This window comes from Nyctereutes procyonoides, unplaced genomic scaffold, assembly GCF_905146905.1.
Source record: "Nyctereutes procyonoides isolate TBG_1078 unplaced genomic scaffold, NYPRO_anot_genome, whole genome shotgun sequence".
Taxonomy (NCBI): Eukaryota; Metazoa; Chordata; class Mammalia; order Carnivora; family Canidae; genus Nyctereutes; species Nyctereutes procyonoides.
In genome coordinates this window covers 2,016,284-2,160,462 of record NW_026575029.1, presented here as the reverse complement: position 1 = coordinate 2,160,462, position 144,179 = coordinate 2,016,284, and the positions used below count along the sequence as shown (strand labels likewise).

Genomic DNA, 144,179 nt, shown 5'->3' with positions numbered 1-144,179 from the left:
TGCCAAGCTATTTGGGAGTTCAGTGAGGAAGTTTCCCTTGCTTTCCCCCAAATGTCTCATTATATGAGAAATAAACCTTTTGATCCTTTTGGTATGGGTCATTAGTCTTGACACCCAAACCAAATTTTGTGTAGGAGAGTTCATCTGATTCCTTTAGAGTAGCCACAACAATGACAGTTCATTTAAACACTTACATTTAAATCAACATTTTTGGAAAGTATTTTCAATTTATTTCATATTAAAATTGTAGAAGAAACTTGCCTCTGAAATGGACCCCATAGTTGGTAGATATTTAGTTAATGTAAAAGCAGCAAGATTCACTGCACATGTAGATGTTGACACTGTGCATTTTGTCCACTAACTGGGCAAATTCCAACTTCCATTGTCAAAGATGCCAAGATTTCTGGTTAGTAAGAGCAGTTTGGAATGCACTTCATGTGAGAAGAACACATTTACAAAAACACAGTTAATGTGTATTTTCTCCTAGAGGGAATATATACTTCTTTAGGGAGTTTAGCAATGGTTATGAAAACAATATAAAATCTGTCAGTATTCCATTATAGCCCTATTTTATACTTTCATTTCCAATAAATATTTTGTACTCATTACTGACTTTTGACTTTGGGTGTGATATAAAGAAAACATAAAAGCATGAAACAGTGGTTATAATTTTCAGTTAAAAATTACTTTAATGTTTCTTTGGAATAACATCTCTTCTAATAAAAAGATCATATTAAAAAAAGTTAAAAGTAAATGCTGTCAGGAAAACGAAATTCTTTCAAATTCTGTGAAAACAAAGACAAATAAACTTTTATACTTTCTTTGCTTTGGCATTCCCATAATTGCCTATTTGGCGTTTTAAAGGAAAATGATCAGATGGAAAGAGAAAGTTAGTAGAAAGTAAAATTTTATGCAGAAATCTAGCAGCACATTTCAGTATTAACAGAAGTCCTGTAATAAAACTCCCATGCCACGTTCACATATTAGTCCCAATAAAAAGAAATACCAGTTTTCAGAAGCAGTATAACTGCCATCTGCTATAATTTTGCCCCTTGTGGTGAGCTCAAGAGCACGTTCTTCACACACATGAAGCAAGAAATACGGAAACTTCTGTATGAAAGCCTCTGATGAAAATATCTAGCTCACCATGAGTATTTAGATTATTATCCTCCAGTTATGTTTAAAGGACTCAGGCACAGTATCTATATCAAATAAGCTGAACAGATTCAGTATCTCCCCTCTAAGGATTTATGCTGTAAATCAACCGATATTCAAATGCATATGCTTTGAATGGGGTAAATCAGCTTGAAAACAGCCATAAAATATACGTAAATACTGTTTACGAGGGTGGGAAGTTTTAATGCTCTGCTTCATTGATAGCTGGACAACACTGTCATCCAACAGCCACTACTCTTTACATGCAGCTGCGACGTGTATCAAATATAAAGGAGGCAGGAATAATATAAAGTCAATGGGCAGCCATGAATAATTTCCACTTATTCAAAATTTTATTAAGTAATTATTATTCATTTCTTAGATGTTTGAGAGCAAATGGTGTATAAGGTGCCCGAGTTAAAGGAACTAACACGCTAGAAGAGGAGGTGGAAACCTGCATGCACACGGGCAATGCGGGGTGACCAGTTCAGCAACAGAACTGTGTACCAGGTGTGGTAGAAATAGGTAACTTGGCTCTGGGGGCTGAAGGAAGGCAGGGAGGACATTTAAGCCTGGGGTGCAAGGAAGGAAGTCAGGGAGGAGGTGAGGAGAAGGGTGTGGGGCATGATTAAGAGTAATGGGCATGTCCAGGGCAAAGAAACATGCAAGAGTGTGATGGAATCTGGCTGGTGTCATGATCGCACTGGTGAGGTGCTGAAACCTGAGCTTGTCCTACAGGGGATACTGGTCTGGAGGTCTCTGCAAATCATATTTTCTATATAACTTTGGGGGAAATGTATCAGTCCCAGTCTGATGCAGGAACCACAAACAACTCCAGATATTTTAAGCAGAAAGGCAGTTAATACGGTAAGTTAGATGTTTGCAAGATCTGTAAAAGCATAGGTCTGGGTTTAATCTCTTGGAACTACAAGACAAAACACCACACGCAGAACAGAAAATAGAACTGCTGTCTCTGAGGTTACCACGCTGAAGCTTTGCTGGAAATAAGCTAAAACAGGTTATAGCTTGCCGCATATAACTGCCTCTGCCTGTGCCACAACGGCCTCTTAACGTCTAGGGGTCCACACACTGGACACCAGCTGATGCTGGAGGAACTTCATGTTTTCATGAACTCACTTGCTGGAAGTACCATCCAGAACTTTCAGGGAGATGGATTCTGCCCATCCCTGCCTTTCAGATTTCTCATGATTGCATCAAATCCAGAATCCACGCATTAAAGGAGTATGGAAAGTGTAACTTTTAGCTTTCCAGCATTCTTCTTTCCCAGAGAAAAAACATAAGGGAGTTTGAGTGAACCAACACAGAGGGTCCAGACAAAAATGTTAGGAATTGCTAGAAAAATGAAGAGAGAAATTGCTATCTTCTGTTTAATTGGGAAAGTTCAGGAATGGAGATTGTTGGAGCTCTCTGAAGAATGGAAAGAAAGCTTCTGAGTAAACAAAGAAGAAAAATTTATTTCAGTCCCAAAGAAGTATATGAAGGAAGAAGAAAAGTTGAAACTGGGGGCGTCTGGGTAGTTTAGTTGGTGAAGCATGTGCCTTTGGCTCATGATCCCTGGTCCTGAGATCAAGCCCCGCATTGGGCTCACTGCTCTGCAGGAGGTCTGCTTCTCCCCCTGCCTGCCACTCCCCCTGCTTGTACTCTCTCTCAAGTAAATAAAAATCTTTTATAATAATAAGAAAAGAAGTTGAAGCTCATAATAAAAATTGAACAGAGTTATAAAAATAGACTTGTCTGCCACTGAGTGGGACACTGCCACCTATGAAGGCGAAACAGGGGGAGGTAACTGGGCACCCCCTGGCAGTGGATTCTGGAATATGAAGCAGCCAATGTCCTTGCCCATTAAGATAAGGTTATTTAAAGCAATTTATGAGGCTCTCTCCCCAGCCCACGGAAACTGGGACACAAAAACCAAGTCAATATCATTTGTTGCAAGAACATGCCAGCTAGACGAGAATGGTCTAGAAGTGCAGGAGTGTGTGTGTCAGTGTGATTGTGGTTGTGGAAGATGAAGCGCACCCAGGGAACTCACTAGAGGAGTGTTCTCTCAGTGCAACAAGAATGTTGTAGTTGACTTTTACAAGACCTTAATGACCTTTGTACACATCACTTATCTTCCCTTGATCTGATATGAAAGCCATCAAGGAATCTTTTTTAAAATATTTTATTTATTTATTCATGAGAGACAGAGAGAGAGAGAGGCAGAGACACAGGCAGAGGGTGAAGCAGGCTCCATGCAAGGACCCCGATGTGGGACTCGATCCTGGGACCCCAGGATCACGCCCTGGGCTGAAGGCAGGCCCTAAACCACTGAGCCACCCAGGGATCCCCATCGAGGAGTCTTTGATGAAGATTTTGACCTTTGGCTACCTCAATATCAAAAAATACATGCTCTGGGTAGGAAGGAGAAGGAGACATCCCCCATTTAAATATATACATTTATATTCTGCTCTGTAGACCTTTACACAATGCCCATGCCAAAGGAGATATTGTTTGTGCTCAGGCAATGTTCAAGTGTCCGGGAAAAGGAGGCTGAGAGTCAGATATTAGAGAGTGATGAACAAACCCCAAGAGGCTGAAGTCCTAAACAGCAGCCCAATCTGCATCTCCCACAACTATGGAGTCCAAGGAAGGCTTTGAGACACTGCGGTACCCTTAAGTCAGAGTTCAGTTATTCCATCGTATGCTCTAGCCAAGTAGGATTTACCCATGCCTTTGATAGGAAAGAACATCTGGGAACTGGTTTTTAAAATAGAAAGTGAGGGGCACCTGCATGGCTCAGTTGGTTAAGTGTCAGACTCTTAGTTTTGGCTCAGGTCATGATCTCAGGGTCCTGCAGTAGAGCCCCGAGTTGGGCTCCATGCTTAGCACGGAGTCTGCTTGAGGATCCTCTCCCTCTGCCCCTCCCTCAACTCATGCTCTCATGGTCTCTAAAATGAATAAACCTTGAAAAAATAAATAAAACGAAATAGAAAGTGAAATTAGGTAGAGGAATCTTTACAGTGTTAGCCTCCTTGTGTAACTTCCAAAGCATGTACATGTGTGAAGACAGGTATTTCATCCTAAATATCCCATGGTGATTTTGCTTTGGTTTCATTGAACACATCCCTATATACCTCTATTGGACTGGAGTGTGATAGTTGGACTCCACAAGTTCTGTGAGAGGAGTTCCATATGCGTTTGGTAATGCTGCATGGAAATAATCATGTTCTCTCGGTAATGGCACTTGCTTTAGGGAGAAGATGCCAAACTGTTCGATTGTTTCATGAAGGTTTCCTTCTATCAATATCTCCCTCAAAATTTCCTGACATTTCCTTGTACATGACACCTCAATACACCCATTAATTCTTCATTTATTAAAAAAAAAGGTAGTTTGCTAAATTTCCTCAGACAAGACACTGTGGGGTACAGAAGACTTAAATTTGGTATGAAAAATTATGCATTTATGTCTAAGGGTGAGAAATAAAGAAGGAAAAATAGCTCTGAGGAGAATAATGAATGACAAATGTCACAATGAAAATACAGAAGAACTGGGCAGCCAGGGTGGCTCAGTGGTTCAGCACTGCCTTCGGCCCAGGACCTGATCCTGGAGACCTGGGATCGAGTCCTGTGTCGGGTTCCCTGCATGGAACCTGCTTCTCCCTCTGCCAGTGTCTCTGCCTCTCTCTCTGTGTGTGTGTCTTTCGTGAATAAATAAATAAAATCTTAAAAAAAGAAAAGAAAAAACAGAAGAACTGTCATTTCTACTTAGGACAACTGAGAAATCTTGAATATTTTTTGAACCATCAAAGATGGGCAACATCCTTTAGACAGGCACAGTATGAGTCTTAGCAGAGTCAAGAAGAGCACAAGTCTTTTTGGAAAATAATGAGATGATTTTTTGGCTAGTGGTTAGGATGCAGAAAAAGTAATCATGAAGCCTTTTGAAATGTTTGCAGGTGGGTGTGCTTTTGTTGCTATTAAGTGCCCAGAGTATGTGACTGTGCAGCATCATTTAGTGAAACATTTCAAAGTAGGCCAGCACAAAACCATTCAATGTAAGCCAGATAGTCATACCTGGAGTGAGAGGCATTTCTGAGCCAAATTCCTTTGCCAGTTTGTTGCATTGCCATACCATGCTGGAGTGAGGATCTGGGCCAATATAAGCTTAGATTTTTTCAAACCACAAGCACCTTTGAATAGTAGCATCCTGCGCTGAAACTTAGCCTTGGAAAGTCTTAAGCTAGTGAACAAAAGCAAGGTTTCTAGAGTCAGATCACCTCTATTTCAGTTCTGGCTCAACCCCTTATGGGTTCTGTATTCCTGAATAAGTCACCTACTTTCCCTAAATCTTATCGTTAAGATGAGGACAATAATAGTACTACATCATGGGGTTGTGATGAGAAATAAATTAATGAATATAAAGCAACTGGTATAGAGAAGAACTCAATGAATATTAGCTGTGCTGATGGTGCTGATGGATCAGCAGGTGTTTCAGATACAGGCCAGTCCTAGGGGTTGTTGAGACAGCTGGGCCTACCTGGGAATTCCCAATAGTGACTCAAATCTTCTAAATCGATTTTATTTCCAGAAACTGCACTTAGAATACATGCTGTCTCCTGAGGCTGTAAACATTACTTCCCTATTTACTGTTTTGCCCCAGATAGTTTATAAGACAAGGTTGCAACAAATACTCATCTAGTGTCCCGGAGATGGGCATACCAATGAGGAACTGAAATCCTGGTCCAAAGTTCAGTGGTCACAATGGGGTGTTGCTTGTCTTACTTTAGAAATTATAAAACATTTACCTTGCTCACACAGAAAATGTCATGGGCATTCTTTAAATTCAAATTCAAAATTGCCTTGACCACACACACACACACAGACACACACACACACACACACGACAGGGTCCAACCTTCCTTAATCAGCTGCATAGAATTTCATTGTATGGCTATACCATAATTTAATTTTCTCTGTTGATTGATATCTGAGTTATATCCAGTCTCCTGCAAGCAATATTATAGTGAATAAATTGTGTATACGTAAAAAAAAAGAATAAGTTGGTTATTAGTTTTTGTAGACAAGTATCATGATGTTTAACTCCTATGAGTAGAACTTGAGACAAGCAAGCAAGGCCTATGTAGCTAATACTCCATTACCCTCCAATATCTTCTGAAAAGGCTTGTAACTTTCTGGTTATAGAAGAAAGATACTGTTATTTGCTATTTCTTTTCATCTTTAAGTGAAGTTCTGATGAACTGCATGTGCAATATATAAATCATTTGAATGTGAAGAAGCTTCAGAAACAAGGTTTGAACAGGTTCTGATATTCCTTTTGAGTGTTAAATACTCTTAACTTTTTTTTTTTAGTTGTAGCTTTTGCACAAGGAAGAGGGGGGGTCCCAAGCAAAGCTTCTATCCCTTCTCCTCTTGGAAGGCAATGCTCAGCCATTTGGGCATGAGAAAATTTAAGAACAGGAACAATGATTCTTAATGTGCTCTTTTGTCCCTGAATTAGAAGAAGATTTAATAAAATCCCTTTCACCATTTATCTACCTGTCACATTAAACCACTGTAATATTTTCTCTCAGTGATTACAGAACTGAGAATTATGGAACATAGTATCAGGCTTGGTAATTTTTAAACTGAAAAATTTATTACACAGATGAAGCAATGAAATGTTGCTTCAAATAAGTTGCCAAGAAACCACAGTATAGAGCCCAAGGACATCAGATTTTTTTTACTGTCATATTCAGTAACTTAAGAACTCAAACAATTTTGTAAGGTAGGGCCATATAATATGTTGACAGGCTTCCCATCCCTTTTAAAGTGTTTTAAGTACAAACCTATCAGCTCTATGTTTTCTTTAGCTAAGTTCTCCACGATGGAAATAATTTTGCTTTTTTTCTCATCAATACCCTGTGTGTTCTGACTCTTATCCTTGGGGATCTAAGAATATTAGAGCTAATGGTACTATACCATCCTCCCATTTAGGCAAGTCTCTCCTTTTAAGATGAGAAAGTGAGCTCAAGCAGATTTAGAAACAGTAAAACTCTACATTTTAATTTCTATTCTATAGGAGTGTTTAACTCTTTGGATTGCAAGCTCCTTGAGACTAGAATTTGTTTTACTTTAGTAAATAAATCCCCAGTGATACATTGTCTTTGCTTTCCATATAAAAAAAAATTCTAGAGGGAGGGGGCAAGATGGCGGAAGTGCAGAGTCCCAAATCAACTGTCCCCACCAAATACCTAGATAACCTTCAAAACCATCTGAAAATCTACGATTCGCCTGAGATGTAAGAGGGACCAGCTGGAACGTACAGTGAGAAGAGTTTCGTGATTCTATAAAGGTAGGAAAGACGGGGAAAAAGAAATAATTGAACAAAAGCCTCGAGGGGGAGTGAGGGCCCGGCGAGGAGCGGGCTGAGGCCGGGCGAGTGTACCAGGAAGAGAGACGTCCCGGAGGAGATGGAGCTGCAAACCTTTCCGGGCGGGCGGAAAGGGCCCGCGGGTGTTGGAGCAGGACACGGGGGCGGGGATGCCCTCGGGCTCCCGGGGATACTAACAGACACCTGCGCCCCGGGAGAGTGCCGAGCTCCCTAAGGGCTGCAGCGGCACGGCGGGGCCGGAGCAGCTCGGAGGGGCTCGGGCGGCGGCTCAGCGGAGGGGGCTGCGGGGCGGGAGCGCGAATCCCCTGCGACAGGCCCGGGAACAGGGCGCCGGGACACAAGCCCAGGATCGGGGCTCACCAGGGACAGGCAGAGGCCGGGTGGGACAAGGACAGCGAGGACGCTCTGCCCCGGGGGGAGGCTGAGCAGATCAGCGGCACCGCCAAGGAGCCTCCAGCCCTGAGACGAGAGCCGAGTGCCCGAGCACCGAGTTCCTGCGGAGGCTGAATCCTGTGCTTCCAGAGCTGCATAGCAACTGCTGCTGTTCCCTCTGGGCCCCACGGGGTAATCAACCCCCGCTGAGCCCGGCAGCAGGCAGGGCAGAGCAGGCTCCCCCATGTGCTAACACATGAAAATCAGCACAGCAGGCCCCTCCCCCTGAAGAACAGCTGGACGGACCAGTGATACTCCCCCGTGTTCCAATACAAACTTGTTTTTGGCCATCTGCAATGAGCAAATGATAGAGGAAAAACGCTCACCTCAAAGTAAGAATAGAACAGCCTCTCTCCACAGCGTTAAAATTGGATAACTTCATGTCAGAAAGCAATTCAGAAGCCTATTCTACAGCTACTGGTGCTCTAGAAAAAAGCATTAAGGCCTCATGAGAATCATGACTGCAGAATTAGATCAATCAGGCAGAAATTAAAAATCACTGAATGAGATCAATACTAACTAGAAGTCCTAACGACGAGGGTTAACGAAGTGGAAGACGATGTGAGTGACATAGAAGGACAATTTAATGGAAAGAGGAAAACGGAGGAAAAAAGAGAAAAACATTAAAGAACACGAAGACAGATTAATGCAAATAAATGACCTCTATAGGAAGAAAACCTACGTTTAAATTGGGGTCCCGAGGGGCCGAAAGGGACAGAGGGCCTAGAATATTGTTTTAGAACCAAAATCCTAGCTGAAAAACTTTCCCAATCTGGGAAGGGAACAGGCATTTCAGATCAGGATATAGAGAGATCCCCCCCTAAAAATCAATAAAAACCGTTCAAACACCTCGACATCTAATAGTGAGCTTGCAAATCCCAAAGATAAAGAGAAGATCCTTAAAGCAGCAAGAGACAGGAAGTCCCTGACTTTCATGGGGAGGAATATTAGGGTAACAGCAGACTCTCCACAGAGACCTGGCAGGCCAGAAAGGGCTGGCAGGATATATTCAGGGTCCTAAATGAGAAGAAATGCAACAAGAATACTTTATCAGCAAGGCTCTCATTCTAAATGGAAGGTGAGATAAAGAGCTTCCAAGACAGGCAGGAAACTGAATGAATTTGACCTCCAAACCAGCTCTGCAAGTAATTTAAGGGGGACTCTTAAAACTCCCTGTAAGAAGAAGTTCCAGTAAACTCTGAACGTGTATGGGCTTAATGACACCATCAAAAGGCGCAGAGTTTTCAGACTGGATAAAAAAAAGGACACATCTATGTGCTGTCTACAAGAGACTCATTTTATGACAGAAGGGGACACCTGACAACTGAAATTAAAGGTAGGAGAACCATTTTACCATTCATATGGTTCTCAAAATATACCCTAAAAACTACAGAACACTTCTGAAAGAATTTGAGGAAGCCACAAAGGAGATGAATAAATATTCCATGTCAGGATTGGACAGAATTATATTGTGAAAATGTCAATCTTACAAGAGGCAATTTACACGTATAATGCAATCCCTATCAAAATTACATGGACTTTTCTTCAGAGAATTAGACAAATTATTTTAAGATTTGTGTGGATCAGAAAAGACCCCAAACAGCCAGGGGAATTTTAAAAAAAAGAAAACCATATATGGGGGATCACAATGCCAAGAATTTCAGGTTGTACCACAAAGCTGTGTTCATCAAGACAGTGTGGTATGGCACAAAAAACAGACACATAGATCAAGGAACAGGATCAGGTAGAACAGAAGTGGACCTGAACTTTTTGCTCAACTATTTACGATAAAGGAGAAGGACGATCATGGAAGAAAGACAGTCTCTTCAATAAATGGGCGCTGGGAAATTTGACTTCACATGCTGAGAATGAAACTGGACACTCTCTTATGGATAGAGAACCATACACAATGATAAACTCAAATAGATGAAAGATCTAAATGTGAGACAAGATTCATCAACATCCAGAGGAGAACTCAGCAACACCCTTTTTGAACTTTGGCCACAGTAACCGGGATGGACAAACAGTGTATGTTTCTCATTCTTGGGGAATATGAAATAATTTAGCGAAAGGGAAATATAAGGGAAGGGAGAAGAAATGTGTGAGAATTATCAGATAAGGGAGACAGACATAAAGACCTTCTACTCTGGGAAATGACTAGGGGTGGTGGAGGGGAGGAGGGGGGGGTGTGGGTGAACTGGGTGGGACGGGCACTGAGGGGTACACTTGACGGGATGAGCACTGGGCTGTTATTCTGTATGTTGGTAAATTGAACACCAATAAAAATTATTAATAAAACAAAAATTCTAAATATTTCTGAAAATACAAGCCAAACTATTCTATTTTAAAATTTGGCTTCAAATATCTAGGTAGATGTCACCATGATAGTCAACACAGAATTTCTCAACTCTAATAAATAACTAACAAAAATGTAAAACGCAAGCAAAAAACTTAGTAGGAATTAAAGGAAATGGAACAACTCAAGGCCACAAATTTCAGAGGAAGAGAGAGAATGAAAAGAAAAAAAAATTAAAAAGTCCCGGGATCGAGTCCCACATCAAGAATCCTGCATGGAGCTTGCTTCTCCCTCTGCCTATGTCTTTGCCTCTCTGTATTTCATGAAAAATTAAATAAAATCTTTAAAAAAATGTAAGAACACAGAATAGCCAAACCATTTTCAAAAAGAAAAGTTGGAATCTTTATACTTCCTTATTTCAGTATTTACTACAAAACCACAGTAATCAAGATAATGTGATACTGATATAAGGGTAGTCATTTAGATCAATGGAATAGAAATGAGTCCAGAAGTAGACTCTCATATTTATGATCAATTGATTTTCATCAAAATACCAAGACAACTGGCAGAGGAATTATCTTTTCAACAAATAGTATTGAGACACCTGGATATCCACATGAAAAATAATGAAGTTGGATTTCTCCTTCAATCCATACACAAAAATTAATTCAAAGTGAATCATAGACATAAATATAAGAGCTAAAAACCCAAGACTCCCAGAAGAAAGCACAGAAATGTCATGACTTCTCAAAGCACAAATGACACAAGAAAGAAAGAATGAATTGACTTCATAAAATTAAATAATTTTCCAATTCAATGTATATCATGAAAGTGAAAAAAAAAAACCCATAGAATGGGAAACATATTTTCATCTTATATATCTAAGAGACTCATGTCTAGAATGTATAAAGAACACTTATAACTCCTCAATAACAGAAAGGCAACTAAAGCAATAAAATATGGGTAAGAATTTGAATAGAAATTCTCCCCAAAGATGCACAAATGGCCAATAAGCAAATGAAAAATGTTAAACAACATTATTTAGCAGGAAAATAAAAGTCAAAATCACCATAAAATGCCATTTAGATGCACTAGGATGGCTATTCTAAAAAAGAGGTAATAGTAAATGTTGACAAGAATGTGGGGAAATTTCACTCTGATACATTGTGAGATGTAAAATGGTGCACCTACTTAGTAAAAGAGTTTAGCAGTTCTTCAAAAGGCTAAATATAGAGTTACCATATGGCCCAGAAACCCTATTCTTAGGTCTGTATGGAAGATAAATGAAAACATACCTATTCAAAAAAGTGTACATAATGTTCATAGTAGCACATCTATCATAGCAAAAAGTAGGAACAAATCAAATGTCCTGATCAATGGATAAGTAAAATGTAGTAAATCCACACAATGGAATATTATTTGGCAATTAAAAGGTTGAGTTCTAATTCATGTTACAACATGGATGAACCTTGAAAAACACGTTTAGTGAAAAGCCAAGCAGAAAAGATCACATTATCTATGATTCCATTTATAAAAAATGTCCAAAATCCACAAATCTACAGACTGAAAGTAGATGATTGGTTGCCTAAGGGGATGCAATGACTGGGAGGCCGTGTGATAGCTAGAGTCTATGAGGTTTCTTTGAGGGATGATAAAAATGCTCTAAAAGTGATTATGGGGATGGATGTCTAACATTACAAACATTAAAAGCCATTCATATACACTTGAAATGGATGTATTTTATGCAATGTGAACTATATCTCAGTAAAGCTCCTTTAAACATAGAGGACTTCTGGGGAAGATGGCATAGGAGGTTTCTAAGTTCATCCTATCCCATGGATATAACTAGAAAACACCCACATCAGTGTAAACAACCCAGAAAATGACCTGAAGACTGACTGATGGATTCTCCACAGCTAAATGTATAAAAGAGGTCACATCAAAAAGGGTAGGAAGGGTAGAGGTGAGATTGGGGCTAAATGGACACTTCGGACTATCCATGGGAGGGAGGGACAGTGCAGATGCAGAGAGAGGATAGAGATAGCCCCACAACAGGCATTCCAGGTACAGGGAACTCCAACAGGGTAGATGAATCCCCATAACATTTGGTTTTGAAAACCAGAGGCGCTTACTTTTGAGAGCTTTTACAATCAGTGGGGCTTTCCACCTGGAAACTTGAAAATCAGTAGGCTCAGCTCTAGAAGAGCCAGGAAGGCAAGAGAAAACTGAGTCCCTGCCCTTAAAGAAACAGCACAGAAAACAACTTCAAGGAGATGCAGCACAGAACCAGCAGTTTGAAAAACACCTGGGTATATGGGAAGATTTATTTACTAATCTCAGAGGACATGCAAGAGAGGCAGGGATCCTTAGGGGATTCCTCCAAGAACAAAGGAGCTGGCAGGTGCCATTCTGTCCCCTACAACCACCCCAGACACACAGACACCTGCAGGAACCTGTGCATCACCAACACTTGTAACCTAAGTTGCTAACACAGTGTCATACCCTCACATTCTCCTGAAGACATGCCCCTTCCAGCCAGACCCCAGCTCCAGGTCTCCTCTCAGAGGAGACCCATGCAAATCTTGCTAACACCATATACCCACTCCCAAGCTCTCCTGCAGACTCACCAATTCCAACCCTGTAGCAGGAGTTTTCAAACCCTGCTCTAGGTCCCTGCCCATCAAGAGACCTGAGCAAATCTTGCTAATATTGTGCGTTTCACCCCTGCATTCTCCAATGGACCTACCCCCTCCAGTATGCCCTTGGCCGGAGACCATCCAAAGTGATGCCACAAACCAGTAGAAGAAAGGATAAAAGTGCAAGCAAAAATAAGTAAAACGGAAAACTAAAAACACAATAAAACAGATCAGTGAAGGGCCACCTGGGTGTTAGAGTTGGTTTAGCATCTGTTTTTGGCTCAGGTCATGATCCTTGGGTCCTGGGATTGAGCTCTACATTGGGTTCCCTGCTCAGTGGGGATTCTGCTTCTCCCTCTCCCTCTCCTCCTGATAATGCTCTTGTGCTCTCTCTCTCTCTCAAATAAATAGAAAAAAAAAACCCAAAAAACAAAAAAAAAATCCACAAAACCAAAAACCAAAAATTGATCAGTGAAACCAGGAGCAAGTTCTTTGAAAAGATCAACAAAATTATTAATTCTCTAGCAAGATTCAACCAAAGAGCAGGAGGGAGGGAAAAAGTCTCAATTAAAATCACAAATGACAGAAGAGATATAACCAAGAGCAAAGAGATACAATTTAAGAGAATATTATGAAAAATTATATGCCAATAAATTGGACAACCTAGAAGAAATAGATACAACCTCCCAAAAGTGAAGCAGGAAGAAAAAAAAAATTGAACTGATTACTAACAAAGAAATTGAATCGCCAGTCAACTCCCAGTGAACAAAAGTCCAGGACCAGATGGTTTCATAGGTGAATACTACCAAATTTTATTTATTTATTTATTTATTTATTTATTTATTTATTTATTTATTTATGAGAGAATGCATAAGCAGGGGGAGTAGCAGAGGGAGAGGTAGAAGCAGGCATCCTACTGAGCAGGGAGCTCTACATGGGACTTGACCCCAGGACCTGGGAATCATGACCTGAGCCAAAGGCAAGCATTCCAATGACTGAGACACCAGGGTGCCCCCTACCAAACATTTAAATTTAATATCTATTCTTCTTAAGCTATCCCAAAAACAGAACAGGAAAGAAATCCCCAGTTTCATTCTACAAAACTTGCATTACCTGGATACCAAAACCAGATGAAGACACTACTAAAAAAGAGAACTACAGGCCAATATCTCTAATGAACACAGATGTAAAAATCCTCAACGAAAATAAGTAAATGAATCCAACAAGACATTTTTTAAAAGTCATTTAATGAAGTTAATTGGAATTTATTCCTGGAATGCAAGGGTGGTTCGATATTTGCAAATCAAGCAATGTGATATGTCACCTCAACAAGAGAAAGGATAAAAACAATATAAACATTGTAATAGATGAAAAAAAAAGTATTTGACAAAATACAATATCCATTCATGATAAAAAACCCTCAACAGAGTAAGGTTAGAGGGAAAATACCTCAATATAATAAAGGCCATCTCTGAAAAACCCACAGCTAACATCACATTCAATGGTGATAAACTGAAAGCTTTCCTTCATTAAGATCAGGAATAAAACAATGATTTCTACTCATACGACTTTCATTCAACCTAGTACTGGAAGTCCCAGCCACAGTAATCAGGCAAGAAAAAGGAACAAAAGGCATTCAAACTAGTAAGGAAGAAAACTTTCACTATTTGCAGATGGCATGATACTATATACAGAAAACCCTGGGACTCCACCAAAAGCTACTAGAACTGATAAATGAATTCAGTAAGGTCATATGATACAAAAATCAATGTATGGAAATCCATTGTACTTCTGTACAGTAATAATGAAATAGCAGTAAGGAAAATGAAGAATACAACCCGATTTACAATTACTCCAAAACTAACAACACACCTAGGAACAAACTTAACCATGGTGAAAGACCTGTACTCTGAAAACTATAAAACATTGATGAAAGAAATTGAAAACACAAATAAAAAGGTATTCCATGCTCATGGACTGAGATAACAATATTGTTAAAATGTTTATACTACCCAAAGCGATCTACAGATTTAATGCAATCTCTATCAAAATATTAACAAGAATTTTTCACAAAACTAGACTAGATAATCCTAAAATTTGTATGGAACCACAAAAGACCCAGAATAGCCAAAGCAATCTTGAAAAATAAGAACAAAAGTATCACAATCTCAGATTTCAAGACAAACTATAAAACTGTAGTAATCAAAATAGCACTTTAATGGCACAAAAATAGGCACACAGGTCAATTGAAGAGAATAGAGAGCCCAGAAATAAACCCCCAATTATACGGTAAATTAATCTTCAACAGAGGATGCAAGAGGAAAAAAGATAAAAGGAAACAGTCTCTTCAATAATGCAAAAATTGGATAGTTATATGCAAAAGAATGAACAAGGTCACTTTCTTATGCCATGCACAAAAATAAACTCAAATTGGATTAAGGGCCTAAATGTTAGACCTTAAACCATAAAAATCCTAGAAGATATCATAAGAAGTAATTAATCTGACAATGGCCTTAGCAACATTTTTCTAGATAAGTCTCCTGAGACAAGGGACACAAAAGCAAAAATAAACCTTTGGTACTACAACAAAGTAAAAAGTTTCTGTACAGTGAAGGAGATAATCAACAAAACTAAAAGGCAACCTACAGAATGGAAGAAGACATTAGTAAATGACATTTCTAATAAGGGGTTAGTAGCCAAAATATATAAAGAATTTATACAACTCAACACACACAAAAAAGGAAATAACCCAATTTAAAAATAGGCAGAAGACCTGAACAGACATTTCTCCAAAGAAGACACGCATATGGCCAACAGATATATGAAAAGATGCTCAACATCCCTCAACATTAGGCAAAGGCAAATCAAAACCACAATGAAATATCAACTCACACCTGTCAGAATGACTAAAATCAAAAACATAAGAAAAAAGTATTGGTGAGGATTGGAGAAGGAAAACTTTTACACTGTTGATGGGAATGCAAACTGGTACAGCTACTGTGGAAGACAGTATATAAGTTCTTTAACAACTTAAAAATAGAATTATCATATATTCCATTAATTGTACTATTGGGTATTTACCCGACAACTATGAAAACAATAATTTAATGAGATATATCCAACCATATGTTTACTGCAGCATATCTGTAGTAACCAAATTATGGAAACATCTCAAGTGTTTATTGATAGATGAATATCTAAGATGTAGTGTATATGCATATATACAATGAGATATTACTCAGTCACAAGAAAAGAATGAAAACTTGCCAGTTGCAACAACATGTATGGATCTAGCAAGTAACGTGCAAAGTGAAATAAGTCAGAAAGATAAATGCCATAGGATTTTACACATATGTGGAATTTTTTTAAAAGATTGTTTATTTATTTATTCATGGGAGACATAGAGAGAAAGCCAGAGACATAGGCAGAGGGAGAAGCAGGCTCTCTGTGGGGAGCTCAATGTGGGACTTGATCCCCCAGATCACGCCCTGAGTGGAAGGCAGATGCTCAACCACTGAGCCACCCAGGCGTCCCACTCATATGTGGAATGTAAGACATAAAACAAATGAAGAGAAAAAGGGACAAGCCAAAAAATCAGACTCATATTGAGAACAAACTGCTGTCTACAGACGAGAGGGGGCTGGGAGGATGAGTGAAACAGCTGAAGGGGATTAAGAGTACACTTATGAGCACTGAATAATGTACAGAACGTTGAATCTCTTTAATGTACCACTGAAAACTTGAAAACTAATAAGATTAAAAAATAGAACAGAGGAATTCTTGGAGATGAAAACAATTCTCTCAACAGAAATCTCAAAAATTCAGAAATTCATGGATCATCAGATTTTTTTAACAATTAGGGAATATTAATTCTCAAAAATCACATAAATTTCAAAAAATTCTGAGGTCTATTTTGCTAGATTTGAATTGTATAAATAGTCCCTCATGTATAATCTTATATTTCTCCTTTTTATTATTAATCAACTTATTAATTCCCTTTCGCATTTAATTTTCATTTCTTTCACTTATTGCTGAGAATTACTAAACTTTAAAGACTAGTTTTAGATAGTTTTTTTTTTTTTTAGTGTTACCAAATACACTGGGGAAAAGATAATGTTTTCTTTCTCTGAAATGCAATTCTTCTTCGTGGACTTCAGAGTAAATATGTACAAGGAATGACTCACATTTAAATAACTACAAATAAAATCCAGGAACTCCATTTGAGGAGAACCAGATTATCATCCTGTAGGTCTTCTAAGCTCTGAAATTGCAGCCAGTGGTTATATATCCTGTTATTCTCGACATCTTAAAACGTAAGAATTATCCCTTTATATTTTTCGTCACAATTCATCAACCACAAAGCATATTTGTTTGGAGACCTCTTCAGTGACATTTCACAATAGTGAGAGTAAGTTATAGATTTCTATCTTTTAAATGTTTCATTCCTAGGGGTGGTCTCAGAGTATTTGAATATAACTAGATTTCTTCATTACTGTCTTTATAACCTTATATTCATGCAGATAACATGAATTTTTCTCTCCTTTTGGAAAAGTGTTTTTGTGTTTATGTGTATATTTGAGTCCCCTTGGAAGGGCCAGGACCAGTGGTTGGTCTCATATCCCCTGATGAAGAACATGTCTCTTACATCTGCAATTTATTATGTCATGTGATAAAAGTTAAGGCAAAGTCTTGGATGAAGAGCAGCCAAAGGTGTCTTAAAAGCTGAGAACAAGTTATGCTCAGAATGCATGAGTTTCTAGAATGGATATTAGAAACAGCTGCTAGGGAACTGCCGTTCCATTCATTGCGGGAACTTGCATTTTTGAAGAGGAGTACTCCTAAGTTAAAAATGGTATTTCAATCCAGCCTCCTACATAAATTAGCACACTTATCTCTCCCAGTATGGTGGTGGATACCACATGGACTTTGAGATCATGGACCTCTGAGTCTAGCTTCGTTCTGGCATCTTTTATTAGTGCCACTTGAAGCCAATGACTCCAATTTTCCTGACCCTAGTGTTTTCACCTGTAAAATGCATATCATTTTATTTAGTTGGTAGAGTTGTTGCGGTAATTCATTGAAGCAGCATATGTAAATTACTCATCACAGTGCTGAGAAACAAACTGGAATTTTAATAGTGGAATTAGGGTGCAGATACTACTACTACTATTCGCTAGATACTCAAAAACATTAGTTTTTTATTCTGCTTCTCTGACATTCTAACACTATGGGTTATGTAGGTTATATGTATAAATCCAAGTATATATAGGACCAAATTGAGTAATATTATGTAATCATTAGAGTATGGCAATTAGAGATGTGATTAAGAGGGGAGTGTGGTCCATTTTTCAATGGAATTTTTAAGACAGAAATCCCAAAGTAAAATCAGTGAATCTCCAGGCCAAATAAAATATCAAACTATGATAATAGTATGCTTTTTCTCAAAATAATTGAAGAGATGAGCATTCTTAATATTAGCTTCATAGATTAACATGATTAAAATTATGATATTAATTTATACTCATAATAACTCTCATGATAAAAACATGATACCTCCTAAGCAGCTCTTGATTCTTAAGATATAATAACTGCCTTAGCACCTACTATGTGCCAGACAATTAAGTGCTTATAATACATTGTTGAACAAAACTAAGATATCACCTTTGAAGAGTTTACATTTCAGAAGGGGGAGACAGACAATAAATTATATACATAAAAATAAGCAAACTGTGTAGTACATTTGAAGGTGGTGAATTCTTAGGAAACAGAAAGAAAAATATAACAGGGCAAGGGGAAATAAGAGTTTAAGATGGTATGCTTTTTAAGAGGTGGTCAGAGTAGGCCTTATTGAGAAGGATTTTAAGTGAAATTACTTAAAGGGTGTGAGGAACTTAGCCATGAGAGTTAATTACGTAGAGTTATATCCAGAAGGGATGATAAATGCAATGGCCCTGGGGCAGGAATGTGCATGGTATATTTGAAAAACAGCAAGGGGTAGTATGTCTGGAAGAATGGGTGAAATGGAAGTTATAAGGGATGTGCTCTAAGAGGTAACAGAGAAAGCTCATCATGTAGGACCTTGTAGGCTATTGCAAGGTTTAAGCTTTTACTCCAAGTGAAATTTGGAGTGTTTTGAATAGAACGACATTTTCTGACCTATATTCAAAAGGAACACTGGCTCATGTGTTGAGAACAGATGCCATGCTAATAGAAGAAACATAGACATAGGGAGGCCTGTTAGGAGGCCACTAAAGTCAAGGAAATAAAATGATAAGTTAAAGGAGGATGAAAGGAGGTGGTAAAGGTCTAAATTCAGGGTATATTCTGAAGCCAATCTGATATAATAGATGTAGGATATGAAAGCAGTAGAGAAATCAGCAATTCCAACGTTCTGGACTTGAACAAGTGATAGATGGAGTTTTCATCAACCTTGATAAGGAAGGACATAGTTTGATTAGATTGAGAGACGTGGAGATTGGGAAGTGTTGAGTTTGGCAGGCCTATTAGTAATCCAAATGGTTCTTATTATGACTGTAAGATACCCTCAGGAAAACTTTGATGTAATCAGGAAATTTTGGGGAGGGGTGGTTATTATTTACAAGAACTAGAAATTACACAGAAACACCTGGAGCCACACATGAGGTCACAGGTAGAGAGAGCATGCAAGAGAGTGCATGCACCTGGGTTTTAGTGCAGCAGAGCGTAAGGGCTTAAGCATTTGCAAGCTCTTCCTTTTTGGTGAATTTAAAAGATAAGAATGGAAACTTAAGGGCAAGAAAAGACAAGAGGTCAAAATGATCAGTTATGGAAATCAACCAAGATTTCTAAGTCAAAGGAGCCTCAGTGCAAGGAGGTGACCTGGCTCTTTATCTAGTTACATGGCTCACAAAACATTTATTTGAGATCGATGTCTTTGAAGTAGATGTTGCTTTGAAATGAATGCCTCCACAATCAAAACTTTAGCCAGGTACTTGCATCACAAAAAAGGAAGAAAGAAAAAAAAAAACCGTCAAGACTTACACTACAATGTTATAATAAGTTTCTGTAGAAAGTTTCTTCTAGTTTGAAATTTCTAAATGAAGTAAGAAGATGGTCAGCTGAGAGTGCAGATTGGGGTGGCGGTATGAAAGACTGAGGAGTCAGAAGGCATGCAAGTCATCTAGATGTTTGGACTAGCAAGTTTAATAGAATTGTTGGAACATTGAGGACTCCCTTGATAATTGTGGACAGAATCGGAATGTGTGTGAATTTAAAGTGTCACCAGTCAATGTGGTTGCAATTTTTACCCAATCACATTCTATCATGGATGTAGATGTGGAATAAACAAACATTGAATTTAACCATGATTGTAGTTTCAACCAATTACCACCAATATGGTGATGTAGAAAAACAGGAATCTCTCCTCTCACAGTATTAAGTCCAGATCAGTATCACTGAGCTGAAATCAGTGTCAATAGAGCCACATTTTTCCTAGAGGCAAATCCATTTCTTGCTTCTTCCAGCTTCTGGAGGCTGCCAGCATTCCTTGGCTTCTTGTGGCTGCATCACTCCAATCTCTGCCATGTGGTCACATTGCCTTTTCCTCTTGAGTGTGTCAAATCTCTCTCTGCTTCCTCTTATAAAGATACCCGTGATTGCATTTAGAATCCACATGGAAATGCCAGAATAATCTCTTCATCTGAAGATGCTTAATTTAATCAGTATCCAAAGTCTGTCTGTCTGTCTATTTACTTATGTCATTTGGAGTACCATTCACAGGTTCAGGGATCAGGAGATGGATTTTTTTTTTTTTGGAGCCATCATTCAGCCTTACAACATTGAGAAGAAGGAAAGGGTGGGACCTGTAATCCAGGGAGAGATTATAATGACTGGTCATGGAATTTTGCTTCATTAGAATTGCTGTTATAGATTGAGTGAGCTGGTAAAATAAGAGATGATGGTCATGGAACATTAGTTCATGAAATAGAAATAATGAAGTTTGTACATAATGGTAATTGCAAGGTCTAGCACATGACTGATGGAGAATGGCGGACGTGATTATTGAGGAACAAATTAAGAAATTGAGAAACCAAATAGTTGGAAAGATCACACTTAGATATGCTGAAATGGTCAAAACTTGAGATAGAAGTAGATAGAATTAATACATAGAAGTTGTGAAGCAAAGAATAAATGAAAATAGCATAGATGTTTACAATATTCAGTCTTTATGTGAGGGATGCATAGTTGTCTGTAAATTCTGATGTAAATTTATTAATTCCCAGATAATGAAACAATTCTACTTAAAGAGAAAAGTCCAACAAGACATTATGTTTTTTTCTAACATATATTGTGTGCCTGTGTTCTTAGGCACCATCCAATGTAACCTGGGATTATAAATATGAACATGGGTGCACCCTTTGGGTTAGAGGGCAATGATACCCACTGATCCCAGTGTCTGTCAAGGTGTCTAGAAATGTTTGCTTTTCCTTTTGCTCTAGACAGCTGTGTTTTTTAAGGCTTGTGTTTTCTATTTATGTGTACTGTCACCTTTCTTGGTGTTCGGCTGTCATCTGTCACTAAATTTTGTTGTTGGTGTGCTTTTAAGCTCTTGCATTCCAATTTGTAGTTTATAAAATATCTTAGGGCAAACACAGAGACAAGCTAATTATAATTGTATTCTAAAAATGAGAGATGTGACTCTGAATGAGATACTCTGCTTCTGAAGAAAGTTTATAGATGGCAAAGCCTATGAACAGGTAGTCCATCTTGTACGGCTATTTCTCATTTTTCTTGTGCCACAAATACTCAGGTATTCTATTTTATTCTAGTATTGATTATTTTTCTATTGATTGTCTATTCAGATGCCATATGTATGAACACCAGTAAATCTCCATAGAAATTAAGGGACTTCATCTCAATGGACGATAGGCAAAAGTAGTGGATAAAGGAGTCTTAGTTCTGTCTGGAAACAGCTCACTCAGATTAGGCATTTTGGGAAGAGTTTAATAGAGGAGAATTTACAGAGCTGCAGGCAGGATTTAGGAAAAGCAATGAAGGATCTTGTAATAGCTGAGGCTAGTAACAGGGAGTGGTTTCTGGTCTAAGCCTGAAAGGGCAAATAAGAGAGGTTGTTTCCTAAAATCTGGAGACATCCTTATATTGAGAGGGCTGCCTGAGAGTAGCTGTCATCCTTCCTGGACAGATCAAGTCAGCCTATACACACCTGACAGGGACAAAACCAAAGGAATTAAGAGCCACATCTGAGTTTCCTTCCACTCTGATTTCCTTCAGATGGCTCCCATCAGACAAGGCCAACCAGAAGTCAGAAAGCAAACGCACTGATTTAATTTGTACACTGGCACTCTTGGAGGCAGAAAGCTGGTAGAACTGGATGGAAAGTGGGTATGGAGGGACAACCAGTAGATATCCAGCGTATTTATAAGAAAATCTGAACAATTCCAGCAAAGAACAGCATATTAAAATATTATATGTAGTAACTGGAATAATACTGTTTTTACACTACTGTTATAAAAATGTCTAATGTAATTATTGTGACATATCATCTCTTTTGAATTTCCTGAAAGTAAATTATCTCTACGACTCAGAAACAGTCTCAGGAAAAAGCACAGAACTAAATGTGTTGCTGATGTTAATATTTCATGTAAGATGAAGAGTTAGGATTACTCTTTTATTATCTACAAAGTGTAAGAAAACACTAGATTCAACAGATTGACTTTTCTCAATATCAAAGAATTATTATTTTGATAGCTCATTATTAATAGAGAATTTTTGAAGAAGGTTTAGGTATCATCCAAAGTGATACAGTGGTCCTATGGTAGGAAAATGTTGTCTTTGTTATTTTTTTTTTGGCAAATGACTTTACCTATATCCTTCTAAAAAGAAATATATAGCTCACTTCTCCACAAAGTTATTACATGTAGTATTATACTTTCTTTTACAGCGTATTCATATTCAGTCCAATTTTAAAATAGAAAAAGTCTACATTCTGCTCTTGACAATATGTTTCTACTATTCATAGTTTACAGACCAGATGTTATTTTCTGAAGTTCAAGTAATTAATGCAAGAATTTTATAAACTTCATGAGGGTATTTCAGAGTGGGTAATATAATACTTAGGCAGAAAAAAAGAGAAAATCTTGTTAAAATGATCAAAGAAAATCACATTTAAAATGTCCAAAATCCAGAAGAGTTCAGTCTACCAAGAACAATTTGTATTTATTTTCTCAATGTTCTTTCTAAATATACGAGAGCATAGACACCCGTCTATGATCACTGTTTTTTTAAGAAAAAAAATTTTTCCTATAATCCAAGGGAAAGTTCTACATTCTCTTCAACTCAACAAGCAAGAATGCTTCAGAATTCATGGCAGAATGACCTAGAAAGAATACTTTAACTGCAGGCTATAAAAAAGACATAAACACAATCTTATTATCTCTGGGTAATGTGCTATTACTGTTGTATTTCCAAACCCACAGAGTCTGTTCCATATCCATTTTCTATAACTGAACAATTTTGGTAAGGTCTTTAAAAAGAAAAAATATATTTAATATTAAGTAAAAACAGAGTTATCAATGCTAAGTGAAACTAAATAGATGCTAATGTCCCTTATAGGGTTTATACCTTTCAGTTCAGAAAGATACCTGATATCCTATCTTCGGTTGCATATTTGTTAGGCATATCAGAGCATAAAAACAAACGTGACACAATTAGTAATCCGTCCATAAAACAACTTTTTAGTGTACCTACTGTCAGGTACTGATTGTGTTTGGTTATTGAACATACTGAAAGGAGCGGCACAGTGTGTCCTAAAGCGTGTCTTCAATTAGACAGGACAGAAACAGACAAATGAGTAACTCCACGTGGTAGGTGCTAAGACTGGCCTATGAACACAATGTTTTTTTGAGTGTAAAAGAGAAGCCCCTAATTTTGTCTGTGAGGGGAGTATATCAGAGTATGTTATTTAGAGAAGGAAAGTGGGAGTTAAGTGTTAAAGGGTGAATTAACCAGTGGGAGGTGGCCATCCTAGGCAAAGGATAACAGCATGTTCAGAGAACCACACAGATTTTATAGAAGAAGGACCCATGACGTTGGACATTAATTAATTCATCAGACTTCTTAAGCAAAATCAGAAGTTGTCAAATAACTAAATACAGCCTTCAGTAGTTTTTGATTTAGAAAAGAAAACCATGGTATAATTTCTTTTGGACATGGCAACACTACTTAATAGGGAAAATGCTTGCTGGTAGGAGAAAAGAAAAACTTTCCCAAATAATTTTATACTGATAGAATTTCCAAGCTAAATCCTTAGATGGAAGTGCTTAAAAAAATTCTAATACTTAGCACAGTTGAGTAAATATATTCTCTAAATATGAACTCGCAAAGAGGGAGTTGTGGGGCTCAAGGACTATATCTATATATATTGTCATAATATTTAAAGTAAAGTGTCCTTAGGGATGCCTCAGTGGCTCAGTATTTGGGCATCTGCCTTTGGCTCAGGGCATGATCCTGAGAGCTGGGATCGAGTCCCACATTGGGCTCTCTGCATGGAGCCTGCTTTTCCCTCTGCCTATGTCTCTGCCTTTCTCTCTCTCTCATAAATAAAATCTTCTAAAAACTTAAAAAATAAAAGTGTCCTTAAATAATAATCAAATTTAATCAATTAAATTTTGTTTAATTAAAAGAAAATGACTTATTCTGTAAGTCACCATTGCATAATAAAGTACAATGCAATACAATTGTACAAAAGGAATGAAGATGCTCTCTATTAGCTGGTACAGTAACATCACCAGAAAAATCATGTAAAAACAGAATGAAACAAGATGCAGAACAGTACTCATAGCATGCATGCTTTGTTGTAGGAAAGATGAAAGAGTCTACAATATCTATCTATTCTATATAAGTCTATGTGTATGTATGTGGGTGTATATATATATATATATATATATATATATATATATCCACTTGTGTTTTTAAAAAAATGATTACTTAAAGGAGACAGATGGAATAGGGTATTCAGGACATGCATGGAAGCTCTACTTCTCCAAACGCACCTTATTTTATACTTTACTTTAAATCCACATAAATATTTACATAATTAATAAAAGCAAATTACATCCAGAAGGAATGAATCCCTAAAAGAAAATAAACCAAGTTGTGCTTTTTGCTATTACATGCCAATGATTCTAAACAATGTAAGTGATAAACTGTTTCTCCCTGATGAGGACCCCTAATTCTCTGCCTGCACTGTACCCCCCACACACACACACACTCTGGTATGTTACTAGTTAGAACCCCAGCATAAATCTCCACCCGAAGACACTTCCCTGGCGGGGTGTGTTGGTTACAGAAACAAATTAAGTCACTTTTCTATCTGTTATTTTCAGTTAAATTTCTATCACTTCCCACTAAACTAACTTTAGATGATAAAGTGAACAATAGTGGAGTGTAAATGGGATTAAATATGAATGCTGAAAATAATGCAAAAAATATAGACTCACTTAGGAGAGAGAGAATATGGGTAGAAAGAGAATAAATACAGTCATAGGAGAATGGGGACAGATGCACAACCAGAAAAATTAGTTTTAATCAGAAAAAACATTGAAGAGGAGTTGGATCAGAACTGTTGAAAAACTACCTGATTGTCAAACTTTTAGAAGCAACGTACTACAGGGGCGCCTGGGTGGCTCAGTCAGTTAAGCGTTGGACTCTTGGGTTTAGCTCAGGTTATGATCTCAGGGTCATGGATCGAACCTTACCATAGGCTCTACGTTCAGCATGGAGTCAGCTTGAGATTCTCTCTCTCCCCTTCTCTCTGCCTCTCTCCCCTGTTCATGCTCTCTCTCTTACACACACACACACTTTCTCTCAAACACATTTTTTTAAAAGAAGCAATATAATGCAAAAAGATGTTGCAATGTACAAAGCAATATTTAACTCTGTTTTGGCTTGTTAATGTTAATAATGGTGAGTCTTAAGCTAGTTCATAATGCTGAAATTTAGGTGATAGAGATAAATTATGTTAAATGTGTAAGTTGCAGATCATAATCAGCCAAAGCTTAAAATGTCGCGTCTTGCCAATAAAAATAACAGAAGACCCTTATAGAGAGGATGGCAAAGATTGAGCCAAAGTGTCAACTAACAAAAAGTAGAGAAAATGTTGCAGAAAATAGAGGAGAGTTCTCGTGTCTCACCTCTGACTGAGTTAACTTTCTCTGGCTTGTTCTACCTCTGTCTTTCCATATGTAGATGTATATACACACATGTGTGCATGTGTGCACATGCACACACACACTTGCACATGCAGTGATTCTAGAATTAATAGAAATGGCAGTTTAAAATAGAGCAGATCATTTCCAAGTAAGGCTGGCAATTACAGGACTGTGCACTCAAACAAAGCACAACATAAAAAAAAAATCACAGAATTTCCATAAAAATCAAAGTCATGATACATTCTTTCCCTACTTCACTGCATCCCCAATCCTGGCTTGCATACAGTTGGCTTAAAAATTGCAGTGAATCTCTTTTCTTTAAAATTTATTCATGCAATGTAATCCTGGCATACACTCAATCTCTTGGTACTATCCAATATTAACACGTTTTTAGAAATAAATAGAAGAAACAGTAATGAAAGAGGTACTCAATAGAAAAGTCCCTTGGGATCTAATTTGTATGGTATTGGAGAAAATGCCCAGAAGGTCTGCAAACAAACAATGGGCAATATACACAACGTTCAGAATAATATAGTAGATTTTAAAAAGGAAGAGAGTCTATAAAAAGGCTTTTGTGTTTAGAATGCCAAAATCCTAACATAAAGACTTCAAAAAGTAATTGAAAAGGAAACTCTACATTGATGCTCTACCAAATTTTGTTTGATGAGAGAAGACTTAGTACATGAAGATGTGACTTTAGAAAAGTAAAAATATTGTACGAGGGATTTTTAAAATCTTCCTCTATTCATGTGACCATCTTCAAATGGCAGGAATATGTATTCAACTGAAAAAAATCATTTCAGTGTTCCTGGTTTACTTTAATATGCATCTTTTCAGTCAAAGACAAACAAGCGCATTACTTTACAACCTTATAGGTAAGAAAGACAAACTAGAAAAATTATTATTGCATCCTTTATTGATATATAGAAATAATATCTTTTGTATTTTACATATAAATATCTTAGTGATTAGTTTTAGAAGCTATATTAGAAGACATTCTATATTGACTTATTATCTTCTAATGCTCATTTCTGCCACACATGCAAAGCTCCAGAAGATTAAAAGTTGGTAGCCACTATAGTTTGGTACCAGCTCTGAGGTTCAAAGAGCAAATAACATTTTATATTAATTGAAATAGTGTGAAATGGAGAATTTGTTGCATCTGTTACCCTTCAGTATGTACTTACAGCTAGTTTTCATATTTAAAAAACCCTAGAAAAGAAAGCAACATAAAATATTTTTCTAATATATTCATGAAATTATTTATCTTGGTCTTGCCATTCTGATGGTTTTGTTAACACATGGAGGTCTGTTCAGGGCAATTACACATAGAGAAGTATGTATGATCTATAATGTGAGGTATAAGACAGAATGAAGCTTTTTCTCTACCCGTGAAATGCAAACACAAATAGGTCAGGAGAGCAGAAAGAGTATCAGGATTCCAGTGGACCGCAGGGAAAAGGAATATGCAGGTGTTCAAAGCTGATTTCGTCAAAAGGAACAGTTGTAATAATTTTTACACATTAAAAAAAAAGGTTTTTCCTAAGCATTTCTTTGGATAAAGTGACTGATTTAAAAGCAGAACAGTCTGACAGCCATGCAGAATTAGGACCTAGAAAGTACCACAATAAATAATTTGAATGTCAAAACATCTTGTGTGAATTCACCAGAACTCACCTTCTCAGAGTCCTTCCTTTTTTTCTTTTTGGATATAAATTTTGTTATTTTTTAATTGGAGTTCAATTTGCCAACATATAGTGTAACACCCAGTGCTCATCCCATCAAGTGCCCCCCTCAGTGCCCGTCGACTCCTCCTGAATACCTGTTAGCAGTGGCGTCATGAAGGGCATTAAGTCAAGGCCAACAAGTTAGAACGCTAGACCTAAGAGCCTGTCAGCATTTCCATTATAAACCTGTATTATCTGGAGTTTATAGGTTGACTATAAAAGTCAGGCAGGATCTAGGCATTGAAACCTTTTTGGAAAAGTGTTATATTTTTAGTTCTTGTAGACTACAAGGGTGGTAAGAACACAGAGTTTTCAGGCCCAAATATAGCTGTACATTACACACATTTAAACACATCAAAATAAACTAGAAATGTCCTATTTCTAAATTCACAGGACACAAAAAGAACACATAATTTTAGGCTACTGTCCAAACGTTCTAGTCTGATGTTGTTCAAAATCTGCCTTCCATCAGGATTACGCAGAGAGCGTTGAAAGCGTTAGAAAGTTTTTAGAAACAAACCTAAAAAAGTTGAGGTTTTATAAACTGCTCATCTTTGAAGTGTGGCTTATGTTCCAAGGCAGTCATGAGAAATAGCTGAGAGGTCTTTGTTTTACCCTTAACTATTTTTTCTTCTCATATACTCGGATTTAATAAAAGTGCTACTTTTATAAATACGTTTTCGTTGTATAAACTAATTTAATATGCAGTATTTCATTAAACTCTACAACAAAACTAACTAACTGGTAATATTACCTTCATTTTAGAGAGGAATTAGTTCAGACTCAGCAGGTAACTGTTTTACTCGAGGTATTGCAAAGGAAATCAAAATTCAAACTCAGGTCTTTTGAATACCATGTTCTATTTAATGCTGTTGACAATGTTTTGTCTTAGAAAAACGGAATCAATAGAATAGATAGGATAGATTGGGTACATGGATGGATGGATGGATAATAGGTAAGTAGGTAGGTAGGTAGGTAGGTAGGTAGATAGGAATTGGCTCACAGTTACGACCTGCCATCTACTGGCTGGAAGAGCAGAAAAGCCAGTGACTTAATTTAGTGCCAATCCAAAGGCTTGAGAAACAGGAGCCAATTATCCAAGGGCAGAAGATGGATGCACCAGGACACCTGGGTGGTTCAGTGGTTGAGTGTCTGCGTTTGGCTCAGGTCATGATCTTGAAGTCCTGAGATTGGGACCCACATCAGGCTCAGTGGGGAGCCTGCTTCTCCCTCTGCCTATGTCTCTCTCTCTCTCTCATGAATAAATAAATAAAATCTTAAAAATTAAAAAGAAGAAGTTGGGTATATCATCTTAAGCAGAGAGAACAAATTCTCCTTTCTCTAACCTTTTGTTCTGTTTAGGTCCTCAACAGTCTGGATGAGTCTTACTCACGTTGGTAAGAACTATTATTTTTAATTGATTTACTGATTCAAATGCTAATATCTTCTAGAAATGCCCTCCCAAACATACCTAGGTAACAATATTTTACCAGTTATCTCAGCATCTCTAAGCCAATCAGGTTGACATGTAAAATTAATCACACACCCCTATCATTTCAACTCTCCTGCCCCCTCACTCATATACAATCTTCTGCTCACCGTCTTTATGGCCTCTTCTGCCTGGATTCCTCTCTATCCCCACATAATTCCAGTTAGCTTCTTCTTTCCTCTACACTGAGTCTCTGTAAGCCATATCCATGATATTTCTTTGGCTTATTGCTTCTCTTTTGGGGTGATTATGTCCGCTAGGCAACATTTGGCAATATCTGGAGACATTTTTGGTTGTCACCACATAATGGAAGGGAATGCTATTGGCACCTAGTGGTAGAGACCAGAGATGCTGGTAAACATCCTACAATGCACAGGCCAGTCCCTCACACAAAAAATCATCCGACCCCAAATGTCAGTGCCAAAGTTGAGAAAATCTGCTCCAACTAAAACTCAACATTAACAACTCAAGATCTTTCCAGCATCTGCTGTAATCAGCTGTTGAGCCCTCGGTGATACCATCTCCATCTTTCGTCAGTGGTTAAAACGGTGCCACTAAATGTCATTCAGTATCTATTTAAATGTTATTTGATGCCTTTTGATGATTCTACAAAACAGATCTCATCTCACATAAAACCTAGAAGGAGAGGTCTCTGAAAGAGTTTCTGCTCCATTTTATTTTTTGGGGTCTATTGTTTTGTGCTTCCCTCATAGTAGGTGTTCATTAAATATTTGCTGAAGCAAAGGAAAATGGAAATATTATTTCTCTGGGCCAAGCAAATATTTGTTGTATGTGGCTGATCCAAGTCCTTTCCAGTCCTGACGTCTCTATCCTTCTCCTGCAGCCCTTCCCCTCCTACATTCTCTGGACCTTTGCAAAAATTATCTCTAAATTATTACACTCTGTTAGCTTCATCATCACTATCTTCAGATAGGCTCCAAAATCTTGCTTTTACAATAAATCCTGCTATCAATCTTTTAAAAATGCATTTCTTTCATTGCTAAGCTTCTGGAATAATTACTGGCTCCAATTCCTCAACACATATAGTGTGTAACCTTTTGCAATCTCAGTGGATTTCCCAAAATCTCTACAAACACTGCTCATCTAAAATTCAATAATGGCTTTCTAATTGCAAACTGAGAGAAAGCCATTGTCTTTTCTGCACCCTTGACCTTGCTGAAGAATTTGATGTAGTTTCTGATATATTTCATGATATTCTTTCCCCAAGCTTCTGGAAGGTTGCATATTCTGTCTTCTAACTTATATCCCCAAAAACCTGTTCTTATCTTAGTGGGAACTCTTCCTCTCTGTGTTCCTCACTTGGATGTTTCCTGAAGTCTTGTTTCTCTCTGAGGCTGTTAGTTTTCTTTCTAAGCTTTCTCACTCGGTCTTCTCATTCACTTCTCTGTGAATACCTAACAAACTTTCACTCCCACGCTTATAATCTACTTTCTTATTTCTGGCTTATCCTGTCTAGGGTTATTCTAAATTCAACATACATAAATAGAAATGACTATTTTCTTCCCGTTCTCTTCCATGACTTGGCTCCTCCCACTCTGTTGCCCCCCAAACCCAGAAGTTCTATCTAGGAGCAGGGCTGACATAAGAAGCCTCCTTTCCCTGAGCCTGCTCTATACTTAAATGGATTCCTACCATTTTGTCATGTTGTTCACCTAAGATCCCAGATTTTATCTCTCCCACAGAAAATGCAGTTCTGCAGAACCAGCTATTTCATGGACTGTTCTTGTAAGACCACACTTCAAACTAATATCTTCTGCTAAAGAAAACAATTGTTCCTTTATGGTAATAGCCAACACTCAAGTGTATGTGCTTAGACATAGTATTGTTATTTAACACAAAAAGTTTATGGGTTAATTATTATGCACATCTTACAGATAAGGAAAACAAGACGGAGGGAATTAAGCAACACATCTAATATTATATTGCTAGTAAAATAGTAGAGCTGGGAACTGAACAGGATTTGAAGGCAGTTTGATTCAAGAGTCTTTGCTTTTAGCCAGTATGTCTTGCTCCCTTAAACAGACCCATATAACAAGATGGCCAATGACTGGGTATATTATAGAACAAAAAGCCATACAATTTTAAAGATGAGTGTAGTACCTTTAAAAAATAATGTCTAAATCCTAATGCCCAGAACCCATGAAGATGACATTATTTGGCAAAAGGGCCTTTGAGATGCAATGAAGTTGTTGATCTTGAGATCATTCTAGATTTAGGGTGAGCCCAAAATCCAACGATAAGTGTCTATATAAGAAGAGAAGACACAAACATAGGGTAATATGAGCAGAGAGCCAGAGATCAGAGTAATGCATCTATAAATCAAGTTTGTGGTAACTTGTTAGGGCACCCTAGAAAACTAATAAAATGGGAAAGAATTCTATAAGGTGGAGCAGGACATAGAATAATGGAACTCTGAGGAGCACTGAGAGGTCTTAATAAAATAAATGGATCACACCATCAAAATGCTGCCTGAAGACAAGATTTTCTTATCTTTGCATAGTATATCCTATTAACAAATTTTAGTGATCAATATGTGATGATTGGAAAAAATTAAAGATTAACACTTTTTTATTATATTGCAAATGTGGAGTTGTGTCTTTTAAAATTTTATGTGTGTTAAAATGCTGGGTAAAACATTTTCCTCTGCTTTAAATATCTAAGTTCTTAGGTGTCCCGCTAGTTGCATTTATTTCATCAAAAATCCTGGAATATTTTCATACCTATACAAAATACAGGATCATCCATATATCAAGTCATGATTTAAAAATAATTTTAGGTTTTTATAGACAAAGAAGTACAAAGAACTTGTTTCAAAATCTTAATCACTTAGAATTAAAGTAATTTCTGGCACCTTGGAATTCAAAATTTTATCTTGGAACTTAGATTTATGTGTGTTAAAGAGGGTATGATTATTTTCCCAAATCAAGTTACATAATTAAGAGGTAAAATTGAGTTGAATGTAGTTTTCATAAATACACTTTGGTTCCTATGTGATTATTTTTGTTGGAGTAGCATACTAATATTCCAAAAAAAACCCATGTTTCTTAAAAAAGAAATCTTCAAAAGAATTACATTAATGAGAAAGATGAGTAAATGCAATGATTAAATTATTGATCAGTAGAGATCCTGAATTTTAAGACAGTGAAAATATTAAACATAGTTTTCTCAGATAAAACTTTTGGGAACAACTATTTCTATTTATACCCTCCTCCATTATTTCAGGGCCTCTTTGAGGTAGAATAAAAAGGATCTTGAAAATATGAATTGATTGAGAACTTAACTGGTGAAATTCAAATATCCCTTACATCAATCTATTAATCATATCTGAATATATATAGCCTTGATATGTATATGTGCATATACAATGACCTGAAATATATATAGTTCTGTTTTACATTTATATATGAAATATTTGTATAGTCCTAATATGTTTTTTCAGATGTAGATATATATATTTTACATATTTTATAATTTATTTTTTTAATTTAAATTCAATTAACGTATAGTGTATTATTAGTTCCAGAGGTAGAATTATTTAGTGATTCATCAGCCTTACATAAAACGCAGTGTTCATTACATCATCCTGTTACCTCATCCCCAAACCCCTTCCCCTCCAGCAACCCTCAGTTTGTTACCTATAATTGAGTTTCTTATAGTGTGTCTCCCTCTCTCATTTCACCTTATTTTTCCATTCCTTTCCCTACGATCCTCTGTTTTGTTTTTTAAATTCCACATGAGTGAGATCATATAATTGTCTTTCTCTGATTGAGTTATTTTGCTTAGCATAATACTCACTAGTTCCATCCATGTTGTTGCAAATGGCAATATTTCATTTCTTATGGTTGAGTAATATTCTTTATATATATATATGTATAAAGTTTATGTATACATAATTTTATAAAATTTATAAAAGTGAGGGGCACCTGGATGGCTCAGTGGTTGAGCTTCTGCTTTTGGCTCAGGTTGTGATGGCTCAGAAACAGGGAGCCTGCTTCTCCCTCTGCCTATGTCTCTGCCTCTCTCTCTGTGTCTCTCATGAATAAATAAATAAAACTTTAAAAACATTAATAAAAGTCAATATAAACAATTAAATAAAACAAATACATACACAGCAGTCACATAAGGTAATGTACATCTTACTACAGGAAACCACACATATGACAGTCAATGCAGGGTAGTCAATTCAGTAAGGAAGTAATATAACTATTCTTTTGCTCAGAAATGTAAAACAACAACAACAACAACAACAACAAAAACAAAATATAAACTTTAAAACCGGCTTTTCTTTTTTATGGGATGTTTTCTGTTACCCTGATTTCCTTTTGCCTCCTCTACGTTTCTTAGTGCAGCAGTTAAAGAGCCCTAAAGAGGAAATGGAAATGCCATTTTTATCAAGAGGCAAACCATTTCCCACCCGCAAGAAACACTGCTCCTAAATTGATGGGCTTGACATCCTGGGTATTGTGCAGATAATCAACTTTAAGACTTTAAAAAAAATGTTATTTTGTGGAATATTTGTATAGAAATTCTCCTGTTCCTTCCTTAAGAGATTGTGATCAGTGGTTAGTTATGTGACTTTGGTTCTCGTCCCTGTGGCTAAATTCTCGGGAACATTGCCAATATTAGCAGACCATACTGTATTTATCCTACCTTGTTTATTTTCCCTTTTCATATCTCTATCATTATCATCTGTTGCCTTTGATCAAAACCTAATTCTTTTCTTCAGCTCTGTCACTACAGAATTATGGGGAATTTTTTTCTCGACCTTTATCTAGCTGTACTTTTTCTTTTTTTAGGTATAAAAATATTTCCTTCCACCACTTGAGTATAGTACTCCACTTTTAGGCCTCCTCAATTTAAACTATGTATACATATATACATTGATATATATATACATATGTGTGTATGAGATATACATGAGATATACATGTGATATATATATTTTTAATGATAGGATTTCACAGAAAATCAACTGTAAAACCTGAACTAGATCATACACTGGTTGATATCTAGCTTGTTTCATATAAGTAAAATAATTTTAACAGCCTATGAAGTGCTAACCGAGTGACCTAAAGACATAACACACTTCCTTTGACATAACACCATAGAAGCCCAATATTTCTAGGCTCAAGTTAAATAGTACATTTTAGAGCAGTATTTAATTAATAAGGACAAAGAAAGACTAAATCATGCACATAGAAGAAATAAAGAATAGCATGTTTGAGAGCCTAAACTGAAATCAGACAGCCAGGGCTGGGATCCCACCTCTATCACTTATCATCTGTTTGAGCTTGGGCAGGTAATTTAAACAGCTTCAGAGCTCAAGGTTTCTCATTGAATAGGAGAAAATAAAAATATACTCCTTGATGTAGTCATGAAAATTAAATAAGATAATATCCATAAATATTTGACATACTGTAATTACTCAAAAGCTGGGAATTTAATATTTGCTGGGACATGGTTTTAACAGGACTAGACCTAGGTCTGCAGCCAGCTAAACAACAGGGAAGAGGACCCCTCATGCAGCCTTGGCGGACAGGTTGGGGAGGCACCACCTGACAGTGTGATCTTTTTAGTGGATCCACTAACAGGTAACACTTAATGCATATATTCTTTCTGCCTGGAATCATATTAAGACCCTAAATGCATTATCTCCTTAAATGATCATATTAACAGTATGATACAAGCATGGAAACACATTTTTTTAAGATTTTATTTATTCATGAGGGACACAGAGAGAGAGAGAGAGAGAGAGAGAGAGAGAGAGAGAGAGGCAGAAACACAGGCAGAGGGAGAAGCAGGCTCCATGCTGGAAGCCTGATGTGGGACTCGTCCCAGGACTCCAGGATCATGCCCTGGGCCAAAGGCAACTCTAATCCACTGAGTCACCCAGGCTACCATTTTTTTTCATGGTAACACATTTAATAGGGTGGGGGGCATCTCCAAGTTAATAAGGAGAAGCAACTTCTATTATGCACTGCCAATTGGAGGTATAAACAGAATATACAAACCCAGGTTTCTGACCCCAGAAACTGTGTGTTAATATTTCAGACCAAACTATCAGCTTTCTCACAAAGCAACCCCTTCTCCAGACACCTCTGGCCTTTCCAATCATGTGAAATTCTTAGTGATTTCTTTTTTTAGGGTAAATATAATAAAATATGCATATACCCTGACATAAGCAAATGAGAGTGGCACGTTGTATCTGTAACCTATTGCAGCATAACAAACAACCCCAAAACATATAGCTTAAGCAGCTGCTTTATTAGCTGTTGGTTCTGTGGGGCTGGAGCTCAGTAAGTGCTCCTCCTGCCTCACCCAGAGCTTCTCAGACCCCCAGATAGATGAATGGGGCTCCATGTCTAGCTCCCTCATGCTCCTCTCAGCAGCTTCATGTTTTCTGTCTCCCCAGGAGAGTTTATTTTTTATTTTTTAATTTTTAGATTTTATTTATTTATTCATGAGAGACACAGAGAGACAGAGGCAGAGACACAGGAGGAGGGAGAAGCAGGCTTCCTACAGGGAGTCTGATGGGGGACTCGATCCCAGGACCCTGGGATCACGACCTGAGTAGAAGACAGATGCTCAACCACTGAGCCACCAAGGTGCCCCTCACCAAGAGAGTTTATTTTTTTAGAATAGCTTTACATATACAGAAAACTTGAAGAGATAATATAGAAAGTTTCCACACTTAGTCTTCCGTATTACTAATATCTTACATTAGTATGATACATTCGTTAGAACTAATGAATCAATAATGATGCATAATTATTAAGTGAAGTTCATATTTTTTTCTGATTTCCTTAGTTTCTAGATAATGTTTTTCTCTGTTCCAGTATCTCATCGAGGATATCACATTACGTGTAGTTGTCATGTCTTCTTAGCCTCCTCCTGGCTGAGTGTATTGTGGTCTTGCTTTTTGTTTTGTTTTCGTTTTTGTTTTTTTGCTGGTGTCTTGTCTTCCAGGTCCTCTCCAAACCCAAACCTTACAAGCAAGAGAACTTGGGTTTCATACATAGTGGCTCAAGACTCTAAGACCAAGGAAGTGAAAGTTATCACACTCTAAGGTCTGAATTCAAAAGTCCCCAGAGCATTACTTTCTCTGTATCCCCTTGCTCAAAGCATCACAGAATTCAAGTAGAGGAAAAAGTCCCACCTCTTCATGGGTAGAGCAGCATGTGTGTGATCAGAGAGCATGGTCAGGATTGTCACATAACATCTTTAGAGGCAAGCTACCACATGTATGCCAGGCGAATGTCCTCAGTTGTTCATTATGACAAAGTGAGAACAGAACGGCATATTGATGTTGAATTCAAATTCTTCTCTAAGGTATATATCTCAAGTTGTTGCCCTAGGAATAGCACATCTTAACACGAATATATATTTTTCATTGAATTAAATCATTCATAAAAACGTTTCATGTGCCATGTGTGAATTTGGTACTTTTATTCTTTAGTAAATATAAAAATCATATGTACACCGTTAATAAAATCAGTCTTTACTTTTAGCATAGATTTAGGAAACTGTGCCTCTTTGTAGAAGTGTAGGTTGTCTCCTAAGGCCTAAGAATGGAAATACTGATACTATGACAACACAGCCTAAATTTTCTGCTTTGCAGATGCCAGATTTATTTTTAAATGGTGTGAATCAAATCTGTGCTGAGAGGCCAACTTCAAAATATAAAAGAAAAATTGGCAATGGAAGGATTTTGCTGGTTTGGCTGAAGTGAAGTGCTCTACAGCATTTCATTCTAGTGGAGCGTCTGACTGTGAAAATCTTTCCAATTGTAATTCTTTTTGGCTTGCCAAAAGGGGATTATGAACTAAAGTCAATGTTGCAGGAAATGTCACCTGTCCTTTGAAGGAAAATAATAAATCAAAATGCTTTGTTCATCATATTTAAAAGAAAAAAAAGTATTGATCTACTTTAGGATCTTCTCTCATTCCTTGATAAAGTAGGCAAATAAACAAAACAGAATTTCACTGTAACTTTTCATTTTAATTCTTGCTCCTCTCCAAACAGAGAAGAGGAAATCTTTCAATAAATATTCATAAAAAGAGGAAAAAGAAGAACAGAGACAGAGAGGGGACAAGTGAGATGAAGAGGGTAACATGACCCAGTAAGTAGAAATCCTCAAGTCAGATATTAAATTAAGAAAGATACATTTTTTAAAGAATTACTTATTTATTTAATAGACAGAGAGAGAGAGAGAGAGAGAGAGCACTGGAAGAGGGGCAGAGGGTGAAAATCTCTCAGCAGACTCCCTGCTGAGTGTGGACTCTGAATGGGGTTCTCAATCCCAGGACTTGAGATCATGACCTGAACTAAAATCAAGAATCAGACATTTAACTGACTAAGCTACCCAGGTGCCCCAAGAAAGGTACATTTAAATCATGTTTTGTTCCTTTCACAGATACCATGGTACAAATTCAAGAATAAGAAGTGAATAAAAACAGAATCTGGAGACCAATTCTTAGAAAATTTGAAGTGTTTGTTTTAAGCAAATCAAGGCAAACCTAGAAAACAAATACAATAGAACTGGAAACTATGAATATTTTTTTGTGCTTCACTATTTTTTCCAAGGGTTTTTAGCAATTACATGACCTATGATGAGTACTTACTACTTTCGAGAAAGAAAGTGACATCTCTGGCTTAGGTCAACATCCTACCTGTGAGGATACAACTCCTTCTTTAGAAAGGTAATTGGTAATGCTACTGTTTATATTTTAATCTGAAAATGTACAAGAGCAATTTTAGAATTGATATTACTACACAGACCCCATTTGCTGTGTTGTTTTTAACCATCTACTACTGATCACATTTGGAATGTTAATGTGGTGAAAAACTTAGAAATGACCATAGACTGGAAAGATGGAAGATAATGGATTATGACATTTGCTGTCTAATATTGCAATGATGTGATTTATTTAGTCAAAGAAGCCAATAAACCATTTACAAAGGGTATATAGAATATTTGTCGAGTGTTACTACTTTGTGCATTTTCTGGTATGGTTTGTTATAGCATGAATAGCTTTTTAATTGTGATTTTTAAATCAAGACATATTGCATTGCTTAATTTTTATTTGTTGGTTTTTTTACTGAATCAAATACAACTGTGGAAATTTGCATTTGAAAAATGCACAAAAAAGAAAATAAACATTCTCTATTTTTTTATCAAGCCAATATGATGACTCAGACAAATAGCAACATTTGAGTGTGGTGATGACACAGGCTTATAGTCTTGCTCTGTCCCTTCTCTGGCACTGATGATCAATACTGTCTTTATGATTATATTGTTATCATACTGAGATAGATCACAAAACAGCTATCAGGTTAAGAGGAAGTCAACATTTTTTTAAAGATTTATTTATTTATTTATTTATTTATTTATTTATTTATTTATTTATGAGAGAGAGAGAGAAAGAGAGAGGCAGAGACACAGGCAGAGGGAGAAGCAGGCTCCATGCCGGGAGCCCAATGTGGGACTCGATCCCGGGACTCCAGGATTGCGCCCTGGGCCAAAGGCAGGCGCTAAACCGCTGAGCCACCCAGGGATCCCCGGAAGTCAACATTTTACATAAGTTCTGATTTTGAAAGTAAAAGGTAGATAGAAAAACAGACAAAATCCTCAGCAAAAATTTGCATGTCTTTCACATAGTTGCTGTTTTTATTTCTTCCTTGACTCAGATTTCTAGATACAGAGAGCAAATTTTCCTTTAACTTTTTACTCTTCAACCTTATTATCATTGAGTGTTGGATTATCTGTTGAAATTTTGTTAATAGCTATTGATTCTGGATCAGCTTCTCACCCCTCTGCTATCTCATCTAAATACTCTGTACCGACATCAGAAGGACTTTCTTTTATAGGAGCATTAGTGAACCAGGGAATCCTTCCTAGATCAGATGAGTACATTGCCCAGTTTTCAACACTTCTGCATATAATCTACTCCACTGTGCACAGCACCCAGTGAGAAGCCAATAAATGTTGTTGACTGCTTCCTATCTAGTTAGAAATGGGGATAAAAATTAAACAAATTTTGGTATACTTCCCAGCTTCAATATTTTAATTTCTCAGAGGAGCTAAATGTGGTTAGAAATGCTGTAAGTCACTTCAATTTTGTTACCAGAAGTGTCTGAGAAAAATAAATTTATTTAGAGATAGACCAGAAAGTATAAAAAAAGAAAAGAAAAAGAGAAACAGTGCAGCATTAAAGTCAAATTACCCGGTGTTTCTCTATCAACATTTTGACCAAGTTGAAGGCATTAAATCTAATTTTAAAATGTGATTACATATGGAAAGCACCAAGTATAATCATGTGTAACAATAGCAGTGGTTGGGCTGAAAGACATACCATTCTTTACTCAAAATGAAAGTTAATTTTAAAATGTATGTGAAATATGGCATGAGAAAGTTTTGAAATAGGATATTGTGAAGTCAATACATTTCTACTCTGTTCAACAAAATGTAATCATTTAAAAACCTCCTTATTATTCAAGTAACAAAAAATATGCTTTCTGAACAGTTGTAAAACACTAGTCCTTGCCTATGCTTCTTGAAAATGATGGTATTGATAAATAAAAAAGGACAAAAGAATAGCTCATGAGTATTGATCGTAGATATAAGTATTTTATTCCAATTTTACCCTATATGTTAACATGTTCTTCCTTTATTCAAATTTAAAATTGCAAATACTCAGGAAATATGTTTATATTAAACTTTTAAAGTTCTATTTCCCCTTTCTTCAGAACTTAAAAGGTTCTCTGTAGTGTCTAATGATTTTCATTCTTCTACTTAAAATCTACTTTAACATGACTGCAATGTACATGTTGTATTTATACAAATGGCTTAAAGATTTGTAATAATTCGAATCTAAATGGTCAAATAATGTTTAGATGCAAGTTGCATATTTAGCTATAGCACTGATGGAAACATAACAAAATATGCAGGAATTATATCTCCATGTTGATATGATTTCTATCACCTTCCTTGTTTGAAAGCATCTAAACTTAAAACTATGTGGCTTTACCAAAATGAGATGGAAGACGACTTTAAAAATGAAAGATTGCAATGAGTTAGTGATCTGGCATTAGCCTTGAGGACAATGGTTATAAAAGCAAATGAATTATTTTGAATTCCATGAAACTGGTTTGTGTATGCTGATGCAGGGAATATATGTTTGCTAACAAGTTACTAATCTTGACCCATGAAGAGCTGCTAACATTTCTGTTGATTGGTCAGTGGATTACAGATGTTTTGGGGTCACTTTCTCCCAATTCTCTCTGCTCCCTTGAACTTTATCCTTTTGGTTCCCTTCAGTTCACTTCTACTCTGTGCTCTGGAGTCAAGTGAAATCATAACTCTCGACCAAAATAGCTTTCTAAGAACTGGGTGCCCACCTACAGTTCATTTTCTGACACTAGTTGCCAAAAACATTTTCTTCAGCAACTGAAGTTTAACATTCCAACAGTAACAGACATTACTAAATATTTCACCAACTTTCACAGAACTGTGTTTGCAATCCTTTGAAGCCACGCAAGAACATTCGCCTCTCTAAAGAAATGAAACTGTTCACCCCCACTGTCCATCGCCAGGTGCAGATGGAGGAACCAGGAAGCACTGATGGAATCCACGGTCCTCAACAATAAAGCAATTGCTGTTCCCAATCCTTAGCTCTCTTTTCAGTGCTTCAAAAGCCCTTGTCTGGCCTTGTGTGAATGATTTCTTGTCCAGATGACCTCTTTCTCATCTTTTCAGTTCCTCTCCTCTGTTCAAACTCCTCCCTTATCTGGGCAGGGCAAAAAGGTACAGTTAACATGTACCCATATACCGTAACTAGGGAGGGACACTCACCACTCACAGTACCATGTGCCCGCTGCAGGGTCCACATCACAAGGCTAAAGATATTTAAGGACTGCTTTAAAGATCTTTAAAAAAAAAAAAAAGTCATCTCTTTTTCCATTTTAACCCTCCTCACTTTACACAAAACGAAAGTAGTTAAAATTCGTTATTAAGCATTTGTAATACGACATTTTTCCTGCAAATATTACAATTTAACCATTTTCTTTATGTCATCCTTGTGAGAGAGATTACTAGTTTTATAGCTTCATTCTGCCTTATGGATTTAGAGAGGATTTTTTTTCAGATTTGAAGTGGATTCTGGATATATTTTGAAGGTATCATAAATTAGCTTTTCCATTCCTGTTCTAGAGTCTGCAGGAATTAGAAAGCTTGAGGAAAAGAATCATTGGTAGTTTGGGAAACAATTAAGTAAAGGTCTCATTTCCCACATTTAAGTAGAGAATGAGTTAGTACAAAGCTCAGTTCCTGAAAAGACTCTCTGTTGACTCTGATTTTAAAAAAGAAAAAAAGTTGCCAAGAAAAAAAATGCTACTTCTATTCTGTACAAATGTCTTTCATTCAAACTTAAACATAAAAAGCTGGTAATATCCAGAATGATCATTTGGATTATGTAATCAGTGTTAAGTGGATTTTTAAATATGGAAAATTTCACTAACTTTCTTAGCTTTAACTAAAAATAATTTGAACATGGTGAGGATTTTCATATGTGTGTATTACTATGCAGTGTGGCTCTGACTCTGATTGCATTCAATATTCCATCTGGTTCAAACCATGTTTACTCATTTCTCCTCTAACTCTGTACCCTTCTCGAAAACTTTGCTCACTTCTCCTCTTAGAAGCCTTTAGAGTGCTCTGGATCTGTCACATAAATATATGCCCAGGGAAGTTAAATGCAACAAACCTCAAAGTAACCTAAATGGTTATAAATAAGGAAGTGATTAAGTTTAAAAATCATATGCTCCTATCATGGGAATTTTGCAATGGGGAAAATAGGAGGTGAGATATGATTGCTGGTTTGAAAGGATGCCCAGACATGTATGTTGTTAACTTTTAAAATAAAAGAGAAGGTTGCAGAATGGACTGTGTAATAAGGTCATTTATTATGTATTATATATATTATACATTGCATATAATATATATATTGTAATTCCATATAGCTATAGAGAAATATAAAGAGATTAATATCTATAGCTATAGATAAATTAAAAGAGAGATAGGTCGATAGGCAGGTAGACATGGAAATAGAGGTGGAGGTTTTGAGAGGGAATCAACAGACACTGATAATGAGTGTTGTGTTTGTTTACCTCCCCCCCCAACAGAGTTCAAATGAAATGTGGGAAATCAGACCTTTACTTTCCTCCAAACAGCTTTACAGAGTGTCTGAATTTTTTCACCAATGTGTATCATACTTTAAAAGATTATGTGTTTCTATATTATCTAGCATTTACTTTGCATTCCAGATATTCTGCGTATCTCATTTCTGAGATGCTTATATTTTACTCAGTCATCTGTTTTCCAACTTAGACACATTACTTATACGTACTCATTGTCCTTGGTCTGAAGCAGCTTTCTACTTTGATTCTGTCCTTCTTCCCTTTTTTGAGCTTTAAAGTTTATCTCTCCCAAGAAAGAAACTGATTAAATAGATTTGGGCAATCATTCTCATCTCCTGAGCATGGCTTAAAGCATATTTTCTCTTAAGCCAGAGACCAATTAACTGCATTTTAACTTAGATATTTAAATTAAATGCTTCCAACATGAAGCACATGACTTGAAATAAAGACTGTTTCTCTAACAGCCATGAATGCACATTAAAAATTCAACAACTAGAACTGTCCTCGAAGAATCATGTGATAGGAGAGAAAAGAACTAATTAAAAATGTAAATATAATTTAGAATACATTCTCTCAAGAGGATTGATGCCTGACCAGTTATCAGCACAGCATACAACGAAATGAATGTGTGCTCCATCTTTCTGGATGCTTCAGGCATGTCATTCAAATTCTAAAATCTTGCTCTTTCAATTAAATCAGTTTTTATGAATTTGCGGAGGACTGGAAGACTCCTTGAAATGTGCAATCCCTGCTAGAAACTTGGTCATTAGTCATCACTTCATTACTGGCACATCACACCAACCCCAACCCTTCTGCCATCTATACCTTCAACAGAGTTGACCACGTCAATGTTACATCTCATACTGTGATTCAATTCCCTGCGTTCAGCATCTACCACTGTTCCACAGAGAAGTGGGTACTTAATAAATGCTGCCAACCATGTAAAAGTAATGAGAACAGTTAAATGAGCAGCTGAACTCCATTTATTCACCAAGCGCTTGTTGCATATTTACTCCGTACAGTATGTTATATGTTAATGAGAGGCTGTAAAGTGATTCCATTTACTTATTGTTACAATGAGGCCATTGAACTGGATGATTTCTAAGGTGAATTGTGAGTCTATACTCTATGATTCTGAACATAAATTTCTAAATGAGAAAACAAAGCCTCTTTCTTTGATTTAACCTTATGGTTGAAAAATACAATATTTGTATGTAAAAATATTTAAAATATGAGCACATACTTAAGCAATGCAAAGAAGTGCTGATTAAATGTAATTTGAGGTGGATCAGTAAACAGTGCTTTTTATTTTTCATTTATTATTATTTTTAAAGATTTATTTTGATTTTTGGGGGGGAGGGGAAGGGAGAGAGTGAGTCTCAAGCAGACTCCACACTGAGCAGGGAGCCTAAGGCCGGACTCTACCTCACAACCCTGAGATTGTGATCTGAGCAGAAACCAAGAGTCAGATGCTTAACTGATTGTGCCACCTAGGGGCCCCAAGAATGCTTTTTGGACCAGGTATATCTCTAACTGTATCCTGAAGGATGTGATGAATGGAAATAACAGTAAATTTGAATGAATTCCAAGTAGAACTTGGAGGAATACTAGAATGTTCATTCTTGTCCCTTCCACACTCAGAAGTGACACCACTTCTGGGCAGAATGAGAAAGTAGAATAATTTTGACTTACAACCAGTGACAGAAGAAACAACAGTTTACAAAATATAAGGATGGAGGGGTGACTCCACAGATGTTGAGAAATGTGATCGAGCAGCTGGCATGTGGGGGAAGACTGGAATTTCAGAGGAGAAAGTGCGGAGGAGGAAAACAGAGGAGGTCTGCATGACAGCCAGAGAATGTCCAGGAGAACATCTAAGCATCTAGACATGGAAGTCTATGCCTTTGCATGATGCTGGTAGGCAAGAGATCTTAGACACAGAAACATTAATCTCCCACCCCAACTCAACTCTGTATAATAAAAGATAACTTCAGTTAAGGGTTGCTTGAAATTCTTTGTCCCTTATGTACTAAGGAGTTAGATGCAAGCATAGGTAATGCTACCCAGAGAAATAACTGACTCAGCATGGCTAATAAAGATCTTCCTTGGTCAAAAATGGGAGGATGAGGACAGCATGCAACCTGATTTCCCTCCCAAAGCATCCTACAGGGGCCCCACACAGGGCTAACTGCAGGAACAGAAACAGAGCCAATGATGTAGTAGACCTCATTTTAAAACATCTGTACGTCTCCCCCAAATGCATTAAATTTGTTGACTCATTCTCAAGTTTTTTTCCCCCAATAATTGCTCATAAAGCTTTAGAAGCTGACACAGTCTAATTGAAATGTGTTCAGTCAAAATAGTCCTATTCCGTATTGCCAGTAACAAAACTTAAGTGACCTCGACTCTCTTTCTTTTACTGAAGTAAATGGTATTCTCTCTGCCAATCCAGAAACAACTCAGAACTGAACATGAAAAAAATGGAATTTTCAACTGGCTGCAGTTTTCTTGTGGGTTAGGTCCGCTAGAAATGTATCCTCCAGCTTCATTTTGTTCACATGTCAGCCTTGGAAGAATGAGTTTTAAGGAGTTCCTCGGCCCAGCCTAGCGTAGAACTAGTAAAGAAGGAGAACGACCTAGCTGGTGTTATCTGTGTAGTCATTTTCTAAAGATGATGTTATAGAACAACTAACAATTGTGGAAAATGATGACTAGGCTGTCTTGTGGCTGGAGGCAGAGGATGTGATTTGGGCCTCAAAAAAGATGTGCAGTAGTTGACGAATTGTGAATTTGGAGATTTGTTAGCATCGTACCACAACAGAATTGGAAAGAAACATCCAGGCTTCCCAGTTCAAACCCTTGTGTGGCTATGACAGATGTGGATGCAGTTGGGTTGTTCCGTGAGTAAAAACGCCTCACTTTAATATTGATCTTAAGGTTACACTTGATGTATCTGTCCTGCCAAATGAGTAGGAGTTATTATGGCAAAAACATAGAACAGAAAGCCAGAATATTTCTTCTGAATAGCCACAATGGGCATAATCTTTCCATGTCTGCTCACCTAGCAGGCACGTGACATTGTTCTGCACCAAGTTAAGACTTTGGTTATTTATTTTTGGTCTCTGAATTTCTCATGGAAACTCATACAGCAAACATGATTTGAAAATGCTTCTTTCCATGGTGTAATTTAATCAACCTGAACTGTTAAGCCTCTCAAGACCTTACGGACAGGTTGATGTAATTCCCTGCTAGTCAAGCTTTTAAGTTGAAGAACTACTTGATACAGTCCATTTGTAACTGTTCTTTGTGCCTTAATTGTAACAGACTTAGAGGAAGTTGGTTTGGCAGATTATAAAATGCAACAAGACAGAGTCCCATGGGGGTTTTTTGCTGAATAAACCCTGAGAGTACACTTCCTCAGATTCTAATATAGAGATGTTCCTGTGTAAAATGCATATGTGTCATTTATCTATCTACGTATACAGTCACATTTTCCTTCATGCTCTCACCAGGTGATGAAATTTCAGCATTTTAAAATCTTTCCTATGATTAAATAACAATTTTACGTTGTCAAAATAAAATACTATTGTATCTTGTAAATTTGTTCTTCCTCCTACCTTACATGTTAAGTCTAAATAGCTGATCTTCAAACTGCCTACAGTTTCACTAATGCTTTTAAACATGTTCACAGTCCTACCCACATATATTATGACTTATAAAATATTTTTATTGAAATCTTTACTCATTCTTTCAGTCATTCATGCAACAAAATGTAGAGTATTATCCTGTGCTGAGCACTGATCTAGGCTCTGAGGATCCAGCAGCTGAACAAAGCAGACATTTCACTCAGATGGATAGCAGGCATTGCAACACAACGTAAATGAGTAAAAAAATAAATATGCTGTTGGAAGGTAATGAATACTGTGGAGAAAAGTATAGTAAGTGAGAAAGGGGAACAGGAGATGCTGGGATGTATGATATTAAATGGGATGGGCAAACAAAAGATCTCAATGAAAGCATAACATTTTTGACAAAAATATAAATGTATATTTATGTCCAGGGAGTGGACATCTAAGAGAAATGGGTTCCAGGAAAGGGACCAAGAAATGTGGAAACTCTGAGGCAGGCACATTCGGAGAAAGCAAAGAGGCTGATGGTAGAACAAAGAGAGAGAGGAATGAAACGAGATGAAGTCTGAAAAGTGAGGAGATGAAGACGCAAATCCCTTAAGGTCTTGAATCTCCTTAGGGACTTTGGTTTGCATGCTTGGTAAGTAAAGAAGCTACTGGAAGGTCTGTCCGAGCAGAGAACTGATGTGATCTGACTTATGTTTTAGTAGAATCACTCTGGCTACTGAGCTGTGAATAGACTGCTGGGAGTTAAGGTGGAAGCAGGAGAGACCAGTTATGACATTAATGAATATCAGAATACTCACTATTTCTAAGAAAAAAGAAAGAGAGGAGGAAGAATAGAGATGAAAGGACTCTCAGATCCTTAAAAAAGAAAAATGATCAAAATAATGTCATAAGAAGTTCAAATGAGTTTTGATCACTTAAATTTGGAAATTAATATTGACAATAGAGAAGTTAAAGATTAATAACTTTCTTAAAAGATTTCTTTATTTAGGAGAGAGAGCACACACACACGTGCATGCACAAGCAGAAAGCGGGCAGAGGGAGAGGGAGAGAGAATCTCAAGCAGACTCTGTGCTGAGCCCGGAGCCCAATGCATGGCTCGATCTCATGACCCTGAGCTCAAATCAAGAGTCAGATGCTTAACCGACAGAGCCATATAGATGCCCCTTAGGTAAAGACTAATAACGAAGCAATCAAGGTTGAGAAAGCTCCATAATCCAGTCAATGGATCCCCAAAATGTGTTTTTATTAAAATAAATAAAGAAATGGGTCAATATTAAAAGACCGCATAATGGTTAAATGCTTCAGCTTTATGCTCAGAGGAATACGAATTTCAATCTGCAACCTGTACCTATTACCTGTGAGAGCCCTGAGAGATTACTTTACATTTTTGAGTCTCCGTTGTTTTCTCATCTGCTAACGCTGATAAAGTTGGCTTCATATTTGCAGGATTGTTAAAAAAGATTAAATAAAAATAATTGATTAAAAATACTGAGCACAGTACCTATTAAATTTTGAGTGCTTCATAATGATTGGTAGTTCTCAGCTTCAGCTTAGTTTATTATGAAATATGCCAACTACTTAAAGGCAAAAGAAACTGCATTTTGGGGAATTATACAGGATCAAGCTAGCTCATCTGTATTACATGTGGTTGAAATAAGCAACTACTTAGAGATTCAGTAAGAACCCAGGTGTTGACAAAGCAGGGAGGAAAAAGCATGTTTAATCAATCCCTTCCTAAGGCAAGAGTTAGCTGATCTCCGTTTCTTACACTGAACCCCTTGCCACAGAGCACCAAGGTCCTATGGCTGACCAGTTCCAGGCCACTGGCCCCCATGCAATTCTACTGCCATTTGATGAACCCTACTTAAAAGCAAGTAGCAAGTGCTACTTGTATTTTTCCCCAAACCTGTTTAGGGCAGGCTTACTCTCATTATAATGATATATTTTAATTAGCTGCTTAATAAAGTCATGAAATAGTACAAACAAGAAGAGTTGTCAAACTAATAAAACTTCGTTTGAAGGTGTATCAACACTAACTGTTAAATATGCTATTATCCATGCATGAGCAAGACAACCAAAACAGGCTGATATGGAAGAGAAAGTCTCGATTCTGCACCCATATTGCTGTCTGATTGTCATTAAATTCTAATTCATTCTAAAGAAGCCATAATTCAAGGTGTCTGCCTTGAGCTCTGGTCAAGATCTCAGGGTCCTGGGATGGAGCCCCATGTTGGGCTCCCTGCTCAGTGGGGAGCCTGCTTCTCCCTCTACCTGTTGCTTCACCTGCTTATGCTCTTTATCTCTCCCTGTGTGTGTCAAATAAATAAATAAAATCTTTAAATAAAATAAAGAAGCCATAATTCTAAAATTGCAGAGATGCATTATGAGTGTGATTAAGTAAATAAATAAATAAATAATAAATAAAATCACACTCCCAATCTGTAAACCTGTATTTAAAAATGGGTCTCGCCTCCTATGAAAAATTACCAATTAAATAGATAGATGAATAAAATATTGAGGTATGTAAGTATCACATTTTATTACTCCCACTTACTAACTTTTTCAAATAACCAGTTAGCTAAAGACTAAATTGAATCAGGTAAGAGAACATAGTCTGCCTCTACTTTTACCGGAGTCCTTCTAGGTCTGCCTGTGCATTTAAATGGCCACAGAGAAGCACAATGAGAAAGTTGTACAACACCAGCATTTACTTCCAGACCCACAGTGTATGAGACATTCCACCATAACCACTTCCTTAACTAACCTTCCCCTTCTTTTGCTTAAGGACTATGACTCAGAAGAAAAAAGAAAAAGCCAAAGTGGGACAGGAGAACCATTTCTCTAAGAGAGGCTCTGTCTCTTTGGTATGAAGAGGGAGGCTGGGGTACATATCACCTCCTCCTTCCAAGATAGCTAGCTGGTCATATAAGAAAAGATAGGGAAACCACGGACATCTAGGCAGACAAAAAAATTTCAATAACAATCATCATCTATAAGAGCTGATAATTTTGTGGGGGTTTTGGTTTTGTTTTAAAAGATTTTATGTATTTATTCATGAGAGAGAGACACACACACAGAGGCAGAGACATAGGCAGAGGGAGAAGCAGGCTCCATGCAGGGAGCCTGATGTGGGACTTGATCTGGAAACTCCAGGGTCACACCCTGAGCTGAAGGCAGGCACCTAACCACTGGGCCACCCAGGCATTCTGAGCTGATACTTTTGTAAGCTCCACTGTAAGTTTGCAAGTTATATTTGCCACCTTGCTGGGATAAATAGAAAATAAGATATTTTATGTGTTAATAATATCAGAACACTGTTTAAGGAGAGGGCCTGTCTAATATAGGACTGTCTTGTACTTTCTAGACTTCTGTATAGCCATCGATGAACACCTGTGCCAATTAGCATTTAAGTGATTCACCTCACCCCGTTTTATTTTGTTTGGGCCCCCCACACATACTCCCAAAACTACACAGAGGCAGGGGAAAAATGTTGCGAAGGAACTCACCGAGTGTATGATGGCCAGATTGTGAAGGAAACTCTTTCTTTGAAAGATTTTGTGTATATTTTTTGAGGCTGTATAATTACACCATTGTTTGACCAGACTATCCTATTTCATAGCACAAGCTTCAGTGTGAAATATATTGGAGTTTTGATTGCATATAGGGTAATGAGTGAAAATAAAATATCAAACAAAGCCATTCTGCAAATAACACAGACATTTTAATGTATTAGATTGTGTTCTTGGTCGTGTGCACAAAAACACTCCTGTTCTTTAATCTGCTTTCTATAATGCTATTATATTTTTGTCAGGATTACCTTAATCCTTGTCAGCTCAAGTCTATTGGATCTCATTATGGGTCAGCAGAGCATTTTCTCATCTTTTGTCTAAACTTAAACATTATTTATTCACTCAAAGAGCATATTAATGGGTTACCAATGGGCTAAACCAGGTCCTCCGATCAGACACACATTTGTGTGATCCTCGATGTAAGATTAATAAGGGCAATTCCTTACTGGTTGACCTTTCTTCAGTGTCTTCTCCCTGCCCAATCATATGCTATCACAACCTCTCCAAAATCCTATGGCTCTAATCTAGTCATCTTACTCTTAAAACTTTTAATGTTTCCTTATTGGCCCTCAGCCCCATCAGGCTACTGTCAAACACCCTGATCTCACGGCTCCTGGTTATGGAGCTTGTACCTATCAAGAAGTTGTACCCCAGGGCGCCTGGGTGGCTCAGTCTCTGATTCCTGATTCTGGCTCAGGTCCTAATCTTGGGTCCTGAGATCGAGTCCCGTCTAAGGCTCTGTGCTGGGCATGGAGTCCGCTTAGGATTCTTTCTCTCTCTCTGCTCCTTCTGCTCACACATGCTCTCTCTCTCTCTCTCTCTCTCTCTCTCAAATAAATGCATACATACAAAATAAGAAAAAAGTTGTATCTCACCTTCCATTTCTTCATTCACATTCACTATACTCTGGCAAAGACTGTTTTGGTTCATGTATTTCATGTTCCCTAAACTTAATCAGACTATCTCTTTTCTATTCAGCACTTTCAAATTCTAGGCCCTGCTCAAACCCCACACCTTCTGAGGTCTGAATGTCAGTAGCATTTTACTTTAGTGTCTGAGAGAGAAATACTTGCTTCCTGCTTATAATGAATGCTCTGTGCGTGTCCTGCTCTTCCTGCCCAAGTGGCAGGATGAACACTAACGTCTGTCTTTAACTTTTGGAACAGTTGCCATGACTTTATATGCTTAGGAAGGATTCAACAAATATTTACTCGTGATAAGATAGAGTTCATTTAAAAGGTTCATTTAAAATGTGAAAGATGTAAGTTTAGAACAGACAAAAACTGAGGCTGATTGGGTCACTGAGTCAAAGATTTACAGACTCACCTTTCTACCACAATCAGGCTCCCTTTGGCTCTCTCCCTTACCTGACCAAACTGATGACCTGCTTGTCTTTTCTCTTTTCTTTTCGTCTATATGCAGATCTCTAATATGATGATGTGGGAAGGAATATGTGCTTTGTAATCAGGTACAACTGGACTTTATTCCCTGCTCTGTCACTTTCTGGAGACATAATTTGCAGTATGCACATAGGCTCTTTGAGCTTCAGCTTGCTCGTTTGTAGATTTAGGATATTGAAGAGATATTAATAGCTCCTATTATGGAGACCTTGATAAGTATATACTGTTCTAAATGCTTTACATTTATTATCTTAAGTCTCAAAACACCTCTGAGGTAGATACTATTATTATCCTTGCACATATAGATGAGGTCGATACTATAATTATCCCCACATTATAGGTGAAGTAACAGAGACACAGAGAGGTTAATTGATGCCCAGAGTCACTCAATTACTAAGGAGTGGAGCCAGCATTGAAACTCTGCTCTTGTGACTTCAAAGCCCATACACAAAATGGTTATTGTGAGGATTATTTGCAAAGGTCAATACTGCTATTCTTCAAAAGGGGTGTTTCTCAGGATTCTTGTTGAATTCTGCTAACATAAGTGTGCCATGTGTTAATTTAACCCTGTTACAAAGATTCCCTTCACTGTAGGATTTAAGGGATAAATGTGATGGTCTAGACCATGATTTCTCTCCACCTGTTGACAGTAAGAGTCCTTGGCCAACTTTTAATGTCATAATTTTTTAAATTCTGGAATTGTCTCAAATTTCATAAAATAGTAATATATTGCCAGATGATAACTCACACTCAAGATGCAATAGACATGGGCACCTCCTCATCTTCACAGTCCTTACCCCAAACTCCTTTCTAACTGTCCACAAACAGAGGAAGAGTGCCCAACCAGAACCTACTAAGGTAGTTTGATAGATTTTACAAAATGAACTTTGCTGAACTCTTTGGTATAAGTATCTACACATCATGATATTTTGCCTTTTCCATTATTTCTTCAAGGTTTTATAAATATTGTAGTTTAAATAAATGGCATTTCTTAAAATTATTTTTAAAAAAGGTCTCTTATGGACTATTAAATCACTTGTAAAGGCATAGGCCATGTTTAGAGATCATCCAGGAGAGAGCAAATCTACCAAATGCATTCATTTACTGACAGTTTTTTTCCACAAACATTGGTAGAGCCTCTTCTAAAACAAAAGCTAATAAGGGCAACAACAGATCCAAACACTTTTTTTCAAGATCCAAACACTTTTACTGGATCATATGTGCCACAGTTTTATTCTGTGAGCCCTTCAATAATCTGGATATAATATCATCTGTTCTGTGTTGTTGGTACATTGTGAAAAGGTTTTTATAGATTTGATTTTTCTGGGAAGATGACTAGGGCTATAAGATGCTATCTTCAGGCATACTATTTGTCCTTTTGTCTATAAATTTATCTTTCATCCATAAAAGAGGCTTCTGCTAGGAGCCCAGCAGACCTGACAAACATAAAACATTGTAAATCTATGATCCAGAGAGGTAGATGGATGAGACACATCAGTGAATCACCTAAACAAGATGCAGGCATCTCTGCACATACTGAAAAGTAGCATAAATGAAAATGATCATTCTCTTCCCTTCTTTTGCCCCCACCTGTCTACCAAATAACCTCCTGACAACAGGTCACACTCTTCTGGTTGTGCTCCTATCTTCCAGATTTCAGGTGAGGCTTTGCAGCCCCCTGGAATCCACATATGATTGGCTCAAGCTCCCTCCCAAACACTGGACATGACCAAGCCCCCTACCAAAGTTTTCTAAATTTCAGGATGGAAAGGGAATTTGAGCAAGGAGGCGAGGATGACCTTTTTATGGTCCTTTCTGTCTCGAAATATACCTTCGTTTGAGTTAGTTTATTCTGTGAAGAGTTTCACCCATGGCCTCTTTCTGCTGTACACATGACAAAACAGACATGAAACACAGCTTCTTTTTTGAGTTGTGCAAGAAAATCATCAACCCATATTCCCAAGTCATGCCTAAGCTGAGCCTAAAGAGGTTAACCAAGCAAAGAGGTTGTGGGTCGGGGTGTCCAAGCAGGAGAAACAAGAGAAATCATGATATATTCTTGATGTTGAAAGAACATTAAGCTTGGCTTCAGATTTTTACTCATTTGGGTGTTTCTTTACTCCTAATTTTCACACAACCCAGTGCAGCTGTATATTCCATTAGATAAAACAAAAATGCAGGTATTTGCTGTTGCTATTCTTTTTATTAGTACCAAATAAAAACTACACTTTCACATTGCATAGAGCATTACAGTTTCCAAAGCAATTGTCACGATCTCATTTGAAACTCTCAACGGCCCATCACCACCAAAGATACCAGCAAATCATCTCCATCATAGACCCATTTTGGGATTTCAATAAAAACGGATTATAAAACTTAACTGGAACATCAAATATTTTAAAAATAATTGAAAAAATTACCAAAATCTTCACCCAAAAGCGAAAGATTGGTTTATTGAAGGCACACAAATTACTTCTATAAATCAGTTCACTCTGTGATCTGGGAGTGAGAGGCAACATTTTTTTCTTTTACAGCCAAGAACGGGAGGAACAGCATTCTAGAATAATTGGTGACATATCTGTAAAAGTTTAAAAAATAGAATTTATAACACTTTGAAAAAGAATAACTGCTACATTTTTATAAAGCATTAAAAACATAATCTCTTGCTTTTCACCTTTATAGCACTCATTTTGGTCTGATAAATGTGGAGGGACCAGGCAGGGGGTTCTGGGGCTGCCCAAGCTTGCCAGGAAGCAGTTACTCATTTGGCAGCTGATACCTGAAGATGAACAATTGAGCATAATAAGGCTTTGCTGACTTGCCTGTGAAGTGTCCAGTTAGGGTTGGTCTATTTAAAACAGTTGTGAAGGCATGGGTCAGCGGTCTTGGGCTAGGGGATTTCTGTACACCACAAGAGGCCTCAGGAGTGATGTGTTCTCCCCAGCTGACCCTCCTGATGATCCTGAGCCAAGTGTTTCTCTGGAAAGGCTGGTTTCTCTCAACGCCTCCTTTCTGTCTGTGTTTCTTGGTTACCAGACTTGCTTACTTTGTAATATCCTCAAAGCCCATGATTTTTTCCTCTTCTGTTTTTTCTCCAAACAACCTTCATTTTCTCAAAAGTGTTCACAAACATCTCTATGTTTTAGCTATCACAAGGCTGAGCACATTTCCTGGTGGCTGAATAAGCTTTATTCAACACAAATAAATTAAGGAGGAATAAGCAAATTGCTTTAACATTGTGAATCCTCATTAAAACTTGGAAAAAATACTCAGGAGCACAGGCTCATTCCCTTAGAAGTATGATTGCATCAATAGGTTATAGGAATCTTTGAACATTGAGCATCTGCTCTGCGTGGAAGTGTTACATTGGCATTATTACCTTGGATTTCATTTTCTCAGAGTTTGATCATTTTATTTGCATTCGATTAAAAGTATTTACAAATTTTAACAGAGCATCTTCCTCATTCTCTAAAGGGCACCAGATCGAAGTTGATTGTGCAATAGAAGGGAAATGGTAATCAGAGTGCAAAGCAGCGGAAAGATCCCTATAGCTTTGTAGACCAGAAATGGAGTCAGGAGGGTCCCAGAGGTTCTTTCTTTACTCTCTTTATAGACAGCAATACACAAAACATGTTGTATCTTGTTGTAAGAGTAAAACGGCTCTGGAGTCAGTGGCTTGGCTTTGAAGATCATGCTCTTGAACACTTCAGATACAGCATGATGGTAAAAACCACAGGCTATAGGATCAGAACTGGCTCAGTGACACTTGCCACTAGTTATGGGATCTCAGTGAAATTATTAACCTCTCCTAAGCCTTAGTTTTCTCATTTGTAAAGTGGTTTTTGTAACAACAGCCTTTTTATACATTCTTGTAATGGAGAAAGCAAAAAAATTATCTATGTATCTATCTATCTATCTATCTATCATCTATCTATCTATCATCTATCATCTCTCTCTCTATCACATATATATAAAGAATTCCCCAGGACGTATATTAAAAAGTTTCTCATTAGATATATCACATAAAGATGCTCAAAAATAAAACAATATTTTTTGTTAGATCTTAATTTACACCCATTTGAGGATATTTTGTACTTTCATAGACACCTTGGTCAATTCCCTGGAACTGAGTTAAGTGGCTAATTCTGGCTGTGATAAGCTGTTAATCAACAAAATGTTCGACAAACCAAAATCCCAGTACTCTCAGAAATATATCCATTACTACAATGTCATTGAAAGCAGGACCTGGGTTGTCTTCACCATGATAATTCTAGCAGCTAAAAATGCTATAAACACATAGGGCTCAATGGATATGTACTAACTTGAAATGATCTGACATGCTTTATAATAAAATTGTTTATGATAGTAGAAAATATGAGATGCACACAAACATTGTTTTTTATCATGTACCATTAAGATGAATTCTTAATGGAAACTGAAAGCAAGTAACCAAGAGTGACAGATTGTCTATATTGTTGTACAGACACATTTAGTTGCTTGCCGAGTAGGTATAAGTTAGCTTTTATAAATCAGAAAAAAATGTTTTTGCTCTGTTTGTTATTAGTGGAAAATAAATTCTGTTAGTTTTCCCCTAATGCTGTTTATGGCACTCTAGCTCTCTGACATGATTTTTTTGAATATTGTAATTGTATTTAGAAGTGGTACAAACAGGGGCCCCTGGGTGGCTCAGTTGGTTGAGCATCTGCTTTTGGCTCAGGTCATGATCTCAGGGTCCTGGGATTGAGCTCTACATTGGGCTCCCTGCTGGGTGAGGAGTCTGCTTCTCCCTCTCTCTCTGCTGCTCCTCCTGCTTGTAATCTTTCTCTCTCTCTCTGTCAAATAAATAAATAAATAATCTAAAAAATAGTACAAACAATTTAGAAAGAGTTCATAGGAATTAGAGGTGGAAGACAACTATCCTTGCTTTTCTTGATTTTTCCTTGTGGCATTTTTCACAAATGACTGGAATTCTTTTTTTTTTTTAAGCTGTATTATAGGTTTCACTAAATAAATAAACAAATAAATAAATAACACTTATTAAAGAGGAATTGAGACTGACATTTAACAATATCATAAATTTAATTTGGAAAGTGTTATTAAGTGAATTAAGGTATATTATAATGTGTAGTTTTTATTCAGAAATGCTTATTTCTATCTATATTCATCTTTAATAATTATGGTTTGATTAGCATTTCAGTGTATCAGGTAGATATGACCTTCAACTTGCTGATCTAGCTTTTGCTTTTCCTATGTTAATTTATGAATAATTTACATTTGGCCCATGGGCATTTTACAATACACAATGACATGGATATCTTGATAAATTGCTAATTAACAATTTTATCAGCAAACTCTCTCCAATGCAGAGTAGATGTGCCTTAGGAACTTTGTGCTTTTAACTATTTTTGCAGGGAGTAGTGAAGAAAAATAAATTGATAAATGGTAGGTTTCTATAAACTACATGATGAATGGTTTGAAGGTCAATTCAAGTACTTTCCAAGAAAACAAATACCCCCTTTTCTTCTTAAAGACATTAATGCATTGTTTTCTATTCCATACATGTGGGCTGTATAACTTTACTGCTGATGACTTCAAGTGGTCTGAAAAGTTATCAATCTAAAGACAATATTCTTACAATAAAAAAAAGAGTAAAAACATGTACAAAGGAAAATGCAACTGAAGCACAAATGTCTATAGGAAGTACTTGTAATAAAATAGAAATTTGTCTTTCAAATAAGTGTGGTATCTATTACCCAGTTAGAAAACATTTTAAAAATTGATCAGGGATGTCCACTCTCACCACTGCTATTCAGCATAGTACTGGAGGTCCTAGCCTCAGCAATCAGGCAACAAAAAGACATTAAAGGCATTCAAGTTGGCAAAGAAGAAATTAAACTCTCCCTCTTCGCCGATGACATGATACTCTACATAGAAAACCCAAAAGCCTCCACCCCAAGATTGCTAGAACTCATACAGCAATTTGGTAGCATGGCAGGATACAAAATCAATGCCCAGAAATCAGTGGCATTCCTATACACTAACAATGAGACTGAAGAAAGAGAAATTAAGGAGTCAATCCCATTTACAGTAGCACCCAAAAGCATAAGATACCTAGGAATAAACCTAACCAAAGAGGTAAAGGATCTATACCCTAAAAACTATAGAACACTTCTGAAAGAAATTGAGGAAGACACAAAGAGATGGAAAAATATTCCATGCTCATGGATTGGCAGAATTAATATTGTGAAAATGTCAATGTTACCCAGGGCAATTTACACGTTTAATGCAATCCCTATCAAAATACCATGGACTTTCTTCAGAGAGTTAGAACAAATTATTTTAAGATTTGTGTGGAATCAGAAAAGACCCCGAATAGCCAGGGGAATTTTAAAAAAGAAAACCGTATCTGGGGGCATCACAATCCCAGATTTCAGGTTGTACTACAAGGCTGTGGTCATCAAGACAGTGTGGTACTGGCACAAAAACAGACACATAGATCAATGGAACAGAATAGAGAACCCAGAAGTGGACCCTCAACTTTATGGTCAACTAATATTCGATAAAGGAGGAGAGACTATCCACTGGAAGAAAGACAGTCTCTTCAATAAATGGTGCTGGGAAAATTGGACATCCACATGCAGAAGAATGAAACTGGACCACTCTCTTGCACCATACACAAAGATAAACTCAAAATGGATGAAAGATCTAAATGTGAGACAAGATTCCATCAAAATCCTAGAGGAGAACACAGGCAACACCCTTTTTGAACTTGGTCACAGTAACTTCTTGCAGGATACATCCACGAAGGCAAAAGAAACAAAAGCAAAAATGAACTATTGGGACTTCATTAAGATAAGAGGCTTTTGCACAGCAAAGGATACAGTCAACAAAACTCAAAGACAACCTACAGAATGGGAGAAGATATTTGCAAATGACGTATCAGATAAAGGGCTAGTTTCCAAAATCTACAAAGAACTTATTAAACTCAACACCAAAGAAACAAACAATCCAATCATGAAATGGGCAAAAGACATGAAGAGAAATCTCACAGAGGAAGACATAGACATGGCCAACATGCACATGAGAAAATGCTCTGCATCACTTGCCATCAGGGAAATACAAATCAAAACCACAATGAGATACCACCTCACACCAGTGAGAATGAGGAAAAATTAACAAGGCAGGAAACCACAAATGTTGGAGAGGATGCGGAGAAAAGGGAACCCTCTTACACTGTTGGTGGGAATGTGAACTGGTGCAGCCACTCTGGAAAACTGTGTGGAGGTTCCTCAAAGAGTTAAAAATAGACCTGCCCTACGACCCAGCAATTGCACTGTTGGGGATTTACCCCAAAGATAAGATGCAATGAAACGCCGGGACACCTGCACCCCGATGTTTCTAGCAGCAATGTCCACAATAGCCAAACTGTGGAAGGAGCCTCGGTGTCCATCGAAAGATGAATGGATAAAGAAGATGTGGTTTATGTATACAATGGAATATTCCTCAGCCATTAGAAACGACAAATACCCACCATTTGCTTCAACGTGGATGGAACTGGAGGGTATTATGCTGAGTGAAATAAGTCAATCGGAGAAGGACAAACATTATATGTTCCCATTCATTTGGGGAATATAAATAATAGTGAAAGGGAATAGAGGGAAGGGAGAAGAAATGGGTAGGAAATATCAGAAAGGGAGACAGAACATAAAGACTCCTAACTCTGGGAAACGAACTAGGGGTGGTAGAAGGGGAGGAGGGTGGCGGCTGGGGGTGAATGGGTGACGAGCACTGAGGGGGGCACTTGACGGTATGAGCACTGGGTGTTATTTTGTATGTTGGCAAATTGAACACCAATAAAAAATAAATTTATTATTAAAAAAAGAAAATATTTTAAAAATTGAGAAAGTCTTAAAGGAAAGTAGGCACTGTCATATTCTTCTAATGAATTGAACAGTAGCATTTTGCATTAGGTAGTACTTTGGCTTTATGTAGTAATAATCATTCCAAAATCATGCATACTTTTTGATCTAATAGAGACACAATTAGGAAATAAGGTCTAAGGAGATAACCCTAAATTCAAAAAATGCTTTATGAAAAAACATGTTTATGAAAGCGTTATTTATAATAGAAAAGAATCAAGTTAATTTTCCATCAAAAGTAAATGATTATTTATGATGTATCTATATAGTGGAATATTATAAACTCAAAAAAAGTATAATGTGGAAAAATATTTAAAATTACATTATATAAAAATAAACTATAAAACTCTACTCAACAATGTTATAATACATTTGACAGATTGAAATATGGGTTGTTTTTTTTCTCTTTTCTATTTTTGTGTATTCATGGACTATCTTTTAATCACTATTTTTTTAAATTCAAGAAAAATAAATTACAGAGTTCACTACAATAATCTATTTGGAGTCATGCTCTGGACTTTTTCACGGTCCAGGAAATTATGTCATGAAAACCATGATTGCAAAGTGTGCTTTCAAGGACTCTTCAGAGTAAGGGGCTCTATTAAAAGATTCTTTGGCTTGCCTAGTCTAAGGCAGAGGAAACCGCATTTGTAAAAATCCTGATACTGGTTAGAACTCTTTAGGTATGAAGGACTGAAAGAAGCCAGTAGCCAGCAGAGCTGTAGCTTAGAGAGGGTTGAGCAGGTCCAGTATCAGCAGATGAACTTCTCAATATATGGACAAGCAGCAGATCATACTTGCCCTGTTCATCATCAGGGCCACAGGAAGATTTTGAAAGACTTGGAAAGAAAAATGACATGACTAATTAGAACATTGACTTTAATTTTTTATAAACATGCTCTCATTTTCTTTTTTCTGAATATAATTTCTACATTAAAATATTCTTTTTCTCTAGGGCACCTAGGTGGCTCAGTTGGTTGATTATCTGACTTTTGATGTCAACTCAGGTCATGATCTCAGGGTTGCGAGACTGAGTTCCTCGTGGGGCTTAACACTGAGCATGCAGCCTGTTTAGAATTCTCTATCTTCTTTTCCCTCTGCTTCCCCCACTCAAGTTTTCTGTCTCTCTCAATCTCTCAAAAAAAAAAAAAAAAAAGAAAGAAAAGAAAAGACAAATCCTCTTTTTCTTTCTTGATATTGGTAATGTGTGTTTTCTTTTGTTTTCCATTGGTTTGTCTTGATAGCAGTTTATCACTTTTATTAACTTTCCCAATGAACCAAATTGTGGCTTTGTTAATTTTTCTGTATTGCATATTTTATCTTCTATTTTGTTGACCTATGTTCTTATTTACAAGCATTATTCTACATTTTCAGGCTAGATTTCCTTTCCTAGTTTAGCAAGATCAAGTTTAGATCACTGTATTTTTTTTAGACATTTATTTTATAATATATGCAATTAAGGGTTAAATTTCTTTCTAAACTCTGCATTGACTGCAGCTTGCAAGTTTAATGGGTTATGTATTCTATGATATTCAATATAAATATTGTTTAATTTCTTCTTTTGATCATTGGAATTTTTAGAAATATGTGCTCTAACATCCAAGAGTATGGAAAAATTTTAGTTGTACATTTGGCATTTGATTTTTGTATTATTGTGTTAAATTCATTCATAGGATTCTCAGTATAAAATTTGGTATAAAATTGCCCATCTTAATATTTCCATTTATTCATTTTATAGAATCCAATTATCGGGCAAATTTTTCAATTTTATTTTTATTTTTTTTAATTTATTTATTTATGATAGTCACAGAGAGAGAGAGAGAGAGAGAGAGAGAGAGAGAGAGAGAGAGGCAGAGACATAGGCAGAGGGAGAAGCAGGCTCCATGCACCGGAAGCCCGATATGGGATTCGATCCCGGGTCTCCAGGATCTCGCCCTGAGCCAAAGGCAGGCGCCAAACCGCTGCGCCACCCAGGGATCCCCAAAATTTTCAACTTTTAATCTATTTCCCATCTTTTTCTTTTTTTTTTCTTGAATATATTAAGGTTATTTTGTCCCAGTCTGATGATTTTTAACACTTCAGTTTCTCCAGGTGCATTTTTATTCTCCCTCAGTATTCAATTATATGATCCTTTATGTTGGCAAATAAGCGATATTTTTATAACCGAAATACTGTAAATTTTAAAATGTAGACAAATAGAGAAGGGGGCTGATCACCTTAAAACTGAGCTGAATTAAGCTTAGGTTTCCATTTTATTAGGACCTAGTTTACGTCTGGTTCATTTCTTATGTTGGCTCCTTGCCTCTAAGGCTTTTGACACAGGGCTAGCTCATATTCTTGGATGTTAGGCCACATCCAAAATTGCGGATAATTTCCAAAAAATGTACTTGCAGATAATCATCTCACCTTCCAAGATTAAAGACTATCCTGGACCATAGTTCCTCTAGTGTATGTTGCTTCCACAACTTTCCCATGTAATTAAAAATTATCATTTTATTATACATTTTATTTGGCTTTTTTCCCCCACTTGTTCGTAGTAGTAGCTTGATCTGTCACAAACTATTCCAACCAAATGCAGAAGTACAGATTATTTTATTTTCTGACATTTATCCTGCCTGTAAATTCTGATTTTTCTAAATTTAATTTGAGATTTCTTTAGAATAAATATGCAATGGAAACAAGGATGTCTGCTCTCACCATTTCTATTCAATATTTTACTGAAAGTTCTATCCAGGGCATGTAGGCAAGAAAATGAAATAAAAGTCATCCAGATTGGAAAAGAAGAAATAAAATAATCTCCATTTTAGAATATCCTAAGTAACCCACTATAAAGCCATTAGAACTAATATAGGAGTCAATAAGATTGCAGTATACAATATCAATATACAACAATCAATTGCATTCTGGATACTAGATTAATCACTTGTAAAATGAAGTTAAGCAAGCAATTCCATGTATAATAGATCAGTAAGAATAAAATACTTAGGTATCAATTTAACAGAAGTGAAAAATTTATACACTGAAAATGACAAAGCACTGTTGAAAGGAATTAAAGAAATCTAAATAAATGAAGATCCATCCAATGGTCATGAGTCAGAAGAGTTCGTACTGTTAAAATGGCAATACTCCAAGTGGCAATATGCCCTGCCTCAAATATGTCCACGTTCTAATCTCTGGAACTGTGAGTGTCCCCTTGTATGGAAAAAGAGACTTTACAGATATGATTTAATTAAAGATTTTGACAGAAAGAGATTATAGTGGATTATCAAGATATACATAGTATAACTGTATGGACCTTATAAGAAGGGCACAGGAGGAGTCAGAATCAAAAGACAATGAAATTGTTGAAGCAGAGATTGGAGGAATGAACTTTGACAGTTGAAGAAGAGGCCACAGCCAAGGAATAGAGGCAACTACCAGACAATGAACAGGCAAGGAAACAAACTCTCCCCTCACTGTTTCTAGCAGGAGCCGGCCCTGTGGATATCATGACATTAGCTAAGTGAAACTTATTTTGGATTTCTGACCTCGAGTGCTGCAAGAGAATAAACTTGTGCTGTAGTCAACAACTATGTTTGTGGTAATTTGTTAGAGCAGCAATTAGAAACTAATATACTCTTCAAATTCGTCCACAGATTCAATGCAATCAGTATCAAAATTGAAAGCATATTTTTACTCTAAAACAAAAAAGGTAGATTTAATGCAAGAATAGAATGAACCTGAGGATAAATAAATCCACAACATACTTTAAAGTTTGATTTTTTTCCTTTCTTTGTAGAAAGAATGGTATCTGAAAGCATAGGACTGAAGATGTCCAAAAAAAAAATTTGTCCAACATCCAGGATTTGAAATAGTGTTGATCCTCCCTTGCCACTCTTCTAACACTCACTACTGGCCAAAGGTGATGGTTTTACCTTTGTTTAGCTTGGGATGCATGTTAGTTTCAAGAGTAAATGGATGGCTTGTTTACTGATTAACCTTCTGTGATCCTCTTTTGCACAGTTTGGGTACTCACTGCAATCTCTTCGTCCATGGTTTTCAGTCACTTATCGAGGTCTATGTATTTCAACATTATAAAGCATGGCTGGACTCTATATTATATTCTAGAGGGGGTCATTATAAAAACTGATCATAGGGGCGCCTGGGTGGCTCAGTGGTTGAGCATCTGCCTTTGGCTCAGGGAGTGATCCTGGTCCTGGGATCAAGTCCCACATCAGGCTCCCTGCATGGAGCCTGCTTCTCCCTCTGTCTGTGTCTCTGTCTCTCTCTGTATGTCTCTCATGAATAAATAAATAAAATCCTTTAAAAAATGGATTATATAATTCTTTTGATTAACACTGGCAAAATTTTCACCATCTTCTATCATGTGTAATGGATATTTTTCCATCTCTTTTTTTTTATTTTTCCATCTCTTGAGGTCCAGATTGCACACAACTTGCCTTATTTCTAAAGTAATGTTTAAAAAGTCTTTCTGAGCCTTTCAGTATTCTTTTAAAGGGATGAAACACTTTCCTTCTCCAGTCCTATGATGTTATCCTAAGTAAAAATTTCACTGCTAATGTTGACTAGGTTTCAAAATTCTGAAAGGTTAATTGCTTGAATACATTTGTGCTAATTCATGGCAAACATTTCCAAGGGACTTAATGAATTTACCCATAATCTGAGATGTATTTTTTGGCAGCTATTGTACTCTGCCAAGTAGTATCAGAAAAGCTAGAATACACTTTTTTGCATGACTCCAACATGACATGACTGATCACCATGGCAGAGGTGAGGTTAGCCTGTTTGGAGAACTAAAATGCTCTTTAGCCTGGTGTAGATTATCCTTTCATACAACAGTATAGTAAAAAGTTCTTTGCATTATATAGGTTCCTGTTCTAAAGTGCACATTGAGATTTTTGTTTTTTTCAAATATGGAGAGGCCAATAGATCAGGGGATAATTGCCATTGAAAATATTATTGCTAAATAGCTCCCAAAAGGAAGAGACACATGGAGAAGCACCATGGTCAGTCAGGTGGCAAGAAGGAGCAAGGCGAAAGTGTTGCTCAAAGCCTTTTTTCTGGTTCTTGGATGAAGAAACAGGCAAAATGAAGTAGGCAAGCTAAGCAAGCTTAGGAATGGATAGTTTGAATAATTTTGGTAGACTCCGGGCTATAGCAGTGATCCCTAGTTGTCCCGTACCTGGATCTAGGGTGATTTAGGTCAGGGTATAGTGTTCCTGACTGCAGGAATCTGAAAATGAGACAGAGGTATAGCTGGAGGGATTGTTTGGTTTGCATATCAGATGCATGTTCACAGGCAAGCTGTTAGCTGCCTCTAGGAATTAGCTAACCCTTCCCCCAGTCCATGGGACCCCTTAAATGGTCAAAACATCATAAAATACAGAAAACAAAATGCAGGACTAGTAGAGCTCTATTCTTTTTACAGATACCCATAATATCTATGTCAAGATATGGAGGGGCACACGAAAGCATTTTGCTTGCAGGCAAAGCTGGCAGAGATAAGTATGTATTGAAGTTAGTTTATATTCATCTGAAGCGTGTCTATTGCAGCCTTAAGGATGCCAATTCTTCCCAGGGGCTGTTTGTTTCCACAACTGCATTTATTAACTGGCTTGAAAGCCCAGTGAAATTATTTGTTGCATATTGAATATGTTCCCCATTACAACTACTAATGAAAAGCTATGCCTTTAAGGGACACCTGAGTGGCTCAGTGGTTGAGCTTCTACCGTTGCTCAGGTCATGATCCCAGGGTCCTGGGATCAAGTCCTGCAACAGGCTCCCTGCAGGGGGCCCACTTCTCCCTCTGCCTGTGTCTCTGCCTCTCTCTGTGTATCTCTCATGAATAAATAAAATCTTCACAAAAATACTTAAAATAAAAGAAAAGTTATGCCTTTAAAAATCATATTTGGAAACCAGGAACACTGGGCATAGAAAACTTTGCAAACAAAAAGTCAAGGACACCCATGAAAAGTTCTAGGATATCGGGAGTCCCAAATATAGTGCTCAGCTACAATGAGTTACAAAAAAAATTTCAAAAAAATTCCTTATTCTTGTTTATCAGTTCATGAGGTTGAATCATTTGCCTTTGAGCTGAGAACTAACACTATTCACAAATTGAGGGCAGACACCGTGTTTTCCTCAGAGTAGCCCAAGTGGCAGAGGCAGCTTGGCCAAGAAGAGGTGGCCACTCTGGGAGGAAGGGCCACAGTGAATCACCAGAGGGCCTCCAGACTTCTTACAAAAATTTACAAGCTAATCCAAACATCTATATGGAAATGCAAGGGACCCAGGATGCCAAAATAACTTTCAAAAACAAGAATAAATCCTGAATTAAAATCTTACTATGAAGCTACTGTAATCTTGGTGTGAAGATAAATTTATAGATCAACAAACAGAACTGAGAATTAAGAAATAACCTATACATATATAGTCAGTTGATTTCTGAGAAGGATGTCAAGACCAATCAGTGGGTAAAGCATAATTTTCAGCAAATGGTCTTAGACAACTGAATATCTGCATGCAAAAGAATAAATTTGGACCCTCTACCTCACATTACTCACAAAAATCCACTCCTAATATATTATAGACTTAAATGTAAGAGCAAAAGTATAAAAGGCTTAGAGGAAAACATAGGTGTAAATCTCTATGCCTTGGTTTAAACAGTGGTTTCTTAGAAATAATACCTAAGGCACAAGCAACAGCAACAACAGCAACAAAAAGATAGACTATATTAAAAATAAAAACTTCATTTGCAAATGATAATGACAAGTAAGTTAAAGGACGACTTGGAAAATAAGAGAAAATATTTGAAAATTACATATCTGATAATGGACTTTGATATATCTATAATATATAAAAATCCTTTACAACTCAATAATAAAAATATAACTGAATTTAAACATGGGCAAAGAACTTGACTAGAATTTCCTCTAAAGAATATACACAAATGGACAATAAACACATAAAGAATTGTTTAACATCAGTAACTGTTAGGAAAATGCAACTTAAAACCACATGAGATACTAATTTGTACCCATTAGGGTGGTCATAATCAAAGAGATGGACAGTAATGGGTATTGACAATGATGTGAAGAAGTTTGAATCCTCCTTATTCACTGCTGGTAAGAATATAAACTGGCACAGTCACTTTGGAAATATTTTGGCAGTTCCTCAAAATGTTTAGTAGTTACCATATGATCTGACATTTCCATTCTAGGTGTATAAGTAAGTAAAGTATAAGTAAAATATATGTCCACACAAAAATGTGCAGGTGAGTATTCATAGTAGCATCATCCAAAATAGAAAAAAAGAATGGAAAGCTCATAGATGTCCTTCAGCTAATGAATGGATAAATAATGTGGTGTACCTATATAGTAGAATGTTATTTTATAATAAAAAGGAATCAAGTACCAATACATGCTACAATATGGATGAAAACATTATGGTAAGTGAAAGGTAAGTGAAAGGAGCCAGTTATGAAGGGCCACATATTCCATGATTTCCTTTTTTTAAAAGATTTTATTTATTTATTTATTTTTAGAGAGAAAGAGAGAGAGTACAAGCAGGAGGAGGAGCAGAGGGAGAGGGAGAAGCAGACTCTGCACTGAGCAGGGAGCCTGAGGCGGGGCTCATTCCCAGGACCCTAAGATCATGACCTGAGCTGAAATCAAGAGTTGGATGCATAACTGACTGAATGACCCAGGCGCCCTTCCAATATTCCACTTACAAAAAATGATCAGAATAGATAAATCTATAAGGACAGAAAGTATATTAGCCTATTGCCTAGGGCTGGGAGATGTGAGGGAGGAAGGATTATAGAGTGAATGCTATTAGATATGGGTTATTTTTGTATTGATAAAAATGTTCCAAAGTCAGATTGTGGTGATGACTGTAAAACTCTGTGAATATACTAAAAAACATTGGATTGTAAATTTCAAATGGTTACTCTTACTGTGTGTCAATTATATAACAATGAAGATGATAAAGGAAAAGTTACCCAAAAATGCAGTGGAAATTAAAGTATGAAGACATAGTGTTGTATTAAAATTACATCACAATAAAATAATTGAATTATACATAGTAATATTTATGTTTGTTTTAGATCTACTACTATTTATTTAAATTTACAATCATGAACATGGCAATTGCTTACTGATCCGATTTCCATAACTTGCCCAGTGTCATTTAAGTTTTAAAAGAACCTAAAATGAAATCACTGAGTCCTTCCACATTTTTTCTGCCAGACATGATGGTAAGCAGAGCTAAAGATGATCTCTTTCACAATTGACAGGAGATTCTGATCTATTTAGAAAAATCACTGATGTTGCAAGAGCATGTGATCTCAAGCCTAGTGATCTATTGCTGTAGAAGTGTAACCAACCAATCAATCTCATAGCACACCTGCCTGAAAAGTACTTGATATGACTCATTTCTACTTCCGAGTCCCATTTTTTCCGCCAATAATCTAACTTCTGTTGCATCCAGTGCTAGAAGTATAGAAATAATGATACACAATAGTAGAAATGTATATGATATCATTCCTCTTTTGGTCTTTGGGATTAAAAATGAGAAATGGAGGTAATTATAAATCTTCAAAGTGTGCAATAACATCTAAAGCCAAGGAATATGAATATAGATAAAAATAATTACTTTAGTAATTTATACTTTTAGGTGCCCACATGTGGCAGAAACTATGTAAAATTGCATGTGACTCTCAAAGCAACTGGGCAAAGGTATGAATGAAGAAACCAAAACCCAGAGAGGCTAAGCATGATGCCTAAGTCTCTGCAGTTAACAAGCAATTCGTACACCCAAAATAAAATAAATCAACCCAGCTCATGTGCATATATGTAATACATATAAAATACATATATGCATACTATAAATGCATATTATGCATATATCATATATACTATAACTGTTTATAGTAGAGTATCATAATAAACAGCAGTTAACATTTCACATCAGTTCAGAATTTTTGAACTTTGTTCACCAGGGCTCAAAGATGGTAAGTGGCTTGGTCCAAGTTAATAAGGTAGTTTGAGTAGAAACAAGACTACACTCAAATTTAAGGCTTCTGCTGAAAAGGTATTTAAAAATATGTCAGGGGATTCCTGTAGTATAACTCCCTACACCTGATGAATACTGAGATTTCTGTTTCAGGTCAAGGAGCTGGAATCCTTTGTTAACTTTCTTCTTTCCCCTCTCGGTCTTTCACTCTAGGTGTTTGAATTATGAATTGCATTAATAGACATCCACTTTGATTTTCTATCTCTTCCGATTTGCCCCTCTCTTATCCAGAAGCTGATCACTTTAGCTGTGTGTATATATTCAAGTGCACTGGGAAGTTGAATAATTATGCATTGGAATTAGAACCCCGATTCTTTGGGGAGGTGGATAATAACCTAACCTGACCAACCAATTTTTTTTTTCAAAATATCCACTGAGCATTTCTATTCAACTCTCTGCTTCACTTAAGTGATACAGATTTGAAACAAGCTATGACTGCCTACTTTATAAAAGTACTTCCTCTGAACCTACTGCTTCCATAACCTAAAAGGAGCCACCTTTCAGAGAATTTCTACAGTGATGAACTCTACCAATTTAAAAGAGAGTACAGCAGTGTCAATGAGAAAAGGAGGAAAAAAAAAAGAAAGTGAGGAACTCTTAGGATTTGTGAATTTTATATTCAAGGTTTTTACTGTTCTTGCTATGTTGGGTCACTTTTTTCTCTCTTTCCTGTCCCCAGACTCCCAACTAACATAATGCTGCATTGTTACCCGTTTGATACATACAGTATTTTTACATTCATTATAGTATTACAGACTATGTTATTTTAAATACTTTCTTCAAAAAGCAGCTCTTTTGTGTCCTGTTATTTTGCCTGCTTTAATTTCACTCTTTCTTTTTCTTTTCTTTTTAATGGTTTTAGTAGTTAAGTCTTTCAAGGGAAAGGAAGTGCTAGTAAATATTGCCAATTTCAGTATCTTACCCTCCTGGACACAGTTGGCCAAGGGTGGACATGTGACCCTACCTAGGCCAATTTAAAGTTCTTTTTTGAGACTTTTCTAAATGGAGTTGGAAGAAAAGTGTATTTGACCTAGGGTTCTAGGGAGTTTGGGCTCTCCCTACAAATACTGCTACCCCTACAGCCCTTCTGAGGGAGCATTACATTCCAGCCCTCTGTTCAAGGTCATTGCTTCCTCAATTCTCCCCTCTGCACTTTACTATAGCACCAGCCTCAGCAATTTCCCTCTTTATTGGATCATTCCCATCGCTACGTAGACATATTTTATTCTTCCCCTTAAATATCTCTTAGCCCACCTCACAAGGGGCTCCTCTTTATAGTGAACTGCTTTGAAAATGTTTGTATTCGTTGTATCAGATCATTCTCCTATTCTCTCCTAAATTCTCTTAGGTCAGTTTGCTTGACCACTCTCATCAGTGCCACCAAAGAGAAGTTATTCTTGACTCCTTTTCTTTTTCTCACACTCCACATCCAAACCATCAGACAATCCAATTTGTTCTACCTTCAATTACTTCTGCAATGCAATTGCTCCTCAAGCTCATTAATCTGGTGCAAACTACCATCATCTCAAACTCAGAATATGCTGGATGCAGGCCACCTAGTCTCCCTGCTACTATCTGCCCCAGCACTTACAGAGTCTGGGCTCAACACTGTAGCAAAATGATCTTGTTAAGTAAAAACCATATCCCTCCTCTGCTCAAAACCCTCCGGCAGCTTCCCACCTCCCTGGAAGTAAAAGCGAAAATCCCAGTTGATGGTTTACAAGGCACTACAGCATCTGTGTCTCTCCTAAGCCCTCCATTCTCTGACCTCACCGGCTGCTGCTCCCATCAGTTCCCTCCCTCCAGCCACACAGGCCTCCTGCTGCTCTGCCAACAAGCCTACGGTGCTTCTGGCCTGAGTTCTTTGCTCTCTGCCTGGAACACTGTTCCCTCAAATAGCTTCAGAGCCAACTGTCTCATCACTTTCAAGTCTTCACTCACAAGCTGCCTTCCCAGTGGGACTTTTTGAATTAGTTTGCTAGAGCTGCCGTGACAAAGTATCACAAAACGTATGGCTTAAACAGCAGGAATTTATGGCCTGGCTGTTCTGGAGGCTAGAAGTCCCAAGTCAGCAGTATTGGTTCCTTCTGAGGGATGTGAAGGGTGGATTGCATCCCAGGCCCTTCTCCTTGGCTTAGAGATGGCCATCTTCATGTTCATGGGGCATTTCCCTGTATCTTCACATCATCTTTCCTCTGTGTGTATCTCTGTGTGCAAAGTCCCCCTTTCTTTAAATCATATTGGATTAGGATCCACCCTAACAACCTCATTTTAAATCTCTGTAAAGACTCTATATACAAATAAAGTCACATTGGAGGTGCTGAGTGTTAGGACTTTAATATACGCATTTAGGAGGAGACGCAGTTCAACTCGTAACACCTTCACTGACCACTTGCTTCAAATTACAACCCCATTCACTCTTTATCATCCTTCTTATGGCACCTATCATTTTCCAGTATACTATAAAAGTATATCCTCATCCCCAGGAAGATAGGACCACTATGTCCTCAGAACATAGAATAGTCCATAGTTTATAGTAGGTCCTCAATAATCATTAATTAAACAACTTCACCTATCTGAATCCATTATATCTTCTTCATCCAGAAATGATTTTCTTTGGGACAGTAACTAAGTACCCTTTCAGTCATCAGACTCAAAGGCCACAAATGCCTGACTTGGCTGCCTAGCTCCTTCTGTGGCTCTACCAAATCTGAAACTACCCAGAAAAGTTTTTGACTTCGCCCTAGGAACAACCATTGCCAGGAACTTGATAATTCATTCCTAAAATGCCTTGAAAATATAAAATTGATTTTGCATTAAAGTTAACTTTCTGCTAAGTTTGACACTTGGGGTTTATATTTGATAGCCATATAAAAAGAGATCCTATTCTTTTCATCTCTTTTGTACATAATATATTGCAAACACACAGGCTTGTTTGTTGATAAAATGGTGACTCTTAGGATGAAGAGGACCAGTCATAATCAACTTTCTTGAAATCAAATTCTGGCTCAACTATACAATCATGGACAACTTTGCCTAACTCCTGTGCACTTGGTTAAATGAGTAAGAGATTCCAGCAAAATGGTAGGAATTCCAGAAGGTCCTTTTCTCATTTGTGTTTCTCTGTTTTTGGATGAATATCAAATCTCTGTGAGAATTATGTGGATATCATTGGTTTTAATTTACCTGCTCAATAGGGAGAACTAGCGGTTCAGATAATCCAAAAGAATATCATGAAAATAACATAGTGTAGCTTTAAAAATATTGAGAACAAACATTCATTGCTACAATAGACAAAACTCATTTGCAAATCCCAACACCCTCAGCTCTGTCCTATTTTTACAATAGACAGGGAAGAGAGGGGAAGGAGCTTATTTACTTAAAAGGAAGAAACAACTATTAACATACATAACAAGTCATTGAAAATAATATAGTATTATGAGGCAAAGTATAATCTCAATAAATCTTTAAATAACTGCTTTTGTGGACAATTTTTTGAAGGATATTTGTATTTAGAAAGCATTTGTTGCATTGAAATATAAACTACATGTAGTGTTATATAATTTGTACTTACTTTGTCCAGAACCAATAATATTTTACAATATGAGCATGAAACTATCATCTCTCTATTTGTGACTGTAACATTCAATGAAGATCTTTTTTTTAAGATTTACTTATTTATTCATGAGAGACACACAGAGAGAGAGAGAGAGAGAGAGGCAGAGACATAGGCAGAGGGAGAAGCAGGCTCCATGAGGGGAGCCTGATGCAGGACTCCAGCCAGGGACTCCAGGATCGCACCCTGAGCCGAAGGCAGATGTTTAACCTCTGAGCCACCCAGGCGTTCCCATTGAAGATCTTAGAGCACTGGATTTAAACTCTTTTTTGCCATTGTCTTAATTTTTATCTCATTTAAGAACATATTTCTAAAGGAGGGCATGAAACTTACAGCTCACATTTTCCTAAGCTTTAAAGTACTAAATGCATAAACAGTTGTACTTCTACACAGTGGAATACTATGCTCCTTTAAAAAAAGATGCAAACTTTTTTTATATTACTATGGAAGAAATTTTCAGGATACACTATAAGCAAAAAAAAAGGTGTAGAACAATTTTTGTAGCATGAAATCTTTTACTAAGAAACTGGAGAAATAACATATCTGTATATATGAAGAAACATTGAAGGATACAAAAGAAACTCAAAATCATGGTCATTTTCCATTATATTATTTGTATGTCATTTTGATTTTTAAACCATAGGACTGCATTGCCTATACAAAAAACTTCACAAAACTTGAATTATTTTTATCTTATTGGATAAAAGCAGAACAAAACATAAACACTGCAAAAGGGGAGCTATTTTTTTCATCTTTCGTCTCATGAAGTAGATTCAGATAGAAAGGGAGGATCTAAGCTTGTTGCTGTGTATTGTTCAATTATTGTCTTCATTTTTATGAGAATGAGGGAATAAAAAGAGAGCTGCTTTTTTAGCCAGGCTACTGTGTGCTATAAAATGACTGTTTTTAGAAGAGTCTTTTTTGTATTTATTCAGAATTAAAACTTCTTTCCATTGGAAGCTTCAGCTATAATTGAAGGACTGCAGATGCCTATGTCTTCCAGGAGTCCCAGAAACAAAGCAGCAAAGGCTGGTGCCCTCTGCTTGTTCATGATCATGCTTTACTTGGGCTGCTGTGGTTTTCAGAAGGAGTGACGTTAATGCAGTGAAATAAATCTATTTTGTGTGACACTAAATGTTTTCATTTGCTGTGTAATCATATGCATAATTCCTATTCCTAATGAATCCTGGAGCGAGCTCATGAGGATGTCCACATTTATTGTACAACAGGAAGATATAACAATGCTAATCCTGTACAATGCAGGTGAAAAGCAGCAAGCTGGATATTAGTTAACTTTTTACAGTGATCTATATAATTTTCTGAGTTAATTTTTCATATACCTCACTCTTTTTTTTTATTTTATGATAGTCACAGAGAGAGAGAGAGAGGCAGAGACACAGGCAGAGGGAGAAGCAGGCTCCATGCACCGGGAGCCTGACGTGGGATTCGATCCCGGGTCTCCAGGATCGCGCCCTGGGCCAAAGGCAGGCGCCAAACCACTGCGCCACCCAGGGATCCCCCCTCACTCTTATTTAGGGGAATAATTTATCCATAATACTTATGGCTAATACATGTATCCAAAAATAAAATATATAATCCATAATCCATACATCAAAAACTATAAAAGCTATTGTTACTGCTATTTTTTGACTTTGTGTTTCATGACTTGTTGACTCTAAATATTCTTAACAGATATTGGTAATGGGGTTAGAGCCTAAGAGTTTCTATATAATCTGCTCCAGAATTTTTAGGACAAAGTATAAGTATCAAGATAATTTCTTAAAATTTGTTGAATGGATTAAGTAGACAGGAAAAAAATGCTTAGAAGAATGGTTAGGAACTGTCTTCTCTGAAAATGAATGACATTTCAATAGGAAAGATTTCTCACAGAATTACCAACCCATCAAGAGTTATATTAACAAAGACTGAAGTGCAGTTCTTAATGGATGTTTATTCCAGTTGACTCACCACCCTAGTGCTTACTTTGATATCTTTCAGTCACTTATTCTGTGCCAATTAAATAAAATTTTAAAATAACTTGATGAACTTTAGCAAAATGGCCATCTCTCTAATTTTGCATAAATTCCTCATGTCTACACATCTAGTCCTAACAGGGTTGTATTCTTGTTTTTAAAGTTTATTTATCTATTTTAGAGAGAGAAAGAGAGACAGAACATGAGCAGGGAGGGAGGGGCAGAGGGAGAGGACAGAAAGAATCCCAGGCTGACTCCATGCTCAGTTTAGCACAGAGCCCCAAGTGGGGCTCAATCTCAACCCCATGAGATCATGACCTGAGCTGAAACCAAGAGTTGGACACTTAACCGACAGAGCCACCCGGGTGCCCCAGAGTTGTATTCTTAGACTTGGAGAAGAGGAATGAAAAGAAGGAATAAGGGTATGTTATTACATTATTTATGACAGCCAACAGCCTTTTGAGTATCAACTATGTAGTCCTACATATTGAATGGCAAAATTCTAAATGTTTTAGCAAATAGTTAAAGATATTCCAACAATGTTCAAATAAACAGTTACTTCATGTAGTAGGAGTTAATGTCACACTGACCTTGAGTCACTGAGGCATACTGAAGTGCCTTCTGAATCATCAAAGATTCAATTATAGTTGATTTAATTTTAGTGATAAGAATATATTAGTATGAATTTTTTGAAATTATTGCACAGGCCTAATAATCTCTCTATATAGTTGCTTATGTTAACCAGAATTTTAAGTTCTTAGATATTCACATTGGTCACTTGTTTGGAATTTTCTGTCCTTATAAAATTTGAAAATAAATGATAACAATAAACAGTGTTGATAATGCTTTAGAAATGTTCTTTTTAAAAAACATTTTATTTATTTATTCATGAGAGACTCACAGAGAAAGGCAGATATGTAGGCAGAGGGAGAAGCAGGCTCCCTGTGAGGAGTTTGATGTGGAACTCAATCCCAGGACCCTGGGATCATGACCTGAGCAGAGGGCAACAGTTAACTAAGTGAGTTACCCAGTGGGATACCCAGAATGCCTTTTTTAGCTCTTTCATATTTAAATAAGTGATCCTCTCCCACTGGCCCATACCCCCTTGTACTGCATATTATATGGCAATTAGCTGTTTATATATTCATCTCTTCTCAAAGATATTCAGTATCCTGAGGACAAGGACTGTCTTATTTATGTATGGTGTATGAACATATGGTGAATTATTTTTGGGGGAAGTTAGCAAACAAGGTTTTTATTAACAAGGTATTGAGATATAATTGACATGTAATATCACATTCATTTCAGGTGTATGCCATAATGATCAAGATATATATATATATTGTAAAATGGTCATCACAATAAGCCTAGTTAACATCCATTACTACACATGTTACAATTCTTGTGATTTTAAAGATCTACTTGTGATTTTAAAGATCTACTCTCAGTGACTTTCAGAAACACAATACATATTATTAAGGACAGTTGCCATGCTGTTTGAGTTTCATTGAACAATATGAGTTTTATCAAAATATGAAACTGTGAGTTTTGTAGAATGATGTAGCTGTTGCCCATTTCTATTTCACAAATACCCAGGCTTCTACTCAACAAAACTGCATTGAACTCCTGTGATATGATTGTCAGCATATAAGGCAAGAGCAGGAAAATGAAACAAAAATCCAGAGATGCTTATGGTTAATCTCCAGTAGTGTCATCTGGGGAAAGACACAAATACATAGATAATTAATTACAATACAAAGAGATCAGTGCAGTTCGGGTCAATGCACAGGGGCAATGGGGATACAGAGAAAGTGTGGAGATGGAGGACGGGACACTTGAGTATAGTCCTAAAAAGTGACCCAAGGTTTGTTCTCTCAGTGAGGAGAGAGCACATACAAGGTGAGGATCTATAAGGCCCTCAAAGATGTAGACTGGGAGAAGTTCAGTGGGTCCAGTGATAGAGTTTGTGGGTGACCCTGATGGGAGCTGATACTGGACAGGAGGACTGAGTAGATGTGGAGTTTTGGTGCATCTTTGTTCGGTGGATGGCAAAATGTAGATGGAATGGATGTAGATGTAGATGTAGATGGAAAAGCAGGACGGAGAAATGAACAGTGTGTTGGGCTGATTAGAAGCAAAGGAGAGGTGCAAGCAAAAAACACACTTTGAAGCTACTTATACATCAGTAGCACTAGGCAGTTTACGAGGCTATCTATGGCGCTATTTAATCCCTGTGACAGCCCCATGGGTTAGGGACCATTTTCATTTACAGATGAGAAAGGCTTACTGATGTTAAATCACTTGCCCAAATACGAGACAGGCAAATGGTACCATCAGGATTCAAACCCAGATGCTTCTAACTCCAAAGTACATGCACAGAATCACTAAAATCTATGCCTTATACCTAATTTTTTAAATGGATATTACTGGGAATAACAGAGGATATATATAAAAAAATGAAAGGATCAGAGGGGATAAAAAACAAAACCAAAAGGAAACAAGGTATTAGTACCTTGGCCATTCTCATTACACATCTTGCGTTCTCTCCAGAGGCACACTGGGAACTCCTGCCATGGAGCCTGGGGATTCTGGGCCCCAGAGTTTGCCAATGATTGCAATAAGTGCATGACGCTGAGGTGATTACTATTGCACTTGTTCTGCTAATGCAATTTTTAACTGAAGGCATCCGGTAGACGCCTTTCATCAACTGTGCAGGTCGAATTTCACCAGAGCCCTAAAACCACCGGAGGAAAAAACAAAACACTGTAAGAGTAGTACAGTGGCATATGCAAATGGATCTAGGTCACCAGAATATGTAATTTTTGGGCAATTTGCCTGATACCCTTGCTATTTTATGTGCTCTATTGTTTGAATATCCATATTATTAGTTTGCTCTCCCCTGGCCTGTGAAATTGATCTTATGAATTTTCTTTTCAATACATTTCAGTAGGTGTTCTAATTTACATTTAAAATATCTGGGCAGTGAAGTGATAGCCTTGAGAGACTCTATTACACTGATACCAGTAAGTATGAGCATGTGCATGTTGTGTTGGGTAATCTCTCAGAGAGGGGTTGGCAAGGGGGCCCAGAAGAGATGAAACCCTCTCAACCATGACTGTATTTAGCCATGTTTTCCTTCATCTGACTTGCCATTTCAATCCTTAAAAAAACAAGGCATCAAGTAAATGTTAAGTGCAGGGATTTACTTATTTATTTAATTTTTGGCAGCTGAAAAACATAGTTGGATTAAGTGTGTAGTCCTGAGCTATAAAGCTACTTACATCTATCATCCCACTGGACTGATTTGGTGGCTGGGAGTCTCAATCCACATTTAATTAAACTCCTTTGCTTTTTCAAATGAAAAGATCAGGAATACACACACACACACACACACACACACACACACACACCACTGTTCGCTTTTAGTGCAATGCTTCTGTGGCTACCAGAATTAGATTGATTTCACTGCATCCTGACTGATCTATCACAACAGGAAAAACCTTTTTTTTTCTTTTTCCATTATTGCCTGTGGCCTCTGACTTATTTTATTTGAGAAGAATTTGTAGAAATTGAGTTGTTTGAATACTTTTGAAGGCTCAGCACTCAGATTTATATTATAACCTTGCAAAATTCTAGCAATAATAAATAATGTGAGTAAATAAAATTTTGATCAACTTAGAAGACCTAGAACATTTGATTTTATAGAGGATTTTTTTTCTAAAGATTTTATTTATTTATTCATGAGAGACACAGAGAGAGAGAGGCAGAGACACAGGCAGAGGGAGAAGCAGGCTCCATGCTGGGAGACCGATGCGGGACTTGATCCCGGGACCCCAGGATCACAACTTGAGCCGAAGGCAGGTGCTCAACCACTGAGCTATCCAGGGATATAGAGGATATTTATAAAATACACAGAAGTTAATGTCAACACTAGGGTCTTTCATGAGTTTCTGAAACAACCAGTAAAGAGCTGAGAATGTAAGAAAGATTTCAGTAAGTTATGTGCCCCCCTCATACCCTCAAGTGAACACAAATACATTATAGCTTGTATTACATGAGAAAGGAAGAAGGGAAGTGTGGTGGGATATGAGTAACTAGAATATGATATATTTTACAGGCAGGACATTATAGATTTTTTTACTAATTTCCATTTGTATAACAGTATCCTTAAGTTGTCATGAAAATTAATACTTTTGTAAATATCTGTTTTTTGTCACTTCCTTTCATAATACTATTACAAAATAAAACAGCCTATTTCTTTATGACAAAAGATGGCAATTATAAATGCATACCTAAATTTTAAAACTCAAAACATTGACTAAAATTCGGGAAACAAGAAAAAATAGTGTAATATTGTCTGAATTATTGCCACACACCTGACAATGAAAAAATTAAGTTACCAAAATGTTATGATCCTCATGAGAAGGAATTATGCTTCTAGGTAAATACTTTGTCAGTCTACAAGGCTGTTCTAAATACTGTTTTTTGTTGATATTAATGTAAAAAGTACATGGTTTGTAAGATGAGAACCGATGCAGTCATCCAAATCATTCCTTTGAGTTCAGTTCAGCCCAGGGCTCATTCTAGAATTACATCATAGTTCTAATTACCTAATCAGGTTTAACAACAAAACAAAACAACCAAACAGTTATTGTTCAAGTTGGCCTAGTAATTAAGAGAAATTTTGATTGAATGCTTGAATGATGAAATGAACACATCATATCATCTAAGTTCAATATGTATTTGCAAAACTTTCTCAACTGCATTAATCATGCAAGTATTTTGTCCAGTGTCATCATCATGCATGCAACAAACAAGTGCCAGATTTGGACTGGGGCATATCCTGTGAGGCCAAAGGAGCCAAGCCAACATTTGCAGAATCATAAGGAGGCATTGGTTTGGGAACAAGGTCCAATTATACTAAGTTCGTAATCACAGAATGTAAATTAAGACACTGCTTAGTCATGGTTTGTATCTTGGCACTGCATACAGATGACCTGGCTTGGTACAAGGTTGTTGGTCCCAGCAGGGAATATTTAGCCTATTCAAACAGGATATTGTTGGAGAGTTTAATAAAGAATCTATTTACAGAGATGCAGATAGGGCTATGGGGACCCAGGAAAGATATAGAAGCATCTTCGCAGGAGGACAAAGCCATCACTACTCCTCCCACCCTCACCCTCAGCAAAGGTAGGGGGCTGTAAGCTGCAGGGGATGGAGGCTTGAGCTCTGACCTTTGGTATGGCAGGGAACATAGCCATTGCCACCACTCAGTGGAAAAGGAATCAGGGAATAAATATACTAATCTCGTTACTCTTGTGTCCTCTGCTAGTCTGCATAATTTTCCATTGGTTGAGCCTAATCAGAAGGCAGAGAGCAAGAGAGACCTTCGATGCAAACCACTGAGATCTCCTGAGGTGCAAAACGGAAAAACGGGTGTGGGGGAGACTGACGGACAAACAGACAACAGTCACACAGCAGATTAGCTGAAGAAGCGTAATGACCAGTGAGTGCCGTGCTGAGCCAAATATCTGTGATAATGATTCCAATGATTCCAGCTTTATTTCAAATCTTTATATTTTGCTCATTATGTATTTTTGTACTCATTTTGATTTTTTAATCAAAATTAATTCTCTTATATTAACTTACCTTGAGTACTGAGTTTTCTAATGACTCCTTACGTTTTGTACCTTAGCTATTGCCTGGATCTCCAGGTGATGGGGGTCAACATTCTGTGTTTTGCTTTTTGGTGATTACCTGGAAGTGTATTGTGGGCTTTGTTACGTTTGTGAGTGATTGTTTTGTAACCTAAGTTCTGAAAAAATGTGAGCAGAAGTGATACATTTATGACATAAAACAAGGAGTTGCCTTGTTTTGAAATAAGCGAGGTTGGGATCCCTGGGTGGCGCAGCGGTTTGGCGCCTGCCTTTGGCCCAGGGCGCGATCCTGGAGACCCGGGATTGAATCCCACGTCGGGCTCCGGGTGCATGGAGCCTGCTTCTCCCTCTGCCTATGTCTCTGCCTCTCTCTCTCTCTCTATCTCTCTCTCTCTCTCTCTCTCTCCCCCCATGTGACTATCATAAAATAAATAAAAGTTTAAAAAAAATAAGCGAGGTTATATCTACTAGTAAACTTTCTCTGAAAGAAAGCTGCTTATCTTTGATTCTGAGTATGATCTGATTTCCTTTTATTTTATTTATTTATTTGAGAGAGAGCACAAGCAGAATAGAGGGAGGGGCCCTGGGAGGTAGAGGGAAAAGCAGACTTCCCCTAAGCAGGGAGCCCAATACAGGGCTCCATCCCAGGATTCCAGGATCCCAGGATCCCAAGATCACTGCCCAGCCAAAGGCAGATGCTTAACCAACTGAGCCGCCCAGGCGCCCTGACTATGATCTGATTTCTACAGACACGGTGTATTTGAATGAAAGCTTTTGTAATTGAGTTACCTGCAACAATCTATTCTTTGGCTTGCCCAGTAGATTTATTTGTTTAATTTTAAGACTAATGTCTGCCTGTCCACCCCTAGATTGCAAAATTCATGAAGGCAAGGACAGGGGGTTTTTGAATTTTTGTTTTCCCTCACTACTGTAGCCCCCCAAACTTGCAGATATTAGGCAATCAATAAATATGGGCTGAATAAAGTAAATGAGTTGGTCAAGAGCCATATAGTATAAGAACCACGGATTTTAGATAACACATCTCTTGCTAACAAGGTTTAAGGAAAATAGGACAACAATCTCACTGGTTGATGCAGAGTTTTCGGCTTTCATGATGTGGTTTGTGATGATTTAGAATCAGAAAATTCAGCTTTGGGGGGAAAAAATGGGAGAACTCACTGCAGGTAGCCAAAAAGCTTAGACTAAATATACATCTAGAGCATTTAATTTCTCTTGCTAGGGGAACAGTTTGCTCCTAGCTAATCTCCATTTGTCTGTGCCCACTATGTACTAGAAAATCAAAGGAGAAACTGTGTAAGAAATCACTTTATGAGTACCTATAAAGATCCTTAAATAAGTGGCTAAATCAAAGAAGGAATTCTTGATGCTGTTACTAGAATGGGACCATTTAAAATTTCACTATTTTAAATGCCTAAATACCTAAAGCGCTGATGTTTCAAAAGCCAAATTCCTTTTATTATTTGGAATATCACATGCCCTTTATTAAATTTTGGTAGGAACATTCACACTGAATATGGCATGAAGCTAGATGAGTTTAACTTTGGGGAACTAGAAGTTTCTATGTCAGATGGTAATATTTGAGTGTATACTAAAGAAATTCCTCTATGGTACTGCAGTGGTGAGCAACATTTGCCTAATGATCTAATTAGCTTGCATTAGCATTTCCCAAATGTGTTCTTGTAGGATGTTAATAGGTGGTGTGTGGTCTGTATGTGGGTTTGCCTGTGTGTGTGTGTGTGTGTGTGTGTGTGTGTGTGTGTGTGTTGGGGGTGAGGAGGTGGCTATATGGTCAAATACTTTCGCTAAGTGCTGGGTTAAACAGATTCTTTACTTTATATCTCCTCAGAGCCAAATATGCTGATTGGAATCTTGAATCTCCAAGAGTGTTGCGCCATGGTGGTCAGTATATTTGATTCCAAAAGCCTTTTCTCCATAGTATTTCTCAGGGAAATGTTGATGTATCCAGGAGTAATACTTTCAGTTCTATATTAATTTCCTATTGCTGTTGTTAACAAATTTCCACAAAACTAGTGGCTTAAAACGGGGGGGTGGGGGTGAATGGGTGACGGGCACTGAGGGGGACACTTGACGGGATGAGCACTGGGTGTTATTCTGTATGTTGGTAAATTGAACACCAATAAAAATTAATTTATTAAAAAAAAACACGGATTAATACTCAGTAGTTCCAGAGGCCATAATTCTGAGATGAGTTTTACCAGACTAACATTGAGATGGGGGCAGGGCTGCTTCCCAGAGTCTTCAGGTGAGAATCCTCCTCCTTGCCACCTCTGGTCTCCAGAGGCTGCCTCACGCAACTTCTGTTACTGTTGCCACTTCTCCCTTTTCCCTGAAAAATCATCCAGGACCGTCCTAGAATCACATTTAAATATGTCTCATTAATTTATAGTACTTTAACTCAAAATACGTATTGAGCATCTACTCTGTGTGTTACTTTCAGTCATACTCTGAAATGCTTCTCTGTTAAACACAGTCCCAGCCCTCAAATCATTTATCACTTAATTGTAGGTATACACCAGGTTCCCAGATGTCCACATCTCAAGGAAGATTGTAAGTGGCCTAAAACAAGTCACAGAAGAGACTGAGGATTCAGAGAGCACAACTGGGAAATCACAGTGGAGCTCACGAAGTAGGTGGGGAAATGGGTCTTAACTATGCAGACTGTGACTGGTTAAAATGTGAAGAGGCTAGCAGGGGATAGAGAAATCAGTGCAAAATGAACACCGCAGAGCCTGATACACAGAGCATGAAAACATTTTGGAGAAATGCATAAACTCAGTGTTTTTAAAGTGCAGCTGAGAGCCAAGTTGGATTGTAATGCACGAGACGTGTAAAAGATTGGAAAAGCAGGTTGAAGACAGATGGTGTATTTTCTTAATCTTTTAGAATGAGGTAATTTTTCTTAACTTGGTAGGTAATTAATTTGGTCATTTATCATTTTTTTCAACAAATGATTATAAGCACCTAATCCATGTCTTATGCTCTCTAGGTGCAGGAGGTAATGTAACCACGTCATCACTGAGGAAGTGGTAAAAAAAAAAAAAAAAAAAAAAAAAAACGTGGAGTTTTAAAAAGTAAGTGAATAGAATGAATGGGGTACTACTTTGGTTTGCTAGGGCTGCCCTAACAAAGTGCATAAACTAAGTGGCTTTATAATGACAGAAATTCACGGTCATAGTTCTGGAGGCTAGAAGTTGAAATCAGGATATACTCCCTCTGAAGGTAGAAGAAGAGGATCTGTTTCAGGCCTCTCTCCTGGCTGCTCCTAGCTCCTCGGGTCATGTAATTCCAGTCTTCTTGTACCATTCTCTCTGTGTGCCTGCCTCTATTTCTATGTCCAAATTCCCTGTTTCTCTAAGGACAAAACCATATATAATTGGGGTTCATCTCGATGGCCTCATCTGAACTTAATTTGCCTTAAATACTCTATTTCCAATACGGTCACATTCACATGTATGGGCTTAGAACTTCAGCATCTTTGGGGGAGCCACAGTTCACCCCTAACAGACTGGAAGAGGGCAAGTAAGGATGGGAAATACTGAACTGTTGCAAGCTTGAGCAGGACAGAAGAATTTGCAGTATCCCCTCAATAAATAACTGGAGCCTGAGTTAGGGTCCTAGCAGTGGAATGGGAAGAAGTACCGGACGCAGTGTGGAGCCTGCATGCCATAGCATTATTTATAATGAATCTATTTTTAAAAACTTCCAAGTAAGCAACACAACCTCTCATTTAAAGTTCATCTGCAAAGATGCAATAGAACTATAAATTTGCTGAAAACGGCAACTCTCCCATCCATTTCTCATCATGATTCTCTTTCTACTATTGACCAGATAATGGAAATAATCAGCACTATCTACACAGCGTAGATATTTTTATTTATATTAAATTGAATTAACTTTTTTTTACCCTGAAATGATAAACATTGCATTTTTAGGTGATTTTTTTTCTTTTTCCTACAGACTACATTTCTGACTTTATGTCTTAGCAAGTTGAAGATTTCAACATTGTTTTAAATTTGAATCAAATGCATATACTTTTTTTTAATGTAAGCAAATTGCAATCATCTGGTGGTAAATATTGTCAAGAATCATGCAGTACTTAAGTCTTTTTTGAGAAGCTTGTCATGCATAAAATCCTTGATGTATGAATTCTTGCAGTCTTGCCTTTCTTAATGAATGTTCTGAGAAGACTTCAAAAAGACAAATTAAAATAAGTTGTGCCTGACATGAATATCTAGGGTACATCAAGAGCTTTTTAATAAATTCATTTAAGGATTCATATAGGCCAAAATATTTTTATTTTCATTCTTAGAACTGATAGATCGTCAATATTCATTAGTGTGGGTGCAAATAACATTATATAGCAAAGATCATCAATGGGAAATAAAAATTAAATTTAGATGTCACATATGTTATGATGAACAATTGTCTCAGTCTTGCATATGAAAATTACACATGAATATCATGCAACCAGTTCTTGGTCACTGAGGAGTGCTCACAAATTCTCCTGAGAAATACGTTAACTACTTGCCCTCTCTCTTCACATCCTCTTCACCAACTCTTGGCTCCAATCTCTGTTTCTTTGCTTCTGAAATTGCCCAAGGTCACCTCTTAGGCAGCCAGCCAGTCTAAAAGAATCAAAGTAGCTGTTTTATAGGGTTTCGTTCATTGTTATTTTAGCAAACTCTTTCCATGTTCCGTGGTTCCCTCTGACGCACGTCTGAGAAGAATGAAATTAGCTCACAGCCGTGCATTTGTATTCTTAGAAATCACTGTTCCTGCATAATTGCCTTATATTCAGAATGATCTGACAAGAATCTTCTCTCTCTTACAATTGAAAGTGGTAAAATGTAGTTTGCCATTCCACTGCCAGGAACAAAACTCCAGTCTCTCAAGATTCTGAGCTGGAAAGTCATGAATTCTTACTGCAGACGAAAAGAGATTTCAGGAGGTTTAGAAAAGAAGTTGTACAGAATTAGTTAGTGTTCCATTATTTCTTGCCAAATCAAATTGTGCTGAGTTATAATTGCTTCAATTAGAAATAGGTCCCATTTTCCTTGAAATATATATAGATTTGTAACCCAAAGGAATGTTGTTTTGTGCCCTTTCTCTTCTCAACCTCTGACTCTTTCCTTCCCTCCCTTCCTCTCTTTCTTTGTCTCTCCCCATTTGCAAATTCGGTAGGAACTAAAAAAACAATTTCCCTACTTCTGAATTTTGTCTGTGTCTACACCCTGGCCTACAACTGTTAAATACTCTCAGCCGTTTTGAAAAGGTGATAACAAGGCAGTCTTGACATTTAGTGCAAATTCATCCCCACTGCTGGGAAAACCACTAAAGCTGGGGCCCGCTAATGGTGCATCAATAATCTTTGTGTCATAGGTGAAGACTAGTAAAATTAGCACTTAATGTAGGCAATCTTCCTGCCCTTCCTAAGTAAATTTATGGAAGGAAGTGGATTAGTCTTTCTCTACTCTTGGCTCTTCTACTTTTAATGTCTACTTTCTTCCATGAAGACATCATTCATTTTCATGGATTTCATATCAAAGTCTTAGAGGCTGACTTAGTGCCCTCATAAGCTGCCAACCAAGCCTCAGTTATCCGACCTCAATCTAATTTTCTGGCCTCATCTGTTTCCTCTCCCTTTCTCCTCCTTCCCCCCTGCCTCCTTGCCTGTGTTCTCCACACTGACGCCCTTTTACCTTGCTGTGTGCTTGTTATTCTAATGATCTTTGTCCATCAAAAAGTGCACTCAGCTCAGTAGCTTTCTTCCTTGTGGAGTCTTCACTTCAAATCCTCTTTTCCAGAGGCATAGTAAATTTTCCTTTTTTTTTTAAACTTCTAAAGCACTTTATTCTAACATTTAGCATATTTCTTCAAAACTATGTAAGAATTGGGGGCGCCTAAGTGGCTCAGTCACCTAACCGTCTGACTCTTGATTTCGACTCAGGTGTGATCTCAGGGTTGTGAGATCAAGCCTCCTATTGAGCCCCATGCTCAGTGAGGAGTCTGAGATTCTCTCTCTTGCTCTCCTTCTGTTCTTCCCCCACGCACATTCTTTTTCTCTCTCTAAAATAAATAAATAAAATCTTAAAAAAAAACTATGCAGGAATTCATATAGAGTAGATGCTCAATAAATATTTCTTTTTTTCTAGCTTTATTGAGATATAGCTGACACAAAATACTGAATAAGTTTAAGATGTGTTGTTTGATATTTTAGAGAATTACCACCATAGTGTCAGCTAACACCTCTGCCACATCACATAACTACACTGTTCTCTCTGTAGTGAGAACATTTTAGACTTACTCTTTCAGCAAATTTCAAATATATACTCCAATATGATTAACTATGATCACCATGCTGGATGTGAGATCCCCAGAAAGGATTTATCTTATAACTGGAAGTTTGTATTCTTTGACCAGCATCTCACATTCCTTCCACTCCCTAGCCCATGGTAACCACTATACTACTCCCTGTCTCTGAGTCAGGCTTCTTAAAATTCTACATATAAATGATAGTGTACAGTATTAGTCTTTCTGACATTTCACATGGTCTAACGCCCTCAAAGTTCATCCAAAGTTTTCTCAAATGTCAGGATCTCCTTTCTCATGACTGAGTAGCATTCTGTTGCATATGCATACCATATCTTCTTTATCCATTCATACATCAATGGACACTTACTTTGTTTCCATATCTTGGTTATCATAATAATGCTGCAATGGAAAAGCAGATATCTCTTTGAGATTCTATTTGCACTTCCTTATACTCCTCAATAGCAAAACAAAGAAACAAAAAAATCTGATTAAAAATGGGCAGAGTACTTGAATACATATTTTTCCAAAGAAGATATAAAGAAGACATACAAATTGTCAACAGATTGTATAGACACTAGAACCTCCACAAAACAGTTATGTGTTCAACCAAATGAAATTATTGTATATCTATAAAGAAGATATACAAATTGTCAATAGATACATGAAAAGGTGCTGGATATCACTTAAGATCAAGGAAATATAAATTAGAACCACAATGAGATATCACCTTACCCTCATTTGAATGGCTGTAATCAAAAAGACAAGGAATAACAAGTGGCAGTGATATGGAGAAAAGGGAGCCCTCATGCACTGTTGGTACAAATGTAAATTGGTATAGCCACCATGGAGAACAGTATGGCATTTCTTCAAAAAATTAAAAATAGAACTACCCTATGATCCAATAATTCCACTTCTGGGCATTTATCCAGGAGCAATATTTCTTTAGCTAATGAATTACTTATCTTTTATTCCCAGCACTTTCTTCACCATATTGCCAATGCATTAGAAGTGCCCCCCTCCCTAATACATGGAAGCAGGACATTTCTCTAGAGCGGCCTTGCTCCCTTTCCAGCACAACTACTCATCTACATTGTTTCTCCTCTGATCTTGACTACATTGCAAACTCCTCGAGGTCCCAGTCTATGCTATATTCTCAGAGTCTAACACCGTGCCTAGCACACAATAGTCACCTAGTGAGTACAGAATGCATGAGTGAAAAACTCAAAGGGCAGCATGTCATGTTCAGTTTCAGGATTTGTGACTGCAGTGACTTTTTCTCCCACTGCTGTCTGACCTTACTTCTCATTTGTGTCTCAGTTTAACTTGTGGATAGAGTCGTTTTCCTATCTTACTCTTTTTTTTCCCCTTGTTTGAAAATATTGTCTTTCCACTGAGCTGTTAACTCATGGAAGTCTTACAGCTCACATCTTCCTAACCTGCTATGGTGATGCAGGTTCTTAGTGAACGGATTCTTTCCTCTGCAGGAATTACCTCTCAAACAATTGCACTAGAACCTCCACAAAACACAGTTATGTGTTCAGCTAAATGAAATTGTATTATGGGGAATATATGAAAACCCAGGGAAGGTGTTGAAGTTCTTATAGAAGGGATCTCAATGGAGTTTCTCATACCACATTAACAACCTCATCAGCAATTAGTCTGATTGGTATTAGATTCAGTTCATAGTCTAAGTTTTCCAGAAGCTTTTGTGTAAAACTATAAATTTGGGAATTTTTACTATGACTCTCATCCAAAACACTGAACATTGGCTAAAGAATCTGAATCTACTAGCTATAAAGCCATAATAAAGTTTCTCCAATTTACTGTAGAAAATGAGCAAAAAGTTCAAATCAGAAAATATTTTGTCTCAATTGTCTAGTGGTAATGAGAAAACGGATTTTTTTTTTTTAACCTTGAAGTACATTTACAATTGACTTCAAAATACCACTTTTCTCAGTTAGGCAGATAAGACTCAATTTACAATTACCTTTTTATAAAGTTGTTCTAATTAGTGGCAATTTATGTGATGTGAGTACTCAATTATATTGTTTGATTGTCATAAACATTTAATCCTTTTATCCATAAGCATCCTACATCATGTTTCCTGCTTGCCTTTGTTTTCTGAATGAATAGTGAAGAAAATAATCCCTAGAGAATAAAGGATTAGAAACCATAAATTACCTGAAAGATTTAGGGATTTATGCCATTTGAAATATAAACTTAAATGATGTTTCTGTAAGAGGAAAGCAAGTCTAGAAGGTATTCCAGTTAAGTAGAGCTGGTCTGAAAATGCTGAAAAGCTGTGAATTGTCATTTTTGTTTGTTTGTTTCAGGCCTCTATACCTAGAATAATTACCAACACAATGTATGACCAAGCTCAGGAGCCAGAGCAAAAAATGCAATCAGTTCTATGACAGATTCTTTAAGAAATTGTCGAGCTATAGTTCCAGAATTATACAACTTAAACTTATTCTCTGTCTAGGTTACATTTAGATTTGTCCAGGTTCTGTGTTTTTACGACAATTTTAGTGTTTCATTTCTGGGGAAGAAAACAAGGTTGCTGGTCAACTATATTAAATTTTAAACTAGTACATTAGTTAATATAGCTGAATTCCATGTGGCTTATCACATGGTGTGATAGATGGACAGAACAGCATCACTGGCATCACGGGGACATCTATCACTTACTATGTGACAATCAACCGCTTTAAACTTTCTCCTTTATAAAGAAGATATCAATGCATTCCTCATATAATCGTTGTGATGATTACATAAGGCAACATACTTAAAGGGCACAGAATAATTGTGTAGCATATTTAGGCCATTTTAGAAAGTAGTTACACTTTTATGTACTGAAAAGATTCATTTGCAGCAAAGTCACCGCAAAAGTGCTTAGTCAAATAATATGACTGACTTAATAACTAATGGATTAGACAAGTAAGGGATTTATAGTTCTCATTTAGAAGTTTGGAGTTGATTCAGGACAGAGTCAGCTTCTCATGAATGTTATCAAGGACCTGGATTCCTTCTCTCACGCTGTTCTTAATCCTTGGTTGTGGCTTTTCATCCTTGTGATCACAAGATTGCTCCTGTACTCCCGGTATCACATCTGAATTCCAGACACGAAAAGGGCAAAGAGATAAAGATCCAAAAACCTTCTCCAGGCAGAGATTTTGTTCTTTTTTTACTTGTAAAGGTAGTTGCTTCCTAGCAGACTTTCAATTATATCTTTCTTTAAAAAAAAAAAAGTCTCACCACTTTTAATGCTTTTTAGAAATTATAAATGAGAAAAAGAGCTTTCAGAAATAAATGTATTCTACACATCAGCCCAGTTAGTTGTTTTTATCAAAATTTAGTATCGTGAGATGATGTTTCGTCTTCCTCACAAATGTTAGAAATTCATCAGGGTTCAATTCCGTGGTTGTAGTGTTGGTCATTGGAGGAAAGTACACCTTTTCACATCCACCTTCCAAAAAAGCAGAATCGGGAACAAATTTCGCATCCCATCAACACAGAAGAATGCCAAAGGTGTGGCACAGCCTTAGCCAGCTTTTAGTTTTCCTAGCATGGCTGTTTCATCAGCAAACTGAAGATTTCTCTCTCAACACCTAACTGATTGGCAAGATCATTTGAATTAATTTGTCTATCATGAAGAATGGTCACCAGCCAATAACCTGTTTTCCTTCTTGTCTTTAAGAAATAAGTCCTTACTTTGTGCTCCTTTCAAATGTTGGATATGAAACATCATTTCTTCAACTGTAAACACCTCCAGGTGCTATAACAACCTCTGTGAGATGGTCAGGGTGCCGAGGCACTGCTCCCCCTGCCACCCACACACACCTTGGTACCAGCCATTCAGCTGTCCTGGCTGGAGGAGAGAAACTGCTCATCTAGATCTTATTATTGATGAGAAAAAAAAATACCATATGGTGGTTCAACACAAGAGCACTGAGAGCTTTTAGATTTTAAGTGGGCACATACCCACGCCTCTCTGTTGCATGTGTTTCTGTGTGGACGCGTTAAAATAATAATAAAGGAAGAACGGGAATTGGACAGTCAGCCAACAGTGTCAGCCACACTCATGTTCAAACTATGTATTTCGTGGCTTGTAAGAAGTGACGCCTAACTATGATCTCAAAAGACAAGCATAGGTAAAATATTTTCAGCCAATTTTGCCTTTCTTCAAGGTACTACATACCATTGTCCAGCCTAGCGAAAAACATTAGAACGGGGCTAGAGTCCTGAGTTGTGGCCTTGGAACTGTCACTAGTTTACTGCTTAGCTTTGTGCAAATTACCTAATTATTCTACATAGCCTTTCTTCTTCCATCAATTGTGGAGTTTGAAAGAGATGATGTCTAACACCACTCTCAGGTCTTAAATTCCGGGGTTTTATGATTGTAATATTTATCTCTTCCCCCTTCAAAAATTTATAATCCCCAAAGCTTAATAAGTTTTTTGGAAAAAATGAGCTCTGATTAAAACAATCATCCAAAGGTTGTTTACTGCTCTTAGAACTATGCTAGGCTGCATATAAGACACAAAACAAAATAAATACCTGCCCAAAGCAAAAACCAAACCAAACCAAAACAAAAACAAAAATAAGACAAGAAAACAAGTTAAAGACACGACCCCACTTATGACACTAAGCACATGTGACGTGGCCAACTATTCACTATTAGTGCAGAAGTTCTGAGAAGAGACAGGTCAGTATGAAGAAGTTTTAGATGACATCATGAATGAAATGGAATTGGAACTATTTCAGCAGCATTTGAAATAAAATCCAAAGTAGAATGAAAGGATTTGGCTAGAAGATATGAAGTAATATCTCAAACCAAGGGTTACAGCATTAACAGAGACTAGAGGGGAAACACTGTTTTAGGGACCAAGGAAAAAGCCTATCCCAATCAAGTGAGCAAGCATATGTTGGTGACTAATAGGCCATGGTTAATTATAGAGTTTGCACACCTTCTTCCTGCAATTCTTATTCTTGGGGCACCTGGGTGGCTATGTCGTTTAAGTCTTGGATTCTTGATTTCAGCTCAGGCCCTGATCTCAGGGTGGTGAGATCGAGCCCTGCATAGGGCTCCACACTGGGCATGAATCTGCTTAGGATTGTTTCTCTCTCCCCCGGCCCCTCCCCACCTCCTATGCATGTGTTCTCTCTCTCAAAAAATATTCTTATTCTTATGTAAATATCTACTAAGACCAAGGTGCTTCTTCCCCTCCAAGTCTCTCTACAATTTGCATGTGCATGTGCACACACATACACACACACACCACACATATTTAGATACAGAACCACCTGGACACAAATTCCTGTGACCCAGAAAGTATAATACGTCACTTCATTTCCATGCCATGTACCAGATTCAGACTCACAATATGTACATTTTGCTAATACTATATCTTGACATAGCTGACTCCTGGATCTTGGATCCTAAGCTAGGGGGAAAAATAAACTTTTCCTATATTCTTTTGTTGGATCTTTAATTATGGACTAATCAATCATGATTTGCAACCTTATTCTCACTCACCCTTATCTAACTGGTCATATCACGTATGCGCTAGTATGAGAGATAGAAAGAAGAGGTATGCATAGTATTGCTTCACTGAGCAATGAGAAGCCATTATTGGTACTTGAAGAGAAAGTGGACTGTTCTACAGAGTTTTGTCCCGACAGCATTTGAAAGAAAAAAATAAAGTAGTTTAGCATCAGGAAGATGAAGTAAAAGTATTACCTTGGAGTAAAATCATGAGGATCTAGAGTAAGGGAGTGGATGGTGAGCAAAAAAGAAAAACATAGGATTTGAGCTATGGACTGGGAACAAGGACTGAATCAGAATATATATTATGTGTGTTTATGTAAGATGTATGTTTGTACCATATTTATACATTTCCCACTTGGGCTATATGATCCAGAAGGCTCTAGAATCTGAGATTCCAGCTCAGAAGGTGAGGGCACCAGATCGATGTGATGGAGAAGTGAAGGATGATCCCATGCAGTGATTGTTTATTTTGCGTAATGCAGGCACTGAGTAAGGAATCTGCCTGGGGGTGAGAAGAAGACTTTAACTCTCTAGGCTGCTTAAAACAAGATCATAACAAGAAACCTATAGTGATACTCTTCAGGTAATTAACAGTTAAAACTAAGGAAATGAACAAAACTTTTAAAAAGTCCTTTGCATTGTAATATTCATGAACCATTTTAAAACTACACTATCTTATCTACAGACTTTATATTTCTTGATGGAATCTAACTAATAGCTTTATAGCCTCAATTTATAAACCACTCAATTTTTAAAATACTTGACCATCTATATCCCCATATAATGGTCTGTTGTTAAAAGTTTGACCACCAGAAACTTTAAAAAAAAAAAAAAAACCTTACTTTTAGTAAGTAATGTAAAAAGGAGGAAAGAAAAGTATGTGAAAGTATTTTCAAATAATGGAGTTATAATTTTAGTTCAAGTTCAATTGTTAAAAATACTTAGAAGATTTTTTAAAGAAAAACGAAAATACCACATTATTATCAGAGGCTTTTAAGCGCTAATTGGGAAACATACCTTTTTATAGTCTAAGTCTTCTCAAATACTTTTTTTTTTCCTTTTTAAGTGACTTTTTGACATAATGCTATGGCTTCTCTTTGTAGGTAGAGTAACTTTAGCCGTAAATCCCTGTGGGTTCACATAACACAGACCAAATCAAACTTCATAGCTCCTGGGAAATCATTAAACATTATTGCATCAATTTGCTTGCTACATATGTGGCCTTAGTTAATGTTAGAAGTACGGTTTTTTTTTTTTCTATTTCAGGTGATTTTTTTTCTCCATAGTATTTGAAGGACAGCTTTCATATTTAAAAGCTGAAGTCCAAATATAGTTTATTCTGACAGTGCTTTGTAATATTTTTGGGTCAAATCGCCCTTTGAGCCAATGATAAAACATTTGTCCACACAATTTTGGAGGGATTCGTGAACCCCAAAGCCAGTCTATGTTATTGAGATGAAGACTCCTTTATTTTATTATTATTATTATTATTATTATTATTATTATTATTGAGATGAAGACTCCTTTAAACCACACGATTCATTGGTACCTGGTCCATGCAATTGGAGGAGAGCTTCCAGTTGGAATAAGCATAAATGTATTCACTAGGACTCTGGAGCACGTGTCCTGAAGACGCTGCTGCGATTTCTCCCCAGAGGTGAAAGCCACAGCTTTACGGAGCTACTGTTGCTGGTGGAAAGTGCTGTAACCTTCATATATGCGGAAGGAATCATTAACCTGTGGTCTCTTGACATTCTACCCTATTTTTCTGGAGGACCACAGCCCTGAGCATTTCATTCCCTCATTATCCACTTTTCTGTCTACAGTCTGCCACCATTCATGTGACAAATATTAAGTGTCTACTAGTTATCAGACCCTTGGGACAAAACAGACAAAACTCCCTGCTCTATGTGACTTACATTCCAGTGGAGATGACAGCAGAAAATACACGTTAGAGAATGATTAATGCTGTGGAGAGGTAAAAGGTAGCCCACAGTGCTTTGACACTCCTTCCAACAACAAGTAGAGTGCAAGACCTCCCCCTCAAACTTCTCCTCCCCAGAGACAGTTCTCTGTTCACTTTGACCAAGAAACAATTGTGGGAGTGGCTCTGTGCTGGTTTCCAGTCCAAACCTGCAAAGACTTGCTACTTCCTGTCCCGAGCCACTGTGTTAGAAGTCTGGATAATCAGATGGGATTATGTGTAAGATACATCAAGAGTGCATGGAGAGGGACGCAGGTGTGCAAGATCCCAGGCATCCCTGCCAAAGTGCCAGACACGAGAGTGAAGTCTGCTTGGGCCTTGCAGATCCTCCCAGCCACCAGCTGAATAAACTGAGCGACCCCAGTCAATGCCATGTGGAACAGGAGATCTACCCAAGCACGTGGTGCCATAATTTACCACCCAGAGATCATGAACATAATATACTGACTATTGTCTTCAGCCACTGCATGTGAGATGGTTTGTCAGTCAGCAGTACGTGACTGGACCCATGGTGGTCCTCAGAAAGGGAACAAAAATCATGCTTTGTCATTTCAGGCAAGAACTCAGTGCTGTTGCCCTTTCTTTACTGAACACTAATTGACTCCTCTTATTTCTAACACCATTGTTCTGGACCTTTCCTATTCTATTCAAACTCAAAACACATCCTTCACCCCCCTTACAATCATCGTAAGACCCGCCTTTCCCTAAATGAAAATATAAACGGTGTCTTTGTCTGATATTGAATTATCCATATTAACCTTTTCTACCCTGCTTTACCTCAGAGTCCGGTGTCTTCACTCATGTTCTCCTCTTACTCTCCTGAGTTAGAGGAAACAATCTACACCAATTTCCAAAGTCCATTCTTCCACTTTGCCTGCAGTCTCGATCTCCCTGGTCTCCCTAGTTTCGCCTGGTGGTAGCTTCTTCTTTTCCACCCCTGGCTGGTCCTCAGTCTACAAGTGGCCTTTACTCAGTTCTCACCCGGTTTCACAGAGGCAACATTCCTCTTGAAATATGTGGTCTCCTGGATTTTTTTAGATCCTGAATTTTAAACCATCTTTCCCAAATCAAGTATTATACCATGTGATTCTCTTTCTCATGAACCATCAGTGGCTCCCAGTTACCCTCTAAACGATACCATATGCTTAACTCTCCGCAAACAACCGCACTTTGTTTCTCTTGTCTTGTTTTGGAGGCTTTTATTCAGCTGAATGTTTCAGACATCTCTGCTTCCTTTCATGTTGAATCTTCATTTTAAAAACTTTCCTCCCTTCCTGAAAGCTACTTGTTCTTCAAGGCACTATTGAAATCCACCTCTCGAACCCAAGCCTCACTAATCACCAACACATTATGGACCCTCCTTTTTCCCACCTACTTTGAACACCAACTTTGCTCTTCTCTTATAGTATTTTTTTTTCTGCTTTGTTAAATACTCTGCATCATCTTTACTTTTTTCACTATTAATCTATTCAACATTTTTAAAGGCTATGTGGTTGTTGACACTGGGATTTGTGCTAGAGAAACAAAGGCGATAGACACTGCTCATTCTCAAGAAGCAACATTCTAAGGATGCCTGGGTGGCTCAATGGTTTGAGCGTTGACCTTCGGCTCAGGGCATGATCCCAGGATCCGGGATCGAGTCCCACATCGGGCTCCCTGCGGGGAGCCTACTTCTCCCCCTGTCTATGTCTCTGCTACTCTCTCTCATGAATAAGTAAATAAATATTTAAAAAAAGAAGCAAACATTCTAGTATAAAGACAGTGACTTGCAATAAGTTTCTTGCAAACTGATAGAAGTAATGGCTCATAGGATATGTTCAAGTCTATGCAAGGAATGTAGAAAAGACTTCTAGAAGGAGGCTAAAATTGAGTCTTTAAAAAAACGTGAGGGTATTCAAGATTAATGAGGGAAAGGCAAATTAGGTGGGGGATGAGGCAACAGGCATGAAAAACTGAAAAATTGAGGAAAGTGCGGGCAGATTACTGATGCTGGAATAGAGGATGCCAAGTAGGATGAAGACAAAGATGAGGCTGGAGAAGTAGACAGGACTAGAAAGGATGATCTTGTTTGCCAAGACAAAGGATTCGACTTGTCACAGAGGAAATTGTGGATGCAGGGACAACTTTCACAGATATAGATGAGAAATGACATGACAACAGAAAACTTTGCAATTCTGGTTTCAATGTCTGCCTTCCATGCACCACCACCACCTGTACCCACCCATCCCCACCACCAAATTCAAGATTTCCAAGAAGATGGTGGTACTGTGTTTACTTTGTATTTATATCACTCCAGAAATTTATGCAATGTCCCATACATTGGAGATACTTAATATTGCTTTGCTTTATGAATAGAGTTTTTAAGTTATTATGTTTAAGTAATGTGTTTACTAGATCTGTTGTTATGATTATTGTTTTTAAACTTCCAATGAAGAAAGGAAAGGAGTGTTTAGTAAAGGTGACTATGAATAGCTCTCCCACCAACCTTGCAAGAGAGAAATCCAGTGTTCTGGAATGACCCTGCCTGGTGATCAAAGCTCTGGAGTCCTGATGCATGATTGTGATCTACTGCTCAGCTATCAAGAGACAATGCCTGTTTAGGAAATAGAATTTCTTGGTCCCTTTCTCTATACTTCTGGCTAGATTAGGAAAACTGGGTCTATGATTGGTCCACATTTCCTTAAAAGGGCTACTTCCAAACCAGACTGAGATCTGAGGATGACATCTTATAAGGGACTCGGTCTTGTTCTTGTTTCTGCTCTACCATATAGGTAATGGTAATAGGGAATAGGCTAATAAGCTCACCATCTTTTGTTATATACTCTTCTAATGCACTAGCTCCAACTAGGAATCTTGTTGGAAGGTAGCTTATATCTATTCCCTGTCATAATTAAGACCAAGACCTCAGGTGCCTGTTGGAATAAAACCCAACACTTCTTAAATCAGATAGTTTTAAGTGGGCTGAAAGACATGAGGAAGGCACAGCAGCTGCTCTGAGAATCCACTCATCCATCCCAGAACTGTGGATAGAGAAGAGACCTCCAAAGCAGTGCTGAAGAAATTGTGTTAGGAATTGCACCTTGGTATAGTCTTTGCTGAGTGTCAAAGTTTCCCCACTTCCTTCTCATCTATTTTAATTATCTGTATAAGTGATGCTGACAGGAAACACATGACACCTGGGCACGTGAGGAAAGAGGGAGTTTTCCAAATGGGAAAGATGTGACCTCAATATAAGTGCAGACTACATACATTTCAACAAAGTGTAGGAGAGTGGGATCAATAATTATGCCATGCTCCAGAGGTGCAAAACCTGGAGGATCTCCCTTTAATGGTTTCCACAAGCTCAGATATCCAAGGTCATTGCTGACATTAGGCAATTTGGCATGGGTGAAGCTGAAAGAATAGCTCTGCAAAGGGCCCATGTCACACTACTCTCCTGTTTTCTGTCCCTTCCTGGTAATATTTGTCTGGTTTATGAGCAACTCTTTTACCTCCTTCTGGTAACCCCTGGGTGAAAATTGCTTCTCTGAGAGTTTCAAAATTCAGATAGGGTCTGAAGAGCAAACTTTGTAGTTTATCTTACCTAACAAAATTGCCAGCAAGAGAGAAGTGCAAACTTTTCTTCACATAGCTCTCCCATTTGGATTATAAAATCTTTGTTGAGGGGGTGATGAATGTGATAGAAAACACATAACTTGTTTCAGATGTAAAGAATGCTGACAGCCTCAAAAACATTACTTTACCTGATTTTCTTGGCAAATTCAATTTGTAAGAAAAGCTGGGAGTAGAAACTATCCAGGTGTCATTTTGGTGGTCACTTTCCCAAGCATAGCCATCTTGATTATGCGGTTATACTCATTGTAGACCTCTGATCAGCTGTATCACAAAGACCTCACCTGCATATAAAGCCCCCAGTTTGTGCGGCAGCTGTAATAAGAAGTTTCAAAAAAGAAAGTGACTTTGTTTCTTTGCTTAATACTTGTGAGCAAATGTTGCAAGGAAGGGGAAGTGTTAACAGACACAGTTTGGAGCCCTGACACTTTGAAAAGTGGGTCATTGATAAGTGATGAAGTTTCTTGGAGCCTCCATTTCTGTGTAAACAAAATGCACAATAAACACACTTTATGAGAATATCTTGATATTTAATCACAAAATGAATGTTGCTTGGTATTTGGTAAATGGGTATCTATTATTACTATTTCATAAACCCTTTTGTACATATCACTAAATCACCGCTTCTGACACTAAAAGTATATATGAAGATCTTTTATATAGAGAAGCTCAAAATTCTTTGTGTAATTCATCTTTTCTTTCCAAGGATCAAGTAAACTTGACCTTCTCATGTTTCTATCAGTCATTATTTTTTTAATATTTTGCCAGACGAATACATGAACAATTTACAGCCATAGTCATTCATTTCTTCAACAAGTATTTATTGAGCATATTCTAGGGGCCATGTGCTAGTGCCAAGAACTGTTCAAAGCAGTGACGACACTGCAATAAGTAAACCATAGAATATTTATTCATAGAATTTATATTCTAGTGCATACAAGCAAGGGAGAATGAAAAGAACCAGGTAAGACACAAGAAAGACATATGTAGTATGCCAGATAGTGCTAAGAGACATGGGAAACAGTGAAGCAGGACAGGGGACAAGGAGTGCAGAAGCAGAAACCTTACAATTTATATAGCATCATCATGAGAGGACTCCCTAGCAACATGCCATTCCAATGGAGATGTAAAGAAAGTTTGATTATTATAAGCACATTGTAAGCTACATTGGGGCTGGAATTGAGGTGACCATTCAACTTGCATTTTGGTCAGAAATTGGTGTGAAAAACAATCAACCACAGCCATCCTTTTGTCTGTTTCTCAGGCCCTGACTTCACTGTATGCCAACAGCCAACACCAGGCAGCAGAGGACGAGAAACCTCTGTGCTTTCAATGAGTCATGGCAGATAGAATTCCAAGTGTCTATATTTGTCTAGGGTGAATAAACTGCCTTTTCTAAATATATGCCTTACCACTTCCCATTAACCAAATTCCCAAACACATATTTCTGCTGGGAAAATAGAACACCAACCATTTTGTTCATGTAAAAAGCAGCCAATTTCTCTGTTGCTATCAGACTTAGAGGTGACACAAATTTTAGAAAGAAAAACTAATGTACTTGTTGACAGGATAAAGATTCAAAAGACCTTGACATGCTGGAATTCTAACAAAATCAACAAGATAAAATTAGGAAAGATATGTATAAAGTCTAACATTTAGATGTTTTTGAAAAAGATTTTTTTTTCGTTTATTTCAGAGAGAGAAAGAGAGTGAGAGACAGCACAGCAGGCCCAGAGGGACAGCAAGAGAGAGAATTTCAAGTGGACTCCATGCTGAGCACAGTGCCCTACTTGGGCCTTGATCCCTGGACACTGATTTCATGACAGGAGCTGAAACCGAGAGTGGGACACTTAACCAACTGCACCTCTCAGGCACCCCTGGCATCTAGATTTAAAAAAAAAAATCATCAGCACAAGTTTGGAATTAGAGTGATCTTGAAGATTATCAAGTCATCTGAAACAAACAAACAAAGAAGATATTCAATGTCTAAAAACCTAATATATGAGTTCACTTGACAATCATATTGTCACTTGCTAATACCTCAATCATAGAAGCAAAGATACTATTGACTCACCTTTTTAATCCAGCTCCAATAACAGTTCTTGGCAAATAGTATTTTGATCTATTTATTCATTGAATCTAACACATTATTTGATTACCATAAAGTTGTATATTACATACGGGAAATGAAGAATGTCTCCTTACAGGTTGCAGTGCTTAGGCTATGTCTGTAGTTCTGTCTTCATATTTGAGCACCCACTGCTGTTTGCCTACTGGAGAATAACCAAAGAGAGCTAAAAGTCTTTAAACTAATACCATATAAGAAATTATCACATAAAATGGAGTGTTTCTAATCTTGGAGAAAGGAAACTTTGGAAGAAATAATAGCTGTGTTCAAATAAGTGTAAAGTTTTCATATGGAAAAATAATTAGATATAGCTTCAAGGAAAAGAACCAAAATCAGTGGAAGACATTATAAAAGGACAAAATAACACAAATAATGCAAAATTCAACAGTTGCCTCCAAAACAATGAGATTCCCATCACAGTGGAAGTACTCCAATTGAATCTGGATCAGAATCTTTCCAGAAATAGGAATTTGGTATCAATGGGTCCAAATGTTTTTAGCCAACTATGATCTGTTGATTCTAAAATTATCCAACTTGCCAATAGTAAGAAATATCCTTCCGAATCAATTATATCTTAGAGAGGAGCCCTTTAACTTCTCAGGCCATTATTTTTAGACTTTTTCCATGTGAACTCTGTTTTCTTGACCTAACCATGCCATTCCACTGAGCAATACTCTTGCTCGAAGACTGATGTTGATTTTAGACAATGCAGTGGTAATCCGTGTGGATTTCTAGGTAGTGTACAAGGTCAAAATGTCATCCTGCTCAAAATTTCCCAAGATACTTGGTGTCATACTGTTATTCCCAGCATTCCAAGAGACTCAGAGTTCTGTGAATTCATGCTCTGTCTATAGATATGTTTCTTTGTCAGAGATTATTAACTCTAATAAGGAAAATCATGTCCTTATGGCACATGTTAATGTCTTATTACTCAAGCACAGAATTATCTATCCATTTGGTCAATGAAAACTCATTAAATAACGTTTATTTAATACAAGTGCATGTGTCCTAAGGATATAGTGGAAAATGAGAGGTTCTTGACTCCAAGAATTTCCAGTTTGGTTGAAAAAACAAACATAGGCCAAATCATTGCAACACAGTATAATATCTGCTGTAACAGTGTTTGCACAAGACCAGAGCAAACAAAAAGAATAGAGCTGCTGGTTTTGGGTAGATTCAAAAGAATCCCATAGAGGAAACTTTAGAATGAGCCCTGAAGAATAAGACAGGGTTTTTTCAGGTAGACAAGGCCATCCAGCAAAGAGAAAAAGGAGTATTGTCATGGAGGAATATTGTCATAAGATTTGCAGTGGATGTTTGGAAAACAATAAATAACTTTGTGAGCCCATTGTAGAGTGTGTATGGTAATCTGAGGAGGTACTAGGCAAATAGGCAGAGCATGAATCATATGGAAGATTGACTGAAGATAAAAAACAAGAGACAAGCAAACTACTTCAGAGTTTATTGCAATTGTCTGCATGAAGGAATGACCTAATGTGTCATAATTCAGGTATGAAAGGAGCTGAGGGAATAGTAAGGAAATATGGTTAAAAGAATTTATAGGATTTATTGAATACTTACAGGTACTGTGCTAACATGAACTAGTAAAGTCAAGTACACACAATCCTTTGCTTTCAAGAAACTAAAAGGTACTCAGTAGGAATATAGGCTTCAGTAGCAGAGAGTCCTCCATTTAAATCTCTACTTTCCTACTTGAAAACTCTGTATTTCACTTTCTTAATCTGCTGCTTTGAGAACATTTGTTCACTTACCCCATCTGGCAAATAAAGGAATATTGCCATGGTTACCTGCCCAGGGGAACCTTCGTCTCAAGACCCTCTGACTTCAGAGAAGTAATTCCTAGAGGTTGGTATAAAACTATAAAATGTAACTGAGTCAATGGAAGAAGTACGTGTAGCAGAGATATGACACAAAGTAAGTGCTCAGGAAAACATCCACAAAGGATTAGTATCCTTCATCTTTAAAAATGAGCATGGGTATATCTGAATTCATAATGGTGTCTGTTTCTTTTAATATATTGGTCCCGTCAAAATAATTATTTCTTTAAATTTAAGGGTATATCCCAGAACACTGAGTTTTGGACATTTCAAGTTTTTTTTAAAAGACTAATTTACCAGTATTCTCTAGGAAAAAAAAATGACAAAGAACAAAACTTATAGAAAGAAAAATAAGAAGGATAAATACTGTTAAAATCAATGTATATTTGATTTCTAAAACATAGGATTACTATACTTATATTTCAATAAAGTGTTTCTCATAAACTTCTCTTCCTATTTTATATTCCCTCTTTTCTTTTAGAGTCATAAAGTCTTGTTTCTTTCAGTATTCTTACCAAAATGACTACATTAATTAGTTGAAAATTTGCATAAATTTTCCTCAAACCAATCCCTTGGTCAAAGAATTAACAGTTGTTTGGAAGAAACATTGGTTAAAACTAATCACACAGAAAAATCTTACTTCATTATATAAGTAAAGATAAAATCATTTTTAAAATATAATTTTAAAATATTCCATCGATATCACCCAGATATGATCTATTTTTGGCCACCATGTTCATCCACATTTGCTCCTGGGATACTTTGGAATAAACAGCATCACATCACCTGATTTAGCATCCATGAACACATCTGTATTTAAGTACAAAAGGAATAGAAAAGGAGACACATACACTTGCCAAGCTCTTGATATTTGGTCCTTTTGATTTTAAGCTGCTGTATTGGTAGAAGAATCTAAGTACGTGTTCAAAATACTCATTCATATCAATGGTGAGGAAAATATCTATACTATCAATTTTCATTCTTTTGTTTAGTTCCAAATAAACAGAGTCTAATTAAAAAAAAAATAAGTTTCTCTAGTGCCATCTTTTGTTCATATGGCAGAGATATTGGAGTAAATTCCCTTAAAAAAAAGTCAGAAGCAACAACAGAAAGGAAGAAATATTATTTTTGTTGTTTTCAAATGAAAGAGCTCAGAATGTTTACCCATGCTGGATAAAATACACCCAAACGTTACCTTCACTAATTAGAAGCTTAAGTCTGCATATAAAGTTCCCTGCAACTGCAAATTTATCCCAGGAGCTGAAGCGGAGAGATTTAAAAATCTACTTATTTTTTTAAATGATTTTCACCAGATGCTTTATACCTCTGTTTGGTGCCTGGTGCTTGGGAACCCCATATGAAGGCAGGTTAGCTTTCCTTGGGTTAGCAGCATAATCCAACTTCTGATTAATGGAAAAGCAAAACATTTGCAGTGTGTAATCTGATACACTGATGTTCACAGCAACGACTACTGCATATTGAGAACTCAGCCCTAATAAAGTCAACTGCCCCTCTCTTAATTGCTTTCTCCTTAGTGAAATTATTCTTTCTATATTGAAATAAGAACAATTATACTTCCCAGCGATAACCGAATTTGAACATAATGCGATTGGCTCTGTCCTCTGCCTGGACGATTCTTCAACCTGGAAGATACAAATTCTTATCTTGTGATGGTGGAGGAATGTAGGAGGGCCAACTGGACTGTGACATGGCCAGTAACTTTATCAGGGAAGCATGTAGGAGGAGACGGTCCCTGCCTGTCCAGGCTGAATTGTCCTGGGATAAGAACTACAGACTGATGGACTAGGGCCACCAGCTAATGTCACTGTTGCTGCCCTGGGAATCACAGTGAGCCACAAGACCCAGAATATCTAGCTGTATTCAAATACAAGTAGATAAATCCATCAGGTGAAATCAGCAACCGCTGATTTGGAATGGATTTGAAGGGGAGAATGGACCATGCCTTAGATGACCCACATTTTACCTGAATCAATTAAATTTTTGGATTCCCTTCATTGGGTATGGGAGAGATTAGAGAGGTCACTAATTGGTGATCATAGCTTTGGTTTTTGGAAACGCAACAATAATAAATACCTGGATCATATAATCCGAACTGCTTCCAAAGACACTCTCCTATGATTTTTTTCAACTCTCCTAGAATTACTTGACATTATTCCATTAAGTTATAATGAAAAATGTTGTGCTATCTTATAAATATTTAAGTACATTTATTGTAGGGGTGCTCTTGAAATATTTAGCACATCACAAAGAGTTTTATTTATAGACGCTTCTCAGATTTTAACGTTCAAAAAAATCACCTGGGGACATTGTAAAGGTGCACATTCTGATTTAGTAAGTCTGTGCGGGATCTGTGATTCTAGATTTATAGAAAATTCCCATGGATAACAATGTTTCTGGTCTTTGGACCACACTTTGTACAGCAAGCTGTATCTATGTCCCATGGTGGAAATTTACTTTCAGAAAAGCTGCAATTGCTGGCAAATATTGTTTTTTTTTTCATTATGTAGTACTGTGAATTGTACTGGGTTGGACCATATGAAATTACCAATGTTTAATCTTTTTTTTGACATATATGGGACAATTTCTTGTAATAATATAGTATAGAAATGGTATTCTATAATAGATTTTTTTAAAAAAGGTTTCATTTATTTATTTGAGAGAGAGATAATAAGCAGAAATGGGGGCAAAGGGGGAGGGGGAAGCAGACTCCCCATTGAGCTGGGAGCCCAATATGGGGATTGATCCCAGGACCCTGAGATCATGACCTGAGCTGAAGGCAAACATCTAACTGACTCAGTCATCCAGGTGCCCCTTCAGATTTTTCTTTTTGAGTCGAGAGCCAGGAAGCTTGTAAGCAAAATTGTGCCCCACTCCCATAGCAAAGTATATAGAACAATTTACAAGGAACATAGTTTAGGCACTAACTTCCCCTCCTTCCTTTGTAAGTAAGGAATCTTTAAGTCACAAGAAACAAAAACCTAAATTGACTTAAGAAAAAATAGATTTACATAATTAGTAATTACAGATTTAGACCTTGTCCTATGGTGTGGGTGGATATAGGAACTCAAACACTGACATCAGGCCTCAGTTTATCCATTCTCTCAGTTTTGTTTGCCTCTATAATTTTATTCTTAGGTAGATTCTCTCTCCACTTAGATGATTCCTTGTAGCTCTAGAATTACAGGCTATCTTCTTAGCAACTCCAACACAAAAAGAATGTCTCCATCCAGGAACTGAATTTCATTGGATTTGCTTTGGCCAGAAGAATGGAAAGCTCTGGTTAGCTAACCCAAGTTCTCATGCTCTCTCTGGACCAGGGTCAACTGTGTCGAACCCACATTGGCTGAGAGCTAGGGATTATTCCTCATGAGAAAATTAGGTGACTATTACCAGAAACAGGAAAAATATTGAGAATCCTTCCTTATAATGCCTTTTCTCTTGAGAAGATTATCCGTCCCTACCTCATTGTTGTCAGCATTAGCTTGTGACTTGCTTTGGCAAATGACCTGTGAGCAGAAGTGATATGTGTCATTTCTAAGTGGAAGTTTTAAGAACCTGAGTGTGCTCTGTCATGTTCTCTCATCCCACTGCAGTGTTCCAAATAAGAGAAGCTCCATCAGTTTGGGTCTCGGCATAAGAATGTGCAATGTGAGTAAGAAGCCTTTATTGTTTTAAGCCACTGATAACTGGGTTGAACAAAAAGTAATTCTTAGCCTAAACTGACTGATGAAATAGGCAAAACAACAGATGTTCACAATAACTACTCATCTCATTCCAAAATGCACGTCAATTCTTCTTTTCAAATATAAATTAAAAAATTTAATGCACATATTAAATATTCATCTGAAATCCACTCAATCTTCCCCAAGGAAAGGGATCATAAAATCTTGTCCTCCAGACAAGGATCTGCCTCCAGATTCAAGATCAGGATTTTTGAGTGATGGGAATATCTCTAGGTCAGATCCAGATGAACTTTTACTGGTGGAGGAATCTATAGTTAAATGATAAATTTAAATGTATTTAAATGATATATTTAGCCATCCCCAATACACATAATATACAGTGGTGGAAGTAAAAAGAATAATTATAAAACAAAACAAATTCCTCTTCATCTTTTGAAAAGAAGCCAATGGAAAACAGCAGAATGGTAATGGATCCATAGCAAATAAGAACTAGAGCTCTCCCAGCAGAATGAGTTTCCTGGTTCACCAACCTGTCTTTTCCAATTCTCCCTTCTGTGAGGATCTTTTTTATTTATTTCTATTGTCACATCTGCGATGGCCTGAATAGAATTCTCCACTGGGGCTACGGTATCATACCTAGTATGAGCTGGAGCTCATCTGGGCCTCCAGCAGAATGTTAAAGCAGAAGCCTCAGAAAAGGAGTAAAAAGTGACATGTCCTTTGCCCTCAGGCTTCATTTTTTAGTCTTGGCTTCTTACAATGAAGACCTTTGCTAGGAGGTGCTTGGGTGGGCCTGCCATATTTATCTTCCTATCTATCCTCCACCCTATTTATTATCTTACTCCTTTTTGAGCACTGACCTAGTTCAGCTCATCAGGCCGAGCTTTGTATCTTCCAAGACTCTAATCTCTTAGCTCTCACAGATTTCCAGGCACTAACCAGAAAGGGATCATTAATAGACAAAATAAAACAAAACAAAAATATTTTTACTTTTTCTTTTCGTTTTTCTGCAATCAGGTTGTAGCTGAAGTAAAGGTGGTCTCATTAATAGAATCTTTGAAAATTAGTCAACACATGCCAGACTCTGTTCTTTTCCTACCACATCACTAATCTCCTGCCTAGGAAGTGTATGGGCCGATTGCCAAGGCACAAGACATGGAAGGTAACCAACCACTTGGCTATGTCACAGAATTTCCAGCTTTCCAGTACAGGAGAGGAATTCTCATTGCACTTCATGTTACTTCAGCTCTCTTCTAGGAACTTTTTAAAAATATATATATTTTTTTAAGATTTTATTTATTTATTCATGAAAGACAGAGAGAGAGAGAGGCAGAGAAATAGACAGAGGGAGAAAGAGGCTCCATGCAGGGAGCCCCATGCAGAACTCGATCCCAGGACCCTGGGATCATGACATGAGCCAAAGGCAGCTGTTCAACCACTGAGCCACCCAGCTGCCCCTCTAGGAACTTTTTAAACATCAGGTTAGGGTTCCTTGGTTGAAAACCAGAAAAACCCTCTCTGGCTGGCTGAAGGGGACAAAAATCAAAAAAGATCTAGACTACCTCAGAGAACTGAAGGAAAAGTTAAACAACCAAACTCTGGATAGGATGAGATCTAGGAAGCTCCAGATATTGAAACAGCAAAAACTAAAGAATTTTATTTTGTCAGGGGGATTTATTTTATAGAAGTATTCACCACAGCCCTGATGCCCTCATTTCCATGTTATCCTACTTTATTCTATGTGGCTTGTTAGGGTACTAAAAATCCCTGGGGAGCAAGATCTAGAATAAACAAATAAATCTAATGTGTATTTGGTGAAATAGTTCTGGTCTTTCTTGAAATAAGAGTAGCTCATAGTCTCTTGTTGAGTGTAAAAGGATATGATGGGTACATTCTCTCAAATTCAGTCATGCTCAATGCTTTCTTTATTCCCCACTATTGTTACTCTTTTCTCCCCCCTTTCCCCAAAACCTACCCTTCACCTGCTCCTCATCCTCCTTCTAACTTGGTTTAACAATCTCAGCAATTCTCCCAAACATCTTTGGTAGAAACCATGAAATAATTTCAATTCCTCCCCCGGCTCAACACTCATACTTCCTCTGTTCCCCAAAATTCATCCCAGGCTGATTCTACCTCCAAACTATCTCTGCAGACTCATCTCCCCTTTTCTGATCCCACTGCTATTCTCCTAGTCTGGAGAACCTGCCCTTCTTCCTTAGAATGATTTCTACTTTACTTTGGAATTTTCCATGATCCCTTAAACAGCACTTAGAACATGATACATACTAGTTAAATAGGTTGAGTAAACAAATATATGTCTGAATTTGTAAAACCCCCAAGAGCTGTAATTATATCTTTCTTGCTCTGTGTTAGGTCTACAATACCTAACACAATATCTGATACACAGCATGTGGGCAATAAATATTCGAGAATATTTGTGAACGAATTAATATGAAAATGAATTGCTTTTACGGGTTTTCACAGCATCTCCAAAATTACATTGTGTCTACCTAGAACAACTCTTCAGTCTAAATATGAATTTGGGTGGCAGAAGGAAGCTTTCAAAGACTCATCAAAATGGAAGTTTCTTTTCAGGTCAACAGAGTGACATTTGTGTACACACATTTGAGAGAGAAAGATATACTGAGAGTTTGCACCAAAGTAAAAGCAGAGATTGGAAGTCTCATTTGTTGCTGTTCACTTGTGTTTGGCAGAGCTTTTTCCTGGCCCACAAGGAGGCTTTCTGCAAGAGGAGCTCTGCAGTAAGACGCATGGAGCCGGAGGTGAGAACATAATGTAGGCACCAAGGGAGAGCAGTGGTGACAGTCACTTCCTACCCTGGGCTTTACTTCTAGGTGGGGTTTCTATTCTACAAACTCCTGGCAATTAGTAGTCCAACAAATCCATCATAAAGTTTTAGGAAAGATGTAGGAACATTCGATACTAAGTATACTCAATTGCTATCCTTTAGGCTGAATCTCCTCTGAGTTAATTAAATTCAAATAAGTATCTTTCCATTCCCTGGGACTTGGAAGGAGGAGCCCAACACACTTGAGAAGTCACAAAACAGCCATTAGATGTTAATAACTAAGAACTGTTCCAACCTCTGCTGGTTTCAAATGAGAGGACCAGAGGCATAAAGCTCCATAGGGCATTACTAACTTCCTGAGGCACTCAGCTGCTGAAAATGAATTCCTCAAATAATAGTTTCCTTTTCCAAAATTTAGCTGGATCAGATATTTTTAGTTTAAAGGTCTTAATGAGACTTTGCAGGAACATGCACAGCGAGGGGGATTCCTGCACAATAAATCACTGGAGGTGTGCCACCCCACTGCTGGCAATTTGAATAAATAACTTTGTTGATTTATAGCAGATGTTTTTTCACTTAGCTGTCGCCCACCGAAGCCCACATTAGGCAGTAAAGTCCATGAGACTCAGAACCATTTCTGTTTTGTTCACTGCTGTCTTAAATAGCACCTATCAGTGCCCAGCAGAGAGTAGATGCTCAACAAAAATTTTTGAGTGTAAAAGTGAAAGTCTTATCTAAATATAATGCAGGAGCACCTGGGTGGCTCAGTTGGTTAAACAGCCAACTTTTGGATTTGGGCTCAGGTGGAGGGTTGAGCCCTGTGTAACAGTTCTTAGTAAGGCTTCTGGCTTAGTGTAGAGTCTGCTGGAGATCCTCTCCCTATTCCTCTCCCTCTCGTTCTGCTCCTCCCCTGCCCACCCCCACCCCCACCCCAATCCCTCCCCTGGTCACACAGGTGCACATGCTCGTACTCTCTCTCAAATAAATAAAATAAAATCTTTAAAATTAATAAGTAAATAAATACAGTGCAACATTCTCTGGTCAATTCTATTCTATTCTCTGGTGTATTCTATTAAATAAATACAGTGCAACATTCTCTGGTCAGGCAATAGTTTTGCTCTTCAGACACAAAGGAGTAGAAGGAACCTATTTTGAAGTAAAAATGCTTTTGCTTGGTACATTCTTTGGTGGGGCTAGAAAGAATAGACTAAAAGCTTAGCAAATGGCATGGTCCTGAAAGTTTTATGCATAAAATGTTGCTCCTGAAAAGAGATTGCTTTCCATATATAAGATGTCTTCACATATATTTCTCAATTTTTATTTATATCACATCTATCTATTCTCAGCTCCCAGCTCCATGCCTATAAGTTTGAGCTTAACACATTTACACTGAATGAATGTTTATTTTCAAATTTTTTTATAATCAAATTGATTAAAAATATTCATATTCCATTGGGCATTTGCTTAAAATTTACTTCTAACTGTAGAGATGTGTTTCTTCTGCATCATTTTGTCCTCACTTTTAGCCCTATTCACAAACAGAGGCTTTCTTGAAAAGAAGACTGGATGAACATAATGGCAAAATCAATAGATGTGATGTTTGGCAGTTTCCCCATCTCTAAAATGATACTTACAATAGCATCTAATTCATAAGGTAATTTTATGGGCTAAATGATTTCATATATGTGAAATAAGCAGAACATCCCCCCACAGCACTGAAGCTTCTAACAAATGTTATATATTATTATATTTGTTGTAGCTGTTGTTATGGGTCACAGCCTCAATTTCTCATACCTCTGAAGATTACAGATAGCTAAAAAAGAAATCAGTCTTTACTAACAAATTTCTGTAGAACACTAAACAGAATACGTGGTTTGATTTTTGTCTGTTTGTTTTTTTTCCTATAATACATGGATATTTTTTTCAGAGAATTTCTGGACAACATACATGTTTTCCAACAGAAGGTAGAAAATAGATACAGAGAACTCTCAGGTCCGAAATTTATGGCAAGTCTTCATCTTTACCAATAAATACAGACTCACTGCTAATTATTGTTAAGTTTTCTCACTGTAGAGACAAATAAAAAGCTTGGCCACTGCCCTGAAAGGCTTAACAACTCAAAGTAAGGTAGTCACTTATGCCCTAAGTGGTGGAATAGAGGCATTTTTTAAAGTGCAATGGGACAGAAGGAAGGTAGCATAAACTTCTTCTTTAAAAAAGTTGGAAAACGCTTTGGATAGAAGTTGGCATTTGAGTTGGGTCTTGAAGGATATAGGGATATTTGTGAGGCATAGAAGAGGGTGGGGTGGAATGAAAAAGAAGAGAACATTCTAACAAAGGGAACAGTAGAAAAACAGAGAAAAGAAAGGATCTGTGTGTTTGGGAACTAAGAGATGTTAGCATGGTCAGAATTTCAGCTCAATGAACAAAGGGCAAGGACTACAATGGAAAACTTACACTGAGATTGATTTTGAAAGATCTCCCAAGCTATGTCAAGCAATTTGATCTTTATCTTATTGTCATTAGAAAGCAGACAGAAGTTTTAAAGTAGGCTAGGACAGGATAAATATTTTTCCAGGAGTCTATTGATAGTGTGGATGATGAGAAGGGAGGAGAAACCAGTTGGTATAAGGCTATGATAATAGTCCAAACGGTGCCAAAACCAATGAGAATCTTTGATTCAGATCTTATGACAGTGTTGGAACAGACAGAAATGGAAGAGTAATTATAAGTGGTGGAAAAATGAAGGAGGATGCTGCAGATCTAGGCACAGCCTGGGTAGAAATTGGTGGGGATGGAGTAAAGGATGATTGCAAAAAGAAATGAGATTCAACAAAGAAAACTGTTTTGAGCCCCTGATAGGATATGGTGGGGAGGAAATGATGGGGTTTATTTTGGAAATGTCGAGTCTGAATTGCTTTGATTCACTGTGAAAGATCCTACCAGCTATGATCCTCTCCTCACATCTCATTCACTCTTGTCAACCTTAATAAAACCGCCAGTTATTAAACCAGCAAAATGGGTTTATTCAGGAATAGTGGAGAACTGCAATTCTGTGTATGAAAGTTAAGGCAAAACCATAGGAAAGTCCAGAGAATAAAGGAGAGGAACAATGTTTTATAGAGGAAGGTTGGGGAGTACGGGTTTGGGAGGGGCTGTTGCAAACAAACAAAAAGAGTAAACTGGGAGTTCAAAGTGTAGTCACTTCTCATTGGCTGAGTTGTGATGGGCTCATTGGCTGGGCTGTTACAGGAAAAGAGAAGAGATTTCTTCCCCCTACTGTGGTAGTAAAGGATAGGCTCCTTCCTATTGGTCTGCCCAGGGCTGCAGGAGTGGTGGTGCAGGAGAGCCCCTCCTTTAGGCTTCCCATCTCCATTTAAAATGAGATTTCCTTTATTCAGTTTCACACTCTTTAATTTCAAGCCCCACAAATCCCCAGATAAATAAGTGGCTTTTTCAAAAATGGACAAAATTATTCCAGTCACTGAACCAATGTTCTCTTTTCAGGCCTCAACCCACTAGCTCTTTTGCAAAAATTGAAGATAAGTATACATCCATAGCTAAGGCAGCTATATAAATTATCGTCTAAATGGGGACACTTCGGAAAGTGGAAGGGGCAGTATTAATAGTTATGTTGGGACAGTCCTGGACAAACCAAGATGTTTGGTCTCCAGAGAGTTAGGAATGGGCCGGGTCCTAAAATTATCCCTCTAAAAGGTAAGTATATAATGAGAAATAGTAGGGCACTCAACGTTTATCTTGAATAATAGTGGAATAAAGAGCCTCCTATTTCCAGGACAGTACAGTTTTCCCACTCTCCATCAGCACTGGCAAGGTGGGGGGCAGGCTTCCCTAGAAAGATCAGAATAACAGGTAGTGGTGGTGGGCAACATGATGGTCTCTAGGCATCCAGACTAAAGCTACTTAGAGGAGGAAACCAAAATACAAAAGACAACTCCCGATTTTGCCATCACAAAAAGATTGGTCATATGAAAGAAAAGATTGGTCATAAGAAGGCAAATCATGTGTCCTGAATTCATAAATCGCTGAAATGGACATACCTGTTGGAGTTCTAAAGGGTTGAGGGAAGACATTCTGGACTCAGGTGATTTCACTTTTTGAAAAACAATGATGCAACTAATGAGAAAAAACAAACAACAAGGATATTGTACTGTTAAATATCTCTTGACTGTTGAGACCAAGTGATGGGTTTAGTTCAGTGCTAGACTGAATTCATGAATATTTTCTTTCTTATTTTCACAATATCTCCCTGTGGGAAAGATAAATATCTGCCTTAGAACTTTATTTCTAATCGAAATAATATATCTTTTAGCCTTTAAAAAGAGTTGTATATATGGAATATAAGGATTAAAAACATCACGGTTGGATTAGTACTACAATATACTTACCTTAAGATTTTCATTTTCCCTAAAGTTTGACCATCACATTTGTATGCCTTTCCAATTTTCAGTTTTCAAAGATCAGATTTCTGCAGAGAATACTGATGTTTTAAAGCATTTCTAAGGATATAGACCATTTAAAGAGAGTTTCTTACAAGGCCTAAGAGCCACTTCATTATCATTAAAATAAAAAAAACAACATAAACATTAGATTTTGAAATGTGTATTTTGCTAAAATAGAGATAGTGCTTCCATATGTTGTGTTTGTGCTGTTGATTTGTCGTAGACAAATGTTTTCTTAAGAAGTAATAGTGGTTCATGTATAATTGTTTTTCTACAACTAAAGCCAAAAACTATTTTGTTCTACTTTAGCAATTGACATAATGTTAAAGCCAAAGTCCTTTCTTGAAATAATCTGCTCAGTTACATCACAAACACCTATTTGTAATTTATAATTCTGTGTGGCTATCATTTAACCTGTAAAAAGCACAATTAATATTTTCTGGCCTACACAGAAGTTAGCTATCTTTTCTATCCAATTTTGACCAAAATTAGGTATATCAAGTGAGGTCCTAAAGCAGAGTGAGAAAGCAGAGGAAACTCTCCGGGTATAACATTTATAAATACTTCTGTTTAATTGAATTTTACAACAGCCAGAGAGAGAAAAATGCAGAGCTCTGTTAAGAATGAAGCTTAAAGATATGTTATGAATCTCTTCGGCTGGTTGTTTCATAATCTTAATTATTGAAGTGGAGCATATGAAAGTCCTAAGCCAAAAAAAAAAAAAAAAGAAAAGAAAGAAAGTCCTAAGCCAGTAATAAGGTACTTTGGGTGTCAGGAATAAAAGTCTGCTGATTGTGATGAAAAAAAATTGATAAAGGTCTATGATTTAGGAACATGCTTGAACAGTTGGGATTTTATCCGGTTTTTTGGTGTGTGTTCGCTTTGTTTTTTTTTTATTTTCCTAGTTTTGTTCTGAAATGAAAGGAAGCAGCCAAATAATGCAATAAACATGAAAAGAGGAAGGGGTAGGTTTTGGTCTTTTTGCTGAAATGGAGTAAACAGAACGTGCCAGAGCTAAATGGGAATATCACCTGAGCAAATCAAAATCATCTTTCAGATAAATCTAACAAGGCCATGAAATACCATTAAACTGCTGTGAAATCTCACTTATTTGAAGAAGGCAAAATTCATGAGCACTCAAGAAGCTTTATTATATCCCAAATCTCTGGTATTGTTGTTGCCTGAAGAGTGAGAAAAAGTTAAATAGTGTTCTTTAATTTTTTAAAGTTTTTATTTATTCATGAGAGACACCGAGAGAGAGAGGCAGAGACACAGGCAGAGGGAGAAGCAGGCTCCTTGAGGGGAGCCCAATGCGGAACTTGACCCAGGACCCCAGAATCATGACCTGAGCCAAAGGCAGACACTCAACCACTGAGCCACCCGGGCATCCCGTTTTCTTTAATTTTTAAGGAATGTTAGGGTTGGATGAAGTAGTGAAAGAAATCATTTCACATTCACTGCAAAAGATGTCATTAACTTAACTATAGATATTTGTTTAACTTTATCCTATGTTCTGTGCACTTGTTTATAGCATATAATTTAAGATTGATAAACATTTTATATTTACTACCTTAGTAAATAATGATATTTCATAGAAAAAGCTGAATTAAATACAAGATAAAGGTTCTCAGGTCTAGCAATTCTAGCCACATATACATAGTGGAATCATAGAGTCATAATCCAAGGTTTATGCTTGTTGGATAGATTGTAGCTATAAAATCAGAAGGAGAAAATGAGCTTCTATAAATCAAATTCTGGAAATCCAAATTCGAAGCTGATGAAGACAGTCAAGAGGTAAAGAAAACATAATGTAAGAAATAAAACTCTCTCCATTTCTTTATAACTCTATGTTTTTCAATGGTTTTCTGAAAATTCTGAATTGGTTTCCTACAGAAATAAAATTTTGGAGGTTGGCTATTATTCAACAAATATTTGTTGTGCCTCTACTCTGCATAAGTAAGCGAGTTTTCCTCTAGCTACTACACCCATGTACTACAACCCCATGGGCAGTGTTTCCTCTTAAAGATTTTATTTATTCATGAGAGACACACACAGAGAGAGGCAGAGACCTCTTTGCCACCACTGTGGATCTCTAGTCCTGAGATCTCTTTAAAATATCCTACATCTAGAAACATAAATGTTTCAAGTAAGTGCATGAATAATTTTCTTAGTTTCTTCTAATGCCCGAGGCAATTTCTATTTAAGAACATACAAAGCATCTCCTGAGTTCAGGTAGCATTTGAAACTGGTCATGGATTTGACATCGGTGCCAAGAATGGGGTCACCTTATACTCAAGGTATTGACTCAGGTGATGGTGGTCTCTCTGATAATTGGTGTGCCTCCAGTCATAGAAGCACCAGGACTCTGGATTTGCTGGATGAAACCATGCTGCAACCTCTGAAGCCACCCCCCCACCTTCGGTGAAAGCATTTAGTATTCCATGACAGACAGAAATATCCTATACCCTTTACACCACAGAGATATACTTGTGTCCACCTCGGTTCCATTTGCTTTGTTAATTTTTTATTTTTTAATTTTTCCCATAGCCTTATCCTGTCTGTAAATTCCATGTATACTAAATTGGAGAACAATCAGAACTAGACCCTCAGATCTACCCTTGCTCTTTTAGAATGGTGATGCTAAAAAATATATATATGTATATATATAGTTTTTGTTTGCCATAACCTCACTTTCATTAGGATGCGTTAGTCCAGAGACTTGCATGTGGACTTCCGTACAGGGGGCCCTTTGAGGTCAATATGACTTTTGACCATGGTTCTTCACAAGATACCGTAGTGGTTTATGTGCAGGGGAAGAAACATATATGAGGCATGAACCACATCCTTAGAAAATGTTCACTCTACTAGAGCAGATAAGACACATAACGATGATTACAATGCAAACTGAAAGTCATGGCTGCTGCACAAGTAGCCATGAGAAGGACTGACACAAATATAAACTAGCAAATGTTGTCATACCCTCTGGGTATGGCAGGTAATTTCAGATCAGCTCAAGGAAGAAAGATTTAGTCTAATCTAGATGCAGGGTTCCTGAGCAGGTGGTTTTGAGGACAAGAACTTCAGCCCCGTTTTCACTCCCTCCCCTTATTTTCTCTTCCCCTCAGAGCACCAGAGTTGTTCTGGACTCCATTTCAGTAAGAGGAGTGGGAACTTTCCCCTCAAGACAAGCTTGAAGTCCTTCTACTCTTTCTCTTTCCATTCCCAAGCAATAACTGGGGGCTGACTTTTATTTTCTGCCCGTCTGATGTATAAGAGAGCTCAGGTTTTGTCCACCGTGTGAGGGAAGGTCCAATTCTCTTCCTAATTGCATTGTCCTTCCCTGCATTCACCTGGGCAGGGACCCCTTCAGGGCAATCAACTCCGCCACACAGCCCACACCCCTGTGTCTACTCATCATCCTTACTGAACAGGGAATCTGGTGGACATACTCCGAGGTCAGCCAACCACAGCCCCCCAGGCTGGAAGAACTGCTCTCTATCCGTGGGAGGCAATGGGTAGTTTCATTTATGCAAATATATGAATAATAAAAATAAGAACTTTGGATCAGTTCTGAACTTGAACGTGAATTTTGGTTCTCACATCTCAAGAAAAAAATAAAATGAGCGGACAAGTAGGAAGACTGTGTTTGCAAAACAAAGGTACACCAGCAAAGGTTTTGTAGGAAGCGCATATAAAGAATTCTTACAAATAAATTTAAAAAGTAACAAATTACATTCCAATTGACAAAAGATATGAGTAGGAATTTATCAGCGAATGAAGCACAACTGATGCATAACATATGAAAACATGCTGCACCTCTACAGCAATCACAAGAATGCCTGTTGGAAGTAAAGTAAGCCAGTATTTCACATCGACCTGAGGGGTCTGCCTTACTGAATAGTAGAATGTGTAACCGATTTAACTCTCTGTGCCTTAGTTTTTCCATTCCGAGGATGAGAATTCTCTTCACCCATGTTTGTCACAGTCTGGTCTGCTGTTCTACATTCTTTTAAATTCTAATGCCTTACCTGTTCCATTACATCCTTTCTTCTCACCCTTGTATCAGTTTCTAATGGATTTAGCAGGAAGCAGACATTTCGGTTCAACATGTACAAACCTGTGAAAACATTAAAGGAATGGAAGTGGAAATGGAAATTTCAGGCCACCAGGTGTCTTTATGCATAAACATAAATAATGCTGCCATAAAACTGACCCCAGCTTACCTTTTAAGTAGGAAAACATTCTCCTTTAATCCAACACGGGTAATTATGGATGATTCATTTGCTACTAATTTGCTGGAAACTCATTTCAGAAAATGCTAACAATACATATATTTTAAGGCTTTCGTTAACACATGACACTCGACAGGAATCTGTTCACTCATACACTTCTTCTGAGGAAGTCTTTAGATGTGTCTCCTAATCAGTATAATGAGCTTTCTGGAATTTATGAAATCTAAAGTTCCATTCAGCTTTCAAGTTTCGGCTCTGTGTTTTCACTGTGAAGGACTGTTTACTTCTATAAAAACAGATTGAAGAGCTATTATGGATCTCCGTCCCTCTTCCCATCCTCTCTGCTTCTGGGTCTAAGAGAAGTTAGTCTTTTCCCTCTCCCCTTCTTCCGCTGCCTCTCTCTCTAGCTGTCATCCCTCATATTCTATTGCTTTCTCGCTCTCTCTCACTCCATGATTACAAATAAAATTAAATAAAATAAACCAAATCAGAAACTTGTACTGTCTAAAAAGTCATCCTTCACAACACTAAAAGCACTGCTCCCCTGCTTTAGTGTACAATACACAGTTATGAACTTAACAAAGTTAGAATAACCCATATTCTCTTTGGAACCATGGTCTTTTACAATGAGATATATTCACTAGTAAAGAACAGATGATCCATCTTCCTGTTATCAAAAATTAGCTTCCTCAAGTCTTCCAGGAATTTTTAGGAGGTCTCAAAGCAATTGCTCCCCACCTGGTCTGTCAGCAGGAGACCCCAAGCCTCCCAGTCACTTCACTTGCACTTTGGCTCTGGCTCCCCGGGAAGCCATCTGGACAGCTTTGCCTCTCATCTGCCCTTCTAGAGAAGGTCGCTGACCCTGCAAGACGCTGACTCCAGATGCTGGTGAAATCCCAGCCTTGTGGTGAAAAAGGATCTCTAGATTCCCAGTAAAGGTAGGGACAATGGCTATTTCTCTAACAAATACTCTACTTCATTATCAGGGCAATGGGGTGGTTTTGCATCTATGCTTATCTCAATTCTTCATGAAAAAGGGCATTGCCATGTTCTGGTCCTCTCTGGGGTAGCCCAAGTCTCACTCATGGTTCAAGGGGCATGTGTGGAACGGATGCCTTTCCATGAGAGAGGGATAGAGCCTCCTGTTGTCCCCCTAAATTGTGCTCTCATGTAGAATGTCAATTCTCTTCTCCCATGCTGTCTTCCCAATAATCCATTTCTCATGCTATTCATCTTCCTTAACTATATTACCAATTTGGAATTTAAAATTCTTTCTCCCAGTTACCAAAACTGCTTCTCCCTCCTCCAATCATTCTAGTTAAAAAAAAAAAAATGGTGGGGATCCCTGGGTGGCGCAGCGGTTTGGCGCTTGCCTTTGGCCCAGGGCGCGATCCTGGAGACCCGGGATCGAATCCCACGTCGGGCTCCCGGTGCATGGAGCCTGCTTCTCCCTCTGCCTCTGTCTCTGCCTCTCTCTCTCTGTGACTATCATAAATAAATAAAAATTTAAAAAAAAAAATTAAAAAAAAAAAATGGGGATCCCTGGGTGGCGCAGCAGTTTGGCGCCTGCCTTTGGCCCAGGGCGCGATCCTGGAGACCCGGGATCGAATCCCACATCGGGCTCCCAGTGCATGGAGCCTGCTTCTCCCTCTGCCTGTGTCTCTACCTCTCTCTCTCTCTCTCTCTCCCTGTGTGTGACTATCATAAATAAATAAAAATTAAAAAAAAATGGTTTCCACTGTTGATAAATATATAAGCATATCTTAGAAGAAGATAGGGATCCCGCCTTCCCATTCCTAGGGGCCATATTAAATAATCAGATTGACCCGCCAGACCCAGAACTTGAACCTGATGCATGAACTTGGTGGGAGATACTGATTACTTCTTTATCACCCTGAATGAGAGCAAAACCTGCATTTGCCTAGCTAGAAGGGAAGTTAAGTGTGGACTAGACCTTGTTTTTATCATTTGTCTGCAGTGCCGTATATTTTTCTGACTGCGTGCAAGCACTCTGTAAAACATTTGAAAATTGCACATGTATAAATCACTCTGAAATCTTGTCACACTGAGACAACCACTGTTAAGATGTTGTCATCACTATTTCATGTCCCTCTTTTGAACATATATGCAAATGTAGACTATATTTACACAAATGGGATCATATCACACTTCCTGTTTACATCTTAGAAATTTTTTTTTAATTTTTATTTATTTATGATAGTCACAGAGAGAAAGAGAGAGAGGCAGAGACACAGGCAGAGGGAGAAGCAGGCTCCATGCACCGGGAGCCCGATGTGGGATTCGATCCCGGGTCTCCAGGATCGCGCCCTGGGCCAAAGGCAGGCGCCAAACCGCTGCGCCACCCAGGGATCCCCATCTTAGAAATTTTTAATGTTGACTTTTTTTATCATGCTCCTTGTAAGTCCTCTTATTTTTTTTTATCCTTCATATCGTTTGGCTAGAGCTGCTTATTGAATTTCTTTCTCTTTCTCTGACTGCAGAATTGTCTTAAGAATGAGACCACAAACATCCATGTACCCAACATCTCACTAAAACTAAAATATCACCACACATCTTATATCTCCTCCTCTCCTTCTCCCATGTGTTAATCACCATCATGATTTGGTATTTGTCCCTCGCATGAATATCTTCAACCGTGGGTCATATACATCTTTGTCCCTCAACAATATATAACCATTTCATATGTTTTTTCACCTTCATACAAATGATCATACTTTATATATTTTTCTGGAACTTCTCTTTTTGTCACTCAATTAGATAGGAGTAACTCTAGCTTATTTATGTTTGCCATTTTGTAGCATTCTAGTCTATAAATGTGACTGTTGTTTATCTATTCCCCTGTTAATGGACATTGGTATTATTTTTCAGCTTTTTTTTTTTTTTTTGCTATCCTGAGACACGTTGCCCTGAATATTCTTTTCAAGTCAAGAGGCAGTATAGCACAGCAGTTTGAACATGGACTCCAGCTGCATGAATTTGACACGACAGTCCATTTAATAGCTAAAAAGCCTTGAAAAAGTTATTTAATCTTTTCATGTCTCAGTTTCCCATTTTATTTTATTTTTTATTTTTTTTATAAAGTTTTTATTTATTTATTCATGAGCGACACAGAGAGGCAGAGACAGGCAGAGGCAGAAGCAGGCTTCCTGCAAGGAGCCTGATATGGGACTTGATCTCAGATCCTGGGATCACACCCTGAGCTGAAGGCACACGCCCAACTGCTGAGCCACCCAGGTGTCCCAGTTTCCCATTTTAAAATAGAGATAAAATCTACTTCATAAGAATATTGAGATTAACATTCGATTGAAGCATAAGTAATTGTGATTGCTGTAGGCCAAAGACAGTCAGCTATCAGCATTTTCATATGGTACAAATTAATAAATGAGTTAATACACATGTTTTATATTGTAACTATACAATAAATACTCAGTAATATTAACTGTGCTGATAGTAATGATGATGATTATAATGAGGGTATCTCTTTGTGTAGATGTATTTAAGAGTTTCTCTGACCTGTATAACTAGAAACGGAATTGGTGCGTCACAGGATTTGTATAAATTCAACTTTTCTTTCCAAAATATTCACCAGAGTTTTCCTATCCAAGATATATTTCAGCTTACCATCCATTTGGGTCTTCTTTAATCTATTTTAATAAAGTTTTAAGATAAATTTGTTATAAATTTCTCTGTGTGTGTACATACTTAGTACTGTTTCAACAAAGCAACTTGTACACTTTACATGTTTAAAAGTGAACATCATCTTTCCTTTCCAGGGAAACAAAAAGAAAATTTGAAAATAAACAGAAACGAAATTACAATAAGGAATGTCAATTCCAAATAAGATCTTACAAGTTTTATGGATTCTTCCATTGAGTGGTGGGGCTTAATTCATCATTAAGAATGGAATTAAGTTTTTCCCCTATTCCCTCCCACATCCCTTCTCTCCTTCCTCCTCCCATTGCTCTTCTCTTGCTTCTGCTTTAGCCAATGGGATATTTTTAAGTAATATATTCTTGATATTCATTGCTGTTACCTAAAAATTCAATTGATTTTTTTTTCTTTTTTGCTTTAATATTCCAGATTCAAAGGTGAACATCCTGAACATCTTCTGATGTTCTGATGTCAAGGGTAGACAGGACTCTGATTATCTCTTGTGATCCTGTGACTTCTTCATGTTTCTGGAAGATTAACATGACCTTCCTCAAATGAGCAGACACCATCTTTGCATCTCATGGATCAGAAAAACTCCTTGTTGAGCTCTCGCTAGGACTGTCACCCAGAGCTCTTAGACACTGTTTCTTTGGTTTGCTTTAGCTCAAAGGGAAAAGCTTGTTGCAACTGTACCCAGAGGAGCCCTTGGCCTTTTCTGCTCCTTGCTCCCTCCCGAGTTTCTCTGTGGCCCCGCTAGCCACAACTGGTGATTGGCCTGACCTGCCATATCTTCCTTCCCTCTGCCTCTACTCTTTCTTTTCCCTCTCTATTCAGAGGATCAAGAGATGCACACCGTGTATAACGTAAGCTCCTTCAGTCCCAAGAACAAGGTTCCAGCTGAGAATAGATACCTACTAATCAAAGTTGTCAATGAAGTCAAAATTGTATTAGTCATACAAGCTGATATGACCTAAAATTTATTAGTAATAGGAGAATGTTAAGTTAATATAAGAGATTACTAGTAAAAAGTGTAATGAATACTTTCAGGACAAAGCATAGTAAATAATTCAATGACAAATGATTAAATATTAAAATGAATTTAATTAATATTAAGAGAGATAACTACAAAAAGATTTTCCATGGGCTAGCACAGAGTAGACTACTCTCCCCAGATTGATATATATATATAATATCGTAAAGAAACATAACTATTCAAAATCTCATGCTTCTTGTATTTCCTTATGCCAGTGACTATCCTCTCTTGTCTATCTCCATTTTTCTTCCCTGTCTACTGGACCTTTTCCATCATCATGTAAGTCAAATTTACTATCTGTCATTTTAAAAAATAAAAACAAAACTACTCCCTGCAACTGTTGTTTTATCTCTGCTTTTCAAAGCCAAGTTTTTTCAAAAGCCTCAATTACAGTTTGCATCTCCTCTTCTCCACCTCCCATTCACCACCAACCCATTTCATTTTGGTTCACCACGTTCATCCACCTGCACCAAAACTTGCATCTGCAGATGGCACATGCCATTTTCCACATGGCATCTCTGAGTCTTTCCCCCCTGAACCTCTCAGAAGCATTTTCTCCGTGCTCCACCACAGCACATCAGGCTTCTTTCTTTCCTCCCCAGGTCTGCTATCTCCTCAGTTTCCGTTGCCAGCCTCGGCCTTCCTCTCCAGTCTCACAATGTACACTTTCTCTTTCATTCTAGGCACATGTCCTTTCAGTTCCTAGAATATTCAAGACTCTTTTTCGCATGCTGTTCCTTCTCTTTGGAATGCTCTTCCCTAGTCTTTCATACAGATATATCTACTCAGCTTAAACACTACTTGCTCAGGAGGCCCCGTCTGACCCCTCAACTAGTTAGATACACCTTTATTTATTTATTTTTTTATTTAGATCCACCTTTAAATAATCTCCTGGCAGCCAGTAATCTTTCCTCATTTTTAAAAAAATATATATGTATAAAATATAAATATATATTGTATATAGTAGGCTATATCATATATAGTATATTGTAGGATATATTATATATTTCATCTTTATATTCACAACTAAATTCTAAGCTCTATAGAATGAGAAACTATGATTTTTATTCACTACCACAGAATTAGCATATAGTCAGCATGCCAAAATATTTGTTAATTGAATAGACAAAAAAAATTCTAGGGGCATCAGTAGGTTAAGCATTCAACTCTTGATTTCAGCTCAGCTTACGCTGTCAGGGTTGTGAGATCCAGCACCATGTCAGGCTCCACGCTCAGTGTGGAGCTTGCTTAAGATTCTTTCTCTCCCTCTGCCCCTCATCCCCTACACACATGCTCTAAATAAATAAATAAATAAATAAATAAATAAATAAATAATAAGTAACATACAAGTCATATAGAAAAAAGAAAAAAAAACTTGTGTTTTTTGGAAACTAAAATAAATTTTGCCTACTTACAGAAAGAGATCAGTTGGAAGTTTTCCTTGGATTGAGAGCATCCTTTCCTATGAAGGGAAATTGATCTTGAGTCTGGATAGTAGCCCATTAATATCGGTGTAAGTTGCTTTGTGGGTCATATTGTTGACTTTTGAAAATATTTCAGTATACTGACATATCTAAATGGAAAATGTCTTTCTTAAGTTGGCTATAGTTACATGTGAGTGCCACCATTCCTGAAGAAAAGGTAAGATGCTTTCCTGTTCAAATGACTTAACACTTTGAATTAAAATAAAAATATATATATAAGTTCAGGGCAAAAAGTAAATATAGATGTAGTGTAGTGGAATATTTAATAAAAGCTTTTTAAATGTGTTTTGCTTGTAGGTAGTTCCTTTTTTATTGCATAATGGGAAAACCCCACTCGAATTCCCAGGATTCTTTTTTTTTATTTTATAAATTAATTTTTATTGGTGTTCAATTTACCAACATACAGAATAACACCCAGTGCTCATCCCGTCAAGTGTACCCCTCAGTGCCCGTCACCCATTCACCCCCACCCCCCGCCCTCCTCCCCCTCCACCACCCCTAGTTCATTTCCCAGAGTTAGAAGTCTTTATGTTCTGTCTCCCTTTCTGATATTTCTCACACATTTCTTCTCCCTTCCCTTATATTCCCTTTCACTATTATTCATATTCCCCAAATGAATGAGAACATACACTGTTTGTCCTTCTCCGGTTACTGTGGCCAAGTTCAAAAAGGGATTCTATGATGACTTGAGCTTGAATTCTAGATACTATGGCTTCCCCAGGAAAGAAGCAGCCATCCCAACATATAGGCCATTCAAAACAGGGCTGACAATAAACCACTGAGACTATTCTTTGGAGAGCGATTCATTCATATATAAAATTTTCATTTTACATATTTCTAAGTAATAAAAAAAAATTCTGCATGTAGTCATTAGACAAGGATCATAATCTTCATTGGTAATATGTGATACTTAATGACAGATGCATATTAGCTCTGGTAAATGGCTTGTAAGATGTTAATTCTATGGATGATATAATAATGTGAATTTAAAACAAGTAGAAAATGACAGGAAGATGGGTGCAATGGGAATGCAGTATACAATCTTCAAGGAAACCTTATAAATGTGGATTTAAACCACAGATATACAGACATTTTTATAATCTTTGCATCCCTATGTCACTAATGTAAATGTCAGAGGCTCCATGTCCTAAATTATCATTACTGCTGTTTTTGTCTCTTTTTGCCTTAAGAATTTGAAAGCTGCTATGTTTTACTCTGCTTCAAAGCACCTACCTCATGGTGCGTATACTGAATTAATTGAAGTGAAGGGGGTGCCTGTAATAAGTCATGGGTCCTCTGCACTGTGTATTGAGGATTTGATTCACAGTTTATAAGGCTTAGAAAAGTGTTGTCGAGCCAACTTCCTCCACAATTACCTGGCAGCAGAACATATCTAGAATTCTTCAGAATCTCAGCTTGTTATCTCTCTTGCCTTTGTCATGTTCTTCCTTTCCTCCTTCTTTTCTTCCCTCTCTCCCTTTCTTTCTTTCACCCTCCTTCCTTCCCTCCATCTTTATCTGCCATCTATCTAATCTGTCAACCATCTCCCTCTATGTTTATCTCTCTCTAATCTTTCCCTAACATATTGTTGTCATCTTTAGTACTCATCTGTACCAACACTGTCCATGTCCAATAGAACTTTCTTCAAGGCTGGCAGCGTTCCATATCTGCCCTATCCAATCCAATAACCTCTAGCCACACTGGAGCTGTTGAGCTCTGGCAAGCTATGGAATACTTCAAATGTGGCTTGTGTCACTAATAAAATGAATTTTAACTATTCGATTTTAATTAACTTAAGCTTATATTTAAAGAGCCAAATTGGCTAAGTGGCTAGGATACAAATAGCAACAAAATGCAACCCTGACCCTCTGAACTATCACATTCCAGGGCATTGGTATTGACACTTTGCCCTGGATATCTGGAGGTTTGTGGAGTTGGCAAGTATAATGTTCCTTATTGCATATGAGTTTGGGTATGGTAAATATGGTAGAAAGGATAAGATGGATATGGTAGGTATGGATATAGTAGAAGGTCAGGATATATAAAGTAAATTACACATGCATCAATTGATTAGGAGACTCAAGATGGGACGCCCCCCCCCCAAAAAAAAGTGCATAGCCAGTAAATGATTAAACAACAAAATAGAATAAGTAGGTTTTTGATCAAGACATTTGTTTTCCCAGTGTTTTAAGATGTTCCCTAAAATAATTTTGACAGAGCTCAGACTTTGTATTCTAAGCTGGGCTTTTCTATCATCTAGCTGTTTGACTTTGAATGACTCAAAGTGAATCTTCTCTATGAACCTTGAATTCTCCACCTTTTATAAAACAAAGAGTGGGGTCAAATATACTATAGGACTGTGGAAGTCAGGCCGTTGGAGAATTTTTCTATGACATATTTAATACATAACTTACTTGTCTTTTAAATATTAATCTGTAGATATGAAAGAAATACTTAAACCACCTCCATATCTTAGTCCTTGCTGTATTTTTTAACACAGATGTCAAATATAATCTTAGACACCCACAGAGAGAGAGAAGGCTAACCAGAAACTATAGTTAATTTTTAATTTTATTCAAATCCCCCCCCCCCCGAGGAGTTGTCTTCAAGTACAACCATGTGTGTTGTAGAGATTGGATTACTATGCCTTTACTGGTCATGGAAACTTTATAGGTCCTAATAAAAAGATGATCTTTCGAGAATATGCTACGAGGGTTTTCTAGAGTAGAATCTTTGTAAAGAATTTTTTTTGGGTGGACTACATTTATCTTACTCTCTTATAAAATTTTATAAATATTTAAAAGTTAAGGTGTGGTGTAGCTAAACTATGGTTTGGAAACTCTAGCTTATGGTTTACTTAGTAAAGCAAAGCTGTGGCTCTTCTAGTTTGGGTAGACCACAATTTTTTTTTCTTATAATTTTGAGCAATAATGGTATTTCATTTCCCTTTTCCCAGCTATTAAATTCCTCAAAGAGTTATTATTTATTCTTTACCTACTTTCAGGAAGGATTTTTGGTGGGCAATATGCACATTCAGTAATTGTGATAGTCACCTTTGTAGATGGAAGGCCTAATAAGACTGTTCTTGCATAGAGATGTTTGATCCATTCTCTCTTATCCACACTAATGGATGGAAGCAATTGAGCAGATAATTAAGTTACCAAATGGACTAAAATGCATTTTACATTTCACTTGGGAATACACTTTAATATTTACATTTGAATGTAAGCATGGTTGATGTTTAGCTATTCTATGTAAATGACAAAAGCAAACTGTGAAAGATTTATTGGGAAGAGCTGAAAGGATGCCTCTTCCATCAGACCTGTCTCCTTCTCTTCAGTATTCCACCCTTTCTCAGGATTCACCCCCGAAAATAGGATGCATCACTTAACATACTGATGAGAAACAGGAGCCTGGAGCAGAATTTCCTTATCTCTTTACTTTTCTGGCTCAGACCTTTCCTGGGACCAATCAGCAATTAAAGTGTTCTGCTTTAGACTGTTTCTCTTCCAGTTACTGCTGGAAGAGAAAGGTTTAATTATTTGGGGCAGATGATAATGCCCAGGAAGATTCTGCATGGACACCACTTTGAAAGCCATTTGAAGAATCCCCCTATGCCACAGTTAGTTTCCACTTGTTAAATATTTCTGTACTGATGTTTTGCAATGCAGAGGCTTATTTTCTTCCTTTCTCAGTCTGTTGTAATAGGGTGACAACTGTTGGAAGAATGTCACAAATTCTATAGAGGGTGATGCTGGTGTACTAAAATAATTTACACACACACACATACATATATAACTACTTTGTTAATGATAAACAGGATTTTTTTTGCCTATAACAATCAAGTTTTAGTAACAATAATAATTATATATTTAAATAAGGCAAAAATTAGTACTTTCTCTCTCTCTTTTTTTTTTTTTATCATTTTGGAGGAGTGTGAACTTCAGAAGCACCAACAGGTCTCTGCAAGTCTATTAAAAAGGAAACTGTTATTATGATGATGTAGATGTACCCATATGTAACTTTCTTGAAAGATTATCTTATGCCTAGAAAACATTGCATAGGCCTTTTGCATTGAAAGTAGCTCAACATTGACTATTTGTCTCTACTTTTGTGAAGAAAAGAAAATTATTTGCCTATTTCTGTCTCTCCCTAATATTGATTTGGATATTGCAAATATTGTAGATTAGCCTGCAAATCTTCTCCTTGAACAAATCAATAATCAATGTATTCTAATAACCTAGAACTTAATATATGAATTTCACTTAAAAGCTGGTGACAAAGGATTAAGGTCTGTGTTTAAGTAATCCATAAATTCATTAATCAGATTTCCATTTACTGTTCCGCAAAATAGTTGATTTCAATAAATTTTCCACTGGACTTCACTTAAGATGATGCTTCTTGACCACATTTCTTTTATCATGGAACAAATTCCAGAGGAAATGTGCGACACTGTCAGTCGTGTCCCTTCATGTAAATTCCAATTTTGTTTCTAATATCTCCAGTGTCTTTATCTGCTTATCTGAACTGCATCATTTAATAGTTACATTGCCATTTTTAATTATTAAAGAAAATAAGGAGAGTTGCATGGAAACTTGCACAAAAGGAAGATTTAGTGGCCACTCATTTTCTACTATTAGAGCAGAACCAGACTGGGAGTGTAATGAGTTACGGTAGTCTATTTTTATTTTATTTATTTATTTTGGTAGTATATTTTTAAAAGGATTTTTTAAAAGCTATATTAAATGAAAACAGTGCATTATTTACATAGTAAATATTTTAAAGTAACTACATCAGGCAAGCATGACCAAGGAACTAATGGATCCTTCATTATCAATAGCTACTAACAGTCATTCTATATTCATTATGACTTTGAGAGTGATGAACATGAAAGAGATGTATTTTGTGTTTACAAAAAGCACAAGTATAAATGAATAATCATATAGTAGAGAATCTACTTTTGAAGAATGGATAGAATGTGCATTAATCTGTTGCATTTGACTTAAAGGGGATAATATTGAGATTCAGGCTGGAATGAGGAGGAGGTTGACTTCAAACTAATTTAAAGAATTTTAAATGATTCTCAAAGTCTGTTAGGGCAAATGAAAGACTCTGCTAGAATACAATGCGTGCAGTATAATACTGGTTTCAATTTTGAATTTGAGAATTCATTCTATATGAACAGAGAGGAAGAGTAACAGAATAATTAATTGCATCTGAAAAGAACAGAATAAGGTTGATAATCATGTGATGTGTTTTTGAGCATTTTACTTTTGACCTTGGTAAGATTAAGTTCTAAGACTGAAAATTTGGTCTCATTCTATACAACTGCTAGACAGCCAACAAATCTGATTCAGAAGGAAATTTAATCATAAGTACTATTGTCTATAACATTAAAAATTTTTTAAATTGTGAAATATAAAGGGAAAATTGTATATATCAAAGTCTTACACATAAAAGTGTGTAGTAAAGATAAGGTGGTAAATTATAAAGAAGGACTAAAATACATGTAGCTTCATTGTAAATATCATATTCTAGAATGGTTAGACTTGTCTCTCCCCTGTTTTATTTACCTCTGTATTCCTAGCCTCATTTTTTGTCTTTGCATGTGTTATTAAATTAAAATATTATCACATATGGCTGAAGACAAACTGAGTGGGAAATCAAGGAAATCTTGGCCAGGTAGATGAGGGCTTCTTTGTGGGAAATGATGTACTTGAGTTGGGTGTTGAAGGGCAAATAGGTAATGACAAGGAAAGACAATATATTATAACATCTGGTTTTCAAAACTTTGCTTTTTTACTTCTAGAAAGCTCTTTAAATATATTTCCACAGGAATATAAATCCAAACCACTCTTTTCCACTAGATAAATCTATATTCTTCAAATAAATACACATTTGAATTTAAAAAGAATAGTAATAGAAATTTGATCAATGGAGATTCACTGAAGAGAGGAGAACTCATTTCTGACACATCCTTAAGGAAGTAGAGAAATATAGTTTTCACCTAAATATAAACTAATTCCTGTTCAGAATATTATGAGGTCAGTTCTTACCTCTAAGTCAATCAATTCACTCAAAATTCAGAAGAGAAGAATTGATACTTAAATATCATCTCACCCATGATCTTATTTGATCCTAACAATAGCAATATTATAGATAATTTTGTATGGATTTAAAGGTTCAGAAATGTTGAATGATTTGCCCCAGATGACATGAGTGGAAATCTGAACCAGGAAAGAGGAATTCAAAGTCAAGGCCTTTTTTTGCTACAATATTTAGTGTTAGGAGAAATAATAGTGCTCAATAATTTTTGAAAATGTTTTATTGGGATCCCTGGGTGGCTCAGTGGTTTAGTATCTGCCTTCAGCCCAGGGCATGATCCTGGAGACCCAGGATCAAGTCTCACATCAGGATTCCTGTGTGGAGCCTGCTTCTCCCTCTGCCTGTGTCTCTGCCTCTCTGTTTCTCTCTGTGTCTCTCATGAATAAATAAATAAATTTTAAAAAAAGAAAATGTTTTATTTATATTTTCTAAAAAACTAATTAAAATTTGCTAATCTTTAATAAACAGTTTCAAAGATAAATTAACTATGTGAAATAAATTAGCTCAAACTCAGGGAAAAATGGAAAGTTGAGAGAACTTATAAATATTAAGTTTTAAGTGTAATTAAGACTTTAATTATATTTAAATTTCTATTTAAAGTGTAATTCTTGGGATCCCTGGGTGGCACAGTGGTTTAGCGCCTGCCTTTGGCCCAGGGCGCGATCCTGGAGACCCAGGATCGAATCCCACGTCGGGCTCCCGGTGCATGGAGCCTGCTTCTCCCTCTGCCTGTGTCTCTGCCTCTCTCTCTCTCTCTCTGTGTGACTATCATGAATAAATAAATAAAATCTTTAAAAAAAAAAGTGTAATTCTTTTTATTAATATATTTGCTCACTAAATATTTCCTGCATGTACCCAACGTGCCACACACTGTGTTAAGGACTGGCTATGCAATTATGAAGGACATGATTTTTTGTCCTTGAGAAGTTCATAAATTAAGACTTTTCATATTTTCAAAGTTTGCTTAATGGGAAATTCGTTGCTATGGGGATCAGCAGGAGACAAATGTGAGCAGATTTAAGAGCATGGTGTGATTCTGAAGGAAGAAGACATTTCCATAAGCCACGCAGGAACATTTATCTCATTTCTTTACAATCACACTGGGTGCCTAATGATTTATTTTAATTTGTTTCTGCTAATAGGCTCTCTCCCCAACTCTTCCCTGTTTTCACCTTACTTTCCTTCCCCATTTTCTCATTATTCAATCTCTACCCTTCAATTGCTCTTTGGACTCCTATTTGGTTTAGTGAAACATTTTTCAGTGGCCTTCCAAGGTCAGCTCGGCTGTCCCTGTCAAACACTAATGCATTCTTTTGCAAAGACCTGCCAGCATTAAGAATTCCTCCCAAATATGCCGGAAGTTTTATGACTGGCAATAAATAGAAGATCAACCAGGATTGGGTGCGTACACACGAACGGAAAAGGGCATTTATCACAAACATATTTTAATTAAGAAATATTTTGACTTGATTGAAAAAGTACTGTTCTTTTTTCAAAAGTCTGCTAGCATATGAGGGGTTGTGTGATTTTATAATAATATATCTTACTCTTATTAAAAAGAACTCCTATCTGTCATGGCTAATCTCTTTATTTTAATTGCAAAATCCAGAAATTGAAGAAAGAAAAGAGAGCAAGGGGACCCAATATCCTATATTGGAAAAGATTAATGCCTTCCCAGAAGACATTTCTTTTCTGGAGAATGTCTCACTGTATTTGCATGCATTTTTCTATACCTGCATCCAAAAGAGGTGCCCATGTGTTTCATTTACTTCAGCTCACCAAGGTAATTCTGTTGGTCTTTGGGTCACTTGTTTCTAGAGCCTTCTTCCATCCTGACCATCTACTTGAAATATGTGTAATGTATCATTCAGGGACCAAGAGGTGAGAAACTACAGTGTTTAACACAAATCCATCCATATGACTGCAAAAGCACTTAGTCTATATTTTCTATTGAATTTAGACTTTTTCCATCTACAATAGATAGCTCTTCATTATTATTGCTAAAATGTCTGATGCTCTGCATAAAGTATACCTAAAAAAAATTGAGAATATATCTCACCTTTTAATATTTTTCCATGTACCAGGAAACTTAATAATGAGAAAAAGTCATAAATATAGACCTAAAGCAAATATTTTCTTTTATTTCTTCAGGTATTTAAGACCTTCTTATGTGGGACCCCTGGGTGGATCAGCCATTGAGCTTCTGCCTTTGGCTCAGGGCCTAAGAGGATCCTGGAGTCCTGGGATTAAGTCCCTTATGGGGCTCCTTGCATGTAGCCTGCTTTTCCTCCCTCTGCCTGTGTCTCTGCCTCTGTGTGTGTGTGTCTCTCATGAATAAATAAATAAAATCTTAAAAAAAAAGACCTTCTTATGCATTTAAAAAATTATCCCTTTCTCTAAACGAAGCTATACTTAAACTCATACTCACAAACACATAAACACCAAATCATAGAAGCATGCTGCTGCCTCCTTAATTTTGTTCTCACTTTGCATTTATTTGGACAGGCATTAGCTGTCTCTAATGCAAAGGATCTTCAACTTTCTCCAACTAGTGTTATATTTTATTCCAACAGATGAATCTGTAGACCACCTATCTCCACTTAGCGCTGATTCTATTGAGAAAAGAAAAAATCTGAATTAGATGAAGAGTAGGGATACTTTTGATAAGGAATAAAATTACCTTTGATGAAATATAATAAAGATGCTTGTTTTCATAATATCACAAAGTAAATATTCACAATAGAAATGTAAGGATAAACTGCTATAAAGTTAATAAATTAAGTGATCAGTTTCTAGAACCAAGAAGACTCATGAGTCCCTATGAATTCATGAATCATTGCCTTATGGAAGCTATTATTAGTAGTTTTGTGTCATTGTTTATTCCTCTGCCTAATGCCAAAGGTTTTAGTCTAACTTTTTAATCACAACTTTTTCAAAACATATTTTTAATGAAAATGCACAAAACCAGCAAGTTTTGTATTCCAATTGTATACCCCAATTTTAGATAATGAAAATCTAAGGTATTAAGAAAGACTTGAAAAGATTTGGAGAAAAAGTCCAAAAATAATTATTTCTTTAGTAATCAAAAGGGAGTAAGTAGTACCTCCAATCTCTATGATAAATGTCATTAAAGTGATTATTTTTATTTTCTACTTAAGAGAACTCCTTAATGTTAATTTTCTAATATTAATCTCCTCCGTCATGTATACTTACTTTCACTAGACATTAGGTCACTCGTCCTTTTAAGATAAATGGTAGCTTTGGTAAGCTCTCTGATTCCCTCTGGTATTTGAGATTGTAACATTGATGAATGAAGAGTATGCAAGGGAAATCCATATGTACTAAGATAGTTGGAGAAGAAATGACCAGTGTTGACTCAGAAATATCTGGTTATGTAAGGGAAATATGAAAAACAAAGAAGGCAATTTAAATTTAAAAATGGACATATGGGATCCAGTTCAAATAACTGAATTTACATTATCTGGTGAGAAAATGGCTGAACTTGAGTAGACAGAGCTATGATTTCAAATTGTTTTTTTTTTAATGTTAGACAAATGGGAATAAGAATTCTCTGTAGATAAATATTTTCAGGTAGAGAATGACTAGAAGTTGTCATTCTACGGGAGTGTATTATTTAGGAACCTTTTGTATGCAGTGATAAATGAAACTCAAATTATCATTGAATCACTGGCTCAGAAGACTTGGTCAAGTGGCACAATGATATTACCAAAGACAAACTTCTTCGATCTCTTCTTTCTCTGTCTTCAGTGGTATTATTTCAATTCAAAATTGGCTCTAACTTTAATCTAAAACTCTCCTTCTGGTCAAAAGATGGAGACCAGCTGCTAACAGGAGAGACACGCTTACTTAATTATACTCAGTAGGAAAAAAGATAGTTTCTTCCAGTATATTTCTTAGAAAAACAATCCAACTTCTTTCCAAGAAATCTGCACAAAATGTCATAATTTGCATTTGCCCAAATTGTGTTCTGATTCCAATGGAGGAAGGCAAGGCAGTCAGTTTCCACAAAGTACCTGTGCTTCATGGACAAGGGGATACAAACAATTGGGATATAGTGAACAAGATGAAAGATGAAAGGATCCTGAGAAATCCATTGTGGCAAATATTTGCCTGTGGGAGGTTTTTTTTTTTACTTTTGCAAAAGACAATGGGATTTATCCTGGTTTTTGCCATTGTCACTGGGAGCTCACTTAGAACAGGGCAAGTTCTGTGACTGAGGTCTTTCAGAGAAAGCTGTCTACCTGAACTTGAGAGGGAATGGTGAGCTTTATCTACTAATGATAAAGGAATCCGATATCTTTAAAGCTAAGTTTATGTTCCTCTCCCTCTCTGTTCCTTTCCCACTCAATCCTCACTTTCAGCACATACACACCTTCAAATAATAGAATCACAAACCAAAAGTATAGAAATAACTAATATGGTTCCTTTGAATCTACTCAATTGTTTTGATAATTCTTTTTCATATTTTCTTCCTTGTCTGCTATCTCTAGTGTCTGATCATGTCTTTGTTCTTCTGTATCTTCCACTAATTTGCAGTATTTTGAAAAATTAAGTATCTTAGGATTCTTTCAAAATAGCTTTTAAACATTTTGGGGTTGAGAAGATTAATGGATAAATACATGCATTAATATGATATATATTTAATGAGAAAAGTGCTTTGAATTACATGAATTCTAAAAAAAATCTTATTCATTTAGTAAACATTAACGTGATTATTTGTTCTATGAGGGACATTTTTGTTTATAAAACATAAGAACTCTGCTTTGTGTTAAAAAACACAGACACATGCACACATATCATTTTTAAAAGGAATTTGCAAAACATACAAAAGATAGATTGGTAGATTATGGCAAAATGCCTTTGAGGTTTTTTTATTATACATGTTACTGTATTCTATACATGTTTCATTATATTTTTATGGCTAGATCATAAACTATGCTAAATAGAACCTTCATAGGCACCTTCATTGATTTTACCTTTCCATGGTTCAATGTCCATACCCCTGACTCAATGTACTAGAGGATATTTTTTTAAATTTTCTGCTACTCAACATCTCAAGCCCTTTCTTTCTCAAGAGATTTCCTGATTATGAGGTTAAAAGCACTAGCTATCCTACCCTCTTAGCATCAAAGGAACCAGCAGAACATATAAACTAGAGTCTTCCAATTGCATGGTTCTATTCCAGACTTTTGAGTCTTAAGGGAGTGATTCAAAAATAATAAGATAGCTAATATTCACATACTTTTTATGTTTCAGACCATGTTTTAAAAGTTATACTCATTTAATCTTTACAACTTTATAAAGTAGAGACTTATTTTCCACATTTTGCAGACTACAGAAATGGAAGCCCAAAGACAAAAGCCCAGTTGGTTTAGTATTAATGGCAATCAACTTTTTTTAACATTTTATTATTTATTCATGAGAGATACAGAGAAAGAGGCAGAGACACAGGCAGAGGGAGAAGCAGGCTCCATGCAGGGAGCCTGACGTGGGACTCCATCCCAGGACCCAGGGATCACAACTTGAGCCAAAAGCAGATGCTCAACCACTGAGTCACCCAGGTGCCCTTGGCAATCAACTTTGAAAGTCCACTGACAAGCTAGGCACTAAGATTTGAGCATCAGTTCATTCCTGCTGCCAGCCATGCTAAAGTAACAGTCTCTATGAACAATTCTAAAACTGGATAGAATACACAATAAAATGGTTTCCAGGCATTGGATAACAGGAGCAAAAGAAAATGATCCCTGAGACAGGGGGAAGTCCAGGAGATGAAACCTGGTTACCACCTCTTGCCCCAGCTTTCAGCCGGGAACAATTTTCTGACCAAAACACAAGTAGCTAGAGTCCATGCAAAGAGTGCATCTCATTGAACTGAGAAGTGCAGATCAGAGTCTGAGACTGCTGAAGCATCTGGTATCTGCAGGGCAAAGTACTAGAGAGACTCAATATTAACAAGATGCCCATTCTTTCATGTCTAGAAATTCAATGCAATGTCAATCAAAAATCAGCCAGGCTCTTATTAATTTATTTTTTAAATTGGTAAACTGATTTTAAATTTCAGATAAAATCAAAGAATCTAATAAACCCAAATTTCCTATTAAAATGAAAAAAGGAAGATGAAGAATAAGAACAATAAAGTTAAAGATTTAACCTACCTGATTTCAGGACTTATTAGATGGCTACAGTAAGCAAGATAATTTTATGTTGGCATAGCGATCACCGAAATACACCATGGAGTCCAACATGGGCCTATACACATGAGCAACTGATTTTTTTTAATAAAGATATCAAAGTAATTTAGTAAGAACAAAAAATAAGCTATTTTCAGCAATAGTGGAAAAATTAAACATCCAAATAAGAAACAAAAACAAAAACAAAAATAAAACCCTGACACTATCTCATACCAATACAAACATCAATTCAAAATGGATCATAGACCTAAGTGTGAATCCTAAACAACAAAATTTTAAAAAGGAAATAGAAAAAAAAAATGCCGTGACCTTGACATAGGCAACAGTTTCTTGTAGAGACTACACAAAAAACACTAAACATTTTTTTAATCATAAAATGGACTTCAAATTAACTCCACTCTTTAAAAATCACCATAAAGAGAATAAAAATTCTAGCCAGACTAGGAGAAATATCTACAATCATATATTTGACAAAGTGTTAGTGTCCAGAATACTAAGAAAACTCTTACAACCCAATCATGAAACAAACCAACTCAAATAGAAGATAACCAAGAGGCTTAAACAGACACACCAAAAAGATGGACAAAGGCCAATGAACACAAGCACATGAAACATGTGAAAATATGTTCCATCTCAGTTATCAGTGAAAGACAAACTAAAACCCTAATAATATATTACTTAGCAGTCTTCAGGATGGATAAAATTTTAAAAAAGTGATGGTATGAAATGCTGGTGAAAATGGAATTTGAAACATTGCCAGCAAAACTGTGAAATGATACAGTGGCCTTTGAGAACACTTTGTCAGTTTCATGTAAAGCACACATTTACAATATGATGCAGAAATTCCACTTTTACATATTTGTTCAAGAGAAATGAAAACATATCTATACAAAGGCTTTTACAAGAATGTTGATAGCAGCATAGTTAATAATATTTCAACCCAAATCCCATCAACTGAATAATAATAATAATAATAGTGATATATTTATTTATTTTATTTTTTATATAAGATTAACTTTTATGTATTATTATTTACAAGGACTACAACTGAGCACTAAAATGAAACAATTGACAATAATGAACACAACAATATGGACAAATCCCAAAACACTATGCCAAGTGAAAAATAGCCACATGCAAAAGACGACATAGTGTTTTCCTTGCATTTAAATGACCTTCTAGAACAGGCAAAATCAATCAAAAATGATAAAAATAGATCAATTTTTGATTCAGATATGAGAATGGAGGTTGACTATGAAGGGAACATTCTGGGACATGAAAATGTTCTATCTTGATCAAGATGGTAATTTCAGAGGTATACACAGTTATCAAAACTTATTTAAAATTAGTTGGACAATAAAGTAGATTAAAAAAAATTCCAGCACTAGCCCTGGAGTCCTGAGTCTACTGGCAAGCAAGAGCATCAAGTGTCCTAGACAGCCATCTTAACCACAGTGTTCTCATGTGTTGACCTTTGCTGAGTTTGCTAATCCTTTGGTTTTTCTCTGGTTATAGAGCCTGAATTTCCAGACTGCACCTTGATTCTGTGAACTCTCCAATAGTCTTCCACTTTCTTATTTTCTGCTTAATGTAATCAGAGTCAGTATCTGTTGCCTGCCTACTAGTAGAGCTACCTCCAGATATATGGGAATAGTGTGAGCAGGACCTAAATAACTCCTTGGAAATTTAAGGTCTGCTCTTTATAATCCTAGATCTTATAATAATATGTTATTTGATTTTTAGTCAGTCTATTTCTTCCTACCATGTGAATGAGTCTCCTTTTTATTCAAGTCTTCATGAACACTGCTGTGTTGTTTGAGAATTTTGTTCCTTATAAAAGGCCCAACTCAGGAATCTCTGGGTGGCTCAGCGGTTTAGCGCCTGCCTTCAGCCCAGGGTGTGAACCTGGAGTCCTGGGGTCAAGTCCCACATCAGCATGGAGCCTGCTTGGAGCCTGCTTCTCCCTCTGCCTTTGTCTCTGTCTCTCTCTCTCTTTGTGTCTTCATGAATAAATAAATAAAATCTTAAAAAAAAAAAAGGCCCAACTACATTTATAAGTGGTGTGTGAAAAAATAAGTTGGTAATGTAGAGCATTTTACATCCTGTTTTATCTTGTATAATTCTTTCAGGATATTTATACTTACATATAAATATAAGTATCTAAAAATTTTTTAAAATAAAAATAAATAAATAAATAAATAAATAAATAAATATAAGTATCTTACATATACTTACTTACATGTAAATTCCCAAACAACCTTACATGTAAATTCCCAAACAACCTTACATGTAAATTCCCAAACAACTTTGTTTTGTTCAACATAAACATTATAGGAAGTCACAATTTAGACTTTGAAAATGTAATGAAAATACTGGTTTTCAAAGTAAAATTATGTCAGAAATATTGCGTATTAGGTATCTCCCTAATTTCAAATTAAGCTAAAATCTAATTAAACAAGAGTTCTTTATTAATAGTTTTCTTTTTAATATCTTTGGGGATAAATTTCTGACCTACTAAGGATTTATTGTTTTTAAGCACTCATTGAAAAATATATGACTTGTGTAATTTTGCACTAGTGGAATTTTAAGATTATGTTGCATCATGAGCTTATTATTTTTATATTTTATTTGATTTTATACATCACAAAATGAAAATATTCATTCAACTTAAACAGAGTTCACAAATGTTGAAAATTGTACTGATTTTACTTTCTTTTTTAGTTGTCTAGATAAATTTTGTAATGAAACCAAACAAATTACATATTTAAAATGAAGGCATTTCTGTAATTCTTGACTGCTATATACTTATAGTCATCATGTGGCTCCTAAAAATTTGACAATCTGTCAAAAATAAATAAAACTAGTCATTAGAACATTTCCTTTCCTTTAAAACTTAGATTACAACAATTTTAATACCATGAAAGTAAGTCATTCAGTCCCAGATAACATTATACATATGGAATTTCAAATAATCATCCATAGTATTGTGGTTTAGTTTAATAAGAGTAGTAAGTTGTATACAATAATAGCTGGATTCACAAGTATAGTTTTAAGTGATTATAGAGATTGTAAGGCATCATGGAAATGATTAAACAGAAAATGGATAAGAATGTAAAAAGATGCTCCATATCACTAACTATTAGGAAATGCAAATCAAAAACACAAGGAGATACCACCTCACACAATGGGATGATTACTATAAAAAACAAACAAACAAAAACCCAGAAAACAAATGTTTGTGAAAATGTGAAGAAATTGGAACCTTGGGGCATTGTTAGTTGGAATGTAAAATGGTGTAGCTGCTGTGGAAAACAATATTGCAGTTCCTCAGAACATTAAAATTAGAATTACCATATGACCCAGCAATTCCATTTTTGAGGACACACCCAAAAGACCTGAAGCAGACTATTGAAGAAATATATTATACTCCTGTTCATAGCAGCATTATTCACAATAGCCAAAACTTGTTAGCAACCCAAGGGTCTATGAACAGGTGAATGGATTAAAAAAATGTGGTTTACACCTATAATGGAAAATCATTCAACCTTAAGAAGATAGAAAATTCTGACACATGCTGCAATATGGATAAATTTTGAGGACATTATGTTAAGTAAAATAAACCAGTCACGAAAAGACAAATACTGTATGATTCCACTTATATTAGGTACCTAGAATAATCAAATTCAAATAAACGGAAACTATACAGGTTGTTGCCAGGGGCTAAGACGAGCTGAGGGGTGGACAGTTCTTGCCTTATGGGTATAATATTTGAGTTTTGCAAGATGAAAAGAGTTCTGGAGAATGATTGTGCTACCATGTGAGTGTATTTAATACAAATTAACTGAATACTTAAATAAGGTTACAAGGATGAATTTTATGCATATTTTCTCACATTTTGTAAAAGAAATCTTGAATTCTGAAGCACATTTGTTTCCAAGGATTTTACAAAAGGGATTGTGGTCCTGTCTTTTTGAGCCATCAATTCTAAGCTAAGTAAGAAGGGAAGTGAGAATGTGAGGAGAACAATGAGCCATAAAAAGGGGACATGGATTTGAGGTCCTGGTGAGGTGGGCTTGAAGCATTAATGGAGTAACTTGGAAAGATGCCAGGTGGTCATCAGAGACTTTGAAGCTTGATGTTTTAATTTGGAAAAGTTATGGTCTAGATTAGGATCATGGGAGTGGAGAGGAGGATGCAATTATTGGAGAAAAAAATCTAAATAATGGAACTGAGAAGCTAAGATTAATGGATACTGAAATCTCCAAAAATGATAACAGGGGTTGGAGAAAAAGACCAGGAGTTACTTCTCTGTCCTCATCTCCTACTACTCTCCCAGTGAGAATATGGCAATAAGAAAGGAGAAGGATAACAACCACCCCCAAAAGGGACCAATATAACTGGGTTGTGGAAAAAATGCCTGAAAGCACTTCAGGGGAAGAAGCTCTCAGGAGAGAAGGAGATTTCAGTAAAATTAAAGGTAAAGGTGATACTTGGAGAGGTATGACCCCAAGATAGGTGATTAGAAAGAAAATAAGATTCCAGGGAATGGAGAATCTTTCTGTTTCACAACCAAGTCTTGAATAGATGGCTGTAGCATATTTAGTTAAATCTGTAAACCTTTATTTTATCTTCCTCATGCAAAGCATTCCATTAAACAATATGAAAAATATTTTTTTTTCTTTTTAGAAGCTCACAAGTTTAAGCAATATCAAAGAGAATTTTCACAAAGCAAACCAACCAAACAAACCAACACAAATTAGAACTTTTTGGAAATTCCAAATTCCAGTGTATTTGGTACATAGTAGGCATTGTGTTGAATGAATGAGGGTATTGAGAATTTATCTTACACAGATATTTTAAATAAAAAAAAAGAGAAGCTGAAGGTTGTGGAATTGGGACAGATGCTAGAGATATAGAACATGGGAAATAGATACCATAAGAGTGTCAGGTTCATATATGAAATGAGAAGCATAAAATGCATTTTTGTTGAGTTGTATATCCATCCATGCTTTTTCATACCAAAAGTTATTTGGTTACATATGTTTACTGACACAGTAAGTATTTAAGGCCTCAACTAAAATTCTAATCATTTTAAATATGAAGAAATAAAAACAAACACAATGAATGGTTTATTCAACTTACTCTTTTTAACTTCATTTTAGATGATATACATATTGCCTTAAAAATATTGTTCCTTTCCAATGTTTGTTTTATTAAATACAATTTTTAATAGTATGACTTGGAATCTATAATATTTTGTTCATAAAAATTAATCATTTCTAACAGATTCTCACTATCTGCCATGTGAAGTAAAGTAATTTCAGCTGCCTTAATCAGGTCAGTCATTAGACCTTTATGGATGTTAGTTTTATCCAATATTTATTATTAACACAATATTAATATAATTATTCACATATTTTATTTGTAATCTGATTAACCATTTTGTTCTTTCAATATAATATTTGGTGAGTAAGATTAAGTCAATGACTAAAACAGTTTTAGAAGAAACCAGCAAATATTGCTGAAGTAGCCTGAGAATAAGGGTTATGCAGACTAAGAATAAGGGTTATAAAATTGTTATTAAATGCCTTCTTAGGAACAAAATTGTTAAAAACTTGCATGCTGGTAGAAATTGTTAGATTAATTTCAAAAGACTAAGTAAACCCCGTATACTTGAAATCATTATTGACCTTTTGTCTGTCATTGCCAACATTCCTAAATTGGCATGGTTTTCTTCTGAGCAATGAATGCTTAAATGCACATTGGCTTGCATGAACAAGTGAAATCCTTGCCAAGCTGGAACTTAGGGAAGTATTTCTAAATATTTTATAAATGGAGGAAATAAAAGGTGGTCCATAGAGTCCTAATGGTCTCAGTCCAACCTCTCCCCCTATGAAAATAGCCAGGGAAGTGTGGGCAGGGAACTCCACAGGTTTTAGAATGTGCACAGTAAGTCTAGAGTGGTCTTTCTTTTTGTGTTAAGAAGTGACATTTTGTATTAAGGGTTGAGGTTACAGAGTCTCTTGGTAGATTTAAAGCATCCCATCTAGAATAACCAGTATCCCTATTCTGTTATTATGTAAAGTTGATCAGTAGAGCCCAAATATATCATTGCATCTGAACATGTTGGTCTATAAACTATCTATCTAGAAGGTTAGTCTGTCTAAATGGTCATTATATTTTAGGCAATTAGGATGTTTATTATAGTTTTGTATTTTCTATGTACCTTCTTCTTTCTGGAATACATCCAAATGAAGACCACTGTCTAGGTGAAGTGTGAGAGTGAGGAATTTCTTTATTTCCATTGTCTCAGAAATGCCCTCTGACTTGTGGGTGCTTTAAAGGAGCTTTCACTTTGTCATTTCTCCATGTCCCATATAGCCTCTGCTCCAGCTCCAAAATCTTATCTATGATGTGCCATTGGCCAGGAAGAAGGTAGAAGGCACTGTAGGAGACATCACATATCCAGGCTGCAAGGACACCACACATTTGTGGTACAATAGGATTATGAAAGAGAAACACCACCATAAACAATGAGAATAACTGATCCTGGGGGCAACAAAAATGATACTGTAAAAAATAAGGAAAGAACTTCAAACAATTCTAATTTCTTAGGGGGTTCAAGAACATGTATAAACATAAAATAAGAAGAGGTTGCTATGAGAAAAGAACATCAGAAAAATAAGACATAGATATTGGAAATTAAAACTCAGATTGTTAGGTAATTATGCACTGAGCTAAAGATCATGAGTCAGATGGGAAAAAAAAGTACAGGAAATTTTCCAGAATATGAAATAAAAAGGCAAAGATAGAGCATGAGGGAAAAAGCCAAAGAAATTAAGGCTAGATGAAAATGGTCCAGTAAACATCTAATGGGAGTTTTTAAAGGAAAGGACTGGGACTATTGAAAAGTATCTCTTGTACAATAGTTAAAACAAAAACCCTTTAATTATTGGAATAACTTGCATTTTAAGCAATTACCAAACTGAGGATATGGAGAAAAAAAATACAAGGCCATGTATTTATTTTCAAATATTAAGACTGGCTTAAAAAAAAAAAAGATCTAATACTTACAGATCTGAAAGCAAATGTTACCAGTTTTGCCTATAAGAAAGCACAGCTAATAGAAGATGAGAAAAAAAATTAGGGAAGGGGGGTATGCAGCAAGAGATAGGGGCCTTAATACATTGGGGCATCAAGAGAGGTTTAAAACTTGCGGGGGGAGAAAATGAAACATTTATGTAAATTATTTAAAAGTCTAATGATATCAGTGGAAGAACTAAAATATTAGCTTTCCTTAGTCTACAAGAAGAGGGAAAGCAGAAGTCATATTAAATAAGCTGAATCCTTCTTCCTGCATGGAAGGGAGTTAAGAGGTAATATCTAAAACCAGAAATTGTAAAGAAGCATATTATTTATAATTATAGTAGCAACCATCAGCAGAATTTTTAAAAAGAAATGGTTCAATGCTTTATCTAGAGAGCTAGATTGAGTTTGGAAAGAAATCAAAGGGAATCTTCTGGCTTTCATTTGATATCCTTCCCTATTTTTTTAAAAAAATAAGTTTCATGCATTATTTTATGATACAAATGTATATATAAATACACAAAAATAAAATGCCTAATTAAAAAGTTACACATTTATAAAACTTAATTTGAATGTGTTTATAATTGTATCTGTATGTATTTGAATTATATCACATGCAGATATATATAAAATATTTACTGTTTGAGCTTAAAGAACATGCACATATTTGCATTTGCAAGAATGCTTATGAGTTGAAACCTGTCTCTATCTCAGTGGTTGACAAAGTTTTTCCTTAAAGGACCAGGTTGTAAAATATTTTAGGCTTTGTGGGTCAACATGAGAAAATTCAAGGACACCAAGTAGATACATATATAATAAGGGAGAAAACAAATTTCCACAAATTTTTATTGTTGAAATTCAGAATATAATAAAAATTGAGTACACATTTTTCTAATATAAATCCACTCGTGGAAAAAAAGAAAACCTACTAATGAGAAGAATGGAGTTTTTTTTTTTTGAAGAGCTGGTAATATTTTGCCCAGTTGAGGTTCAAAGTTAGTACTCCCTATCATCAGATCAATTGCAAACTTTCATATGTGAAAGCAGGTTTGTTTGTGGGCCAATTAAATACAAAACAAACCAAAACAAAATCCAGAACAGGCAGTGGACAGGTTCAGGAGTGCACATTGTAGTTTTTCTATTTGGCTCTTTCATTTAGCTACAATCCAAACTTGGATTTCTCAACTATCTATGGTAAAGAATCAGGGTTTTTTTGTTTTTTGTTTTTTTTTTTCCAGTTTGTTGCAGAATCAATATTTCATTAAATAGAATAAAAACTGGATCACTAGAAAACTGAAATTCAAAAAACACGCAAAACACAACCCCTAATTTCTGTATTATTATAATCAATAAACATAAAATTATCCTGTTAAATCACTGTAAAATTTTCTCAAGACTAATTTTAGTTTTTATGTTTATCTAGTGGTAAAACATACTAAAGAGTTTTGGGGGCTGGTACTAAGTAGTTTAGGCGTTATTCTGGATTTTTTTTAATATGTTCCAAATGGATTGTAATATAATTACTAACAGACATGGCACTTAGCAAACATGTGGAATGTGCTCTTCTTTGCCACCAATGCTTTCTCGCTCCTCCAATTGGACCACACATGTGTTTGTTTCCTTTGCAGGCCTAATTGGCAAGACTTTTACAGATTTTCTAGAGGGAGTGAGAAAAAAAGTAGATAAATCAACCAATGGTTCTGTTCAGGCCTCTTTGGTGCTTCCTTTGTGAGTTTTTCATATGGTGGACACCCTTAGAAAAAGCAGTAAGAACCAGATTGAGTCCATCAATTCTTTTCATGGAGCCCAACCACTATTTCCTGAATTCATTACTCATTATTTTGTAGTAATTGTCTTGTAGTATTTTGTTGCTGTAAATGGCATTTTTTACTGATGACATATATCTACTAAGCATCCTCAGGTTCATTTTTATCATAATGCTCCATTTTGGTTTAACCAACTCAGAGTCCAATCAAATAGAAATATTATGCTTCAACCCTCTATTTTTTTCAACACTCTATCTAAATGATTCGCTTAATGTATTCAGAAATTTCCACAAATGCTGCAGGTACTAACAGAAAATTATTTAAGTTCATATTCTCTAGCCACGCTCCTCTGGCTATGCAAGTTTAAAATGTGAGAGCTAAAATTTTCATTCATTTTGCTGTGATCTTATCCCCAAATGTATTATGTTCATTTCTTTGAGAAGCATCTATTACATTTTTTAAACACAGTTTCCATCATTTTCTTTCTTTGTAAGAATAAAACAGTTTACAGATACACCAGACCTTTGATTACCTTAAGAAAGGAAGAAAAACCATGTTTCTTTTCTCTTTCTCTGCCAGGCTACAAGAGGACTACATTCATAAGCTGGAAATTAAAGACTTTCAACTGTTTAAGACCAGTTTTTTAATGAGATGTGCATTCTGTTTCTTTCTTTTTTTTAAGATTTTATTTATTTATTCATGAGAGACACAGAGAGGGAGAGAGGCAGAGACACAGGCAGAGGGAGAAGCAGG

At 36.8% G+C, this 144,179-nt stretch overlaps 1 pseudogene; it reads right to left on the bottom strand.

Moving 5' to 3' along the window:
• Window positions 1–63,051: 63,051 nt before the first annotated feature.
• On the bottom strand, window positions 63,052–123,495 carry LOC129503539 (COP9 signalosome complex subunit 3-like; annotated as a pseudogene).
• Window positions 123,496–144,179: the final 20,684 nt, after the last annotated feature.